This window comes from Anabas testudineus, chromosome 5 (genome assembly GCF_900324465.2).
Source record: "Anabas testudineus chromosome 5, fAnaTes1.2, whole genome shotgun sequence".
Taxonomy (NCBI): Eukaryota; Metazoa; Chordata; class Actinopteri; order Anabantiformes; family Anabantidae; genus Anabas; species Anabas testudineus.
The window spans coordinates 2,823,928-2,940,930 of NC_046614.1; the positions used below are offsets into that span (position 1 = coordinate 2,823,928).

Genomic DNA, 117,003 nt, shown 5'->3' on the forward strand with positions numbered 1-117,003 from the left:
CATGTAGCCTTCTATTTGTGCTTGATTGTGCATTTTGTGTAATGTATTGGTTGTTTATCATTCTAGAGCAAGTCAAACTCAATGTCTACACTAGACAAAATAAAGTTCATGAAATGAAACATGATTTTCCCTTCATCTTTTTGACTAACTATTCTGTTAAATTAGAATGATTCATGGTGTAACACACATTCTGCTTAAAATTGAACTGACATAAAGTTATAAGCAGGCTTGGATAGGAACATATTAACACAAATTAATTGATTTTAATTCAAGCATTTGTTTGTAAATCTGTGTACTTCAATATATGTAATTATTCTCTATGTAAATTTGCAGTACACAAGAGAAAGTAACACGATATTGGACCTATCCTGTTAACTGCTTCTTCATATGCATTGTTTATACATTGTCTATGCATAGGCAAAGTAAAGTGCAGTCTCTAATGTTTGCATTTAAAATGTTTCAAAATAGAAAAAACTTTATTGACTACATGTGTTTTGGTGTTAATGAAATAAACAACAGGTGAACTAGAAGGGCAACAATGAAATGCAAAAATGTAATTACCCCTAAAAAGGAATGGTTTTACAAGTAAAGGCCACTAACATTTTTTTTCTCCTCATCTCCCACCCCAGGACTTCGTTGTCTCTTTAGGAGCCCTGACATTGCGAGGCATGCATACACAAGCATGTGGGGGCCATACAAACTACTACAGTTTTGAGTTTCTGCAATGAAATTTTAGCAAAATGGTCTAACCTGCATTTTTTTACTTTGATTTTGATGGTGTCTTTGAATTTAGCCCTCTGTAGGTTGATCATTTTTATTAACACATTACCCAGTCCCTATCGGTATAGATATCCTGCATGATTTTTTCCCCATTAAGATCTGATGTTTCTAAAGGAGGTGTTTTCAAAGTGTTCCTTGAATTTGTTTGAGAAGGGTACATTTTTACTTTATTTCAGAATTCCTTCTGGATAGCTTAAATTATTTCACATCCATTATTTGCACCTTTTTAAAACAGCTGCATTGCATGTCTATTCCAAATTTAACATATTTGCAATCAATGTTGAAAAATTTCAATTAGCCAACATTTTGCTAGTGCATGATGAAGTACTAAAGTCTTAACTTAAACCTTAAGCTACTCTAATTAGAAGTTTAATTACCACAATTTAGAATATACTCTGTTTAGTCCATTCAAGTTGTCCTTACAAGGCATACTGTAGCTAATGTCATCTCCCAAGTGGTCTTACTGACACATTTACAATGCATGAAAAAATTCATTTCAGAATGATGAAAAGGATTGCGAACTTTGTACAAAAAATTCATTCACAGTATGACCAGACAGAAACAGAAATATATCATTTGAACCCATGCTAAAGGTTAGGTTTACCATTTTTCAAGTCTGTCTCAAAACAATAGCCAGGTTTAAATAAACAGTGAAACAGGTTTCACTTGCTTCCATGCTTCTTTCCACAGTATGCAAAATTACAAAACTATATTAAAAAGTTAAATTATTTTTTGATATCCACTTGATTTGATTAACTTCATTAGATACACATTTCAATCCATTTTACTCCAATAACTTACTTTGAAAAGAAAGGGTCAAACCAAGGCACTTTACAGTGTAAGATTTAAGACCTTACAAAGTATAATTGTATAAAGAATTATATAGAAAACCTAACAACCCCACTTGAGCTAGCACTAGGTGACAGTGGAGAGGAAAAACTCCCTTTAGAGGAAGAAACCTCCAGCAGAACCAGGCTCATGGTGGACGGACATTTGCCTCAACTGGTTGGGGTGAGTGGAAAGAAGAGAGAGAAAAGAACAGCAGGCAACAAAAAACAACAACAACAAGCAGCAAAACATTGGTCAGGTCGGTAGGGCCAGTAACTGCACTCTGGACATATATACGTAGTTCCAAGGCCAAGAATACCTGCAGAGGAGTACAGAGAGAGGGAGACAGAGAGAAGGAAGCACAACAAACTCTCTCTTGAGCCTACACTTAAAATTTCATAATAAATTAAATTAAATTCTGTTTAATTTTTATACTGCCAAATCACAACAAAAGTCATATCAAGACACTTTACAACAGGGGTGGCCAACCCTGGTCCTCAAGAGCAGGACTGTGACTCTAAAGGACCAGGGTTGGCCACTCCTGCTTTACAAGGTAAGGTTTAAGACCTTACAACATATACTGCCTGTCCAAAAAAAGTCACCACCTAGATTTAACGATGCAAATAGTTAGGTTAGAGTCTCCCATTGGACAATTACTACATGGATCATTATTTTTCAGCTGGCAACAAGTTATTTACCCTAATTGATGCAATGAGTAGCTTCTCATTTCTTAAACAACCATGTCTGAAGATACACACATAGACAAAAAGATGTTAATCTGTTTCAGAAGGGTCAAATAATTGGCATGCATCAAGCAAAGAAAACATCTAAGGAGACTGCTGAAACTATTAAAATTGGGTTAATCATTCAATGAATTGATGGTGTACCCCACATCTTGTCACCTTGACACCTAGGATAGGGTCCAGCACTCCCCTGGCTCATTAGTGGACAAGCAGTTAAGAAAATAGACGTTCCGGGAGCATGACACATGATTTTCACAAATAGATTGACCACCTCAGAGTCTAGACCTTAACCCCATTGAGAATCTTTGGGATGTGATGGAGAAGACCTTGTTATGGTGATTCAACAGTAGCTCAGGTGGTAGAGCAGTCGTCTACGAACCCCAGGGTGAGTGGTTTGATTTCTGGTTCCTCCTGGCTACTTGCTGAGGTGTCCTTGGACAAGACACTGAAACTCTGTAGTAGTGCTGACATGTACTGTCTGGCAGCTGTCTAACCACAATTTCCCCAAGGGGATCAATAAAGTATTTCATTATTATTATTATTATTAACTCTCCCATGATCAGTACAAGGTTTCTTCTCTCTTTTCTAAAAGATGACGAAAGAAGGGAGAGAGACGAAAAAGAGAGACGAAGAAGCACAAATGACAAAGAGGGGAGTAGGATGACGCAAAGTTAATTGCATGCAATGGTGGCATATTAGAGGAGAGGAGGGGAGCTCAGTGTATCAAGGTAGGTCCCCCAGCAGACTAAGTCTGTAGCAGCATAACTAAGAGATGGTTTACATTGAGCTATAAGATTTAACAAAGAGGAAGGTTTAAAGCCTAGTTTTAAATGTAGAGAGGGTGTCTGCCTCCCAAACCTGACCTGGGAGCTGGCTTCTCAGGAGAGGAATTTGAGAGCTAGAGCCTCCCAGTCTCAACTCTAGGAACCACTCTGTAAGTGAAGAGTTCTGCTGGGAAAATATGGAACTATGATGTCTTTAAGATAATTACTTAAATTATATTAATATAATATTACTTTAATAACTTGATTATTAGGTGCTTTATATGTAACGAGAAGTATTTTAAATTCTATTCTTGTTTTTTACAGGGAGTCAATGGAGATGTGTGCCAGTGTAGGAGAAATATGATCTGTTTTAAGGGGTTTTTTGGACATCCTATTGTTAGCGATTTACAGCAGTACAGTGTAGAAGTACCAAATGCATTCACTAATTTTTCACCAACACAGGAAGCTCCTCGTTTTAGCAATATTATGTATATAAGATTATATATATTATATATATAACGTTGATTCCTTACAGTATAAACTGAGGCCAATATTATGTCTTCTAAGGAAACAACATGATTAGATAACATGTCTCTAAGGTTTTCAGGACCAAATATCATTTAAAAATGATTCCCAAAGTAACTTTGAAATAAGGGTTCTGTCTCTGCTTTTGAAAAGAGAAACAAGCTTCAGAGTCTTTGAACGTTACACGTCGACTGCTGAGTGAACGAGGCTCCGCCCCCTGTGCGCGAAGCTCGGCAGCCTCCCTCAATCAGTCAGGTGCGTCCACGGAGACCTCGACTGTAGCATCTCTGCACCGCTCCTCAGGTAACAACTAACTTTATTACAGATTTAGGACAACAATAGGTCATTTTTTTTATATGTTTAACTGAATGGATAACATAAAGTTGTCTTGGTTTAGAAATATGCACTATGTTTACATACTGAGTTACATAAAGTTACATAAAATATGTTTAAAGCTGAACTTTAAATGTCAAACTCACTTTGAAACTGACTGGTGCTTCAGTTGTAGACACACTTCTACAGCGGTGTATGTTTCTGTGTTATTTAGAATCACTGCAGGACAGAAACATACAACTATGTTAGGATGTTTAAGTATCTATAGCTATAGTCAAACTATGAAATACTAAACGATCGACAGTTTAAAGTTCATGGTTAACATTTAGGAAGAAGGAAAGACTATTCCTCAGTCAGTAACAGCAGCAAAGATAAAAGCTGAGACTCTAATGTGCGTATCATAAAACTAAAATACACATATAGAGTATGGTAGTACAATTATTTTACACAATAGGAATGTAATGTCAAACGTGACAGTGTAACATTTTCATTTCATTTCGTTTCTGGAAAGTCATTGACTCACAACCCAATTTTGTCCTTACAGGGAATCAGCCAATTGTCTGTTCTCAATAAAGGAGTACAGTGAATAAAAAGGAGTGAGCAAGGCAGGAAGGATGGCTGGCCAGATTAACTCACCACTGCTATTTACCTCTCTAATCCTCTTCCTTTTTGAACCTTGTGTAACTGATAGGTACAAATGAGCTTAATGCTGCAAGAACTGACCTCAGCTCTTGTCACCGACATGCAATTGTTTATATAACTAGAACATAAGGGGAAGATGAAGGGACATCTTAAAGGTTCACAGAACATTGAGGGGTAAGGGGTTGGGTAAGGGCTTATGTTTATGTTGGTCAGGAGTTTAGTGTAAGATTTTAGACACACTCTGTGCATCCCAAGAATAAAATTATGGTGGGGAAAATGAAGACTTAACTTGTTTAAAAATACTCAAAGTAAAAACTAATGCAATCATGTCATAACTTAACAGAACCAGACTAGTTCAGTTAATATTTGAGTGACAGACATGGTGCTAAAGCGAGAGATATTATAGTGCTTTTTAAACAATGAGAAATGTAAATAGTCTATGTCATCTGTGCTTTAGGAGTCTACGGCAACGTCAGAGCCAAGATGGGGCGGAAGGAAATCATCTGCAGCTGGAAGAAAAGCATCAGTAACATCAAGGATGTGTTTGACTTCAAGGGGAAAATGGGATCGTAAGTAAAGCTTTTGCAAATAATTACAGTGGAGAGATAGAGTACAGTGCACTTAGAGAAGAGAAGAAGAGTTCTGTGTTGAAATGGATGCAGGACTGTATCAAGATGTAATGAGAGGGAATGAGTGGCTGTTAGAAAGAATGCTGCTTATGTGGTACAATAAACACCCAAAGCAATAGTAATAATATTATAGTGTAGCTTTAGGTTTTAAATCAGCTCTGAGAAGAGTTCTGTGTTGAAATGGATGCAGGACTGTGTCAAGATGTAATGAGAGGGAATGAGTGGCTGTTAGAAAGAATGCTGCTTATGTGGTACAATATCTATGTCACTCATCCCTGTTTTACACTAATAATAAATTATATTCTGTCTAATTTCCCAAATACCAAAATTGACCTATGGGCATCAATTCAATTCAATTTTATTTGTATAGCGCCAAATCACAACTTAAGTCATCTCAAGGCACTTTAAAGTGTAAGGTTTAAGACCTTACAAAGTGTGATTGTATAAAGAATTATATCGAAAACCCAAGAATCCCATTTGAGCAAGCATTAGGCAACAGTGAAGAGGAAAAACTCCCTATAGAGAAAGAAACCTCCAGCAGAACCAGGCTCAGGGTGTCCGGCCATCTGCCTCGACCGGTGGGGGTAAGTGAAAAGAGGAGAAAAGAACAGCAGGCAACAAAAAACAACAAATCACCTTCCGTCATCTTCCTGACAGCTTTTTTTTTTTTTTTTATCAATGATGCCTGTTATATGCACTGTGTAATCTACTCACAGCTGAAGCTGCCAGTGTACAACCTTACACTGTTAATCAAAGGTGGGGCTGTATAATTAATAAAATAATGCTCATTATCACAGCTGTACAATATTATGGGCAATATTAATATGGAAGATTTGTGTAGATTGCTTTATTTGGCCATAGCTCCTAACCACTGTTATGATACCAATGCTTTATCACAGTTGACGTTTAATATCAATACAAAATAGACTTTTCTAATACACTAGCTTGATGAGGATAAGAAACTGTTCCATTTAAACATTTAACATTTTAAAGGCACTATTGTACATGCTAAAGTAAAATTTGATATGATAGATTTAGTGGCCACTTTACTAGGCTCACCTGTACAATCTAATACAAACTAAGCAGCTCTGCCATGACTACTTTTAGGTTCTATAAGGTTATAATGCTGTTTTTGTTAAAACTGTCAGAAAGGTGATGATTCTACTATATGTTAATTATTGAGATTATAATGGGTGGTGTTGTCTGGTGTGCATTATATTCCTATGCAGTATATTTCTAGTGTTTTGCACCCCTCATTTATGTAAATTGGAGGCCAAATCATGCAGCGTACTCCAGTATGACTCTACCATCCATTATGACCTCAATAATAAACATTAAACAAAAGAAATTAAAACCTTGGCTTCACATGTCAGAACAATGACCTGTAGGGGTGGCTGTGGCTCAATAGGTAAAACAGTTGACTGCCAATCACAGGATTAGTGGTTTGATTCCTGGCTGCCACGTCACATGCCAAAGTGTCCTTGGGCAAGATACTGAACCCCAAGTTGCCCCTGGTGAGTCAGGTCAGCTGCATAGCAGCTCTGCCATCGGTGTGTGTTTGTGTGTGTGTGTGTGTGTGTGTGTGTGTGAATGGGTGAATAAGACGCAGTGTAAAGCGCTTCGAGTACCAGCAAGGTAGAAAAGCACTATATAAGTGCAGACCATTTAACAGGTAGTTGTTAAGTTAGTGGAGAGTGTTGCTTCCTCTGAGCTGCCATGTGCTCTTAAAGCTACTTAAAGCTCTCCTTTCTTGAGTGGCTATGAATGACTCAGGCTTCTGTGTGTGTGTGGGTCTGATGATCCTGAGCACTGACGTCAGGACAGTAGTGCGGGAACATCCTAGCACCACTTCATTATAGGATTAAGAGTCTGGCTGACTATGCTGATATATGAATGGACTGAATATACACTGCCTGTCCAAAAAAATAAATCACCACCTTGATTTAACTAAACTAAATAGGTAAGAGCCTCCCATTGGCTAATTGCTGCATGGATGATTCTTTTTTTAAGCTGGCAACAAGGTATCTAACCATACAGATCCAGTGAGTTGCTTCTAATTTCTGAAACAACCCTGACGGAAGACACATCCTGTGGTCGTGGAAAAGATGTTAATGTGTTTTCAGAAGGGTTTGCTGAAACTACTAAAACTGGGTTAAGAACTGTCCAGTGGAAGAAGGTCATGTGGTCTGATGAATCCAAATTGACCCTGTTCCAGAGTAATAGGTGCATCAGGGTAAGAAAAGAGGAAGATGAAGTGATACACCTATCATGCCTAGTGCCAACCTTGAAAGCCTGTGGGGGCAGTGCTGTGGTCTGGGGTTGCTGCAGTTGGTCAGGTGTAGGTTCAGCAACTGTTCAAATAAACACTGTTTAGCAGTACTGCAAACACAGCAATGCACCTCTGATGAGAGTAAGGTTGAAGATAGAGGTCATAGTCCTGCTGCATAAAAAGTGGTTGATGGTAAATGCAGCGTAACTGTATGTCAGAATAATTGGTATGTAATTAACCTTTGCGTGTATATCTAGTAAGTATATAACTCTAACATTAACTTTGGGGACCCAGTCTGTTGTGTGTGTGTGTTGTGGCCCTCACATATAGGCGCATCAGGTTTGTGAGTTACCTGGAAGAGAGTAGGATATCAGGCAGAAGGTGTGTCACCCCTTTTGAGCTTGAGGAAGTCAGGTGCTTTCCTACCTGCCATAGAACTACACAAGTTAATGGACCTGCTTAATTTAAGCCCTATTTTAAAGATCTGCTGTAAGTGAAATAAAAATCCAAGAAAGCATTTAATGTCCAGTTGGGGCTAGTCTTCAGTTTTCTAATTTTAATTTTCACTAACATTTGATGTTAGTTTGATGCTTCCCACAGTCAGCTACTGTGCTTTTAAAGACTAGCATGTATGCTTTTTTTCTGTTAATCAATTACAACGTCTTAACAGTATTAGGAAATATGTTTTCGACACCAAATCAAGTAAGAAGTTATGTTTTCAGTGAAATTCCTGAGATTCACGTGGTTTTATCCGTCTTACATATAGTGGTGACCAAAAGTTTGTAAACGTTCATAAGGCTTGGGAGTAAGATATGGTAGGGTTGCACTTTATTGGGAAGTTCAGGGCCCAAAGCAGTAGAATAAAAGTTTTCTAAATCTATTCAAAAACACAACAATTCTCGAGTACAGTACAAAAAGACAGAATAGAGCAATAATAATTGCAATAAAAGTAAACATAAGGAAACATAATTATGGGGGTGAGAGACATTAGATAAAGGGTGTTACCCCATGATGGACAACAGCAACACCAAACTGACAGGTGCCTTAAAGTATGCAATTACTTACTAACCCCATTTTATTGGGACAATATTGTGTCAGCTTTTTCCAGTGCCTTACTCCACTTCTGCATCTCTGCTTTTGAAGGATATATGATGATTTATAATTGCAGGCCAACTATTGTTGTGTGTAAACAATGCTTCTTTTAATGGTGACTTGTACCTCCAAACACAGTCACAAAAAATCCTGACACAGGAGTTCACAGGGACAGTAGCAGTGTCATGTTACATGACCAACCAAGTTGTCCTTACCATGCATGCAGCGCTGCAGTTCTTTGAACTCACCAATAGCAGAGTGGTCTTACTGGCAGTTTTACAAACTGATTCACAACATTATTCAAGGAACAACTTGGTCTAAATATATGAATGTCTACAATGTTAAAAGCTTCTACATTGATTGCAATTTACGGTATGTATAAATATGTAAGACTGGATAATTAGTAAATGAATGAACAAGTGTTTTTGTCTATTTAACTGGGTGTCCTATATTTAGTTTTAATGGTATATAGTATATAATATTGGGATATAATAAAGATGATTCTTCCACCAGTGTTGCAGAATTCTTTTTATCTCTAATTGAGAAATACTTGCAGATATTTGTGCATCATCCTGGAACATTGTAGAAGTGACAGAAATGTCAAAAATAAAGAAATATAAAAACAAAATAGAAACTACTACTTTAAACCTTAATGATAATGAAGAACAACAAATAAATTGTTGTGACCGTTATAATTTGATACCTATAAGACTCATTTATGTCTCCCTATCCTTACTGTTTTGGTACAGGGGCTCTTTTTCCGAGGTTTTTATGGTGAAAGAAAAGACCACTGGGAAGCTGTATGCCTTGAAGTGCCTAAAGAAAAAGCACCTCGCCCATAGCAACCTGGAAAATGAAATCAATGTACTAAAAAGGTAAAAGCCACACTTACAATATACACATTCATGAACTGTAGGTGATTTCAGGAACAGTGTGCTGCTCCGTGTTAAGTGGTCAATGCTGAATTACTTTTTAAATGTATTTGGTTAGACATTTATTGCATACTTATTAGTAGAAGTGAAAAGGATAATTCAATTTCATTGCTCTTTTAGGATAAAACATGAAAATGTGGTGGGACTGGAGGATTTCTATGAGAGTCAAACACACTATTACCTGGTCATGCAACTGTAAGTAAAGTAGACTTAATATCCAAAATTTTTTTTGTTCTTTTTCTAATTATTTTTTCATTTATTGGCCTTCACTTCACTGTGAAGCTTGAAAAATTAATACAAAAAAAAACACACTTACATAGAGCTGTATGTGTATCGCTGATCTGTGGTTGACCCATAAATAATATACAGTTTCTCTATTTTGTTAAATGTTTTTATGGCTAAACCATAAGAGCTATTCTAAATGTCTAAATCTTATGTGCACTTATCCAAAATTTAACCTGACTAAATGTATCTGTTTAGAAAGTGTGGAAACTAAAATGTAATTGTCTAACAGAGTTTAGGTGGCAGGTATAAAGGGGTTTATACCCTAGACTAGACGCCTTGAAAGATGGAAACACTGATGATTTCCTTTGCATGTGTATCTGTAGGGTGTCAGGTGGGGAGCTGTTTGATCGCATTTTAGACAAAGGGGTTTACACCGAGAAGGATGCCAGCACAGTCATTAAACAGGTGCTGCAGGCTGTCTGCTACCTGCATGAAAATGGAATTGTACACAGGGACCTCAAGGTAAGACACACGCAGATTGTAAGTGATTTCAGGGTTACAGACATGCATGCATCTTTATATGGAATATAATTTTACCCAGAGAGTCTTCCTTAACTTAAACAATTTGTGAAAAGTACTCATTTGCAGCAATTACTTACAGTGAACACTAATTTCAGTCCCAGATATCATGCTCAGTGGAGCTGTTTTTTTTCTCTGTAGGACATCACTGTATTTTTTTTGCAATCATTTGTCATTTACCTCTGACTGGTCTCCCTGTTCTTACTGCTGATAAGCTCCCATCATAGTGGGATAGGGTTCACCACCATGCTTTATTATAGGGATGATATTAGCCAGATGATAAGCAAGTGCCTGGTGCCTAACCAGACTTGCTTTGAGCTTGGAGTCCAGCTCAAACATTTTATTTTATCTCCTTCAAATGACATTTGGCAAACTCTGAGTGGGCTGACATACACACATCTACAGAAGCATTTGGTATAATGTTGCTACTGCCACATTTTCATGAAATATAAAATCATAATTGGATATTAATGTGTGTAAATAAGAGCTAGGTGACAACTTTCCACACCTTTATCTCTCACACCTTTTGTACCCTTCCTTTTCACTGTATATCTTTTTCTCTCTATTTCACTGTCTCTCAAAAGCCTGAGAACCTGCTGTACTATAGCATGGATGAGAATGCAAAGATTATGGTCAGTGACTTTGGTCTGTCTAAAACACTGGAACATGGAGTGATGTCCACAGCTTGTGGCACACCTGGATATGTTGGTGAGTTATTTGGAAGGGTATGCACACCATGACAAATGTGCAAATACATCCCATTCTGTTCTAAAAGATCCTCAAATAATTGTCCTTTGTATGCATAAATGTACCAGTACTCCTTTTGACAGTAGGTTTCTGTTCTCACTGGTATGTATCATTCTACAGCCCCTGAAGTCTTGTCCCAGAAACCCTACAGCAAAGCAGTGGATTGCTGGTCCATAGGAGTTATCACTTACATTTTGTAAGTAACAATAACACAGCACATTATATCAAGATTGTACAATCATAACTGGATGTACAACAGGTAGTTACTGCATAAAGGACTGAACTAAGTTCGCTCTGTGTGTTGCAGGCTCTGCGGTTACCCTCCGTTCTTTGAAGAGAATGAGACTTGTCTGTTTTCAAAAATCATGAAAGCAGAGTATGCGTTTCATTCACCCTTCTGGGATGACATATCCGAGTCTGGTAAGGACATCTTAGTTTTCAATTAAATCCCTGCACCTTCTCTGTTGCAGTTTCAATCAGAATTAATCAGGCTGCGGGCATGCAGTGATACCATTCATCTAGAATTAGAGGGACACTTGAAATAAAGGTTCACCAAAAAAATTAATTGTGTGAATGCTATTTCCTGCCAGTGCCTATATAAATCTATCCAATGGTATTATTTTTTAAAGAATTGTAATCTATTAAATTAATAAACAAATTATTAAATTATGAATACACATAAAATATTTCCTTACCTGATATATTATTATAAACATTGCATGTTCTTTTGTCCTTTATTGCATTACCTCTGACTGATTGAATTGTGTCTGTAAGAAGAAATATTTCTTTTACTGGACAAATACAGCTCTTAACAGTAGTGTCTGCCAGTCTTCCTCTGAGGCTGCAGGTGTAACCCATACAAATTAGAAGGTAAAGCAGTAACCTGCACTTTTTGTAGCCTGCAAAACAAAACTTGAGGCAAAAGGTCTGCAAATCACTCCCTGTTGGTAGTACAGCATAATTACTGAATGCATTACACATTTTCAACAACTCCTCTTTTTTTCTCTCCTTTTGATTTTGGTAGCTGAATAGTAGAACATTTCTTTTTAGAGAAATTCTACTGATTAATTGAAAGTCCAACTTTTAAGTTTATTGACTGATGGTTGATTTGGGACTCTGTAGTCATCTGCGACAGATCTAGGTTAATGAAGTTTAAGTAACTAATTTGCTCTGTTAAGTAGTGGCACATTTTTATAAGCATCCTATGAAAATAAATCCCCTATTTAAAAAGGAATAGTGAAAGCACATCAATGTGCAGGATGTTACATAAGGCCAGCATGTAAGACAGAATGTGACAGAATTAGTACCATCACCTCAGTGTTAGCTAAGTATAGGTCAGGATTTGTTCTGATATTCATCTCTTAGCTCCTAGCTATAGTGGTTTAACCTGTTTGGATTAGGTCAGGTATAGCAGTATAAGAACTGACTCTTGCCTGTCAGAGGGATTCAATTAGCTGCCATTAAAAGACATGTCAACTGTCCTCCTAACCTATAGCAGGATGAGTTCACATCGATTAAATTGAAAATTAGTAGGCTTTCATCCACCTATTTTTACCATATGCCCAGCTCAAATTTGCACAGGAATGGGAATGTGAAAAGAAAATGTAGATACTGAAAAACATATTGCTGAGTTAGAAAAACAACATAATAATAGAGAGAAGGTCTTAACAGTACTCTTTGATTGTTTTACTATCAGTGGCATAGGTGCAGCAACCCATAAAAGTAACCATAGCCAAACTTTTACCATCTACTGTTCTGCACGAGCACTTTGTAGAACTTTAGTAGACTGTTTCTTCCGTTTCATAACAAATATATGAGCATACAGCTTGTATCTATTGTTTACATCCGTCTGGTCATTCTAGTATTTAAAAAAAAAGTGCTGTATTGCAAAATATCCAGGTGCAATGTCCAGCAGTGTATGCTGCAGAAGCTTTAAAAATTGTACTTGTTTTGCATTGCGGCTTTTGTTTAAAATCATACTTTTAGTTTAAAGTTTTAAGGCAAAATCTGATTTGAAAAATATTTAAATTTAAAATTTTATTTTTGGTAAAATGTTCCTCATCATCACAATGAAATACTATATATGATAGATAGTGGTATTGCTGTACTAAACTAAATTAGGCTGTCCTTGAACTTATTGCAATTGCAATAGGATAATAAAACAGTGCTCCTTTTCATCATTTGTTATTTAAGGCTCTAATGGTTTATTTTTTGTTTCCCAGCTTTAAAGGTCTAAACATTCACATAATAGTTGACAATGTAAACACACTCAACTCAGCTTTTTAATCTGGCAATTTTTGTGTACTATTTGTGCAACCTTAGCATGGGAGCATACTGTACGTATCATGTATATGTGTTATTGTAGGCTTGCAGCAGGTAGTGGTAGTATAGAAGTATTTCTAAGCAGAAACTAACGTCTCTCCATACTGTGTTTCAACAGCAAAAGACTTAATCAGCAATCTGATGGAAAAAAACCCCATGAAACGTTTCACCACTGAACAGGCACTCAAACACCCCTGGTTAGTCCTCTCATTGTCGCATGCACACACACAGCTGTGTCTTTTTATACTTTCTATTGTGAGGGCTCATTGACAAAATATTCTTCCTAGCCACTTATCCTTAACCATCACCACCAACAGCCTAATCCTAACATGAGCCTAATTCTAACCTTAACACTAAAGCCAAGTTGTAATTCTCACACAAGCTGTTTTGAGGAGTTGCTGAGTTTTAAAGACTAGTCAAAATGCCTTTATGAAGATATCTAAATAATATTTGACCACACAATGTATTAAAGGCATATACTGTACAGACACACGTACACACATATATTTACACATGCATTATATTGATGTACAAGCTAATGTGTTGACTTGCTTGCAGGATTGTTGGAGAAACACCTAAAAATCAGGACATATATCGATCTGTCTATCAACAGATGGAAAAAAATTTTGCCAAATCCAAATGGAAGGTAGGTTCTGGTGGCTCATATACTTTTCTACAGTGTCTGTTTACATGCACAGAAGAATCATGATTACTGTGAACATTTAGTTTACTAAAACTACACTGCTAAATAGGCAAGCAACACACTAACCAACAGTAGTGACCACAGCTCCCAACCTAAAACAGACACTTTTTAATATGGTCCCTCTCCTCTTTAGACTGGAAGACATGATTTCCATGATTTACAAAAAGAATATAAATTCAAATTCTTTTTGAAATCATCAGACCATAGGACAGTTTTCTTCTTCACTACAGTCATCTTGAACGAGCTTGGGCCCAGAGAAGGAAGCAGTCTGTCTGGATCTTTTTTATATACTGTATGTGTTTTTCTTTGTCTGGGTCTAAATATCACTAGCCTTTCAACGTTTTTCTGTTCTGTCCCTTTGTGTGCAGAGATTTGTCCAGATAAAGACTTTCATTAAATATGTTAATCACAAAAAAGCACCACTGCAGCGGCATCTAAATCTTTTTTCTTAGCCCGACTAAAACAAACATCGAAATAATGAGTGCAGCCAGTTAGCAGTAAACAACCCATGAGATGATTTGCTGCATGAGCTTCGATGTTGATGTTTACATCAACACGGAATGGTGTAAGAACTCTGTGCTAGTCTCCAGTTACTGTTTCTTGCTGGTAGAGTTTATGACAGACCATATTATTTATGATGGGAACTTACCACAGTTTTCATAGTAGCTGTTTACATTCCACCCAGCTCTAACACTAAGGACATGCTCAGTGAACTGTACGGAGCTATAAGAGAACTGCAGAACACACACCCTGATAGACTGTCGTTGCCAGAGATTTTAACCATGCAAATCTCAAGTCAGTTCTATCTAAATTTCATAATAAAAGACACCAACAGCCTGTGACAGTGATGCATCTGAACAACTTCTAAGCCTAGTTTGAGGTGCTAAAGGTCATAGCGGTGAGGAAGATGACAACCTCCACCTAACAACCATGTACTGTGTCTCACTGAGGCTGATGTGAGGAAAATGCAGAGTCAACACAAGGAAAGCGGCTGGACCAGACAATATCCCTGGCAGAATGTTCAGAGAATGTGCAGATCAGCTAACAGATGTTCTCACAGACCTCTTTAACATCTCTCTGAGCAACGCTATTATCCCGAAGTGCTTGGAGACCACCACCATCATCCCTATCCTGAAGAAATCAACAGTGTCCTGCCTCAATGACTACTTTCCAGGCAAAGGTCTGGAGTCTGTGGTGGTCATTCCATGTGTAAAAATGATGTGTCAAGCTCCCTGAACCACTCTTTCACAATTTGATCCCGATGAATCCTGGCATTGTCATTTTGGAATATGCCCATCAGGGAAGAAAAAAATCCATAGATGGAATAACCTGGTCATTCAGTATATTCAGGTAGTTAGCTGACTCATTCTTTGTGCACATAACATTGCTAACCCTAGACCTGACCAACTGCAGCAACCCCAGATCATAGCAGTGCCCCCACCTGTACGATTGGCACTAGGCATGATCTCTATCTACCTGATGCGCCCATCACTCTGGAACAGGGTGTATCTGGACTCAGATTTTGTAGTTTCAGCAATCTCCTTAGATGTTTTCTCTTCTTGATGCATGACAATATTTTGACCCTTCTAAAACCGATTAACATATTTTCCACGAACACAGGATGTGTCTTCCGACTGGTTGTTTAAGAATTGAGAAGCTACTTGGTGCATCGCTTAGGGTTTGCTTAACAGATGTCAGAATGTTTTCTTGTGTATCTCCAACAGCAAGCCTTCAATGCAGCCTCAGTCATCCATCACATGCAGAAACTGCAGATGTCTCAAAGTGAGCCCTCCACTTTGTCACTCTCCATGCCCAACATCATGGTACAGCCCTCCTCCCAGAATGACCTTGGGGCAACAGGACCTTGCCATGGTGAAGCTGACGTTCTTGACCCCAATGGGAATCCCATTGCAGGCAGAGCTCTTTATCAGCCACTGAGAGCTAGTCACTGTCCTGGACACGCCCTCACTGGTGATGAGTCAAGAGAAGTCCATAACTTTCATTCAGAGAGCGATGCCCTTTTCAGACCATCCAAGAGGTGAGAGCTGCCACAGTGTTCAAGCTGCTAGAAATTTCAGATTGACCACAAAGGAGTTCAAATATTGCTGTTACTTAGATATGAGCAGATAAAGCTGCTGTTATTTGGGAATTTACTAATAGACGAGGTCCAAAGTAAAAACTGTTTAATGAGAGACTGTGTTTATTACATGTGAACATATCGTAAATCAAGCTCAAATTGTTCATTCTACCCTATGTGGTATTCTCAGTTTTTCAACATGAAGAGGCTGATAAGAAATACTCCCTTCATACAAAAAGTTAGCTGTTGTATCATTTACCATCTTTTTGTCTGTAGTCATGCCTATGTTATTCTAATGATCCCTGATTGTGTGATGTGTTTCAGCATGGATGCCATGGCTCAGACAAAGGACGAGCCGCTTCAGTCCGGAGTGTGTTCTGTCATGTGATACGCTGGTTAACCTGAGATAATTTCATTCACTCAACAGTGGCACCCTTCTTGAAGGTGCTCATATATAGAACTTTAATGTGGAGTTAGAATTCATACAAAATTAAAATAAAATGATGAAATAAAGAAATTTTCTCATTATTAACTATTGCATATACTGTCAACATAATACAACCATTAAACTGTACATATATTTTCAACAGCTTTAGTCTCTAATTTTTGTTGTATTTGATTGACATGGCTGTACTTTGGATTCTGATGGTTATTAAAGAGCAACTTCACCAATTTCTAACTTGCCTTCTCCAGAGGACTTCATCTGAAGATGCTCATTAGCTTGTTGATTGTGCAATCTGGGGGAGCAGATCGGCCAGAGCTACAATTTTCTTAGTCTTAGTGACCAGATGACATCACATGCACCAATATGACGACCCCGAGATATTTAATATAAGGAATGCACAGGGATACTGGTGTACACCTCAAACTAAAACTATAGAAAGCAAGCTGAAAATTGGTGAAGTCACACTTTCACAGACTCGGAAACATCAGTTATTTTATGCTTTGTCTGTTTTTTTTGGACATGCACTATTATATTGCCATATGCTTTATATACTTACTATACTTTATTTTGAAGTGGAGTCATGGATGTACAGCAGCCTGGTGTTTGCTGTAGCATGTACATAAGCTGCTCTTTTGTTGAACAACTGAACTCATCAAGTGCCACAAACTGGTGCAAGCACAAGTGATGTCATGGATGATTCAATGTAGTGACATACATAGTGTTTTTTTGTATTATTTTGTCAATAAATATATGGCTACTAGTCTTCTTGAACCTTCTTATTTTGAGTGAAATGCTGCAGTAGTATGCATACACAAATCAAAGTGTTAAACTTTTATTTAAAAAACGTGGATCCTGAACAAATGAGAGATGCAAAGCAGAAAATAAATAACATTTAGCAACATTCACCCTTTGTCCTGTTGTAAAAAATTTTATAATCATGGTGAAATGTTCACAGTGCAGTGTCGCTGGTAACAGAAGCTGTAGATTTTTTTTTTTATAAAATGCTAAATCAAGGGAATGATACTGAAACCACCGGTGTACAAATCCAGAGTTTTTATAGATGAGTTAGTAGAGTAGTTTTCATTCAGTACAGCAAAGATGGTTTTGGCAGTAGAAGGTGTGGAACAGCGCAGACTGCTAGTAAGAAGTGCTGTAGTGACAGCAGCTATGCAGGGTAGCCTGGTAAGTTTCAGCCCTGGCAACTGCTGAGGTCGGTGGCTTTCTTTCGGAGTTGTGTTAGAAGGTCTTTAAGCCTGGCATCGAGTCCTTCAAGCCTTGCTGACTTCTGAAGGATCTCGTCCTGAAGATCCATCAAGGAATCTGCTTTACCTAGAAACAGATGACATGAGAATCCAGTTGTCTAATAAAAGCACTGCAGTGAAACTGATCAGTCTGACAGGATCAGAGCTCAAACTGGAGGCATCTCCTCTAGGTTTTATAATGACTTGTGTCTGTACAAGGACTCATTTACTCAAAAACAAAGAAGTAACACAGACTTGTGTTTACCTTCCATTGCCTGTATCATGTTTTCAGTGGTGTTAGCCAGAGCTCCAGTATCCTGCTGCAGCTTCGCCAGCCGATCTGCTGCCGGCCCAGCCTCTCCACCAGACCCGCTGGCTGCAGCCTGATCTTTGAGACGATCCAGCTGCTTCTCCAAAGACAATAGGTCCTATACACACACACATATGTATCAGTGCTGCTGCATATATGCAATATGCAATTTATTTTAACATGCAACTTTAAAAGAGTTTCCACATGTTTTAACAAATTATTTTACAGGATATCTGCATATGAAATGTCTGTCTAAATCTAAACATTCACTAGCATACCATCCATGACTGTTTCAGCTTTTGGGAACAACCCCCTAGTAAGTCTTAGGAAAAGAAAAGTTCTCTCACCTCATTGGCAGCTGCTGCTTCATTATCTGCTTTGCCTGCATCATCCTGTGCATCCTGGGCCTGCTGGCTTCCATTCTGCAGCAGCTCTTTGAGCTTGTCCAGTTGGGGTTTCATCGGCTTTATCAGTGCTGAAACATCATCTAGAGCCTTCTCTGCCGGGATCAGCTGCTCCTTGACCTGCAACCAAGGGAACCACTCAGCAATTCTTGACAAGCACCTTTTATTGCAACACTGTAATCACAGTGTTATCCACAGCTGGATGCATTCATGTTTCCTACCTTCGTCAGGCTGTCATTCAGGTTTTCTATGAGATCTGTTGTGGTCTGCACTTTGTTCTCCAGGTCAGAGGTAGTTTCCTCCACAGAGCTGTAGACTTCGAGCAGCCCATCAACATCAGCCTTTACTCCCAGTGCAGTGTCCCTGTGATTGTGCAACCAGAGAAAACATCATGTGTCACTTCAAGCACTGTGCTGTGGATCTACAGAAAGATGACTGTAAAGAACTCGATGATGGTAGATTAGTTGTTGTACAAAGAACTAGAATAATGTTGTATTAAAATTATATAATTATGTATAACACATTTACAGCTGGTGTACTTTCGGCTTCAAACAGGAAAGTTCTGGGTCCGAATCATAAGTATTTATGATAACTGCCTGAACAACAGCACCAAGTATTGTGACTGTGGAGTGTGGAGACCCACCTGGCATCCTGGGCATCCTGCAGCAGTTTCCTGGCTGTGTCCAGCTGTGGTTCAGCCTTCTTCAGCACATCTGTGCTGTCTGGGAGATTGTCTGTCAAGTTCTTCAGCTCCTCCAACTTTCTCTTCAGGGCAGCCATGTCGAGAGGCAGCTTGGCTTTCAGGATCCAGTTACTCACTTCCTCAATTTGGGTCAGGTTGGAGGATGTGTCTGGAGACACAGAAACAGGAAAAGTCATTATTAATAAAATCCTCCTTCCATGTTATCTACACACCCTGTGGGTTAAAACAGTCTTTACCTGACAGGAAGTCTTTCAGCTCTTTGACAACATTACGCGTCTCTTTTAGGTCATCTTCTAGCTCATCTCTGGTCTGCCTTATCTTATTAGACAGCTCTTCTGCAGTCTTTCTCACCTGACTGGTTGTCTCCTGTGTTTCCTGGAGCTGTGTGGAAATGAAAAGGTGAATATAAAATACTCAACAATGATAGCGATGTGCATATGAGGCTAACAGACGGCAAATGTACCTTCTCTGCAGCCTCTGTGATCTTCCCACTGAGCTTGTCCAGTCGGTCCTTCACATCCTGAGTATCGGCTACTGCCCTCTTGCTCAGAGGCAGGGCACCCACACACTTTTCCCCCTTTTTACAAGCAGGTGTTCCTTCTGGTGGACACAAGTCTCCACCCTCACACTGGAGAGGGGTGCAGGGCTCTGAGCGAATACTGCCACACACCTGAAAAGTCAAAAATAGTTGATCATTGAAATAAAAACGAAAGAGATATGATATCATTTAAATGTAACAACAACATGTTGGATGATAGAAGTGAAGCGATTTACTCACCTGTTTGGCAACAGGAGTGAGGTCTGGTCGAGAAGCCATGCTCTGGTTCAGGTTGTCCAGGTCTCTGGTGTTGGCTGGCTGTACTTGGTTTTGAAGATCCTCAGCCTCCTCTCTGATGCCAGCTGACTCCTTTACTGTGTCTCGGCTGGCATCTACTTTCTTAGCCGCATCTGTCGACTCATCATAGGAGCTCTTGATGGCATTAAAGGCTCCTGAATAAGACATAAGAGTACTTTTTTATGAAAGTTGAGGATGTTCTGTTCAACATTCTACTGACATGCTTGTGTGCTTGGTCCATATTTTATCCTTAGAACCACCTGAGAGTGCTGCTACTTAAAACATGCAACAGAATAACACAAAGAATTAGTGATCCCACCCCACCAGGTGCGGCCCTGCCCAGCCACCAAGGTTGACTGTGATGCCAGAAAAAAATGGGAGGGTTTCGGCCATCCTGTCTGTCAGGATCAGGGAGGGAAAAGAGGCTTACAAGAGGAAACCGGAACATAGCCTTCAGCATATCAACAACAACAACAAGGAGGTGTGGACGGGCACGAGGACCATCACTGGCTACAAGTTCAGCAGCCAGATGACTGGAACAAATGTAATAATTTTTTCAATAGATTCCAGGCTGAGCCTCAAAATCCCATGCACTTCACTCCTGGCTTCTCAGCACCTACCCCACACGACTCAGCCACCACCCACATGAAACAGGTAGTCTGCCTGCAGATCTGTGTGTCTGACACTGAGGTCACAGGTGCTCCAGTATAGTTACGTCTTCCATCCTTTTCACCTTGTACACCTCAGACTTCAGGTACAACTCAGAATCCTGCCATCTTTAGAAGTTCTCTCAAAAGCATTTATTCAGGGTGGAAATGTCACAGAGTACCAGGGAGTGAGACTGGTGTGAAATAAACCATCTTCAACTCTGCTGAACGGCTGGCTCAGTCCTGGGGACGGAGCTGGACCCTCTACAGGCTGTAGCTGAGAGGAGGATGGATAACCCTAACCCAAACTTCTCTCAATCCTGGCTAATGCCTCTCACCCAGTGTGCTGCTGGACAGAGGAGCTTGTTCAGCCTAATTAATATTAAGTGCACCACATAATGCCACAGGAGATCCTTTCTACCTGTGGCCATCAAGCTTTATAATTCCTCCCCCCTCTGTAAGGGGTGGGGGAAACTGATCATTTCTGTCATACATCTGTTGTTCATTGTCCACCCTAGAATATAATTATTGATCTGTTTTCATCCATCTCACATATTCTGTATTTATACTGAGATTTCTGTATTGATGTTATTCTATGTGTTGGTGTGGATTTTTCCTGGTTGTGGTTCACTTTCTTGTTGAGCGCAACTATAACAAGGCAAAACTACAGTATTTCACACTGGGATTAATAAAGCTTTTTGAATCTTGAATTGAATCTTGAATGAGCAATTAATGTGTCTCACCTGCATTGTCGGGATCAGTGGCATCTTTCTTGGCGTTGTATACCACAATGAGCTTGTCCAGCAAGTTCTGCAGTTTGTTTAGCTCTAAGTCCTGACCAGGAGTTCTATCCAGGGGTGAAAGGTCATCTTTCAACTTGTTCAAGTGGTTCCTGTATGACAACAATATGAGATGTTGATTAGGCATCAACAGGAAGCAGTAAGATGTCTAATTTAACAACTACTCCCAAGAGTCTCACATGTGCTTGTCCAGTAAAGACAGAGCATTATCCAGCTCTCTGGCAGTGCTGGGTGTACGGGGAATAGAGTTCTGGATCAGGGTCAGGCTGGCCTCCAGGGCTAAGAAGCGAGGTCCAAGTCTGTCAAGATCAACAGCTCCTGTAGGACGAAAAGGGAGGTTGTGGAAAAGTCCCTCCAGTGTGAAGCTGAGGTTCTGTCTCTGTGCGTCCAGAGTAAAGAAGCAGGAGGGACACATCTCGCAGGCAGGGAAGGAGTTGCAGTGTCCTCGCCTGCACACATCACAGCGAGCCCCGGTGATGCCAGGCTTACACAAGCAGGCGCCCGTCCGCTTGTCACAAAACTCCGGAAGTGTTCCTTCAGTGTCACACTGGCACGCTGTGGAGGAGGAGACAAAGACATCAGATGACAAGAAATATGAATTCAGTAACCAATTGTAAGGATTCAATCATCCACACAGTACTCATGCATTTAAACTGCCAGTATTTCAGTCATCAAAACTAATGATCAAGTTATAACAACTTTCAACTGTACATGTTGTACAGTTGAAAGTTAGGACATGCATATTGATTGTTTTGAAAGAAATAAACAAATACAATATAATAGGGGGTGTGTATGTACACTAACAGTGAAATGTTTGGACACATATAGAAACACCAATGTTTTCGAAAGAAACGTTTGACTGTTAGCATATGTAGGATACATGTGTGCTCCATTTTGGTATTTAAGTCACTTTAAAGATACTTAAATGTCACTTGATCAAAAGCTCCACATAGGGTGCCCGTGGTACACTCTTGTAATTTCACCAAAAGACGCTCTTAGATGTAACATTCAAATGCTGACTCACGTCGGCAGCCTATGAGGGGGTCCCTGTATGCATTCTGAGGGCACTCTGTACATGTTTGGCCTCCAAAGCCTCGTCTGCACTGACACTGACCTGTCATCTGGACACAAAAAAACAAAAGTGATTTTAGTGTCATTATCAGAAATGACAAATACAAACTAGATGTAAACTTTGAACAAAATATCTGCAATTCTTATTTTTTATTCTTACATTTACTAATAGTGTTACACCAAACTGTGATCCACTCCTTCAAATGCAGTTTTCATAAATAAATGAATGAATATTAATACACCTAAGTCAGGACATTTCTATAGAACTTCTTTTTTGTTTTGTCTCATTAGTATTTGCTACTATTTACAAGCCAGCATACAGACTGTATAAATTCTAGTGGCAGTACCTGGTCACAAGTATCACTATATGACCTGGTGGGGTCACAGTTGCAGGGTACACAGCCACCTGACTGTAACGGTTTCCAGTAGCCTTTAGAACACACTGTACAGGTTAGTCCGTGGAAGTGGGGACGACAGGGGCACTGGCCGGTCACTGGGTCACAGACATCCGACAGTGACCCGTCGGGAGAGCAGGAGCATTCTGGACGGAGTTAAATCAGAGTCAGGAATTGGGCATTTTGATCAGATGCTGCACAGGAATGTGTTTAAAGAACCAGTCTACAGTACGTAGTGTGGAGTACTTATATATTTTAAATTTAGGAGCATGCAGAAAGCTCTAATAATTTAGTGTTAACTGAAAACAAATGGAACAGGGGATTGTCGTGTAGGTGTTTCTGTGACTTACTGGAGCAGCCTAGAGAGTTGGAGGCACTTAGGCCATAGTAGCCTCTCCTACAGCGGTCACAGCGGGGACCTTCAACATTTACTTTACACTGACACAAGCCTGTGCTGTCCTCACACTGGCCCCCATTCACTGTCCCCTCAGTGCTGCAGATACAGCCTGGCAGCAACACAAACATAAGCCAAACATCACAGATCAACATCCAATCTACATGCAGCTGTACATTTTTGACCATGTAAAGTTGAAATTCAAAGTCCATGCTGAAGTCACTGTCTGATTTGTTGTGTATTGTGCTTCCTGCACTGTGGTGTATGAAGTGCAGTGTTACTTACGTATGCAGGCATCAGGACGGCTCATTGTGCTGCGGGGATTCGGCTGGTAGCCCGGGGAACACCGGTCACACTTTGGCCCTGTGGTGTGGTGCATACAGTCCTCACACACACCTCCGCTTCTCCGCCCACTAGCCTCATACACTGCTGGGTCAAAATGACAGCGCTGGGCGTGGTTGTTGCACTCACATCCTGTGGAGAAATTTGGTTAATACGGTATACATATACTCTCTGTCTGTGGTGAGCATTTGTCATGCTGATGAAAGAGAATTGTCACAAGTCTTACGTTTGCAGGTGTGAGTGTTTCCCTCCTCTGCAGGTCTCCAGGGTAGATCATTGTAGAGATCAGTACAACGCTCACAGTTCACCCCTTCAGTATTGTGCTGGCAGTCACACTGAGGATTCACCTGGAATAAAGTACAGGAACAAAGTTTCATGAAGAGATGTTTAATTAGAGGTCAGCTGCTTCACACACATCTATTAATTTACAAAACTGTCTCAGCACATGAAATATATCTGGAATATGGCCTGCACCAACAATAAAACCTCAGAAAGTCTCAGAAAGTGGTAAGTTAAAATGAAATTCAGAGATTTTACTTCAAAACAAATCATAAACACATTTTATTACTGCTTTTCTTGATTTCACTTTATTGCAACATAATAGCTCTGGATTTCTTGACTATGGCATAAAGCTGTTGCCACCTTATCTAGCAAGTACAAGTTGATAAATGACAGACATCCATCATCACAATTACTTTACAGAGGAGTAAAGACAGTTCATGTTAATCAGAACTCAGTTTTGTCTTTTTTTGGTTAACCCTGGTGAAGGCTCTCTGCAGAAAGGAATTTCTAAATTTGAGTATCTATGAAAATCAATGTCAGGTGCAGGACCCAAAACAGCTAGAGAATGCATTATACTGTAGTATTCAAAATTCTTTTGCATACCGTTACACCAAAAACCTGATAATAAAACCCATTCCTATCTCATATTTTGACTTCCAGTTCAGAGGGACACACAGCTGAAGCTGAGTAAAAACACTAGAAGTAGGAAGAAACAGCTGTATAAACTAAACTATTGCCTAAAACACCTGCACACGTACTTGGATAGCATTGGATAGTGGATTATTGTAGGTTTCTGGCAGACATCGGTTGGCGTGTCCATGGCACATGCAGCTGCCCATCAACCTCATCTCCTTCAGTGCATAAAACCTGCTCAGGGCTCTTCCTGGGAGCCGCGGCACATCACCCAGCTCCGTGAACCTCAGCCTGAGCCCCGTTAACCCAGACACATCTGTGAAAGTGACACATGTCATAATGCAGCCAACTTTAGAGCTCCATTCATTATGCGCCAGGAAGTAACTGACTTCAGGAGACAGAAATTCATACCTTCAATTTTTTGACTGTTGGGAAGTGGGACATAAGTGTACTGACGCAGAGGACTGAACTCAATCTGGAGAAGACAAATAGTCGTATTTATATACACAGGATGTTTTGCTATTATTTCACAAACCCTTACATTTAAATCTCTTTTGATTGATTTATAAAGATTTGACAAAATCTTTATAAATCTAAAATAGTGTTAATGATAAAGATTGAATTTTTATAACCTAACAAAACTAAACTTTTTCAAGAGAGTGAAGACGAATGAAAACTTACTTTGTGATCATGGTATGGATTTCCTCCAGCAGGGGGCAATGTGGAGCAGTATGTCTCGTCAATAGAAAGAGGTGTTGTTGTGCGGATGCCTGGAAAAGCTTTTTCACAGTCTATAGCCAAGTAAAGAGAAGGCTGCCATGTTTGGCCATTGTCCAGTGTCTTCTCTATGACAAAAGCACTGGGACGAGGACCCTGCAAAGAAAAAAAAGATGAATACTGCTTAAAGTTCATATAAAACTTATTTTTCTACGTGTGTGATAAACTTTAAACCTGATTTCCTTTCTTTCTTGTGTGTGCACATATGCACAGACTGCCGTACCTTGAAGCTGAGCACCAGGTTGTCGAGCTGGAAAAGGTTGCCAAGGTCCAGCTGGAGAGTAACTGGACTTACCTCTGCAGGACAACAGACAGGGAATTATTACATCAGATGCAGTGCACAAAACTAAGAGTCACTGTTTTTCTTTTGACTGTGTGTGTGTGTGTGTGTGTGTGTGTGTGTGTGTGTGTGTGTATATATATATAAATACAGAAATATTCAGATAATTTTCAAAGACTGTCAGATGTTTTGGATGCACAAGCAGGGGACGCAGTTAAGCACAATTTCCAGTTCACAGAATCCTGCTGAGGACAGCTTAAATTGTGATATTTCTGATAGAAAATGAAGCAAAGGATTGAAAGAGCTTGGATAAAGATAGTGAGATAGATACTGAGATAAATATACCTTTTCACCTCTTTTCACTCTAAACAATGCTCTTTTCTTTCCATTTCTTTGCCCACCTTTCTTGGATTGCCACCATCTATCTGGTCCAGAAGTGGACAGGACGTCCTGCACAGTGTGGGACAGCTGATTCTTTGGGTTCCGGGAGTCACATGGACAACACTTCATCCTTGTCTATGAAACAAAAAACCCCACAAACATGTGTAAATCAGTAACAGTGGCTCTCACAAACATGCAGACTTACTGTGAAGTTGGTTCACCAACACAGCTGCAGTCAACAGCTGGAAATCTAAAACAGTGCTGCAGAAATAATTCATCTGGAAATAGCAGTTTAGGTGATTGTCTACTGACCTCTAAATCACACTGTACACGTGAAGTCTGCATGTACGTGTGCAAACAAACACACAAACTTTAGTTCTGACTTTAATCTTATTTACATTTGCAATGTTCCTTTAACATTTACAGTAATGACGCTGTCACTATCCACTGCTGATGAGCAACGTGCTGTTAATGAGGATGGCCAGCAAGTATGTGCAACTGTGCTGTGCTCAGACAATTCCCCACACAAATGCTGATGTCATAGACAAGTGGGCCACTGCTTTCACCAGCTCAGTCAAGGTTTAGCAGTCCGGCCCCCTCCCCGTGCTGGGTACTCTGGACATAGCTGCCACTCTGGCACACAATCCATGGCAGCGTTCCCTCTAGGTAAAAGTTCCCTCAGGGTTTGCTGATGGTTACAACATAAAGACCAAAGTTTTCCAGTTAAGCTACGTGTCTCAACTCACAGGCAAATTGCCTGGATTTATTTTTATCTGGATAAAAGGCCATTACACTGCAAAAAGTAAAGCACATCAGTAAAGGTCAAACTGTTTTTCAGCTTCTTTTCTATTGTTTCTACATGTTCCCCGAAATAGACATAACAGTCACTCACAATGCTTGTGTTTGTACCTAAATGTAGGATCCTAGAGTTGCCATTATTCAGCTCCACTGCAGGCTTAATTTAAGCCCCTGTATAGAACAGGCTTTTTGTTAGAAATGTGTAGTCACTATGACAGTGGCAGCAGTCTCTGAATTGACAGCTCCCCCAGAGAGAACCCCATAAGAAAATATAACTAAATCAAAAATATACATCACACCCACCTAATATTCATGTTTCCACATTCAAATGCAATGACTGACTGAGCCTTTTTTGGTAATTTTATTTCTACTGTGCACATAGGAAACACTCAGGTGTAATGTAATGAATATTATTGTGGTGTTAGGAAAATCATAAAAGCAAAAGTGTAAATTGAATATTTCCCAATTCTCCTTACAGATTGAATGACTGTTGAAAGTAGATAGAAGGATATCTTGCATGTTTTCATTTACACTCCCCTCAAAAAGTTTTGAAAAAGAGAGGCCAGTTCCTTTATTTTACATTTGTGTTTGATGTCAAAAATGAGACAAAAGATCAGGTGCTAAATTACAACAAAAGTAATCTCAAAGCACTTTACAGTGTAAGGTTTAAGATCTTACAAAATATAACTGTATACAGAATTATATAGAAAACCCAACAGCCCCATTTAAGCAAGCACTAGGTGATATTAGAGAGGAAAAACTCCCTTTGATGAAAGGAACCTCAAGCAGAACCAGGCTCAGGGTGGGCGGCCATCTGCCTTGACAGGTTGGGGTAAGTGGAAAGAGGAGAGTGAACATAACAGCACAGATCAAAAAACAACAACAACAAAGACAGCAACAAGCAAGAAGGCTCAGGGTGGCCGGCCACCTGCCTTGACACGTTTGGATGAGTGGAAATTGAGAGAGAACCGAACAGCATAGAACAACAAACAACAACAAGCAGGAAGAATAGGAAAGCCAGGCTGAAATTTTCCAAAAAATATGAGCCTCAAAAACTCTGGGACAAAGTTTAATGGACTAATGAGGTAAAGATGAACCTTGACTAAAGTGATGGAAAGGCTAAAGTTTGGAGAAAGAAAGGATCTGCTCATACAAGCTCATGTATGAAACATGTAACATGAAAGGTAATGACATGGCTTGGGCTGCACGACTTCTTCATTGATGATGTAACACATGATGGTAGCAGTAAAATTAACTCAGTCAAGTCCATTGAAACATTTTGGCTGCCAATTTAGATGAAAAAAAGAAGATGCAACCAAACTAATGACCCAAAACACACGGCCAAAACAACAAAGAACTTCATCAGGGGTAGGAAGTAGAACGTTTTAGACTGGCTAAGTCAGTGCTACAGAGCAGTATTTTACCTGCTAACGAGGAGACTAAGGGTATTAACCCCCAAAAACAAAAACTGAAAAAAAGTGAAAGCTAAAGCCTGGAAAGCACTGCAAAAGAAGAATAAAAATATTTGTTGATGTTAATGGGAACAGTCTATCTGTTGAAAGATGAAATATTGAAAGATGAAATATTGAGCTTCTGTATCATATTCATCTTTTGATGTCAAATCCAAATGTTTTCAGCCTACAGCACAAAAAAAAGGAACTGGTCTCACTGTTCCAATACTTTCAGAGGGGAGTGTCTTTTCTTTCCTAATTGCCTCTTCAAACAGTTAAAAGTCTTTGTCACTGGACTCATTATTTTTAATACCACAATAGTGCAGCTTTGCAGCATCTCTGTAATAAAGCAATAATCCAGATACGTCTTTTATTATCTGATACACATAGCATGATTCATGCACTGCTCTCATCAGGGCTAGACCACTGGAATTCCCATTTCCCTGGCTTTCATCTTCATCATTGTTAGTCTTTTTCATTGGTCATGCATAAGTATGTGTCTGTTCCTGTGTGTCATTGCTGAGATACAGCTCAGTGTTGCTGCACCTCCCTGTCTGGACAAGGTGTGCCTCAGGTAAAAAAAAAAGGGTAAACTCAGGGAGAGAGAGAGTCCACACCTAACACAACTATCCATGCCCTGCAGCAGTTGTCAGCACAGCACACATACAGTACATAGTGAGGTTATCTAAGATCAACACAAACATTTTCCTGTGAAAGCAGTGAAAGTCCTATTTCAAAATCTGCATTTTATCCAGTAATGAGAGGTTTGTGCTGATCCAGCAGATGGGCTGGAGATTGCTTTATCAGACATTGGTTAAAGAGTACAGTTGCAACATGATGCTCTGGCACTGAAATCAGACTATTTCATAAATGACCAGCAGGCAGTCTGGTTAAAACTGCCTTGCACATCTCAGGCCCATCTGTCTGTTCAGCATGACCTCTGCACCACACACCCTCTGACAGTGTCAACTGTCAGAGGTTCATGCTGTCTGGGTGAACACCACAGTCTGAGGCAGTGACTGATATGGGGTTTTGTGAGGTCAATATTAAAACTGCACTTACTATTTGGTAGTCATTGTCTTCTAACTCTCGATCAAGAAAATGGAATTCAATAGTATGACACAAACTTGTGTCTCACATTATCTTTAATCGACAGGGATGAAATATCCTTTAAATACAGGACTCTTACCTGCAGGTATGGAGTGCAGTAGACCTCAGAGCCACTGAGGCCACAGGTGGAAGAAGCATGGAGCTGGTGAGCCCTCCCCAGGAGCAGGTCACTGACAGGTGGATAACAAGCCCCCTGAGAGCAGTCAGTCTGGGCCAGTGATACTGCAGCTATGGCTGTCAACAAGAAATGCAGTGTTAACATGCTGTAACTGAATGACCAGCATCAGTCATCTATAACTTTGGTCCTGAATTTTTTAATGATGTATGAAAACAGCTCAAAAAATACCAGCAAGCTAAGGCTAATTCTCTGGTCTGTGCAACATTGGTCTTTCTAGTCATGATTTTCTTGTTTGTTTATCAAATGGAACCCCTTAAATATGGTACATTTGATTAGATAATGAAAATGATTTAATTTGCCTCCTCCTATTTCCTATGTTGCAGACACGGTACAGTAGGGTTACTGTTATTCTGAGAAGTTATGGGTAGAAACACTTGTGCTCAGATCATTACCTACAGTACTTTAAGTTATACAAAATCTTCATCTAAAGTCAAACATTAATTCAATCAAATTTGTACTTGAGTTGAACAATGCCATGATTAGAACATGCTATGAATATGTCAGTTTTGTGTATTTTCAACACATTTTGACAGCAAAAGAAACCGGAAGAAAATACCTGGATAGCAATCACAGGACATATGTATCAATGGTAGTAAAAAACCTGTGATTTACTCAATATCATAGTGTCTAAAAAATCTGGACTGATTCTTACAACCTTAATACATTATTCCTTTTATTTAGATTTGAATGTGCTAATCCCTTAAGCAATGTCCCCCCACCTCCTCTTCAGAAGAGAGGTGTGTGAAAGAGCATTACCACAGGATGATTTCCACTGATCACTTTGTTACCTCCCTCCCAACACTGTCCGAACTTCACTCCTGCACACCTGCACTTCTTACTAGCTATCATAGTTACTTTGCTGATATTCTGCATTATTATAATTATTCGGCAATTTACTATAGAGTTTATCTTTTCCCCACACAGGGATCAATAATGTGTTATCTTATTTCAGGTAAATTATAAAATCCAGAGCTCAGAATTTTATATAATTTCTATAAACATGTGCCATCACTGCTAGACAGTATGCAGGCTCTCATCCAAACCAGTCACTGCAGCCGCTTACATTTAGTCTGGTCCCTCCTCTCTGCTCGAAAATAGAACAGTTCGTGTAATTAGCTGCTGCCATGTTTGTTTGGATGAAAAACCTGCATACCTTCCATTCTGTCAAGTCAAGTTGAAAGTGAAAGGTTTTAAGATAAACTTTGTGAAATAGAAAGATAACTAAAAAATTGAAAAAGTGAAAGACAATCTTACCAGTCAGAAGTAAAAGTATTATCATCTTGTGTTCCTCCTTGAATGTCGGAGCTGATGAGAACAATAAAAACTAATTCAACAAACTGAAATGGAATCAAGGCCAGCTGATCATAGTTTCCAATGAAAGACTCACCTGGCAGTCAATGCTCTCAGTTCTGTTTAAGTGTGTGTGTTGTTGCCTCTCTGCCACTTTATAACCCGATCTCACCTAGATAGTATGATACAGTGTGTGTCAGAGTCACACCCTTCATCACCACTCCCTTCACTCTATGAATCAACACACATGCACATACAGGCATGTAGGCAGATGTTGACATATAGTCAACTCAAAGGCAAAGCCATACAAGGTGTGATTAAATCTTATAAAACTCTTTCAGCAGGTTGATGTTTTTAGCTCAGAGCACAGTTATATGTATTATGTGATACAGTACTTAAAATATACCAGCTAAACATTAGCATTGTAGCATTGTTATTCTAAACATTTTAGCATTTAACTCAAAAAAGTGATTAGCTTAAGTATAACATCACAGAGCTGCTAGACTCAATATTAAAAAAAAAATGTAATGTCAGTTCTGTCATGTCATGTGTCCATGACAGAATTCTCAGAATTTGTTAATACCTTTAATAAAGAGAGAATAATTTAAGTATTAACAGTCATCCATGAACTCCGGGATCAGTGTTTTCTTCTGGCCATGTGCTGAAATGTCCCTGGAAAAGACACCAAAAACCCCATAGTAGTGCTGTCATCTATGTTCAACTGTCCAACAACAATTTATACAAGGGCATTAACAAGGTATACCACCATCATTGGTGTTAAATGTACAGGTAAATGCCAACAGCAATATCAAAAAATTGGTCCTTTTTGCATGTCCAAAATATAGTTACATAACTATAGAAAAAAAAACAAAATTTAAGAAGATTTTAAGGCGTTTAAAGTGTATATCAGGAGTTATTATTCAGAAGTAAGCACTGATCTGCCTAATGATTTCCTTATTTATTATTTGTATATTGTATTGCATAACAATGGACCTTTTTCCTAATGGAAACATTTTTCAGGAGAGGAAACACAGACTCATTTGTCCCTCCCGAGACACAACACATGCCCTGCAGGCATGTGTTTAAGCTTTGACTGGCTGTGTGGTAAGTGATGAGAGTCCTGTTGATCATCACCTGTGTGTAAAGAAATAGCAGCCTGAGGGCCAGCTTGAACATTCTACGCAGACACACTAAGTAAGTCCAAGTACAGGGTGTGTCTTCCAACTCACCTAGCACACGCACAGAATACTGCACTACACTTTCAGACATACAAGTACAGACATGACTTTAATCACTCTGTATAGTACTGTAGCTGTGATTTATTTCTTAGAAACAGCCTGGTGATTCCTGCCTTTCAAAACAGTAACACAGAACTATGGCTGCTTTATGTGAGTTGTTGTTTATCATAAGCTGGTAAATACTTAGGGCAGTAGAAAATAGTCTTAACTGCAATCACTTAATAGCATATTGTAAGTGATAATTTGTGCTTGAAACCTTGTAAATATGCAAGATGTGGATCGGAATCTTTGAGTTGATAACAATCACTTCACATTCAGCAAATGCAAGTACAAAGTAAAGTAAATGAGATCTGCTAGTTGTAAACCTAAATCTGAACAGACAGAGACTGTTGTATAATTTAATTACACAAAGAGAACATTATGCACTAGGCATTTCGCCAAGAGTAGCCCTGGATAGGCCCAAGCAAGATTTACTGCACACCTACCCAATCAACCTGGGGAATCTTTTTTCAGTGATTGTAAATGTGATTGTTGACATTTTATTACTGTATCATGGGCTGGAATATCAACGGGTTGACCTTTGACAAATGCTCTGACATTGTGTGCACTGTGTGATCATTGTTGCCACTGGTAATATTTAAGTTGAGTTTCAGAAATATTCTGATTTTGTGGCTATATAAAATGAAGTGGCAGCTACCAACTTTGTTACAATTCCCTCCTCCAGCCAGTTGAGGCAGTGTCCCCGGAGGTCTCTGTCTCTGTTTCCCTGACTTCCGGGGCCAGGCCTTGGCTGATTGGAGTGGCAACAGGTGTGGGTTTTAGCAGGTGTTTGTTGTTAATCATTAGTTTGTCTTGTATTTAAGTCCATGTCTGTGTGTTTATTATTTGCTAGTGTGTCAACCGTCTACCTCGTTTGTTCCCTGCCTCTTCCATTTACCTTTTCCCCGACCTCTAGCTTTGTTCTCCACGGTTTGTAAGTTTTGTTAGTCTAGTCAGTTTGTTTGCTCTGTAGTTTGTTCCAGCATTTTGCTGCGTTTTTTGTTTCTTCTAGGTCCAGCTTTGTATGTGTAGTATTAGGTTTTGTCCCAGCATTTGCTGTGGTTTTGTTTTCGTTTGTTAGTTCCAGCTTCTGCTGTGATTTTGATTTCTGTAGGATCGTGTTTAGCTGTGAGGGTTTTGTTTATTATATAACCTAGTGAGTTCCTGGTTTGCCTGCCTTTTGCAGTGTTTTTAGTTTGATTCTCCTTTTGAGATTTTGGTTTGTTCTATTAATTTTGTTTACATTACATCCCCTCTGTTCTGCATTTTTGTTATTATTTTTTAATAAATCTTGTGTGGGAAGTCACACTCTGTTGTCCTGCTGTCCTTCTGCGCCTGGGTCCACTAGTTAGCTCGTTCGTAACAAACTTACAGTAGGCTATTAACATGTCAAAACTAAAACAGCAACGCATGGTATTGTATGGGCATTAATAATGAATACGGAAAGAAAGAAAGCCCAGCAATATATACAAAATAGGTAAAAATTCCACATGCCGAAGAGGAGAGTGAACGGAGAACCCCCCAAAACAAACACCAGCTGCATATCAGCAGAAGAAACCAACAGTATGGTGATGTCATTGAATTACAGATTTGATGCAGCTGCAGTTTAAATAAATTAGTTTGCAACTGAATATTAAGCTTTATTGACTTCACTTTACTTTCACAGTATGTTTTGTAGTACTCCTGGACGGGTCTGTAGCTGCTGGATGAACAGGGGTTGCCCAGTTCATAGAATCCCAGTGTAGTGAGTGAAGTGTGTCTAATTAAAGACATTTGGTGCATTGACCATACATAAACAGAGATATTGAGTAGGATATGCCACAGAACAAGGAAAAACTTATGAGCTAAGGCTAGAATTAACTGTAAAAACCTACCTAACAATTTTGAATTTATGTAGTTTTCTTTAATAGGGGAGAGTTATTTTCACCCCATTACTATTACTACTATAATACCTAATACTACTTATTTGTCCAAGTCCCTTTACCCCTTACAGTACAGTGCAGTATATCATGTTAGATGGACTGTATATCCACTGGGGAAAAAAAGAAAACCAAAACTACTACTGAGTGGTTTCGATTTGCATGTACCTAAATATTAGTGACTTCAGCACTAATGGTAACACCAGTGAACGTGGACATGGGATCCTTCACTTTACAAGACTTGTGTTACAACTCAGTCCAGTCCACAGGAGCTGGGGTCAAACTAATTAATCGTAGCCAATGTGAATTATTATAACTATTATATCAGCTCCGTATGCATGTGTGTGTGCGAGGGCTGGAGGTAGTAATGTAAGGGTTGTTCTTATCTCTATGCATTCTACCTTGAGCAGAAAGTGACTGTCGGACTAACTAAAACTGTCCAACCCCCTCTACCCCCACCCCCCACCACAAAGCCTCTTATTGTATACAAACAGGACTCTCACATGCTAAATGTTAGCCAGATACTTAAGGTTGTAATTACTCTGGTCTTGGTGGGTCACTCTGGGTCACTCTAAAGTTCCTTTCATACACTAAGATTTACAAATGTTTTGCCAAGCTATGGTGGTGTTTGGCCTAGTTGGAATGAAGATAAAATAAAAAACAGTTGTGGTATGGTATCAAACTAGTTCAGGTGACTAATGCAGGAAATGGTATAAATGAACATACCTGTACAGTAGGCCTGGCTAATAAGCCAGCTTTAAAATACAGATTCAACTAATGTTGCTAATATAATAGGTACATTGGATAAATGTCTAAAAAATACACGTGTTACTATAGTTTATTTTATGTTATGTTAGAAAGCTAGCTAAGGTTGAAAGTGGGTATAATTAAAAGTTTGTTCCTCCTGGCTACATGTTGATGTGTCATGGGACAAGACACCTAAACCCAGAAGGAGCAACAACATATGCTGTCCAGCAATAATTTCCCCAAGAAGCCAGCACTGGCCCACACAGAGAACTAGGGTGCAGTGTTCCTCTGATGACAGCAGATGCTGTGATACAGAACAGATGTCTGTGCATCCTCTCTCCTGCGGCACGTTACTCACCAGCACGGGTGTGTGGAGTACGTGTGGTCGACTCTGACCATAGTTCATAGCAGCATCATCAGTCTGGCAGTGGCAGAAACACTGTAGGGTAACAGGGTTTACACAACCTTTCCCCTCATTTGGTGAGTGTTGATGTGGAAGATTAACATGGACTCCATTAGCTGATGGGAAAGCCCCCGGTCACCTGCGTGGCTTTTAGCCTACCAACTCCCACACAGCACCATCATGACAACAAAGAACTGGGAACATATTGTTGTTTACTTTTACTTCATTGGTTTGGTCTTGACCTTTGACCCCAATGGTCTCTTCCTTCCCATACCATAATTTCTACTACAGACATAAGGCTATAAAACATTATTGACCACTCTCATTGTTATTTTAGTTTCCACATCCTGACCCTATAGCACGGTCCCCTCAGTGTCCATTTAGTTTTTTTTTAAATGCAATGCCTTTGTTGTCCAAATGTTTTCTTTATTTGTTTGTTTTCTGTCAGTTTGGTTGTGTTTTCTTGTAATTTTTTGTGTACTTAACCTTAACATAACTAACAGCTAATAGCTACAGTTTATTCTGTAAGGTAAATTGTGAGAATATTACTATGACATTATTACAAATACTTTGTAATAAGTTAGTAGGAACATGAATGAATATTAACTGTGCAATAAGCCCACACACACACACACACACACACACACACACACACACACACACACACACACACACACACACACACACACACACACACACTGGGTCAAAGTTCTCTTTAAAGCATTTCTGCAGAGACTAGCCAGCTCGGCTTCTAAATATTCAGCAGCTGTGACTGTGTGGGTGGGGAGAGTGGGGCTATAAAAGAGCACAGCGTACAGTGAAGGTGTGTGTTCTTGCCAGAATCTAAAACTTCAGCTGAGCAAACCTGTGGCCAGAGCAAACAGCAAAACAACTACATCACAGTAAGTTCTGTTCTCTTTCAAAGCGTCAGAGGTAAAAGGTGTGCATGCTGTGTACATTGAAGGGACATTATACTGTGGTTACTTTAGTGTATTTTCTAATAGCTCATGCATTTAGTCAACAACAATATATTTGTGTCAGGTTTGTTAAGTTAAATAATTTGTACGTGTTTTTTCTTGGTTAGACTTGACTAGTATGTTACAATTTAACATATTTCTTATTAAATGTGTTTTGTATCACATGAACGGTCAGCTTCTGTTGCAGTGTTGCTGCAAATCTCACTTAAGTTGATCTGGTCTAATGTCTGCAATTAGTTAAGTTTTTTTTTGCTTATTTTTAATCTTAACAGGTTTATATACAGCTTCAACTTAGAAATGGAAAACATGCAGGACTTGATCCCATTCGCCAAAGAGATGCTGAGCCAGAAACCCAGCCGGGGGCTGTTGAAGGTCTACCTGGTTGGCTCTGTGTTTGCAGTGCTGGGCACATTCGTTGGGCTAGTTGAAACTGTGTGCCACCCCTTCTCCTCTGGTGAACCAATGGATGCCGAGATGCTTCTCATGTTGGCCCAGGAGCAGAGAACTGTTGAGACAAAGACACAGTGCAGTGTGGTGGGCCAGGAGAAGGAGGAGGCTGAGGACGAGGAGGAGAGGGAACTGGTTCATGGGGAAAATGGGGCTGTGACCCAGAACATGACCCTCTCCAAGACTCAAAGACTTAACCAGCGAAGCATAGCCAATAGGCTGCATGCTTCCTAAAGCTCATGGGGTCGAACCAAGTGACCTGAGAGATTTATAAGAGGACTGCTGCTGCTACACCACTAAACACACACAGACTGCAGCTTTAAAGACAGCTGAACAAAAAGTGCCTGAGCTACCTGTCACTTTGTACTGCTTAAAAATTATGCCTTTAAGTTCTGTCAAAAATATTTTTTTGTATGCCTTCATGCACTGAGCACATACAACAGAGTCGAAGAGGCAGCCTGGAAGACTTGTGACAGGCCCACCCACTATGGAGAGAGCTTAGAAATCATGTCAATAGTTGGTAGTTGAAGTGTACATTAGAGTTAAAGCAGTGATTCCCTATTGGAAAATTGATAAATGCAAAGCACTGATAGTGTGCATACTTGTAAGCTACTTTAAGAATTAAGTACACTTACTTTACCAATCTGTAGTATGTAGATTCAAAGGAATCTAGTCAAATTTAGAATAAATCAATAAAAAACCTATGATGTGTGCTCAAGCAAACATAAGTTGCTGCTACAACACAAAGACAAAGAGGAAAATAGACAAAACTACTTGATGCAGAGACCCAACTGTTTAGAATTTGTCAAAAATGCTTGAAGTTAGGAGTTTATAACTAGTACCTGAAGGCAGCATACTGAGGATCTGCCTGGCTGCAGTAAGTTGCTGTGTAGCGCCACCTGTTGTCTAGTGGATGTATCTAAATTCCACTCTACCCTGTGCACACTTTGTTGTAAATACTGTATTATGCAATATGCAAATACTGTAAATATACATTGTTTTTTCATACAAATAAAGTTAATTTTATTTATTCTGTTAAGTCTGGTTTTCCTCTAATTGAAATGTTTATTTAAGTTTCAGTTTATAATAATAATAATAAATACTTTATTAATCCCCTTGGAGAAATTGTGGTTGGACAGCTGCCAAACATGCATATGTCAGCGCTACTATGGGGTTTCAAATTAGTACAAAACAGGTCCCAAACTGCGATGAATGTACAAAGAAGAAAAAAACATCTGAACAAAAACTCAAAATCAAAGCAAGAAAGAAATGAGTGATTGCAATAGGTGGACCTTCAGATGTACTTTTAAGTCACAACACATAGGCAATATCTGCATATAGTCCATATAATATCTCAGTTCATTAATAGTGAAATTAATATTATTACTGCTGTGTTTGATCAGTCAACAAAACAGAAAACAGATATGCACTGTGTGATTAAATAGATTACAAATGCAGCCCTTCAGACCAACTACTGTTTAACTTTGGGTATGTGTTTTAAAGTGGAACACTAAGTGGAGATGGTGAGTAAGTATGACTTACTGGCCCTCAGTGGATGCTACTCAACAGGATCCACTCTAGTGTCTGTTTCCTCTGAGCTCCTGGTATTTACATGGCTGATTGCAGGGTTTTTAGGGTCCCTCTATGGTTCAACTGAGTCCCTAACAAACCCAGTGGCATGGCTCGCTGTGATAGCACAGTGACAATGGGACAATGCAGACACGTGAACACATGAGTGAGAGGCCAATATAACCCAGAGTCAACATGCTACTCTTTGGTCTAATAATAGTTTGAGTGATGGTCTACAAGAAGGCTGAAATGGGTAACCTTTAAATCTGTCAACACAGCTGACCTAAGATGGCTGTGAGCGCCCCGTACATGGGTGTGTTTTACTGTGTGTGAATCAGCAGTCATTTAAAGTGGAGATGCAATGTGATGTAAAGTCTCATCTTCAGGTTTTCATAAAATACCACACCATACTTTTCAGACTTGTGTTCCTTGTAGACATACAGACACAATTTAATAAATGGTATTCTCTGTTCACTTACATAAACTTTAAATTAAATGGTTAACCCTTTAACAATCAAGGTAAAGGCAGACTGGCAAGCACAAACAATTACATTTATGGCTTTGCTATGTTTCAGTTGTTTGCCAACCATTAAATTTAATGACTTACACCTAAATTTAATTCTATTTAAAGTTGTCTTCACTGCTTTTTTGCAATGACATGTGGATAAACTGTTTCACTGTGTTTAGTCAAAAGATTTAAGGTTGTTTTACCCTCTGCTAAAAAGGATACAAAATCTTTTTTCTGACATTAACACCCCCACAGAGAGGTTAGCTTCTGTCAACAGATTTACAAAATTATGAACCCTCCTGCAGCACATACAAATGTAAGCAGGAGTCAAAAGATTAATTAAAGAAAGTCAAATCAAAGTGACAAAAGGGTTGGGAAAGATCTTTTCTCTCTCTTTCATAGGAACAGGGATTTGACTTGAAAGGTTGCCAGTAGATACCAGAGTCAACACATGCAGTGAGAACCTTGTGATTCTTTGCCAAGTCTCCACCAGTATCAACCAAGCAGCGTCTGACTCAGATAAAGAACAACAGAGACTGGTCAGTGCTGCAGACCAGGCATAATTACATCCTGGTTTGAATTGTGAGCTTGGCTTTAAAACCATTGTGTGGCATGGAGAGTCCCTTCAGCTGTTTTTCAACCAGCTAAAAGCAGTTTCACTAAACTGCAAGAGAGACAACAATTACAGACTAATGTGTAGACAGGGCAGAACTAGAGCCTGGCATATTGAGCTTTTGTATTTTAGTCAGTATAAGCAGTGGTGGCAAGTATATTGTACTTAAGTCCAATTTTTGAAGGCAAATATTGTATTTTTACAAAATGTATTTGATATATTTAGTTACTAGTTACTTTTCAGCTTCACAATAATAATACACAATAAAGATTAATAATAAAACATAGTTAACATAGTTAGTTAAAAACCTAATATAACGGCTTGAAATTGCCAAACCATACATCAGCATGTAAAACAATCTAAATTGTAATTATTAAAAACATATAAATGTAAAAACAGTTAGAGTCATTTAAGCCATCACAAACTGTAAGCTTTATAAAAAAGGAAAGTCTTAAATGTAGAGAGGGTGTCTGACTCCTGAACCTTGATAGCTAAAGGCTCTGCCTTCCTTTCTCCTACAACGTAGGAAAAATATGACCTCTCTTGCTAATTCCAGTCAGAACTCTGGCTGCAGCATTTTGGATTAATCCGAGGCTTCCTAGGCAGTTATTGGGACAAACTATTAATAACGAATTCCAATAGTCCAGTCTGGAAGTAAAAAATGCATGGAAGCATCCAAGCATCCAAGCATCCAAGCACAGAACCCTGTGGAACTGTAGCTAACTTTTGTGTGCATGGAAGACTTATCATTAACATGCACAAACTGGAATCTATCTAATAGATACGATTTAACAGCCTAGTGCTCTTCCTTTAACCCCAATGTTCCAGTTTTTGTAATAAAATGTTTTGATTTATAGTGTCGAATGCAGCACTAAGACACAAAATGAGTATATAGATTGATCCATTGTCTGATGATAGAAGACTGTTAGTGACCTTTACCAGTGCTGTCTCTGTACTGTGATGTACTCTAAATCCTGACTGGAAATACTTGACTTGACTGAATACTAAAACTCCTGAGGCCAGAGTAGGCTTTTTGAGTAGAGGTTTGACTACAGCAACTTTAAAACTATTAAACTATCTTTCCAGGCTAGGCAAGATTAATCTAAGTTAGTGGAACGCCACCTCCTTTCCAGCTTACGTGATGTCTGCTCTAAGGTATGAATTTGTGAATTGTACCATGGAGCTAGCCTCCTGTGATTTACTAGCTTCTTTTTCAGAGGAGCAACAGTATTGAGTATTGTTTGGAGTAAGGCTGCTGGAGTAACGTTAGAATGACTGCCCTCCTCTGTGTTGGTACATGGCTCTGAAATAAAAGATGGAATCCTTAAATTTGTCAACAGTATTTTCAGATAAAAATCTACGGTAGTGAAATGTATTCTTAGGTGAAGTTAAGTTTGGTACTGTAAATTCAAATGTTATTTAAAAATGATCAGTTTCAACACCAGATGTCAGAACAAGATCAAGGATGTGATTAAAACAGTTTCCATTTTGGGTAAAACCAATGGAGTCTAATAGTGACTTAAATGCAGTGTTGAGGCTGTTATCATCAACATCTACATGGATATTAAAGTCACCCACTATAATAACTTTATCTGCACTATGAACTAAATCAGATAGAACGTCTCAGAATTTAGTTAAAAACTCAGAGTAAGGGACAGGAGGACGGCATACAATAACAAACAGGACTGGACTTTTGACTTTTCCAGTTAGGATCAGAGAGGCTACGAGTGAGGCTTCGAAATGAATGTTTAGGTCTGGGGTTGATTAATAAGCCTGAGTGAAGATTGCTGCTAATTCTCCACCCCGAGGTGTTTCTAGGAACATAAAAAATTAATTTGACTTGGGGGGTTGACTCATTCAGAGAGACATATTCATCCTGCTGCAGCCAGGTTTCAGTAAGACAGAATAAGTCTATTAGATAGTCACTTATCAAATCATTCACTAACAGGGATTTAGACGACAGAGATCTGATATTTAACAGTCCAAATTTAATTGTATTCTTTTTATTTAGTTCTGTGGGAGGTGCCGTCTTTTTTCTTTTAAGTTCTTACGTTTTTTTCTCTTTTTAAGTTCTTATGGATGCCGTCTCTTCTAATCAGCGCAGGTTTTCTCCAAAAGGTTTTCCAATTGTCTATGTAGCCCACATTGTTTAAGGGACTCCACTTAGACAGCCAGTGGTTAAATGACGACATGCGACTAAACATGTCGTCACTGGTCAGATTGGGAAGGGGTCCAGGGAAAAAAAAAATGTTATGTTTATGTTTTGGTCATTTGTGAAAAAGCTGGAAAAAGCTTAAAAAACAACACAAACATTTCCTATTTTTATTGTTCTGTGTCCAGTTGACACAAATGCTTTACTGTTCATCAGCTAGTCTTGGCTATTTGCTACTGAGCAGCTAACAGACTCTAGACATCTCCAGACAAGGCTGCAGGTACTTCACGGATGACTATAAGGGAACATAGAACCTTCAGCACAAAAAAAAACAGAATTAAATAATTTGAGGCTAAATGAAATGATAATATTATAATATAATTATTAATAATAGCTGGTAGCTGGTAGCTGCTACAATTAGCCTGTTCCTGCTCAGAATGAAGATCACCTCTGCTGAACTAAACTACTACTTGTTTATCACTGTTTGAAATTACAAGCAGATTGTTGTGATTGTTTCAATATCAGAAGTTGCATATTTAGCATCTTAGTAAAGAGTAAAGAGTTTTATTATTATTGATTTATTGCAGTTTATTATCCCCTGAAAGCAGTGATTTGAATTAGTGTGCAACACTTTTACTAATTTTCCAAATTGCTGTGCTTCTTTGATTGCGTGCCCTGGTTGTAAGGTGGATACCCAGACCTAAGCTGATAGGATCCGTCTGTACCCAAGGGTCTGAGTAAGGTTTGGAGAGAAATTAATAAATCATGGCCGGGTTGTGGAGACTGATGCTTCCAATTGTACGTCACACTGAAGCAAAAGGCATGCACTGTGTTGGGCTTAGATTGGGTTTGGACATTAAGTACAATATACTTGTTCGGCCTGGGTGGGCTCCACCACAGTCTTAGGCTTGGGTCGAGTTCAAGTCTGGTGGTCGAACAGATGCATGTGGATTCCTGTACACTCTCAGCAGAAATACAGACAGATAAATAAGTTTGCATACTTCATAGTGCTGCAGCCTGGCAACTAGGAGGTCAGAAACACAGTGTTTGTTTAAGCATATGGACCTATGCTTTATCACAAGGACACAAGTCAAAATCCTTAAAAAGACAGTGTACAACCACTGTGAAATGTGGTTGTACAACACACAGGAAAGCAGAGTGAGGAAAGGTTATGGAGCTACTCCATCTAGAGGATGCCACAAAGAAAGTTTGCCTGGTGGACACATGAACACAGACTGCCCCTTACACAGATAATCAATCTGAGTGAAAGGAGAGAGGGACTGTACTGTGCTGTACTGTATGTGACCATGGCAGAGAAAGACATCAACCAATACCTATTCCAATACTGCTGACTTGAACTATCTAGCTCATTTGTATTTCTGTTTTTATTGTCTTGTGTTTGGCCCCTTAGCTCAAGTGAAACTGAATAATAACTACATAGTTTTGTGTTTGTTTCCAATTTGATGCAACTGTCTTCTATACACACAGACAGCTCTACAAAGACCGTTTCCCCAGATTGAACTTGAGCTTGACTGTCCTACACAGAGACCTGACCTCATCCCTATCCGAAACCTCTCAGATCAACTGGAACATCATGACTCATTTCCCCACTTTACTGTTCGCCCTCACTAAGGCTGTGTGAACAAACTTATATCCAGGTCCAAAGATCCCTCTGAAAAAACCTCTAAAGAAGAGTAAAGTCTGCTACAGCAGCAGATCAATGGCCATGCATTCAGAATGACTGTTCAGCAGGTCAGAAGTATGTGGGGTGGAAAAACGGCCTTGAGAGCATATTTGTACACTTTATCTCTATATCAGTGTATTTAGGTACAGTCAGAGGTGATATACGGTATATAAATATAACTCACTAACTAAAGTTATTTTATTCTTTACTCGACTACATTTCATAACTTTACTCAAGTAATTTATTCCACAACTTTTACTATCTGACAGATTTAGTTACTTTGATTTTTATAAAACAATCTAATCAATCTAAATCTGATCAACTAATAAATTATGATGTTATTAGGGATGAAGCAGCTGTAAGTGCTGGGACTAAAAAATGTTTGTTTTGATATTTATTCCCTAAAACTATATTTATGTTATCAACAACATCAAATTCAACAGCATTTAAAATACTGTTCTGTACTTTTTCTTAGAGAAGTCATTGAGCATTTGTAAATTTGTGTAGTTGGCAAACACTTTTATTGAAATACTTAATTTGAAATGAGTTGGCTGACTAAGGACTTAATTTTTTTAATACACATACATAAACACAAGCTTCACACTTTTGGAAAACCAGCAAGTAGAAACACTGATAACTACTGACAGAACTTAAGATGGCCTCACTTACTTACATATACTTACTAACAAGGAGTGTTTTTTGCCAAATGAATGCTTTTGGTTAAACTTCATCACTGTCAAATTCAAATGTAATATAGTTCTACAGTAAGTACTTTATACATCTAGTTTTCAAATGATCTGTTTACTTTGACTTTTTCTATGTATTTCTACCTGCTCTCATATAAGGTGAGACAAAACTGTAACTAATAATTTTTGTCTTGCCTTTGTTTAACTCTATACTCCATCTGATTAGCATGAATTGATGTTGTAGGTTCATTTTGTGCACACAATAGTGAGTTACAAGTTCAATACTACAATAGTTTCTCCCTACAGGATGCTGACCTCTGGACACTGGACAACTTCGAGCACCACTGTCCAAATATCCCATTGGCTGATACAGTATGTGGCGCAACAACCAATTGGGGGACTTACTGAGAGGAGAGTAAACGTTTGAAGATTTCTTTCCTGGGGAGAACAGCTGTTGTCACCAGGTGGGTGACTTTATACTTTGTAGTGGTTCTGTTCCTTCAGCATGTGTCCATGGCAGATTTTTTGTCAGAGCTGTGAAGTGGAAAAGGAGTTTCACTATATGACTAAGCTGTTCCTTCTAAGATAGGAGAGTGTTGATAACAAACTGTTATGTGACTAAAAACAGCACACACTAACACTCTGTCTCTTAAACAGAATATACTGCTTCAAAACAAGTCAAATGTACCTAAGTTATTCTAAGAACTCTTAATCATATCCTTTCACATACATTCATAGAATTCCTAGTCTAGTCATACTATACCCTGCTTTACCTTCTTAAAAACACAACAGTCTCTTCACCTATTTTTAAAGCACAGTTACAAACACAAACAACAGTATAGCCAAAACTATTTGGCATAGCACACTGCAGCAAAACAGTTCAACCTGTTGTTGTTACTGCCTAATGTCCATCACTGATCACAGCTCAGTCTTAGTGCGTCCATGTCTCTGTACTGTATGCCACAACCAATCGGGCAGTCCCCTAAACATCTGCAGTGGTGACATTTTCCTCAGCAGTGTTGTTGGTGGCTTCTGTGCCAGCTGGGCTCCCATTGGCAGATGTGTGTGGTGTGACTTTAGCCAGTCGGTGCTCCTTGCTGTGGCTGCAGCTGCGGGCACAGAGCTGGCAGGAGGCACAGGCCGAGTTGCAGCAGGGTAGGAAGCGGCAGATGCTAACACGCCACAGGAACCAGCCAGGTGACCAGCAGCACCAGCAGACCACAACACCACCACCCACCAAGCCCAGGATGATGTAGAGAACCAACAAGGAAAGGGAGGCAGGAGAATCTGGTGATCAGAGAGGTTAAATACAGTTTACTTTATAATTACTTTATAATACAGTTTTACTTTATTCACATGGCAGCCACCTTTAGTTAGGTTATAATGATTGCAGAAAACATCTACAACCTCATCAAGGGAAAAATATTGTGTGCAGCCCAGTGGTCCAGTTGTGGTAATGGAAAAAAGTACAGTATAATGTGGACATTACTATGATGGTGTCCATTGTGTCATGAAGCAAAATCGAATACTGTACATAGATACATATGTATGTTCACAATCCTAGGTTTTCTGCTTTCCCTGATAAATGCAGACTACTGACCTCTGCTTCCTGTGCATTCCTGCACAGAATGTACAGTATGTGCCAGTTATTACTGTAAGAGGGGTGCACATCAATTACTTAAAATATAGGTTCACACAGTTTAGCCAATCACACATATTTAGATTTTCATTCGGTGTCATTTTGTCATATCTATGCATCAAAAATAAAAGCACCAGATGGTGTTTTTTCAGAATTCTTCTATAACATTAATGTGAGCTAGTGAAAACTAGCCATATACACTGATATGAGCCCACTACTTGTTTGCATTGACCCATGTTTATCCTCTCACAAGATCAAACTAATTTAACCACAGCCAACAGACAGTTCAGTCACGGTGCTCCCTCAGGCCTCAGACCAGGAAGCATTAAAATGTTCAGCTAATAAACAGCTTACAGTTTGCACAGGACTCAAATGAGAATCCCATTCTCCAATTCTTATACATGAAGAATGGCTGTTTTTTTAAACCGGGAGTTGACCGGGTCTTAAAGGGAATCAGAATCTGACAGCCTGCCCTGGATTGTATATGTTTGCACCTCTGATGATGGAACATAAATGGATCACACAAAAGGATGCTTTTTGCAGAAAGAAATCTATCACCATTTATTAGTTTACGAGTCTTAATATGAAATTAACAACTCAATGGATACCTCCATTAGTGTTATGCCCAGTCATCAGGCCACTTTGCATTCAAATGGGCAACCAACTGACTGCATGACATAATGCATTACACAGTGACTTCTTCTTTTCTAGAGTTGGATGTTTTCCTGTCAGTGCAATTATAACACAATGGTCACTCACCTGTTACTGATTCATGGCTAGGAGCAGTGTTTAGCACGCCACAGTTCATATTTGGATTGATCAACACTGTGGGCAGGTTCCCAAAAGATGGGGGTGGAGTTGCTATTGGTGGTGGAGGTTCAGGGGGTAAAAGCTGACCTGCTGAAGAAAAAAAATTTGGGTCATCTATTACATTGTAGGAAATGCCATTTTATCCTTTTGGACATGTCATAGTGCTCCATAGTCTCCCAGTGCCCTACAACATTCAGCTGAGACTTTATAATGTAGCCTAATGAAGCCATAACAGTGAGACTGTAAGAGTGCTGTTAGATTAGGAAGTAATACATTCAGGGACTGTGTCCTCCACATCACCACCCCACTGACCTTTGCAGCCAGTCGTCAGGTTTTCCTCCAGGTCACTTCCATCCCCGCAGTTGTCAATACCTTTATCGTCACACACCAGACTGACAGGGATACATTTCCCATTTCTGCAAGTGAAGTAGGGCTCACTGTTGCACTCTGATTGGTTGAAGCCTGGAAGCCAGGAAGTTGACAATCAAGGAAATTGAGTCAAGTGGTGTAGAACAGGGGGAATCTTTAAATGTCTAGTTAAAATTTCTGTCATTATCATTGTAGCTCAATCAGACAACTCCCATGGAACAGGTTAGCATGCCTTTTTCTCCTAGTTTTCCTCAACACTAAAACAACCTTGAAAAGGAACCAGAGTGTGCAAATTTGAAAAAAACATAAAGTCATCTTTATGTATATGATCAATGTAAAGTCACTTGTGTGTCTTTCTTACCCAATCTGAAGGAGGTGAAGTCCCCCACAAAGTCGACTCTGGGTTGAGTTCCTCTGGTCACCAGCCTCAGAGTTAAGTAGTTTCCTGTGGAAAGCACAGGTCGGGGAGGGCTCTTCCCACAAAGGGGAGGCCCAAGGGGAGGCGAGCTCCTGTCCCACCCATCGTAGAACTGTACGTATGAGCCCGCATGACACGGGTCACCTAAGCTTGCACCAGACGTGGGCTCCAGTCTGGGGTTAAGGGGTACAGAGCCATGAGGGGACTCTGGAAAGAGAGGGGCTGGACTCAGAGGGGCCACTCTCAGCAAACTGTAGACCAGGAAGAAACGGAAGTGGAACTGGACTTTGTCTTTAGGAGAGCTGGCCTGCATGGTGAGGTGGCAGTCTGTCCCCATGGTCACAAAGTAGTACTTCTTGGATTCCTGGTGTGAATTGACAATCATGCCATCACCCCGGATTGTCTGGCCACAGAAGTCCACCACATTCACTGACGAGGACATCAGAGACAGAATCCTTAGAGGCAGACTGATACAGGAAGAATTTAAATGAAACAAGTCTAATCCCACATGGTTGTTGGTTTTTGAAAAAACATATCTCATTATCTTATTATTGGAGAAGTACAGAAATCTGTTTTCAAGTAATACCTTTCAGTTGTGATCAATATCAAATGTTTGATGTGTCAAGGTATTATCATATATTATTATGTCACTAAAGCTGGCATACCTAGAACAAAATCAGAACCAACCTGCAGTCATACTGTGGGGATTCTGCTAAGTATAGTCAATATTTGCTCTACAGGCAGTACTGAGTTGTATCATTTGTGTGTTTCCATTCTGTTTCCATTCTGTTTGCTACCTGATTCTTGTTAGTACAAAACTAAGCAAGTAGACCTTGTTCTCATATAAATATATCTGCTGCTCTAACCTGTGCAGCCAACTATTCAAATCAGAGAAAATTAAGTGAGTAATATCTCCTGTGTATGGAATGGTTTGGCAAGTTTTGACATGTGCGCTGGTAGACACTTTTGGGCAGCTATGTCTCTATCCATGCTGTTGACCCTATGCATCTTTCAACATTCTTTACTCCTTTTAAAGGATGGTTGCACATCTTTTCACATAAACACCAAATGCTGAGTTGTTTTTCATGTATCATTCTTCCTGCTCAGGTGACTCTGAACCATCTCTTAGTTATGCTGCTAGAGTTAATCTGCTAGGCGTCCTCCCTTGATACACTGAGTTCCTCTCCTCTCCTCTTCTTACTTATACACCACCATTGTATTTTGTTTTGTCTTCTCTCTCCTACCTATGTACCTCTCTCTGTACTTTTCTGCAGGTATCCCCAGCCTGGGAGCTGTATGCTTCCAGACTGCAGTTACTGAGTAAAGTGTGTTTTGTTTTACTGCATTCAAATCAAAATTGAATTCAGAAGAAGCTCCAATGTGACTGAATGTGACCAAGGACTTTGGTCATCATCACACACATTGGAGATATCTTTTGGAGGCCTGTACAGTATGAACAGGAAGAGAACCCTCTCAAACATGGTGTTCATGGTTGACATGAATAAATTATGGTGATTAAGACATACATTTGATTTAGCTAGAAAATTTTGTTAGTAGAAATAAAAATGAAAGCCTCTAAAGCCAGAGCAGCTGCCCTTGACTTACATGCCCTGACCTGATAACTGAGCATCAGCACACGTCTGGATGTGAGGTTAAAGAGGCCAGCCCCATAATGACTTTGTCCTAGCACACTGATGGATGTACAAAGTCACATACATTACACACAGTAAACCTAAGTCAGCCATATAATCTGCACGCCGCAGATTCACAGGCAGGACCAGGAGAGATGGGTAGGCAGATTTGGCTCCAAAAGCCCCCACCCAGTCATCCACTGCCCCCTGCCTCTGGGCCACAGGCCAAATAATGAGAAAATTTATGACCACCCCTGGAGTTTATTAGCTCGGTTTCCCTAGGAGACAACTAGATCCTCCTGCATTGACCTCCAGGAATGTCCTGAAGCCCAGGAGCCCCTGTTGGTGGGAAACAGCTCATAGGCTGCACAAGCAAATACAAAACCTCAGGGGGACACCGTTCAAAACGTGGCCGACCAGGGGACGCAGAGCTCCCAGTAAAGACTTTAACAGGCTGAAAATTCAACTTGTTTTAAAAACCATCATTGTAAATGTAGTCTATTTTAAAGAGCAAATCCAGAGGTTGTAAAAGGGTCAGGTCCTGGGTGACACTGTTGTGAGAAATGAGAGAGATGGCATTGTGTGGAAAAAGGGCAGCAGCCTCACTGTCCACCATCCATCCATGTTTTATTTACACACTGGGGACTCAATGTAGACTTTACCTTTAAACTGTTACAGTACTTCCTTACACCAAATGCAGTACTGCATAAACATAAACAATGCAGCAAATGAATATGATTAAACTGATCTTGAGCTGATCTTGATGCTCTACACACATCACATTTTATGTCTCAGTATTGATTTTTACCATCAAAGTGTACTATGGAAAACAGAGGAAACTGTCTTTGGCTTATTGATCCAACAATCACATTAACAAAGTTTGTTCTTAATGCTATTTGAAAATAAGAGCTACTTCAATAGATATCACATAGAAAAGCTGCAATTTTCTATAGTCTCACTCATGTATGTATGTTGTAGCACGTCTTTTTACATAACCTTGATCAAATTACTCGTTCAACTACAATATACATCATTCAATCCTACAGCCATGTCAGTACAATATTAATAATGAATTTGAATATGTTTTCATTAAATAAATATAAAAGCTAGCTAGCCAACATGTTATTGTGTTTTACAAATTCAATTGTTTATGTTCCAGGTGTCATTTTTGTTCCAATTAATTTAGGAAAGAAATAAAAAAGACTCTTGAAATTTGAGTTGTGTGATAAAGTCACACCTCCAAATGATGCATTAATTAAGGTCATAATAAATATTTTAAGCTATTAATTTGACAACTTTTCACAACTCAGAAAACAGATCTCAAAGTACAAAAATGCAAAATGTACTGTGTGTGATTCTAGTTAAAACACTTCTGTGATCCAATAAGTTTAGATAAGTCTGACACCACATCATACACTCAAAAAAGTCTGAGTTAAAGAAGAGCTGAGTTCAGTGTTGGCTCACTATAGCATCTACACAATCCTAGGATAAATTTAACCAGGACAAGTGTTGTTGTATATACATCACTAGTCCTACTGTGTATTGTTTAAATTTATACTTTAGACTTTATAAGTCTTTTAGTAGTGAGTTAGTTTAACCCAAGATTTTCAAAGAGTAATTTGGTCCCATCTACCTTTTTTTGTATTATTCTTCACGAAACCTAATACTTCACAACTACTTATAGCGGTGGATGATAGAAATTTGAAGGAATTTTCAGTATCTAAATGTTACAATATTCCGTATCACATGGCACCAAGTTCAACTCATATTCATCCTATTAAATCCAATGTATCTATCTGTGACATATTTAGAGTACAGAAAAACAGATAGGGATACACAGATAGCACGCAAACTCGCTACTCTGTGTACATCTGAAACTATACGCGCGTCCTCCACACTCATCCAAGCGTTTTACGCACAGAAGAAATGAATCGCGCGCACTCGCCACACGTGCACCACTGTTAGCTCGATCCAAAGCTCACCTATCAGTGAGTGACGAGTGGGTCCAACCGGTGGTTCCGGTATTACCTGTGTCGATGGCCGAGCTGCGGAGAATCATGAAGCAGAGCAGAAGGAGCAGGCGCTGCCAGCAGCTTTTCGCCTGCACCTCCATCATCCAGGCTGAGAGACGCGTACGATGTAGTCAGTTTACAGAGGGGAAAGTCATCTGACTTCTCATCACATGCTCAGAGGATGTCAAAGAAGGACGATAGACGCTTTAGCTGCAGTGGATCCAGTGCATTGTATGCTGTGTTGAACTGAGGCCGCTCCACTCTCCATCATAAACAACCACCTCTCTGGCTTTTATTCCAGTTGAACTCCCTCTCAGTCCGCTGCGTTCATCTCCATGACAACACCTAACCAATCAGCTGCCAAGGCTGCCAGCGTTTTCAAAACGTTTCAAATAAGTCACTCCATGTAAACTATCATGACTTTTATAATATTTCATTTATTTATTTGAAACTGTCACATCAGCTTCATTCTCATTAAAATACAATGTTCACAACAGCTGATAAGATGTAAAATTGCCTGAAAATTAAAATGAGAGAGTCTAAGTAGAATGAAATTAGTACAACAAAAGGTTTGGGTGGTATAACCCTCCCAAAGCAATTAGAAAGGTGGTTCCCTGTTGAATCTAGATGGAAGATATTTTTAAGCAAATATCAATTTGTTGATAAAAGAAAATGATGTATGATGTATTTTGAATGACATACACCATTGTGATTTTGATGTCTTTTCGCTAAGAACAGTTGATTCTGGCAACAAACAATGAGATTGAATAGGTATAAATGTTTAGGTGAAGTAACCATCACAGAGTCCCTGGCAATCCGGTCTGGATGGAAGATATTTGAAGGCAAATATAGTTTTGTTGATAAACAGTTCATGTATTTTGAATAACATACACAACTTACACTACTTGATTCTGGCTACAAACAGTACAATTAACTACCTATAAAAGGTTTAGGCGGTGTAATCCTGTTACACTGTTAATTCTAGTCTCGATTAAAAATAGTTCACGGGAAATATAGTATTGATAGTAAAACAATGCTTGCATTTTGAATAAGGCTCACTATTATGATTTTGGTATCCTTTCGCTGAGAACAGTTGATTCTGGCGACAACAGTATTGTAGCGACCCAGAGGTGGGGCACATTGTTCTGTTGGTGTTTGACTGTTCCAGTTCCTGTTATGTGTTATGTGGTTCTTTTAATTGGTTCTTTTATTTTGTAGTGAATATAGTTGTGTGATGTCAGGTGTGCTTCCGGGGGTGGGGAAGAGGGAACCCGGGAGAAACAGGCGGGAGATTTAGTGTTTCCGGGGGTGACTAAAGACTGCACTGAGACCTGTTGTCACTCTGTTCTGATTTATAAAAATAAAAAGAGTTGTTCACTCTGAGGCTCGTCACATTGGTGTCAGAAGTGGGATATTTAACCTGTCTTGTTAGACCGGAAAGAGCGAGCCATGGAAGGAGAACTGCGGGAGCTGGAGCGAGCTGTGCTGGAAAGCAGCCTGCTTCTGGATAGACTGATGCGGGCGAGACCAACGCGGGGCTGCCGCGATCCAGACCCACCCAACGGCTCCAGCGTCCCCAGGCCTCAATTACACAAAATGAGCAAAGCACACAGTGGTGAACAACCATCACAAACAGAGACAGTCCCTGACAGCGCTGCACCGAGTCAGACACCCAAAACACCGGTCAAACTCCCGAGGTTCAACGGGCTGACTCCCCTGGAGCCTTACCTCGCTCAAGTCCAGCTCGCCGCGCTGCACGGTGGGTGGAGCGGCAAAGACACGGCGACACAGCTGGCCCTGGCTCTGGAGGGTCCCGCTCTGCAGGTGCTAATTGATGTCGCACCGGAGCAACGGCAGGAGCTACAGGTGATCACCGCGGCTCTGGAGAGACGTTTCGGACAGCGGACCTCGACAGAGCAGGCTCGCGAGCAGCTAGCCAGTCGTCGGCGCAGTGAGGGGGAGAGTCTGGGGACGTTCGCCGCCGATCTGCAACTCTACTCGCGGCGCGGCTACCCCTCATTTCCTGCCGCCGCCCGGGAGGAGCTGAGTTTGCACGCTTTCCTGCGGGGGCTCACGCCGGAGCGGCTCCGCCAACACGTCCGCCTCTCCATGCCTGGCTCTCTGGAAGAGGCGCTCCGTGAAGCAGAGCGGGCCGAGGAGGTACTGAACCCGAGACCATCACAGCGGAGGCTCCCGGACCAGCCATCGCTGGCGCGGGCAGCCGAGTGCAGCGGTGAGACGGAGACGTCAGAGGAGAACGTCAGCCGAGCTCAACCGGCTGCCGCTCCGGCGCGTCGGCCTCGCCGGGAAGACAGCGGCTGTTTCCGCTGTGGTGAACTGGGACATTTTGCCCGTGATTGCCCCGCCCCCTCGCCGAAAGCTAAGGCCGGGTCACCGCAGGGAAACGGCAGCGGAGTGAGGCGGTGAGGGGACACTCACTCCAATCAGACACACCCCTCTCCGGGAACTTTCACACAGTGGGTCGCTGTGGATTTATTAAAGGACTATATGTGGACTGTGTTATAGAGAATCAGCAATGTCGGGCCCTGGTGGATACGGGGTCTACCATCTGCTTACTGCGACGGGGGTTTCTCCCGGGGACAACCGGTCCACTCCCGGAGGGGTGGACCCCCACTGCAACAGAATTAATGACTGTTACTGGGGAAAAGACTGTGATGCCAGGGAAACGGGCGCTGCAGGTCGCTGTGGGGGAGCAAGAGGTGAGCCATGAGTTTTGGCTTGCTGACATCCGCGATGACTGCATCATCGGCCTGGACCTGCTAACACGCTGGGGTGCGCGTGTTGATGTGTCGGGGCTCGCCCTTTGCTTCGGCACAGAGACCGTGCCACTTCAGTCGGGCCGGGGAGGGAGCATCAAACCCCGGGGACGAACGGGCTCGTCGGCGCGCTGAGACCAACGCACTCAAGCCGTCACCTCCATCAGCCAGCATCCCGACAACAGAGACCGCCGACGCTGTGAGGGAGCTGGGTCAGCGGAGTTTGTGGACATTTTTGCTGCACGTGATGAAGATTGCACCAGAACAGGGCTGGTGCAACACCACATCAACACCGGTGAGGCCCAGCCCATCCGCCTGCGACCCCACCGGCTGCCTCTCTCCAAACGCCAAGCGGCAGCGGAGCTGATCACCGCCATGGCCGCGAACGGCATCATCGAGCCGTCGGACAGCCCCTGGGAGGCCCCAGTGGTGATGGTGAGGAAGAAAGGGGGTGGCTGGCGGCTCTGTGTGGACTACAGACGCCTTAACGCTGTCACTCTAAAGGACTCTTATCCACTACCCCGCATCGATGACGCTCTGGATTATGTGGCGGGGTCGTGTTGGTTCAGCTCCCTGGACCTGAGGAGCGGTTACTGGCAAGTGGAGCTGGCCCCGGAGGCTCGAGCCAAGACGGCTTTCACCATCGGCCAGGGACTGTGGCAGTTCCGGGTCATGCCATTTGGACTGTGTAACGCCCCCGCCACCTTTGAGCGCCTCATGGAGCGGGTGCTGAAAGACATTCCCCGGAGCCGCTGTGTGGTGTATCTGGACGATCTGTTGGTGCACGCCAGAGACTTTGAGGGTGCGCTTGCAAACCTGCGGGAGGTCTTCACCGTCATCCGTCAGGCTGGGCTCCGGCTGAACCCGGCAAAGTGCAATCTGCTGGCCAGAGAAACGGCGTTCCTGGGGCACGTGGTCAGCGAACACGGGGTGTCCACAGTCCGGGACTGGCCGACGCCCACCACCGCCAGTGAGCTGAGGAGCTTCCTGGGGCTAGCCTCCTATTACCGGAGGTTCGTCCGGGGCTTCGCCACTATCGCCAGCCCGCTGCATCGGCTGACAGAAAAGGGCAAGCGATTCGAGTGGTCCAGCGCCTGCACCACTGCCTTCCAGCAGCTGAAGGCGGCCTTGGCCGACGCTCCGGTCCTGGCTCTCCCCGATCCCCAGCAGCCTTTCATCCTCGACACCGATGCCAGCAACGTGGGGGTTGGAGCCGTCCTCTCCCAGGGGGGGGAGGCAGGTGAGAGAGCGGTGGCTTTCTACAGCTGCAGTCTGAACCCAGCAGAGCGCAACTACTGTGTGACCAGGCGGGAGTTGCTGGCAGTGGTCCTGGCTGTGCGGCACTACAGACCCTACCTGCTTGGCAACCGGTTCACTCTGCGCACTGACCATGCGTCTCTCACTTGGCTGCTCAACTTCCGGCAGCCTGAGGGTCAGGTGGAGAGGTGGCTGGAGGTGTTGCAGGAGTACGACTTTGAGATCCAACATCGGCCGGGGCGACAGCACAGCAACGCCGATGCCCTCTCCAGGCGACCCTGCGCTGCAGAGGAGTGTCGTCACTGCCAGCGTCAGGAGGAGAGGGAGCGGGGACCCGAGGCAGCCACCGCCCGCCTAGGAGTCGACAGCGCAGAGGCAGAGCAGCTGTTCACTGGGGAACAGTTACGCCATCATCAGGGGGACGATCCTGTGCTATTAATGGTGAGAGGCTGGCTGGAAGCTCAGCAGCGTCCAGACTGGCCAGCAGTGTCTGCAGAGGAGCCTGAGGTGAAGGTCCTCCATTGTCAGTGGGGCAATTTGGAGCTTCACGACGGCGTGCTGTACCGACGGTGGCGAGCGCCAGACCAGGGGTCGGACAAGCTGCAGCTTCTGGTTCCTTGCGCCCTGCGGCCCGAGGTCCTCCAACTGGTCCATGGAACGGCAGGAGCTGGTCACTACGGCAACACCAAAACGATTCGCCGTCTTAGGCAGAGGTTCTACTGGCCTGGCTGTCGTCAGGATGTGGAGCTCCACGTCCAATGCTGTGACACCTGCACCCCCCAGAAAGGACCCTGTCAGCGCTCCAGGGGTCCGCTGCAGCAGTACCTGGTGGGAGCCCCGATGGAGAGGGTCGGGGTGGACATTCTAGGGCCGTTTCCCCTCACAGAGTCCGGTAACCGCTACGTCCTCGTTGCAATGGATTATTTCACTAAGTGGCCAGAGGCGTATGCGGTGCCGGACCAGAGCGCTATCACATCAGCGCAGAAACTGGTGGACGAGATGTTCACCAGATTTGGGGTTCCTGCAGAGCTCCATAGTGACCAGGGGCGTAACTTCGAGAGCCGGCTGTTTAGTGAGGTGTGCCAGAGGATGGGAGTGAGGAAAACACGGACCACTCCACTTCACCCACAGAGCGACGGGTTGGTGGAGCGTTTCAACCGCACCCTGGCCACCCAGCTTGCCATCCTGACCAGCCATCACCAGCGAGATTGGGATCAGCACCTGCCTCTGGTCCTCTGGTCATACCGGACTGCTGTACAGGAGTCCAGCCAGTGCACCCCTGCTGCACTGATGTTTGGCAGAGAGCTCCGCACCCCAGTCGACTTGATCTTTGGATCGCCGCCAGAACCGGAGATCGCTGGTGGCCCGGAGATGGACTATTACAGGCGCCTTAGAGAGAGACTCAGACTGGTGCATGATTTGACCCGACGCGCACAGAAGGACGCTGGGGTCAAGCAGAAAAGAGCGTATGACGCTCGCTGCCAGGGGCGCACATTTGCACCCGGGGACAAAGTGTGGGTGTATTGCCCGGTGAGAAAGAGGGGGATCTCACCGAAGCTCTGCAGCCACTGGCAGGGGCCGGGGGAGGTGTTGGAACGGCTGTCGGAGGTGGTCTTTCGGGTTCAGATGCCTGGTCGGCGGCGGAGGGTGGTGCTGCACCGGGACCGGCTGGCACCCTACCAACCGCTTGCCCTGACTGGGAATGATGAAGATGGTGAAAACGACCCTCCACCTGTCATCCCCGGTGACAGTGACAGAGATACTTCAGGACTTGGGACATTTTCAGACACTGGGGGTGGGGATCAGGAGAGACCGGCGCGTCAACGGCGCCAGCCTGATCATTTAAGGGACTTTGTTGCATGGACTGAGGTTAGTGGGGACACTTAAACCTCTTAGGGGGGGGGGGCTGTGTAGCGACCCAGAGGTGGGGCACATTGTTCTGTTGGTGTTTGACTGTTCCAGTTCCTGTTATGTGTTATGTGGTTCTTTTAATTGGTTCTTTTATTTTGTAGTGTATATAGTTGTGTGATGTTAGGTGTGCTTCCGGGGGTGGGGAAGAGGGAACCCGGGAGAAACAGGCGGGAGATTTAGTGTTTCCGGGGGTGACTAAAGACTGCACTGAGACCTGTTATCACTCTGTTCTGATTTATAAAAATAAAAAGAGTTGTTCACTCTGAGGCTCGTCACAGTATGTTTGAATAGGTATAAAAGACTTGGGTGGTGTAACCCTCCCAAAGCATGTAAAAAGGTGTTTCCATGTTATTCAGTGTGGATGGAAGATATTTCATTGCAAATATAGTTCTGTTGATAAACAATTCCTGTTTTTGGAATAACTGACACTGCTATGATTATGACCTCTTTGCTGAGAACAGTTGTTTCTGGCTACAACAGTGCATTTGAATAGGTATAGCGCTATTGTGACCAGAATCAACTGTTTTGATCTAAAGATGCTCAAACTCAGTGTAAGCTGATTCAATATATAATCAAAAATAACTACGAAACTTGGTGAGACATGGGTAAGGGAGATACAGGTTGTAAAAATAAACCAATAACAGAACTCAGTGGAGTTAAGGATGTAGAATACAAATTCTGTTTCAACTGTTTTGAAATGTTTCAAAAGTTTTAGGAGCAGTTTAGAGAGGAGAGAATTTTTTTTTTGGAAATCTTAAGATAGATTGAAAGAAAGCAGATTAGCCTAATTATACTAAAGTTTATCTACTATCACTGCTGTGAGAAAAGATTTTACAAGAAATGTAATCAGCTTGACATTAACTTTGTTGCTCATCAGCCACTATGGCTAACAGTTTTTCGACAATAGTTTAAGTTTTGTTCTTGGGAAATTATGCTAAATATGATAAAGTTGTCATTTTTTACTTACTTTACTTACCAAGATAACATTAAAGTACAGTACAGCTTTCATTAGATTTTCTTTTACATTTTCATTTAATCTTTAAGTACATATTTTATTTGAGTCCTGTACAGTTTTCATTGGAAACAATTCAAGTAGATTACAATAATAAAAAATCTTATTAGTAATAAAACTGTCCATTTTTTTTACTGTGCATAGTGGTAACTGAACTACCATGGTGGTGATATTTGGAGAGCAATATATTTTTTGCGTTGATACTTGGTGTATTTGGTGTAAGTTTGAGAAGCACTGCTCTAAATGACAGAGAAACACCCTTCAAACTGCTTTTAGAGATTTAAAACTCATACATTTATTATGGCTGTTCAAAAACACTATCTGAATCAATTGTTCTCAACATAAGAAAGTCAAAATCAATATAAACTTAGTTTTCAAAATACTAGCAATGAAACTGTGTTTGCCTTAAAATATATCCAGTTTCTGATGTAAAAGACAGGGGAACATTTTTAAAAGTGTATTAGGAGAGTTAAAACAAACCAACTTATTAGGGCCATTTAAAGGCACTATCTCAACCAGAACCAACTGTTCTCAACAGAAGAAGGTCAAAATCGATATAGGCGCAGTCATTCAAAATACCCATCAATGAAACTGTGTTTGCCTTAAAAGTTTTTCAATTTCTTTTTCAAATGACAGGGAAACATGTTAAAAACTGTATTCAAAAGCATTATTATTAAGGTTTAATATACTATTGAACCAAACCAAGCCAAAGTTTTTTGCAGCGAGCTTAGACTTATCTAAAAGAGGATCCATACAGGGCAAAATGTGTTTGGCTAGCACAACTTTTCGTTTTGTTAAAATTTAGCTGCAAGACATTTTGAGCCATCCAGCTTTTTATCTCATTTATACTTACTCATGTAAGGACCTCAGCCTTCCATAGTCAGAGACAGTACAGCTGAGTGTCATCAGCGTAGCAATAGAATCAACCATGTTTACAAATAATATGTTCAAGAGGGAGCATGTACAGAGAGAATAGGATTGGCCCTACCACTGAACCTTGTGGGAATCATACTTTACAGAAGAAAAGGATGACTTGCAATTATTAACAGAAACACAAAATGACTTATTGGACAGGTATGAAGAGAACCGGTCTAGTGCAGTGCCTGTTATCCCAGCCCAGTGCTCCGGTCGCTCCAACAACAACATGTGGTTGCACACATCCAACTTTAAAAATAATCTGGGACATAACCACCGAATAGAGAAGTATTGAAAATATTCCTAAGAGAGGAATTAAGCAAATTCTTAATAGAGATAAAAAAAACAGTTGGAATGACATCACTTGAGCTAGAAGATAGTTTCATACCCGAAACTGTTTTTAGTAGCTCAGATAAAGACATGGGATGAAGCCTGCTTAAAGTGCATTCTCTAGAGGGGTAAGGGACTATGACTGGTAAGGAGTGAGGGATAACAGAATCTCTGATTGATTCTATTTTTTCATTAAAATATGATAAGAAATTCTCACACTCTACATCACTTTCAGCCATAATCCTGGGAAGGGTTGGGTTTACTAACTTATCAACAGTCTGAAATAAAAACTTAGGATTGTGGAGATGAGTAGTCATTAGGCCTGACAGGTATTTAGCTCTGGCATTCTTTACTATCATATTGTAGCGGAGTAGTGAGTCTGTTATAGCTTCATAATGCACTTGAAGTCCAGTTTTCTTCCTCCATTCACTCACTTAACAGCTACGAATGAAGACTGAGGATTCTGCTGAAGTGCCCTATCCCTCTGCCTAAGGTGGGAATAGGGCCAGAAAGAAAGACAGACTTGTTACAGAAAGTTACAAACCATGCATCCGATCTAGAAATTTCTGCCCTTAGTCTCACCCTGTGATGCTCTTCCCCCTCGACTTTTTAAAGAGGTTTTTCTTACATTAGGGCCATGAGTTCTGGTGGTGGTGTGGTCCTTTCCAGCATCCAGGATGCTGAAGCAGAGATTCTATATCAGTAACCATAATAAATGGGTATATGTACCTGTAAATTTAAAGATGTTGTTGCATGATCAGTAATAGGTTTGTAGTCAAACATATTGAGCTACTCTGAGCTATAATTGTAACTGGAAAGCACGATCCCACAACAAGAAGCATGGCAAATTGTATTCACACAAGCTCTCACGGACATTACACAGACTTTGTGTCCCCCACTAGGGGGCTCACAGGATAAAGTCTGGGTAATCTCAAAGCTGAATAACTCAGATGTTTGTCTTCTTATATACAGCTAACCAGGGTAAAGTCTGGAGAAGTTTAGGATTCCAGTGCATGTTTGAAAGCATCTAAGATGGGATTGAGCGACAGCACGGCTGGAATCACCCAACCACCTTACAGGTGGCACTTGAGCAGAATGTCAGAATAGAGACACAGTTAAGTATTGCCGTTGGTAATAATAATAAAAAATACTTGATCCCCTTGGGGAAATTGCAGTTGGACAGCTGCCAGACAGTATATGTCGGCACTACTACAGGGTTTCGGTGTCTTGTCCAAGGACACCTCAGCAAGTAGCCAGGAGGAACATGGAATCAAACCACTCACCCTGGGGTTTGTAGAGAACTGCTCTACCACCTGAGCTACTTCCACAAGAGGAGATATGAATAGGCTTACACTTCTCTAAAGCCATCTTGTGGTGTGGTGGTATGGCTAACTGGTCCATGGAAACAAAATGGTGGCCTCTAGGCCAAGTGTCAGCCAGCTGGTCACTGGAGAGAGCAGAATAAAGAACACACACACTGGATAGCCAGACAGCCTCACTCAGACAGTGACAAATCCTCTATCCCAGTGCTTCCCAAACTTTTTACACCACCAGAAATTTTTTGTCTCTCCAAGCACCGCCACTGTAGTAGGCCCAACTATTCAGCTACAGCTATAAACAGTATAAAACAAGGTGCTTAAATGCAGGCAAATGAAAAATGTATTGAATAATCAATAGTGAAAAGTTCAATAAAAACTGTACAGTGCTTAAATATTAAGTCCCAAATGGCTATATGTGTAGCTGCAAGTAAGAAGTTTTGTTGAACTTTTCATCCACCTCTTACCATCAAAGGCGGTAGCAGGGATTCTTCTGCATACCACTGGAAAGAGCGGGTACCAAACATGGGAATGACTGCTGTATCCTTAATCCAAATCCTAGTTGAAAACCAAGTCCAAATTCACTCCAGAAACACAGAGAGGCAGGGAGAGCAGAAGGCAACACACCACACTGCACAATCCAAAAAACCCTATCCACCATTTTGAAAGAGTATGATGCACAATTGATTCCCCAGTTACCCAGAATTTTGGCTAGAAACACCAGGAAGAACTAGAGTAAATGCTCTAATGAGTTACTAACTTAAATAACCTCAGTCTGGGCAAGACCTGTTCACCAGCACAGCACTGTAAGCTGCAACATTCTCTGTCACTGTTACACTGGTTCAATCTTAAACAAAAAGAAAAACAAGAAACACACTTACTTTAGAGGATACGTTTCACCACGGAGGCCATAAATGTCATTGTCAGTTTAACACCTGTAACAATTCTGCATGATCTCAGACATTCAGTCAGTTCTGACAAAAGACTTTAATTTTATTAGTCCTTGTGGCCATACCAACCTAAAGTGGAGATATATCAGTTATGTTATGCTAGGTCTTACCACTTGCCTGAGCTCAAAGTCTTGCACTCAGGCAGGCAGGATACTGATGAAGAGAGCCAGTATCTAATCACATCAGGTTTTCCAGTTTTCCCACTTTTTGATACTGGCCAGCAGGTGAGGCTGCAACTGCAAAAATGAAGCACAGCACAAATGAACTGCGGCATAAATAGTAAGAGGTAGCTGTATGGCATTGTTACTGAATATTGATTGATTTAAGTAATCCAGACAACAAGCTTACGCACAAAGGTTATAAGCTCTGAGTGAGCACATAATTCATTTAGCAACTGTATAGGAGTTTACGATCATATACAGTATATAATATATCATAAGACAGAATACATAATAATCATCAATTTATCTTCCCCTCAGTTTTCTGAGCATGTGCTGAATGCTGAAAGGAGAACATCCAGTGGACCTGCTTGCCTTTCAAATTCTATTAATACTTTATATATGATATGAAAATATAGATTTTGCCGTGTGCGGAGTGTCTCTGCTCTCAAAAACAATGCAATCTCACTTAATGATGTGTGCTTTCCTACTAGAAATACTACTGTTAAGTCTTCTTTTTGTTTCGTGTTTTAATCTTTTCTTTAAATTCTGAGCACTTGATGTATCTACAAAGTTTCTATTTAAATAAACTTACCTACAGGCTCAGTTTTCATGGAAAGAAAGAAAATGTGCATACAAACACAAACACTATATGTGGAAACAGCCAGAGTACCATTACTGACAAAAGCATTCAGGCAGAGGTATCAGTCCAATACACTCTGAAGAGTCATTTCTAGTAGAAAGCAATCTGGCAAACAGAGCAGAACACATGCTGGCCAATGCTTGCTCTATCATTTAATCACTTCTTCACATACTTGCAGCCAGATATATTTTGGTTTGTTTAAATATGTTGTTATTTCTGTAGCCTCAATCGTGATTTATGACAGCTGGCAGTGGGTGAGGAACAAGTGTGTAATCTCACAGGGGATCAAACGTTCCTTGGCTATTTAATTAAATTATTTAATTCAATTAATTTCTTTAGACCCACATCTTGCAGCCTCTGCCAAATTTCCTCATTACACAATTGTCTAGTTCCCCTATATAAGGATAAAAAGGTTTTGCCCCTTTCCTATTATTTTTGTTTTTACTTATTCCTTTCTCTCTTTTTTGCATTTTTGTCACATTTAAATTATTGAGATCATCAAACATGGAATTTGATATTCATATTCCATACAAAATGTAGTTTTTAAATGATGATTTTATTTATTAAGGGAAAACATCTGTTCAAACCTGTCTGGCTCTATGTGAAAAAGTAATTGCCCCATTTACCCTGGGCAGCAACTGCAATCAAGTGTTTACAATGACCTGTTTTTAAAGCCATAATATTGGCACAATAAAAAATGTGGTCTTGATTTACTAAAGGTCTGTGTGATAGCACGGATAGCATTAGCAAAAAATGGCAAGAGCCATTGTCTCTCATTGTCTTTGAAATGAGCAAAATTTAAAGTGCTCCTTTTAAATGTAAACAAAAAGCTAGCAAGTCCAGTACCAGTAAGTCCAGTAAATTTGTATTTAGGAAAAATACAAATTAGGAAGAACAATAAATGGTGGCTAAAAAGACAACATAAATTACCAGTGATTCAATCATTTGCCTGTTAGTCCCCAGGCCAGGAAAGCTGGTGCTTTGAAAGAAAGCACAAACCAGCAGAGCTGCATTCCACGGCAGTCTTTTCCTCAAAGTCACTGTGGAAACTGGGTGTGAGAGATGTTGTGAAATTTGGGACAAAACACTGAGGTTCACCAATCATTACCAGCTTAAATACATTCCAGTGCTGGATGGAAATCAAATGGGAGCTGACATCACCATCTGCCAACTTTAACTGTTTCACCTTCTTTCTGATGACAGCAGCATTGTAAGAGTACACAGAGGTCATGTCAATTTAACACTACTGCTATTTTATGCTAACACTAAAGCTGCTATCTTATTTGTAATAAATATATTGTAATGTCACTGTTCCTTCTGTCAGTTATTGATTAACAAAACAGGAACATGGTCACTATAAATTGACATCCTGTCTATACTTTCCACAAATGATGTCAGGTAGGTGTCAGACTAGTACTCAGTTACTAACTTGATTTTGTTACTTGTTTTTATCTTTTCTTTATATTCTGAGCACTTGATGTATCTACAAAGTTGCTCTTTAAATAAACTTACCTACAGGCTCAGTTTTAGTTTTAATGGTAAGAAAGAAAATGTGCATACAAACACAGTCTTCTACTGGTTGTGTACTCTTACTAGCACAGTCTCAGAATTCCCTACAAAAAAAAACTTCCTTGATTATGCCAAGTCAACTATTAAAAACAACACCTCTAAAGTCAATAAGCGAGTTGGCTTAAGCTGTGTTGCTGGTATTGTTCAGTTACCTGAATGAGTGGAAGGCAGCGTGACTGTTATTTAACAAGCACATTAAACCAACCCGTTTGGCCAACCAAACTTGGCGAAGAGAGTGATAAAGAAAATTAGAAACCGTGTGAAGTCACAGTGCCAGGGTCAACACAATAGCACTATAGACAAAAGCTGACCTCATTCAGCAAACAAAGGGTCACTTTTTGTTGGCCTGTGGATATGAATGTGCATGTGCATGTTGTGATCAACACAAACAGTACATTTAGCTTTGTGTTGTGTTGTTGTGGTATATAATGTGTCTGTGTCTGTGTGTTATTTGGGTACAAGTTTAAATTTTTAACCTGGATATACTGTACATACAATGCAAAGTTGAACTATATCAATTCAGTGTTATATATAGAGTTTAATATATACAGAGTAATAACACAGAACATACCAAATATTACAGTTCAAGGGAATGCGTTGGACTTACAATAGTTTTATTATTTTCTGTCAGGCTTGCCTACTGACTGAAAAAAATCGGATACACACTCTGTATGTGGCTATTTTTAGGAACTGTGACCATCCATCCACAAACCTGTGTCATTCATAGTGACACCATCCCTCTGAAAGTTGATTGTGTCCTAGAAATATGACAGTCGCACTGTGCAGTATTTTTGTGTGTCAGGAATAAAGCTGTGTCTGAAGAATGGGAATTAAAACTGATGTAACAGGTAGAAAAAAGATATGAACAAGAATTGCAGGGCAGGTTTGTTTTGCTCATCAAGTTCTTAGGAAAGAGGAGGAGAGATGGAGGTGTGGCCAGTTTCAGGTGGAATTCCCCTGAACTCACCTGAGTCCTTGCCCGACTCCTTTACGGAAGTATAAAGCTCCACAGGTAGTTCAATACAGCTGCAGTTGTATTTTTGCTTCAGAGACAGAGGTTACACAAAGAATTCGCGAAGAGTGGAAATTAAAGCACACACTGGATTTTCTTGGAGCATAATTCCATCGCATCATTTGTAGCTTGTGCTCAGGTAAAAGTCACTATTTGTTATAAAATTGTTATGTAGAGAAGGGAAACAGATTTTGCTTATGTTAAAAAATAGAACTAGAAACAAATGTTTTTTTTTTAACTTTATGCAGTCTGACTTTAAAATAAAAGCATTTTTTTGCGTATATATATATATATATATATATATATATATATATATATATATATATATATATATATATATATATATATATATATATATATATAAAGATTACCACAATCATTTAGCTACTGGTGCATGCCTGCTGTTTTTTGTTTTTTGGTAACTGGTGGGTAAACAAGTATCCTATTCTATGTTTCCCAGTGTCTCCATGTCATCGCCGTGCCTCAGCAGTGTCCTGACTAATGCCAATCTCACCATGTATCAGACTGGTGTCCCTGATGTTGTGCCACAGCATCCCAGTGCATTATCCAGCCTCAGTGCACTGCACATCAGTAATCTAACCTACGCCCCCAACATCAACTGTAAGAACAAACATTTCTATCATTTCTGTAAGATTCAGTCAAATGTGTAATGTGTGAAATACAAAAATTATATTGTGTCATTCCTGTGCTGTGAACCTTTTATTATGGGGAGTTTTATACTAATCTCATAGTAAACATGAATTGTTATTTTCCAACTTCAGCCAGCAGAAATGAGCTGCATGAACTTTGCTTTGACTTTTTACGCTTGTGGCTCAATCATTTACCAGTAAGCCAATGTTTAACTCAGCATAACCATAAAAGAAAATAATGCTGCCACATAGTTGGAACAGCTTAAGCTTTGTTTGTCTGGCCTTGGAGACAGAAATCCATACTAGATGATAATGCAGATTAATTTCAGTACATATCAGAGAAAGCAGAGTATGTAGACATGCCATGCCAACACTGCCATTTATAGCTCTTAATGTTCAGAGATTACTGTCCAAGTAGCACACAGAGAGAGCTCCAATCCAATTCAAAAGCTCGTCCACTCTGATCTACCTGTACAATTGACCTACTCTCTTTCTGCAGGTCAGTCATACAGGCAGATGAGCCCTCACTGCTGGACTAAAGACAATGTTCTGGAATGGATCAGCGACCATGTAGAAAGCACCAAATTCGATGCAAACACATTAAGTTTGGCCTACTGCACCATGGATGGCCCCACCCTTTGCCAGATGAACCAGGACCAGATGATTGGGGTATTTGGTCCACAGCTTGGAATACACCTGCATCACAGTCTGCAGGAATACAAGACCAAATCAGGTAGTGATTCAAGTGTCTCTGTCATGTGGCCTCATTGACAGATTCATCATTAAAGATATCTTGTGGCAATGTAAAGACTTTAGTAACTAATTCAATGCAGTATCTATCAAAATTCACAAAAAGCTCCAAAACAAAACTACCTTTTATTGTGATCAGTTTATGAAAGTAAAAATTTAGATTGTGTTATATTTTGCATTAAAAAGTTACATGTTATCTGAATGATTATCGCTAACATATTGGTTTCTCATTCCTTGTCCTTTCTCAAAGAGATACAAAGCCTATCTGGACCAGAGCTGAATGAGACCTGCCAGCTCCTAGACAGTTTCTTGGACAACCTAAACTTTCCTTTGCTCAGCACCATTAGAATTGGTCAAGGTACGTATTGTACAGACATGTGACATACTAGCATAAAATGGAAACTGTATCAAATGGCTAATTAGGCTACTTACTACCAACAGCTGAAGAAGCTGTCAACAAGAGGGAGTTTGACTACAGCCACGATTATGTCCTGACCAGTATGACAATGGAACCCATGACACCTCCGAGAGACACTGAGTACCTGTCAGATAATCAGTCTGACAGTGAGTACAGCTGTTCCTCAAACAGTCAGTATTTCATCTCAATGTTTTTCCTTGGTTCTATATTTTGCATAAGTTTTCTGTCTGTTTCTCAAGAATTTGAATATCTTTAACTGAAAATCTCTCATGTGTTCAGGTGGCATGTTTGGCTTCTCAAGCCTTGGCTCGCCAGAGTCTGGCAGTGGTGAATCAGACCCGGAGTTCTCATATCCTCTCATTTCAAGTGAGTAAGCAGAAAAACTGTAAGGTTTACTAAATTTCACAATTCTACACGAGTTTACTCAAACATATGTTATGACAGAGGCGCACATAAAAACTGAGAAGGGAGAGTCTCGACTGAAACGACCACGGGGGCGACCTCCTAAGCTCAACAGAGAGCACAGCAGCAACATTTATGACAATCCAAAGAAAAGCAAACATGGTGAGAGCATTTTTGAAGAATAAGTATACTGTTTACATATTAATGTAAAACACTGTTCAGAAGACATCTGTATCTGAACAATGCTGAGCTGTTTTCTAGTTTGCATCTATTTTGCATCTTTATCAGGCTTCAGATGCATATTTGTTTGACCTGCATGTTTAGGCTTTTACATCCATGCACAAACAGTTAGCTCATTGTACTCAACTGTTTGTTGGTAGCACCTCGTGGCACTCACCTATGGGAGTTCATCAGGGACATTTTGATCCACCCAGAAATGAACCAAGGCTTAATGAAGTGGGAGGACCGGCACGAAGGTGTTTTTAAGTTCCTCAAATCTGAGGCTGTGGCTCAGATGTGGGGCCAGAAGAAGAAAAACAGCAGCATGACATACGAGAAACTCAGCCGTGCAATGAGGTGAGCAGTTAACCTGTTCGATCTGTAGAGTTTCAAATGATTCTGCATTTTTAGACTTTCAGAAGTGTTAAAATAAGTGGAGTTCAGCAGACAATAGAGGTTATTGCATACTTTGCATACTCTGGACTGATTGACCCTCCTCTACTCTTAGGTATTACTATAAGAGGGAGATCCTGGAACGAGTTGATGGCAGGAGGCTCGTATACAAATTCGGAAAGAACTCTAGTGGCTGGAAGATTGAGGAGATGGGCATGTGAACATCAGTCACAGATCTGGTAGTGGCCAAAAACTAATCACTAGTAGTAATACTTCAGGAACTAGACAAACCTGTGTGGCCAGTCTTGCTGCCTCAGATGTTCAAGATACTAACTTCCTCTTCTTAGAAGGAAGGTGTTGCAGAAAATGTAAGCCATTGTTTTTGGCTCCAGTAGGTTTTATGAACCATTAATAATGCTGTACCTGTTTTTTGTATTTCAAACGTAAAATTACGTGTACAGTAACTAAAATAGGTATCGTTTTGGATGCCTGTTTCTGTAAGCCCCTAGAAGCTGAAAAAGAAACTTTTTACACTAGTACAGAATTTGTGTGTTTGTATTTCATTTTCTTTATCATGTAGGAGTAACTCATCCTCACCTATCACTATGGAGTTTGTGTTGGTATATGGGTGTTAATGACTGTACTATAGCTTGTCTATCTACTTTTAAATTACTGTCAGTCTAAAAGAGTGAAACCCATCACCAGTGGGTTTACACATAACTAAAATCTGTTAGATCTTTTTTCTTCTAAAACTCCATGTGAAGGAAAAACTGAGAGAAAAATGTAGGTCTTGTTACATCTATACAGTAATGATGTACACTACATGTTTATCAGTATCACTTATTATAAAGTGTGTTTACACAATGTTTGAATAAAAAGTAGTTTAAGATTAAATGAATAACATCATATATGTTCATTTACAGTTTGTATGAATCAGGCACAATCAATTGCACAATGTTTGTGTGATTGAATGTGATTACAGTATGCTGTCATCCACTTTTGATTAAACAATGTATGTGTGTTAGTAAATCTGAAATCATTTATATATCATAATTAATGACATATTGTTTTCATGGAAATACGTTTAAAAAAAAAGACTATATTAACTTGCTTCTCTGGGATTGACTATTAAAGCTTTACTCTTGGTAGTTTTATCTGTCTTGTATATCTTTGTACATAGGTTGACTCGAATCTAGTACTCCTCCACATTTCTCTTCATTCTTCCTTTCATAACCACGTAAATCATGTATTAGCTAGTGTGACACAATACTGTGGAAAAGCAAATAAAAATTGAATGCCTACATATTTTTATGTTTATTGAATGTTCTTATGTTGTTATGTTAGGTTATTATATAACTTGATTTATTGTCAAATTGAATATAACCTACAAAAATAAAAGCTTTTATGCATTAATTTATCTATGGCAACTAGTATCTCTAATTATTATTACTAATTATCATCCGTAACTAACTTTTTAAAGAGGTTTCACAAAAATATGGCATTTACCATTTAAGAATTAATGACATTTTCAGCAAAGTACCTACATTTTAATGGCTCATAAATCTAAATATAATCATAATTTAAATACTATAATATTAAATCATTTTCAGTCAATGTTTGCCCATGGAACCTATGGACATCATCAGAGTTTGAGTTTTCTCACTGGAGATGCTTTCCCAAGCTTTCACTGCAGCTACTTTCATTTGCTCCTTTTTCAGCTTTCAACCTAGCCTTGTCTTCAGTAACTGAAGCAGACTCTTTGCTTGCATACTTAACTGCTTAACTGCTGCATGCTCAACTGATCCAGCTTGCTAAACAAAGGTGAAACATAACCCAGCATCCTGGATCAGGTCAGTTGAACCATTGAATGTTGGATCCAGCATGCTGGATTGATTGCTGCTTGTCGACTCAAGGGTCACAGGAGTGTTGGAGCCTATCCGAGCTTTCATCGGGCAAGAGGCAGTGTACACCCTGGACAGGTCACCAGTCCATTGCAGGGCAGAGACACAATGAGCAACTTAGAATCACCAATTAACCTAACATGCATGAATTTGGAGGTGGGAGGAAGTCGTTGTACGTGGAGAAAACCCACATAGACACGGGGAGAACATGCAAATTCCACACAGAAAGGCACCCTGCCAACACGTAGATTTGAATCAGGGTCCTTTCGCAGTATGTTGAGTGTCATTCATCAGCACTGTGCAGCATCGTCGTATAATTTGGCGGAATATAAGCATATTCCCTATATATGTATAACCCTATACACTTTGGAATTTGTCTTGCTACTTCTGTCAGCAGTGATGTCATCATAGAAGTAAAAAAAGGAATAGACTAGTTTTTTAGCATTACTTTGACACAGGATGCTCCTAATTTTTGCAATATTTGTCAGGTAGAAGAAGGCAGCTCTAGAGATTTATTTTATGTATGAGGTAAATTAGATATCCTGGTCAAAGATACTGTAAACATCATGTGTCTGAGGTTTTTAGGACCAAATGCAATAACCTCTGTCTGGATTGAGGAGCAGCAAATTAGAGGACACCCAGGCCTTTGTTTTTTTTATGCATGCTTGAAGTTGACTGGTTAATTAGTTTTTCTGGTTTCATAGAATCCATTTGCATAGCAATGGAAATTTGTGTTTCCTAATAATAATATTGTCTAAGGGAGACATACATGAAGTGAAAATAATCTGTCCAAGCACAGAACCCTGTGGAACTCCATAACTAAGTTTTGTGAATGGAATACTTATCATTAACATCCACAAAATTGAATCTATCTGGTAGATAAGATTTAAACCAGCTTAGTGCTGTTTCTTTAATCCTAATGACATGATCCAGTATGTGTAATAAGATGATCTATAGTGTCCAATGCAGCACTGATATCTAACAAGACAAGTATAGAATAACTCAGTTAAGAGAAGTCAGTTTTCTAACACTAAGGAAAGTTTTTTAGTGACTGTAACCAATAATGTTTCTGTACTAAGATATACAGTAAATCCTGACTGGAAGTCTTCATACAGGTTATTTCCCTGAGTCTTGACCCCTGAAAGTAGGCTTTATGAGTAGGGGTTTGTGAGATGTAAAACATTCATGAGCAGTCTAGTTGGGATGTGGTCTGAGAGACATGTTGATGGTTTACATGAATTAATTAAATTAACTCAGCATGATGTATGGGGAAGAGGCAGTAGAAATACAAGTGAGATCTTACAATCTAGTCCATCTATGCAGGGAGGATCTGATTTTTATCTCTAATAGTTATGATTTCATTTGTAAAGAAAATTATAAAGTCATTACTACTGAGAGTTAAGGGGATACTAAGCTCAACCAAAGTACTGTATGAGTCTTTGTCAGCCTGGCTATACTAGTACTGAAAAGAAGCCTCAGGTTCTTCTTATTTCTCTCTATTTTTCCTTATTTCTCTCTATTTTCTCTATTAATGATGAAAAATATGTAGTTCTAGCATTACAGAGGGCTTTTTGATTCATTACTAAACTGTCTTTCCATGCTAGGCAAGATTCATCTAAATTAATCTATTCCAGCTTACGTGATGTCTGCTTTTAGCTATGTATTTGTAAATTATACCATTGAACTATCCTCCTCTGGTTCTCTACCTTCTTTATCAGAGGGGCAACTGTATTGTGTATTGATCACAATGAGACTGCAGTATTATTAAAAATATAATCAACTTGTATTGGAGTAAAGTTCATATGACTGCCCTCCTCTGATTCTGTACATGGGTCTGAAATAAAAGACCATGGAATCAGTTCTATCAACCGTAGTATATGTATACAAAGTGAAGAATTCTGAATGGTCTGTCTAAGGAGAGGATTTTACAAAACAGTCAAATGTAAAAAAGGGAAAGCCACCTCTAACATGCTTGGTGTGTGTCTACATGCATTATACAGTCACATAAACATACCAAAATGAACAAAAAGTGGATGTTGCATGATAGGACTCCTAATAATATATTCTGGTATAATTTATTTTAACTTTAACTTTGAATTACTTATAACTTATTATATATATGATATTAAATATTACAGGAAGGCAGCACAGTGGTGTGGTGGCTAGCACTGTCGTGCAAATCCACCGGTAAGCCAAAGACATGCATTAAGGTTAACTGGTGACTCTAAATTGCCCATACATGTTTCTATCACCTGTTGTCTGTCTCTGTATGGCCACCCTGTGATCAGCACTTTTACAGAAGACCAGAACAAATGCAACATTATGTACACTACCGCTTAAAAGTTTGGGATCACTTTTTTTTTGTTTTTTGTTTTCCAAAGAAAGACAAATTTAATGTTCTTATTCACAAACAGTTTTATCTATTTTACAAACAATTAAAATTAATTGGATGAAGAATGATACATTTTTCCATAGAGGCCTATTATTAGCAATTGTTGCACCAATATCCTGGTATGGCTGCTAAGTTAATGATTTTATAAGGCCAAATGATTATGATAAAACCCTTTTGCAATTGTGTTGCTCAGCTTACAACAATTTTTATGATAGAGCTTGCAAGGAAGCATAACATTGTTCAGGTTAGTTTAGCACCTGAATATCAACAGTCACTTGTTTACAGGTTTCAATAGGTACCAATAGCCAGACAGGAAGAACTTTCATTAGAGACCTGTCAGTCTATTATTGTCCTTAGAAAAGAAGGCTATTTTTCATACACGGGGGGTAGCAGTCGAACATGAACTGTAGGGCTGTTGGTTGGAGACCCGAGTTCTCCTGGCCATATGGTCCCTGGACAAATCATTGAACCCCTAAGCTCTCCAAAACACCCTGTGAGTTACACAAGCCAGCACACTCTCGGTGCAAGTCCCAAGCCTGGTGAAAAATAGAGGAGGGTTGCATCAGGAAGGATTTCTGGAATTAAAACCTGTTTTCTGACAGTGATCTATTGTGCCAGCCCCCATAAAATAACCCAATAGTAAAAAAATTAACTGACTGACCAATGAAAAGCTTTTTTGCATTGACAGAAAGACACGTTCATTTTTGCACCGTTAAACATGTTGTATAAATGTAATATCTTGTATATGTATGAAATTCATGTTTTCTGATGGTCTGTGCATTCCAAACCTGTTCAGTCTCATCCAGCTCATGCTTTAAAATGAATATACAACCAAATTTAGACATCAAAAAATGATTCTGAACCTAATAAGAGTCTAAAATGTTTTTGAAATAAACATTTCAAAAGTGTGAAACATGCTTCCAAAATAAGGTCAAGGACACATCACCTTACTAATCTGATGCATAAACACACAGAAATCTAATACCTAGGTTTCTTCAGTGCATTCAAACTCATTCCTTGATTACCTGAGAAACCTGGTTTCTCTGACCAACCTGGTCCTCACAACAACATGTTAAGGTTTGGTCAAACCTAACCCTTTACCTATTAGTTAAACAAGTGAAACAGAGCGTGATGTCCTATAAAAGCTGCCCACACCTGAAAAAAATGGCTCTGGATGACTGGTACCAAAGCTTCACTAACCCTGACCACACAGCTGCAAGTCTTCAAGATTTAAAGAAGCTCTACTGGATGGCTACCAAAATAAATCTTCTAAGTATTATTACATTGACTAAACCCAGCTACATCATGGCACAAGTGATTATATGTAATAAGAATTATAACTTCTATAATACTCCCAAAATTCATAATTTAAACATTTTCCCTAGACATTTTAGATGTTGAAGTGATGAATTTACCAGGTTGTCTGAAGTTGTTGGCTGAGATATCCAAACTAGTATCAGTTGTCAGCTGTCAACGCTTATATAGCACTTTACTACCTAGCTGGTACTCAAAGCGCTTTACACTGCGTCTCATTCACCCATTCACACACACTCACCGATGGCAGAGCTGCTATGCAGCTGACCTGACTCACCGGGGGCAACTTGGGGTTCAGTATCTTGCCCAAGGACACTTTGGCAAGTGACATGGCAGCCAGGAATCAAACCACCAATCCTGTGATTGGCAGACAACTGCTCTACCTATTAATCCACAGCCACCACTGAAAGAAGCCTTGAAGCCCTGCTTTGTACTTAAAACCTCAATGAAAACAGGGACTATATACTAATCAATAGTATTATAGTATAGGAGACTCACCAGTGTGGTGCCATAAAATGGCAGAGTTACTCAGTTGTTTTTTTTTTTTCAGTTACTTTTTTAACTAGCAGAAGTGGTCCCTGCATACCTCGGGAGCTGACAGCATTGTGCAACAGCACTTGCATAACGCAGCAGCAACAACTGCAACAGCTTTGAAATTAAGAAATTTTACAAAGTAACAGACTGTGATTTGTGCCAATATATTTTCCAGTGGAACTATGACATGACATGTTTTTTTAATTTCTAAAGTGTCTATAACAGTGGCTTTATACCTCTGACTGGTCCTACAGCTTCACTAACAAAACACCATTGTTGGATTTACAGCATTCAGGAACTTGAGCATTGTGGTTATTACATCTCTCACTTTCTTCCAACTGACACTGGCAGATGGTGGTTTCTGGTTTCAGGTTTCAGCTTGGTGTAAAACAGGTCTGGCCTGTTGGAGATCATAGGGCATGAAAGCGTAAAGTGTAGAAGGCTAATCTGTGGTGAGTCACTGTCAGTGAATTACTTTTATATTTAATATTTCACAGGAAATGGTGGGATGGTCCAGAAGAATGTGGAGAATTGGGGTAGCATGTAGAGTTTAATTCCTCAGTCACATGTCAGCAAGTGGAATATGGTAGTATAAGTAAGTATAACATACTTAAAGTACGTTTAGTAGTAACAATAGAAGTAGCACTACAAGTAGTAACAAAGTATTTTGTATTTGTTTTTCATTCTTTGTGGTCTATTGTGATATCTTGTTTGCAAAATGAGAACTACGTTTAGATTAGTGAGTAGGAACAATGTGTAACAACGAATGGTTGGGCTAACATAATTCATCTGTTTTCGATAGCTTATTTTCACATACAGATTTACATGAAATACCATCCATCATCATAACAGTTTGTTATCCTCTTAAGGGTCATGCAAGTACTGGAGCCCATCTCAGTTGTCATTGGTCAATAGGCAGGATACACCCTGGACAGGTCACCAGTCTATCACAGGGCCAACACACAGAGACCAGCAACCATATACACCTATGGGCAATTCAGATTTAACCTAATATGCATGTCTTTGGACAGTGGGAGGAAGCCAGACTACCCAGAGTGAACCCATGCTGGCATGAAAACTCCACACAGAAAGGAACCCGCCAGACCTGTGGATTTACAATGCCTATAAAAAGTATTCACACCCTTGGATGTTTAATCCTTTTATTGACACTATAAATCAATCATGCTCAATAAAAGTTTGTGACAAAATATATTAAAAAAATACAAAACAGGCTTCTACAAAGTAATGTTAATTCAATAAAAATATGTAAGGTAAAATCAGTATATTTTATAGGCACTGTAACTAGAAACTAGGAAGTCAGAGGAGGCCAGGCAAATACAGTTTGTCCACTAAACTTTAAAATCAGTCCACCAAATCTTAAAATCAACATGTGGGTATAAGAGGGCAGTTTTCAATTGATGCCGTTTCTGAGAAAGGGCAGACCAACTAAATTGACAATAAAGACTGCAACAATGATACTGTGACATGGCAGAACATCTTTTCTGCAGTACATAAACTTTGAATAATCCTAGTACTTTGAATAATCAAGACACTTTAAGCCTTTTCTTTTAGATTTAAGGTATGAGGACCTTTATTGTAGAAACAAGAAACAAACAAACAAACAAAAAAAAAAAAAAGAAGACATGGCAAAATGGCATGTAGCACATCTCACACTCAGTCTGTGTCAATATCTCATTATTTAATTAAGCAACCAGGTCCATTTCTATTTTTTTTTCAGCTAATTTCAGCAGTGTTTTAGATGTTTCAGCAACTTTCAGCAATTCTTGGGGAATTAATTCAGCAATACAGCATTCACAGTGCATTTTCAACAGGAAATATTTTTTCTAGGTATTATATCTTTAGTTTAAATGTTTGTTTTTTTTTGCTTTATGAATGCCAATAATTTGACCCTTCTGATACAGATTAACATATTTTCCACGAACACAGGATGTGGTCATTATCCAATGGAAGACTTACCTGCTTGCTTAGTTAAATCCAGATGTTGACTTATTTTTTGTGACTATGATGTACTCTAAATCCTGACTGGAAATCTTCATACAGGTTGTTCCTGTGGTGGTCACGTAATTTGTTTGTAACTACTTTTTCAAGAATTTTAACAATAATGGGCAGGTTCAATCACAGTCTATAATAAGGGTCAAGGTTTTTTTTAATGTTTGACAACAGCAACCTTAAAACCTGTGTTATGTAGTCTGATATATCTAATCTAATATTGACATTCTGATTAAAAGTCATCAAAAACACATTTTCTCTTCTCTTCTTTTTCAGAAAAACTTGTATTGCCCCTTTGTATCAGCTACTGTCTGCACATACATACATACATACATACATACATACATACAACATACATATGAGTTGGCATATTTTATTTACTGTAATAATATACATGAAGCCTTAACATAGTTGACACATAAAGTTAGTAAGACTCATTGATTTCATAAGTATATAAAAATTCCAAATACTTACACATATTTGTGTATATGAGAGATAATATTGATATAAATATTAACAACAACAACAATAATAATAATATTAACCATAGATTATTATGTAACAGTACTTTGGATGACTGCTGCAGAATCAATCTCCTTTCACATCCTCCTCATATCCTACCACTGCAAAGGGGTAATTTTGCAATACAGGACTAGGGCCTAGAGTCAGCAAGTGGGGTAGGGGTGGAACAACCTTCTCGATGTTAATCAGTCTGGCTTCAAGAGTGGTCACAGCACTTCTGACTGTTGTGGAATCCCTACAGGTGGCTAAAGCTGCAGGTAACTCTTCTGTCCTTATTCTATTAGACCTATCTGCAGCCTTTGACACTGTGAACCATCAGATTCTCATGACTGCACTCTCAGACTTGGGCATCTCTAGATCAGCTCTAGCCTGGCTTCGGTCATACTTGTCCGAACGAACCTTCAAGGTATCCTGGCAGGGGTGTGTTTCCGACTCTCATAACCTCTCCACCGGTGTACCGCAGGGCTCAGTCCTCGGTCCTCTTCTTTTTTCAATGTAAACTTCTTCTCTAGCCTCTATCATCCATTCTCATGGCTTTTCTTATCACTGCTATGCGGATGACACACAGCTCTTCCTGTCCTTTCCGCCGGATGACTCAACTGTCTTGTCTCGCATCTCTGCCTGTCTCTCTGACATCTCTGCCTGGATGAGAAAAAGACCCCTTCAACTTAATATTCCCTAAACTGAAGTTCTAGTCTTCCTTGCCAGACCTTCAATTCAACACAACATCAGCATTAACATTGGATCTGCGGTGATTGTCCCCGCTAAGACGGCCAGAAACCTGGGGGTCATCATTGATGACCAGCTGACCTTCACAGATCACATCGCCATCAGAAAGATTAGGGCCTACCTGACGGAGTACACGACCCAACTCATTGTACAGGCGTTGATCTTATCTCGTCTTGACTACTGCAATACATTGCTGATGGGGTTACTGGCATCCACAACGAAACCCCTACAGATGATCCAAAATGCAGCAGCTCGCCTCATTTTCAATCAACCAAAAAGGTCTCATGTCACACTGCTCTTCAGATCTTTGCATTGGCTTCCTGTGGCTGCAAGGATCAAGTTCAAAGCTCTGTCTCTTGCCTACAGAGTGGTCAACTCCACAGCTCCATCTTATCTTTAAAAAACTGCTGAAAACAGAACTCTTCCCCATCTTCCTTTGCAAAAAACAAACAAAACTTTTCTACTCTCTTGTACTTACATCTCTTGAAACAGAAACACTTTTTTGATATCACTTTACTTTGATGTTTTTTCTCCTTGACTTAGATTTGGTTTGCTTGCCTTGTTCCTCACTTTTAAGTTGCTTTGGATAAAAGCGTCTGCTAAATGACTAAATGTAAATGTAAATGGTGGATGGCAGTACCACTAGTTATTTGAGACCTGGAGTCAATGAGAGTCCAAACACGTTCAAAAGTTGAGCTGGCTAAGATGTGTTTCCCTCTGAAGGGGGCACAGGTTAGATAAGCTGTTGTAACCAAAGAGGGCTGGATTCAGGAAGAATTGCTCAACAGACTGATGCCATACATGATCAGCCCTAAAATTATGACCACTGATAGGTGAAGTGAATAACACTGATATATTCTTCGTTATGGCACCTGTTAGTGGGTGGGATATATTAGTCAGTAAATGAACATTTTGCCTAAAAGCTAATGTGTTAGACGTAGAAAAATGGGTAAGTGTAAGGATTGGCGAGTTTCACCAGGTCGAAATTGTGATGACTAGTCAGTGTCAGAGCATCTTCAAAACTGCCAGGTATTTTGACAGACACACAGACAGATAGATATATACTTTATATATCCCAAAAAGGGAAAGTCTGGTGTTGTAGTAGCCATTACACAGAGAAAAATACATACATGCAGAAGATGATTAAAAAAAAAATAGGATCAAAAGATGCATGTTAATACAATAAAATGAAGTTTGTCACTAGTGATAGCTAAACGTTTGGGGCAGAGCTGTCCGGTGTCTGAATATAGTCATTGTACAGGGTGATGGCTGCTGGCAGGAATGACTTCCTGTTTCCTTATCACAGCAGAGCTGGAGAAGTCTGTGACTAAAGATTCTCCAGTGTTTGATCAGCTGGCTGTGGAGAGGATGTGAGCTGCTCTCCATGATGTTCAGCAGTTTGTTCAGCATCCTCTTCTCCACAACCTGCTCCAAGGGTTCCATTGAAGTCCTCCACACAGATCCAGCCTTTTAGCATTAAAACATTTGTTATGTAGATTGTTAGTGGGTTCAGCTAGACAACCAACTGCCCTAGAAATGCAACACAAAGGCCTTAAAGGCTATCTTTGGGGCTGTACTGTACTGACATGCTGTTGTTTTTGACTCCTTGCTGTTGCAACTTTTCTATTTATAGGGCTCTGCTCTGGGTCAAATGTTGACATTTGCAACATTGTAGTTTCACTGGCCGTATCATCCAGAAAACACTCACCTGTAAATGTGGCATGCCCCAAAATTAATAATTTCTATGCTAGAGAAATTGTGGGGAGGTGGCATTGGCGAGATTCTTGTCTTGCCTAATAAGGTGTATTTCTTAGAACCTTTAAGACATACATATTTGTTCGATGTTTACTTTGCTCTCAAACATACTGTCAATATAGTAAAAATGCATTTGTTGTTTGCATGTTAGTAGATCATGTTAATATTTATAGAAAGAGTAGCTTTTTAATTATTAAATGTAATACTTGTGTTGGGGTTGGTATCTAAATTTCCCTCAAAACTAATCTGTTTCTTATTTTAGATTTAGTTCAGTTTAGTCTATTTCATGTTATTGTTGCTTTGTTGTAGTAAGTTGATGTTTCAAAAAGGCATTAATCTTCTACTCACTGCATATTTAATTTAACTGAGATCTCTGTCAACAGCAACAAACCTCATACAATTCTCACTTACTACCTTGTTTCTCTGTCTTTGATTGTTTTTTGAAGTAAGACTGAACTCTGTTCTCCTCCTACTAGGTCAACATACCTGTCTAGCAGGTAGTTTTGGCCACAGGCCAGAATGCATGTGTCGCACGTAGCTTACTGGAAACCTCATGATCTGTGCCAGAAAAAACACAGGAGAGGGAGGGGTTGACTTTACTGCTGTGATCTCACTGCAGTATTACTGGATAAACACAGAGAGAGAGGCTTTATGACCTTCATCACAGTTACTTATTAATCTCACCTCTTCCATTTTATTTTTTATTGCATTGCACTTTACTAAATAAAACACACAAATAGATATACTACTTGCCTGGAATTTATTATTCCTTGTGAAATATGACCCAAAATTTTGTTGTAGTAGTAGATCATTTTAGTAGATCATTTGTTTCTCTCTTTCTGTTATTTCATCTCTTCTAATCTTATATATTTGGCCTCACCTGGCATAACAGGTATCTCAAAATCACTAGGTTAATACTAATACTTTCTGATACTTACATTGATAATTTTTCTAAGAATCACAGATGTGTTTCTGTCATTCTGGGGATTAAAATCTATTTATTTATTTGTTTACTTATATTATCTTCTGTCCCTCTCTCTTATTCGCTTCTACTACCTTTAAGATTTCCTACAGTATTTTAGCACTTTTGGTTGATAATAACTTCAGAGATAAATGATAACATACACACAATAACACAAACTGACCTCAATTACCATTTTTTATTTTCATAAAAAGAGCCTCATACTTGAGAGGAATGCTTAAAGTGAGTCTGGATTTCAAAATAAAAGCACAAGTTAGATGAATGACAGAATGCTGTGAAATATGCCAGATTTCAGAACACATTTACAAGATACAAAGTTAAGTCAATGGCTTTCGGCTTGCCACTTTTGTCCCTTGTTCACTGTAATATGTCCATAATACCTCTCATTATTTAATTATTAAGTAATTAGATTGAACATAGGGTATATCCCAATTACGAAAGGAAAAATACACATCTAAACACACTTAACAGAACAAAACAGGAAAAATGTAAGGTTTAAGACCTTACAAAATATAACTGTATAAAGAATTATATAAAAAAACCCAACAACCGAAAAATAAAGGTGAAAGAGGAGAAGACAGGGGTGTTTGGGGGTCTTACTGTAAATTTGTTTGTTAAAGTTTGAAGTTCCTCAACTCATTGGATCTTTTGAGATGCGCCTCAACCTGGTTCCCCCTCTCTTTGAAGCCGGTGATCTTTTTCATTTAAGACCACACATGCTATTATGCTGGAGTTGGTTCCCCAGCTTTCTCATGTAGGCATCTTTACTCTCCATCTGTCTCACTCTCAACCCCCATCTGAACTGTCTACACCTGGTCCTTGGTGTACAGTGCATCCAGAGAGTATATAGTGCTTACTTTTTTCTACATTTTGTTATATTACAGCCTTATTCCAAAATTGATTAAATGGTTTAAATTCATTATTTTCATCTCATATCAATCAGCATCTAATTTCCACTGATCATCCTAGAGATGTTTCTACAACTTGATTGGAGTCTAATTGTGGGAAATTCAGTTGATTGGCCATGATTTGGAAATGTATGTGCCTGCCTATATAAGGTCCGACAATTAACAGTGCATTTCAAAGCACAAATCTAGCCATAAAGACCCAGGAATTGTCTGTAGACCTTCGAAAAAGCATTGTACTGAGTTCTGGGGAAGAGTACAGAAAAACTTCTGCACTGAAGGTCCCAATAAGCACAGTGGCCATCATCTGTAAATTGAAGAAGTTGGGAACCACCAGGACTCTTTCTAGAATGGGCTGCCTGGGTCAACTGAGCGATCAAGAGAGAAGGGCCTTAGTCAGAGTGGTGACCGAAACCCGATGGTCACTGAAGGAGCTCTAGCATTTATTTGTAGAAAGAGGAGAACGTTCCAGAAGAAAAAACATCTCTGCAGCACTCGTCCAATCAGATCTGTATGGTAGAGTGGCCAGACATAAACCACTCCGAAGTAAAAAGGCACATGACAGTCTGCCTAGAGTTTGCCAAAAGGCATCTGAAGAACTCGCAGAGAAACACAATTCTCTGGACTGATGAAACAAATATTTAATGTTATGGCCTGAATACCAAGTGTCATGTCTGATGAAAGCAGGTACCGCTCAGCACCTGGCTAATGCCATTGTATATTTTTTATGAAAAGAATGACTTTAATCCATTTTGAAAAAAGGCTGTAACATGAATACTTGTATATACTCTCTGGTTGCACTGTATGCATCCTTCACATTTCTGTACAATAAATCCAAAATCCAAAAGTTACATTGTCTCTGGTGGGGAAGTTCACATATTGGTAAAAAGTTTCATGAAATGTGGAAAGAGTTGCGTGATTAAAGTCTCCTGTAATGATTATGAAAGCATTTGGATGTTGATTTCAGAGTCTAGCAGTGACACAGTGAATGATGTCACATTCTACCTCAGCAACTACAGGTGGCAGTGATAACAAAAAAACATGTAAACTCCTTCAGCAGATAATATGGACGTAGACTGACAGCCAACAGTTCAAAGTCCACGCTACAGAGACATTCTTTCACAATACGATTACCCCACCTTTTACTCACATGAACTGCAATCCCCCATCCTCTCTTCTTACCACTCTACCTGCAGTCTCTGTGAGCCTGCACTGTCTGGAAACCACTGTTGGTGCAGTTGGACTCTGGGATATGTTCCTGCAGCCATCTCTCAGTAAAACACATAATATTGCACTTACAATACTACCACTAAGTCATAGTCAGCCCTCCAAGCGCATCCATCTTAACTGCTAGGACCTCACATTTCCCACAACGACACTAGGAAGAAAAGGTTAAACCTCCTCTTCAGAAAGCATGGAGGAGGAGGTTTAACCTCCTACTGGAGGGATTTGGGGCCTAGCACCATCAGTGTAGGTGATCCGCTGATTGCACTGGTAAATAATGCAACTGCTCCTGAATTTTCCGCTCCTGGACACATCTGTTGCCATGGCTTCTGGAAAAAACTTTCAAATGGTTAGCAAGAATAGAGTAAACAAGACAGAAAAGTCTAGAAATAGCTACAAAAAACCACAAAGCGACGACAACTTGCAACTTTAAACGGCTAATGTCGCTAACATTAGAACTTAAAGTGGTCCTATTATTGAATTCAATTAAATTTTATTTGTATAGTGTCAAATCACAAGAGAAGCCATCACAAGGCACTTTACAGTGTAAGGTTTAAGAATTTACAAAATATAACTTATTATATAGAATTATATAAGAATTATATAGAAAACCAACAACAACCCCACTTCCCCACATGACAGCGGAGAGGAAAAACCGGGCTCACGGTGGGCAACCATCTGAACTGACCAGTTGGGGTGAGTGAAAAGAGATGAAAGAAAAGTACAGTAGGCATGTTAAGGAACAAGGTACAAGGCAAAGGCAGGGTAAGTTTAAGGTGGTCTTGCCTAAGAACCCCTACTGGAGGTATATATCTATAAATTAATAAATATTACACTGTCAGGAAAAAATAACACTTTATTTCATATTTAACAAGTAAACTAGCAGCGACTGTGGTGAAATATGTCAGTCCAACAGTTATGAAATGCTGTTTACACCACAGGCTGTGGTTTTAGTATTCACATTTTGTTGCCCAGACTTTGACTAAGGGGCATTTTTGGTAATTAACTGTGAAGAAGAAGGGAGTTTGGTGTTTGTAACGTAGTTCAGTGCAGTCCGACACCACCTGTGTATCTGCGTAGTTTTTTAAAAACCCCTGGCAGGTGAGCCTGTTTCTTCAGACAGCCATATGCCCATAGCTCCAAGTACAAAGTTAGCCCATGTCTTTATAATGCGGCTCACTGTTATTATAGAAATTAGAACAATACAGTACATTTTAGATATTACTACTTTACAGGCAGACTATAAATGATCATGCATATATTAATTTTAAGGATAAAATAAAATATCATTATAATACTTAAATATTAAAGACATGAAACATTACTTTTAAACCTAATAGTTTAAAACACTTTAAGACAGAGGTCAAAAACCAGCATACACTAGAATTAAAATTAAAAAACCAAAACAACACAAATTTTAGAATTACATTTTCCACTTTATAAGCATATCAAAGAAACAAAACATACCGTTGCCAGTGTGACGTACCTCACTGGCCTTAATCACAGCCCGTGCCTGTGTCACACGCACCATCTTGTGTGTGGCTGGCTCTATCTGCCTCCAAAATGGCCATCAAATGAGCATGAGTGGCAAATCCGTTTTGTAAAAGTAAATGTGTTAGGTGAAGGTAGGCTACATTAAATACTGCAAATCTGTAAGGTTATTAAGAGCACTGGCAGTCCATGGGGTATTCCAGAAAGCACGTTTAACAAACTAAGGGTTTCTTCAGTTTAGTTAAAGTTGTTTGTGATTAATTAAAAAAGCCCTCATCAATTGAGCTCGGATTTACCAGATTTTTTAGTGTAAATCTATAATTGAAAATTAAAAATAGATTGTTTACATATTTCCAATTAACAATAATGAAGAAATTATACTTTTGATTACCTTGTGTAAAACCTTACGTTGTGGTCAGAAGCAGCAAATTGCTCTAAACGGAACTTGTTGCTGATGGCTATTTGCTCTATTTGTTTCTGCAACCTTGCTATCTCTGCACAGAGATCTTTAGTTTGGCTCAGGGCAAGATCGAGTGCAGCAGGCTTAGTGGTGGTGCAGTAGTCATGACCTTGGTGATCTACATCCATCTGGATGGACATTATCCCTATTTTCAGCTGTATCTGTATTCGGCCGTTCTTTTGCCAAACCCTAGGTTGTGGGGCTGGCAGGGTGAAGTTGTTCCAGTGGAACAGCAGTGGGACGGCCCAATTTTTTTAGACGTCTACTGTATGTCTGGCTGGAGTTGGTGGCTCTATCAGGCCATACTCTGAAAGTGTTGTCCAACTCTTGTGTGGTTTGTTATATTAAAATCATCTCATCACATATTAACTACCCACCTCTGTAGTTCCCTGTCTCTGGGAAATGTGTGGAAACTGAGACCCGAGTTGAATTTAGCAGAAGCTGTACACATTAGGACACAACAGTGATGATCAACACTGCTATCTGCTTATCATTTAAAGATTTCATGACGTAACATTACAAAAAGATTGAAACTAAAACAGCCAATACAACAAAAATAAATATAATTTTTTGTAGTTTATACTGTCTTTATGATTAGCGTTACTAAAATGGCATACCACCATTCTCTAAGCTGAAGTTGACAAGCCGCCTAAGCTTTTACCGGAAACACGTCATACATTGCAAACCACATTTACTCTTAGATGTAAATGTCCATATTCAGCGGTTAAGGTCAGGTGGGTTTACTGCCTCTTGTGACCTAGTGATAGGAAAATGTCTTGAAATAAGCCTCTCAGGACCACCGATGAGATTCAGAAAGGCGTAGTAGTTTATTTTCCCTTGCGCAAGGAAGCATGCACTCTTCTTTGTATAGGCTGATGGGAAGTATATATTTTTCTGTTTATAGGAAAAGGAGTAACAACTGTCAGCCATGGCATTATAATGGCATTTAGCTTATTTTAGGTGAATTCCATGCTGGAACATTCTGTTTGACTCCTTAAGATAAGAATTCAGATGCACTATCTCACAAGGACAAAGGCTATGCAGTCTTATGAGAAGCAGGTATGCAAAAGGATAACTCACTGTAATATTTTTCTAACATTTCCCTCCTGTTTATACTACATACAATGGAAAATATTAGAAACTGTGAATTAAAAACTGTAAGTGTATGATCCTTTTTTCCAATAATGGACAATAAAACAAGAAATCAGTGATAAAGTTATCATAAGATACTGTGTAGTTCTACATTGTTATTAGCATATTACACTCTGTTAGGTTTTACATAATAAAGAAATCAGATATTCACTTAATTATTATGAGGCTTGGTGCTTATTCAATACAGGTTTAAGTGAGGCTATCATCCTTAATGCCTTCACCCTCGGCAGTAATGTGCTGGTACACAGTTTTAGTTGAGTTGGTATTTATCCATCTCTGCATCCGTCCCCAAAGACATGTAATACAACAGCATCCACACACAACCAACAGGGTAGCCTCAACTGCATTAAAGACTAGGAGAGATGAGATTAGACTGCTCCATCTCCCAAACCATTTCTCAGAGATGGAGCTGGAAGGATCATCTACCTCTAAATTTTCAGCTCGTTCTTCAGACAATACAGACAGGTCTTGTAAGGCTTGAGTAATGCTGCCATCTGGGGCTGTTTTGTGAGATGTGAATATAGAGTTTGAAACACTCTACAAACAGTTCTGCCACGACATTAATGATGCTGGAGCTCTGCTGTTCCTTTGAACTCAGCCCCTGTTAAACTCATGAATCACCACTGATTGTATAAGTATAAAGTATATGTAAAGTAATTATTAAAATCTATCACCAATTTGCTATTTTAAAACAGGTGTAGCTAGCAGAGTAATATCCAGCTCCTGGGGAAGAGTACCAGGAGATGTGTCCGAGTCCCTAAAATCCTAAATGTATTCTTGGTTTTTTCCCTAGTTTGAGTCGAGTGCCCCCTATTGGACGGCACTTTCCTTTGTAGCCAGACTTTTACATTGGGATTGTTGGACTGACACTCCCTGGTTACTCTCTAGACAGTAAGGTAAGGTACACTGTAAGTGATACTAGTTAGGTTGAGTTATTGGAACTTTCTTACATTCACAGTCACATGTAATTTTAAGTTCAGTATCAGTTTAGTTGTTCCACTAAATCTTTCCACTACTCCTACAAACCGTGGATGATAGGCACAGTGATTATTTTATTCTATTTTTATTATCTTGAGCACAAGGATGTTAGCATAGAAATATTTCTACACATTTTGAGAATGTGTCTAGAATTACCAGACACAGTTTCTTCCCTTCACATTTATTTAATTTATTTAGAAAAGGTGCTTTGGTCTTGGGAATTATCCTATTTTTGGTTTCAGGTCAACCTGAGGGTTATGTTTTTGCACAAACAATACATCCTAAACAAAATGTTTTTTAGTAATTTAGTAAAACACCATTTAGCCATTTAGCAAAATACCTTATATATCATTTGTACTATCCCTCCTGTTGAGACATGGTTTAACCCATGGCTCAAAATTGCAACATAGCAAAAAGATTTTGGGGAAGGATGGGTTTGTTTTCGGATCACATATAGCCATATGCCATCAGGGTTTTTCTTCACATCTTCTTGAAGCCAGTATTCTTGTTCAGAAAGTTGCATTAATTTAACCTAAATATTAAAGTTTTATGTTAACTTAGCTAGTAAAACTTAACCAAGTTAAGGTTTTTGTAAACTTTGAAATTATTTTATTAAAATCAATTGTGGGTTTACAGATTAGCTGTTAAGTGTCTTCTCTCTGAGGCTTTTTTTAAGGAACAGTTTGAACAATCAGATCTTGATGGGTAAAAAAAATCAATGCTAACTGATTAGGACTGAGTGATGTGTTAGGAATGAAAGGATGCCACATCATATGATAATAATCAATTCCTTCATTCTCCAGGAACAGCCTGCATACTCTCACCATATGAGGCCGGGAATTGTCAGCCACCAGGAGGAACCCAGGACCCACTGCACCAGCATAGGGTCTGACGCCCCCCCTCAAGAAGAAGTAAACATTTGCGCCCCCGCAACTCTCCCTGTCTTAGCTTTCAGGAGACTTACGTTTGTGTTGTGTGCTCTTGTTCGGTGCAAAAACCCCTACTTTCTGTGGCAAAAAAAAGAATGTCCCCGGGGTCACATGTGCCCCCCCCAGCATCACTCCAAGCCCCCTCAGGGGCGTGCCCCACTATTTGAGAAGGACTGCGTTAGAGTAAGAAACCTCCAGCAGAACCAGACTTAGGGTGAGTGGCCATCTGCTTCGACCGGTTGGGGTGAGTGGAAAGAGGAGAGAGAAAAGAACAGCAGGCAACAAAAAACAACATCAAGAAGCAAAAACATTGGGCAGGTCAGGGCCATAACATTTAATGGCAGCATTTGAATGAACTGAGAAGAGGAAAGAGGAGAGGAGCTCAGTGTATCAGTAGACGTCCCCCAGCCGACTAACCTATAGCAGCAGAACTAAGAGATGGTTCAGAGTTATCTGATCCATCTCTAACTATAAGTTTTATGCAGCATTTTGGATTAACTGGAGGCTTTTTAAGAGTTATAGGGACATCCTATTAATAATGAATTACAATAGTCCAGTCTGGAAGTAACAAATGCATGGACTAGTTTTTCAATTAAATTTAATTCAATTCAGTTTTATTTATATAGCGCCAATTCACAACAGAAGTTATCTCAAGGCACTTTACAGTGTAAGGTTTAAGACAGAAAATATTTATACAAAATAATTATAGAGAAAATCCAACAATCCCATTTGAGCAAGCTTTAGGCAACAGCATCACTTTGAGACAGGATGCTCCTACTTTTAGCAATATTTCTCAGGTAGATTAAGGCAGTTCTAGATAATTCTTTTATGTATGAAGTAAAGAGATATGCTGGTCAAATATAACTCTGATTCCTCACAGTGTTACTTGAGGCCAATGCTAAGATTTAGGATAAGAAATGTGATTAGACATAGTGTCTCTGAGATTTGTAGGACCAAACAAAATCATCTCTATCTTGTCTGACTGGAAATCTCCATACAAGTTAATCTTGTGCAGGTGGTTACATAACTGCATTGAATTACCTTTTTTTAAGAAGAATTTTAGAGATAAAGGGCAGATTGGATATTGGTTTATAATTTCCCAAAAAACAAACCCCTAAGTGACTACAGCAAGGAAGAGACTGTGGTACATGGCCTGTTTGTAAAGCAATATTGATCAGATCCAATATGGACTTGCTGATCAAAGGTAAGACATCTTTGAGCAGTCTAGTCAGGACAGGGTGTAAGAGACATGCTGATGGTTTAGATGAATCAATTACTGAAATTAATTTAGAATGATCTAGAAGTCTGAGTATGTATGCATGTATGTATCTATCTATCTATCTGGGTATGAGTGTGCTCTGACAAATGATTCTAGAGCTGTTGTACATACAGTCTATCCATGCCGTTTGCAGGGAGGATCTGATGCATTTTTTCTCTAGTAGTTATGATTTTATTTATAAAGAAATTCATGAAGTCATTGCGGCTGAGAGTTAAGGGGATACTAGAGTAACCCAAACCCGACTAGAGTAAAGTTAGGATGACTGCCCTCCTCTGTGTTGATACATGGCTCTGAAAGAAAAGTTGGAATCAGTTCCTAAAATTTGTCAACAGCATTTTTATCTTCTGTAGTAAAAGTAAGTAAGTAAGTAAAGTTTGGTACTGTAAATCCAAATGTTATTAAAAATGGTCAGATAAAAGAGAGTTTTGGGGAAAAACTATTAAATAGTCAATTTCAACACTGTATGTCAGAACAAGATCAAGGGAGTGATTATAGTGAGTGGGTTTATTTACATTTTGGGTAAAACCAATGGAGTCTAATAGTGAATTAAATGAAGTTATCATCGAAATCTACATGGATATTAAAGTCACCCTGTATAATCACTTTATGTGCACTAAGAACTAAATCAGATAGAAAGTCTGAGAATTTAGTTAATGCCTAGTTTGGATTTTCCAATTTGGATAAGAGAGGCTAAGATTGAGGTCCTCAAATGAGTTTAAACTATGTTTAGGTCTGGGGTTGATTAACAAGATTGAGTGAAATATTGCTGTTTCTCTATATGCTATTATTTTAAGTACTTTTTTGATTCATACTTTATCAAAACTACTTTAAATCTGGAACATTCCCTATTTGGACCACCCCTGATTCAACAGTACTACCCATTGTGCAACAGTTCTTACCGTTGTCCTGTAACATCCTGTTGATCAAACCAAACTTTACATATTATTGTAGAATACTACTCTATAAATGGCTGTAGAGTTTCAGCAGATTGGCCACTGGAGGAGCAGAGGCTTGTGTTTTAATCTTTATAACTCATTAACTGTAATATTTACAGTGTGAAATCTTCTACACTTTTACTATCTGGTGACATGCTTAATATACTAAAATACTATAGTTGCCACTGTGTGGCCAGCTATGGAACTGCAAATGTTAAACTTATGGTTGAACTTTGGCAATATAACAGTAAGTAAGTGCAAACCACATTATAGCCTGATACCATACTGCCACCTGCTGGAGAGTTTGGAAAAACTTCAAAACTATTCATGGTTAAATTTTCCAGTAGTATAAGATGTAAGGAGCTGTGACAGCTTATTTTAAGTCATCACACACATTCTATAGTTGTTAATATTATTCCACCCCTTCACTTAGTCGTTAAGTAGTCCACTGCACTTTGAAGTAGAAATGTCCTTCAACTTTCTAAATGTGTTGTGTGCTATTACTTTTTAACTTTTTTTAAAAACTTTTTACTTTATTCAACTTTTCATTTTTTTCAATAGCCATCTATGAGAGTTCATTGCTCAAAGTCCTTTTCACTATTTTCATCAGCTTCCTGTATTGTCAATCTTTCATTAAACTTTAAACGGTTGCAGTAGCACTTACTCACTATGGAGTAAGAGTAAAGTTTTGGCAGCTCTCTTCTTTTTATTTTTTGTTTTTTTATTTTATTTTATTTCTTGTCTTTCTATATTTTTCAAAAATTTTCTTTCCCTGCTGCTTTTTCTTAGTTCATCTACGTTAATCTTACTTTATCCTTATCCTTTTACATTTGTTTCTCATGAAACTGCATAACTTAAAGTACGTCTTGTGAAGCATGCTTTTGCCCCTGTGAGACCAGACTATTATCTTAGGGAGTCAGATAGGATGTTCCAGCATTGAACAATGGAGGCGTTGTGAGTGGGGAGAGATAAAGGAATTTTAAAACAGCTCTCTCTCTCTCTGCATTATTAAAATAATGCAGAGAGAGAGAGAGCTGTTTTATTAAAATAATGCAGTTCTAAACAAAACATTACAATGTATTATTTATGCTGTATTTATGCAAGTGGTGTACTGTATGCATTAATGCTCTGCATGATATGGGTTATTACTGCATTAAAAGACTGCATTGAGCCAGAAATGCATTTTTTTTTTCATTTGTAGGGTTTTCATAGCCTCAAAGCTTTATATTAAAACAAAAGAATCTGCAAGGTTAAAACCTGTTGTGTAGTTTAGACGACATCCTCGACATTCCAGTGATCTGATTAGTTGGAGTCTATCCAATGAAACAGAAGATCTGTCCTTCTAAAATGGCTGCCATACTGCCCACTTTGTTTTATGGACATAAGAAAAGTAAGCAATCATATTTAACCAGATGTTATATATTTAAAAGTAAATAGTTGATGTTTTTCAAATAATATGTTTTTATGCTATATTTTGAGGTGTTTTGGTGTCATACGAGTGTTTTTAACTTACTGAATACAATTTTTTTTTCAATGTCCTCTGTGGTGGACATGGGGACCTTCATATGAAATGCAAGGTAACAACAATAAATGTCAATTTGACAATTTGTAAATCCTGCAGAGACCAAGAAAGATATGGTTTAATTTGCTTAGTAATCTCAGCAAATTCCATTTCACTGTGATTTAATGCAGTTCTAACACAGGTTCTCTTAAACAGATATTTCTACCTGGTTCACTGCTTTCTTTTAAAGAAACTATCCCAAGATGTGAGCTGAAACTTACTGATAGCAGGGTAATGAAAAATGAAAAAATGACCATTGACTCTGCAGTTGTAGGATGTATTCAGGGTGGAGACATCACAGAGTACAAGGAGGTGGTGGACAGTTTCTTGGCCTGGTGTGCACTAAACCATCTTCAACTCAACATCAGTAAAACAAAGGAGCTAGTGATTGACTTCTGGTAGTCATCCAACAAACTGGACTGAACAAAGAACTCGGCAGCATTTTACAAAAAGGCTCAGAACCGAATGTTCTTTCTGAGGAGGCACAGGTCTTTCAAAGCCTGCAGCACCATTCTGTGGATGTTTTATGAGTCATTGGTGGCCAGTGTCATCTTCTATGCCGTAGTCTGCTTGGGCAGCAACATGAAGGTGGCACACACTAACAGGCTGAACAAACTGATCAGGAGGTCTGGCACTGTTCTGGGGTGAAGGTGGACCCTCTACATGCCGTTTTAGAGAAGAGGTCCAAAGAAACAAATATGCGGTCAGATTTATGCAGCCATTGCGAGGGAGACCAGCATACTGGGAGAAAACAAGAGATCTTTTTGCAATGATCAGACAGATGGGAATCCCTACATTTTTCTGTACATCTTCTGTTGCTAAAATTGGTCTAACGTGATTGAAGCAATATAACTGCAGAGTGGAGTAAACTTTAAAGAGCTTGACTGGAAAGCAAAGACTGACATTTTGCAAAGCAATCCAGTGACACCAATGTGCATGTTTGATAAATGTGTAGAGGTATTATTCAGACATCTCCTCTTATCTCCAGCTCAACCTCTAGGCAGAATTGTTGATTGGTTGAATTTCAACATTGTGGAAGCCTACATATACGCTGCCTCATACAATATGGGTAGAAGGTGCACCTGTGTTTGAACAAGATGATGATCCAACAGTATGTGAATATGTATCCAAATACATCACAACAGAGCTACCTGATCCATGTACACAGCCTGAAACGCAAGTGCAAATGCATAGCAAAAACCACTCCAAATGTTGTTTCAGAAGTCTCAGCTCAGGTTGCAGACACCACATTCCCAGACCACCTGCCACAAAGACAATGACAACAAGACCCGCTGATGGCATTAAAGACCCAAAAGACTACTGGGTAAATGACTATAATCCTTATCTACTTGAAAGATGGGACACTAACATTGATGTGAGATTTATTTTAAATGCCTCTTCTTGTGTGGTGTATTTGACTTCAGATATCCCTTAAAACAGGGGTGTCAAACTCAATTGCACAGGGGGCCAAAATCCAAAACACACTTTAGGTCGCGGGCCGAACAGGATAAACATTTATTGAGCACACTAAAACTTTTAAAACTTAACTTTTTTTAACATAAACTTTAAATAACTTATAATATTTTGCTCTCTACAGAAATATATCCTCTCTAAATTATATTATATATAATATATATTAAAGTTAGAAATAAAGTAAACATTAAAAGAACAAACATTCAAATTTCTTTAATCTTATGTCATTTTATATAAAAAATTAACTTAAATTTTAAATATCCCAAAAGATTTTGCTCTCCATAAAAATATATCCTGTCAAAATTATACAAATTCAAATTGTGAACATGCTGCATAACAAAACCTGGGAATATGAATAAAATTTGTGCTTTTCAGCAATAACAAATGAAATCATTCAGTTGTCTTTGCTCTCATGTCATTTTATCAGAGCTGCATCTTTTTTTGTCAACAAGTTCTTTTATATTTGGTGTGAGGTTCTGTGTTGTGGAGATTCTCAGGATGGACTGCAGGTTCTCACCAGTGAGTTGACTCCTGTGTGCTGTTTTGTTAGTCTTCATCACTGAGAAGAGCTTCTCACTAAGATTTGTTCTACCAAACATAAACAAGGTTCGAGCCACATGTGGACGGAGCTGGGACATTTCTGCGGGAATGGAGTGAATAAACTGTGCGGGTCCTGCAGTGTCCTACTTTACCTTCAGTCATTACACTGCAGCTCAATCAGCTCCATCTGAATCTGCACAGGTGCAGTTTCCACATCGACAGCAAATTGGTTGCGAAGCAACTCCAAATTATTTTCTTGTTTGTCAAAGTCACCAAAGCTCCGTGAGAACTCAGTTTATCAGCAAAGTGCGTATTTGCGAACACCATTGTAACCATATGGTTCAACATTACTTGGCATCCTGAGGACTAGCTTCATAATAACTTGCAGCATCATAAGCTAAACTTGATTAACGCGGAATGTGTTAGGCAAGGCAGCTGAAGCGCTGCATTATGGGATTTGTAGTATTAGCGATGAATGAATGCGCTGTATAATACCAGCGGGCTAGCTCTAGTAGTCATTTGGTATAGCCTCGCGGGCCAAATATAATTACACTGCGGGCCAAATTTTGCCCGCGGGCCAGAGTTTGACATCTATGCCTTAAAAGGAGTCTGGCCTATTACAGTCTCTAAAAACTGTCATTCAAAAGTCAACATTGCACTGAAGTGAAGGAAAACATGCAGGCATTCTCAAAAAAAAAAAAATTAGTCGTCCTATGTTGCAGCTAGAGGACACAACACCAGAATGTTCCAATCTTTGGATGAAATCTTTGACTGACAAATACAAATGCAGAACAGAAAGAGTTTCAGGTGATTTTGCAGCTACATGTAGGTTTGTGTATGGCAAAAGGTTAAGATGTTTTGTCCCTGCTGAATGAGATAGTATTTATTCAAAGACGGTAAATTGACAAACATGCTATCATCAGGTTTTACTGTGCATCAGAAGGAAAGAATCCAGAGCAATTTCATGAAGTATTACTAAAACTATGCATCCCTTTTCGAGCAGAGCATGAGCTGAAAAGACATTACTTACCCACATATGAGTCCTTCTATAACAGAGGTATGCTTGATGAATGGTGTAATACTGCACAGCATTACTTTTTTAATGCCTTTCAGGCTTTTTACAAGTAAATACTACACAATGATCAGTCATCATAGTAATTATAATTGAATGTTGGTATTGTCTTTACTCTTAATATGTATAGCTATGTTTAAAATTGAAATTAGGAATGCCTTCCTTTAATTTCAGTTAAAGGTTAAAAAACATCTCTGTAATCTTTCATTAAAAGATTTCCCATTTTCAGCACTGTAGTGTCCTTCTTTTGTAAAACTAGAAATTTTTTTTTAAATAAGTTGGCCAAAACAAAAAAATGACTTTTTTGAAATAATTTGAATTTGAAATAAGAGATAGTTGAAGATAAAAGATGAGCAGAAAAGCAACAGGTGACACAAAAGGCACACCAGCATATACACAGTAACAAATACACACACCATAGTCACAACTTAGACATAGACACGATTCAGCACTTTCATTTGTTATGGTTCCTCATCAATCTTTCTTTTCTGTTTGATAGATAAAATAAGCCCTCAAGAAAAAACTCCTTATGGGAGAGCTGTCTGCCAATCATAGGATCTGTGGTTCGATTCCTGACTCCTTCTATCACATGGCAAAGTGTCCTTGGGCAAAATACTGAACGGTCAGATCAGCTGCATAGCAGCTCTGCCATCGGTGTGAGAGTGTGCGTGCAAGCGAATGGGTGAATGAGATGCAGTGTAAAAGCGCTTTGAGTACCAATTAGGTAGAAAAGTGGTATATAAGTATAGACCATTTACATTAACAGTACTTATAAGTATTTTTTATAATAAAAAATAATAGTTGTTAAAAGGTGGTACAGAAGGTAGCAAAATGTGTCTGATTATAAATAAAAGCACATATAATGTTACGATTCCTGTTAAAACTCTTTACCTTTTTTGTCCTTTTATTGTGTACTTCATATCTTTAACTTCAACATATTTCAGCTTTCTCTTTTTTTATTTTAACTTATTCTTACATGTCTTTCTTGCTTACTTCTTCAATATTTTTTGTTTTGTTTTTCTTTTTTTCCTTACTCATTTTATCCTCATCTGTTACTGTTTTACTTACCTTTTTTGTTAGTCAACTTATTCATTCCTTTCTCTTTGTAACTGTTTTGCGCTTGTAAACTTTTTCTTGATTTGGTGCACGTTCAGAACTGTAACTGTAATTTTCTTCAGAAATTGCTTTCTCTAGTTATTAGTATTCTTTTCATTAACTAGTCATTTGTCTTAGAAACGTCTTCAACTTTCTACACTTCTACACGTGTAGAAATGTCTTGACGTAACGTATGCTTTTCACATTGTAGTGACAGTTGAAAACAGAGTCTCTTGTCCAGTCTTCTTTCCATGGAGCCTCAGTCTGAAGCCTAAGACTCTACGTCCTTCTCATCCTCTTCTTCTTCTGGTCTCGTGAGGGGAGTACACGCCTTAAAGGTACTCAACTCTGGCAATAACTGCACTTTAGCACATCTTCCATACCAGCCTATCGGATGGACTAGATACAGATGTTGACTTCTGCACCACCACAAATGATCAGCTAATGCTATGGTTTGATCAAAATAAGGAGAACCTGGAACCTTCACATGCAATCAACTACCTCTAACCTGCACAGCTGGTTTTCAGCATGAACTGGGATGACCTAAGTAGGTAACAACAAGTGTTGCTTTGCTTTTTAGTTGTTATCTTGTGTGCACTGGACTTGAAGACATACTACAAAGACTCCATGACTCTGCAGACAATGCTAGCTAGCTAAACAGGTCATAAAGGTCCAGGTGAAAAGGGACTACAGTACTGTAAAGGTCAAATGAGTTTCTGAGTGGGCTGCACTGTAAAAAAAACAAAAACAAAAACAAACCTCTGTATTTAATTAATTTTATTTTGTCAACAGGTTCAACTTTAGTTGAAAGCAAACATAAGCTTGACTTCTCTTACACTGAACCCTGATGATCACAAGATATTTAGATTATCCACCTCTTAAATTATGTTATGTTGACTTGAATAGTGCATTTACAACCTACATTGTTAACATGTATTTTCAACTATTTAGGTTAACCAAATTTTAGTTGTCAACACACAAATGACTGCAGCAGACCCAACAAGTTTATTTCATTTTCTTTATTTACCAACCTTAAACAGATTCAACTAAACATTTTAGTGTCACGTAATCCAGAAATGCAACACATACACACTTTTGTAGCGAAGAATTAAGAATTATTAGCATACCACAAACCTGACTTTCAGATGGAAACATAATCAAATAATACTAACTTTTAACAGCTGTGTAATTATATTTGGCCCGCGAGGCTATACCAAATGACTACTAGAGCTAGCCCGCCGGTATTATACAGCGCATTCATTCATCGCTAATACTACAAATCCCATAATGCAGCGCTTCAGCTGCCAAACACATTCCGCATTAATCAAGTTAAGCTTATGATGCTGCAAGTTATTGGGAAGCTAGTCCTCAGGATGCCAAGTAATGTTGAACCATATGGTTACAACGGCGTTCGCAAATATGCACTTTGCTGATAAACTGAGTTCTCATGGAGCTTTGGTGACTTTGACGAACAAGAAAATAATTTGGAGTTGCTTCGCAACCCATTTGCCGTCGATGTGGAAACTGCACCTGTGCAGATTCAGATGGAGCTGATTGAGCTGCAGTGTTATGACTGAAGGTAAAGTAGGACACTGCAGGACCCGCACAGTTTATTCACTCCATTCCCGCAGAAATGTCCCAGCTCCGTCCACATGCGGCTCGAACCTTGTTTATGTTTGGTATAACAAATCTTAGTGAGAAGCTCTTCTCAGTGATGAAGACTAACAAAACAGCACACAGGAGTCGTCTCACTGGTGAGAACCTGCAGTCCATCCTGAGAATCTCCACAACAGAGAACCTCACACCACATATAAAAGAACTTGTTGACAAAAAAAGATGCAGCTCTGATAAAATGACATAAGAGCAAAGACAACTGAATGATTTGATTTGTTATTGCTGAAAAGCACAAATTTTATTTATATTCCCAGGTTTTGTTATGCAGCATGTTCACAATTTGAATTTGTATAATTTTGACAGGATATATTTTTATGGAGAGCAAAATCTTTTGGGATATTTAAAATTTAAGTTAATTTTTTATATAAAATGACATAAGAAATTTGACTGTTTGTTCTTTTAATGTTTACTTTATTTCTAACTTAATATATAATATATAATTTAGAGAGGATATATTTCTGTAGAGAGCAAAATATTATAGTTATTTAAGGTTTATGTTAAAAAAGTTAAGTTTTAAAAGTTTTAGTGTGCTCAATAAATGTTTATCCTGTGCGGCCCGCGACCTAAAGTGTGTTTTGGATTTTGGCCCCCTGGGCAATTGAGTTTGACACCCCTGTCTTAGCAGGTAAACATAATGGCTGTTATCTGACAAGTGCAACACACTTTAAGGACAAGGAATGTACCAACATTCATGGGTGAGGTGAAATTCAAATCCAGGACCTCAACATGATGTTTAGGGGGGTATCTAAACGTGAAAAGAAACATTTGTTGATTGTGGGCTAATGCTTCTAAGGATGCATGTACCCTCAGGGATTTTAGGAAGTTGTAGACCAATATCCAATCTGCCCTTTATCTCAAAAATTCTTGAAAAGGTAGTTTCAAAGCAATTGTGTAAACCAATGTAACTAATAACTTGCATGAAGATTTTCAGTCAGGATTTAGAGTACATCATAGTACAGAAACAGCACTGGTAAAGGTCACTAATGATCTTCTATTAGCATCAGACTGGACTACTCTCTATACTCGTCTTGTTAGAGCTTGTTAGTGCTGCATTCAACACTATAGATCACAACATTTTATTACACAGACTGCAACATGTCATTGGGGTTAAAGGAATAGCACTAGAGTAGTTTAAATTGTATCTATCACATTGGTTCCAGTTTCTAGATGTTAATGATGAGTCTTGCACACAAAAGTTGGTTACGGAGTTCCGCAGGGTTCTGTGATCAGATCAGATTCCTTTTCACTGTATATATATATGTCCCCTTTGGGCAATATTATTAGAAAATCCATCCATCCATCCATTTTCTACTGCTTATCCGGGGCCGGGTCGCAGGGGGACCAGCTTAAGCAGAGATTCCCAGACTTCCCTCTCCCTAGACACCTCCTCCAGCTCTTCCGGGGGAACACCGAGGCGTTCCCAGGCCAGCCGAGAGACATAGTCCCTCGAACATGTCTTGGGTCTTCCCCGGGGCCTCCGACCGGTGGGACATGTCCGGAAAACCTCCCCTGCGAGGCGTCCCGGAGGCATCCGAAACAGATGCCCAAGCCACCTCAACCGGCCCCTCTCGATGCAGAGGAGCAGTCAGGAGTCCCACAGGCAAACCAGGCCTGATAAGACTCCTTCTTCAGCTTGACGGCTTCCCTTACTTCCGGTGACCACCATCGAGTTTGGGGATTGCCGCCACGACAGGCACCAGAGACCCTACGGCCACAGCTCCGAACAGCTGCATTGACAACGGAGGTGGAAAACATGGTCCACTCGGACTCAATGTCTCCAGGCTCCCTCAGGACCTGGCTGAAACTGTAGAGTTGAAGACCTCTCTGACAGAGGGTTCCACCAGACGTTCCCAACTGACCCTCACAATACGTTTGGGTCTGCCAAGTCTATCCAGCTTCCTCCTCCGCCACCGGATCCAACTCACCACCAGATGGTGATCAGTTGACAGCTCAGCCCCTCTCTTCACCCGAGTGTCCAAGACATGTGGTCGGAGGTCAGATGACACAACCACAAAGTCGATCATAGACCTCCAACCTAGGGTGTCCTGGTGCCACGTGCACTGATGGACACTCTTATGCCTGAACATGGTGTTCGTTATGGACAAACTGTGACTAGCACAGAAGTCCAATAACAAAACACCACTCGGGTTCAGATCCAGGAGGCCGTTCCTCCCATTCACGCCCCTCCAAGTATCACTGTCATTGCCCACGTGGGCGTTGAAATCCCCCAGTAGGACGACAGAGTCCCCAGGCGGAGCACCTTCCAGTACCCCTTCCAGAGACCCAATGAAAGCCGTGTACTCTACACTGCTGTTTGGCCCGTAGGCACAAACAACAGTGAGAGACCTATCCCCTACCCGAAGGCGCAGGGAAACAACTTTCTCGTCCACCGGGGAAAACTCCAACACATGGCAGCTGAGCTGGGGGGCTATAAGCAAGCCCACCCCTGCCCGCCGCCTCTGACCATGGGCAACTCCAGAGTAGAAGAGAGTCCAACCTCTCTCTAGGAGTTGTGTTCCAGAGCCCAGACTGTGTGTGGAAGTGAGCCCAACTATCTCTAGCCGGTACCGCTCAACCTCCAACACAAGTTCAGGCTCCTTTCCACCCAGTGAGGTGACATTCCATGTCCCAATTGCCAGATTCCTTGTCCAGGGATTGGGTTGTCGAGGCACATCCACATGGCTGCCACCCAATCCACACTGCACCGGCCCCCTATGGTCCTTCCTGTGGGTGGTGGGCCTACGGGAAGGCGGTCCCACGTAGGCGCTCGCTGTTTGCCTTGGGAGACCCTACCAGGGGCTTAAGCCCCCGGCAACATAGCTCCTAGGGTCATTCGGACACACAAACCCCTCCACAACAGTAAGGTGGCAGTTCGGGGAGGGGATTATTAGAAAACACACTATAAATTTCCATTGCTATGTAGATGATACCCAGCTATAGTTATCTATATGAAACCAGAAGAAACTAATCAATTAATCAAAAGTCAAGCATGCTTAAAAGACATAAAGGCCTGGATGTCCTCCAATTTCCTTCTCCTAAATTCAGACAAGACAGAGGTTATTATGTTTGGTCCTAAAAATCTCAGAGACACTATGTCTAATCATGTTCTTCCTGGGTGACTTAGTATTGGCCTTAAGTAATACTTTGGGAAATCTCTGAGTTATCTTTGACCAGGATATCTCCTTTATTTCATACATAAAAGTAATATCTAGAACTGCCTTTTTCCACCTGAGAAACATTATTAAAATTAGGAGAATCCTGTCTCAAGTGTTGCTGAAAAACAAGTCCATGCATTTGTTACTTCCAGTGTGTGCGTGCCTCGTGTAGTTGCATATTGAAACTATGAGTGACACCCAAAAGCGAAGCAGCATCTGGCTGCAGTTTAAAGATACTTGAAACAGCAAAGCAGAGTGCCTTCACTGCAAAATGAAAATAACTTTAAGAGCAGGTTCCACCACAAACCACCACCGCGCTTGAAAAGAGTGACCTTAAACTCTTCTGGCTGGAAAAAGTGTGAAAAACACAATACTGAAATGAAATAGCTACGTCATAGATTATGTACTTACATATAAATGTAGCCAATCAGGTCTTCAATAGACAAGGTCAAAATCAGCAGATTCTAGTTGTCTCCACCTGCGAAAGGGAGACGACACCTGCAAAAGGGAGACAGTGTGATTAACTGATGAAAACTCACACCTATTTATTGAATTTTTGTAGTGCAGGGTGTGCAGGGTGCGGAAAGCCACATTACTTTAAAAGAGACTGTTTGACTGTAATTATCCACACATACTTCAATCCCAAAAAAGCATAAACAAAAATGCAAAATCTCTATATGTAAATTATATATTGAGAATTTTATTGTTAAAAGGTAATAAGACAATTAGATTGTTTAGTAATTATCCCGACATACTTCCCCCAAATCAAAAATAAAATAAAAGCATCATTTAAATTTACTTGCTTAAATAGCTAAATTAAATGTTGAGAATTCTGCTTCTGACTGATTAATTATGATGATTAGTTAATGAGATTATTTGGCAGTTTAGTAAATAATTCTTGCTTTTGCCAAATTCTTTGAAAATAAAAGCATGAAATATTCACTTAGTTGTTGCTGAAGTAGCTAAACTGAATTGTATGAATATCTTCAAAGGAGGCCGAGTGTTTACCACATTTAGTGTATACCATTTTGTCATGTCTTGATAGGAAATACAGATTTTCAAATTAAGTCCACATTTACTAACACAAGGTTACTGCCGGTCTGTGAATGATGATGTATTTATGTTAATATGCTCATATTAATGACCTTGCAACTTAAAAAAAAGTATTTTTAATAACAATAAGAGTACTGTTTTCACAATCAGAATCAGAATCAGAATCAGCTTTATTGGCCAAGTTTGCACAGGACAAGCAAGGAATTGGATGTGGTCTGACTCCGTCTTTTGTACCCTCTGATTGCATGAAACATTAATTATTTACATACTTAATTGCAATAAAAGCACTTATACCTAAAATCTAAAAGTGGCTTAAATATTCAAAATATTAGCACCAGTTAGCAACATGATAGTATATAATAGTGTGAAGTATCCTAGATTTTAAAACAAACATAGAAAATGTTAAAATTCCTTTTACTTAGTTATTCTGTTTCCCTTCTTGTCTTTCACTGGCTTATGTCTCTTTCATTTCACACTCCTTTTAATATTTTACATTTTACGTTTATCTTTAAACACTTTTCTTACTGCTTTTTCTGTCCTTCATTTTCTTTTCACCTTCCTTGCACTTTTTTCTCCATCTTTTTGTCTGGTATGTATTTTTGGCCTCACCTCTATACATTAGTTCTATTTTTTGTCAACCTTTTCTTATGGTCAACGTTTTACCTTTGAGAACCTTTTTTCAGTTTGACAGTTTTGACTTTTTTCTTTTGTCAGCTTTTATTTCTTATCAACTTTTCTTTGTGATGTAATTTTAGAGTTGCAAACTTGCAATAACATTTATTTTAATGATGGAATGTTGGTGCAGCTAGAGTGGGTGATGTCACATGTAAAGGTGGAGAGGCAGATTTTTTTTTAATAAAAATTTTCTCAATAAACAGTCAGCACAGCCACAATTAGTGAGTGGGGTTAGTGGGGATGCTGGGAGTCTCAGCATCCTCAGCTCTTCCATTGCCCCCAAGGTTAAATTTCATCTGAGATTTTGGCTGACATGCAGAGGGGACCAATTTTTTAATGCTCTCCTGTGACCACAATTCTTCTGTCACAGAAAATAATGTTTTTTAGGTAGGATTATGGTTTTTTCCAACTTCTGTGATTTTGTGATCATTTCCATTAATAATTGGAAATGATCGTATACTCCAGCGTATACTTGCTGCCACAATAGGCTATAAATATTGACCCATTTTCATTCATCTATTTTACATATTTTACATATTCTGTATATATATTGAGTTTTTCTGTATTAATGTTATTGGTTATGTGTATTTATGTTGGTGTTGGATCTTTCCTGGTTGTGGTTCCCTTTCTTTCTGTCTGTGTTGAGAACAACTGTAATGTGGCAAAACAATTTCCCTCTGGGATTAATAATAATAATTTTTACATTTTGATGCTTAAACAACACACAGCTCAATCTAATGATCAGGTTAAAGTTGTTTTAACCTTTCTTTAATTTGAGGTTCAACTGCTTCAGCTTCTTCTGCATACGTTCAGCTCTGTTATTAGATTCCTATTTCTCCTCAGCTAATTGCAGCAGTGTTTTAGATGTTTTAGAAACTTTCAGCAAATCTTAGGGAAAGAATTCAGCATTACAGCATTCACAGTGGATTTTCAGCAGGAAATGCTTTTTCTATTTAAATATCAAAGTAAAAGACCTTCGTCTTTCAATTCAATTCAATTCAATTTTATTTGTATAGCGCCAATTTACAACAGAAGTTATCTCAAGGCACCTTACAGTGTAAGGTTTAAAACCTTACAGAAAATATTTATATAAAAAATTATAGAGAAAACCCAACAATCCCATTTGAGCAAGCTTTAGGCAACAGTGGAGAGGAAAAACTCCCTTTAGAGGAAAAAACCTCCAGCAGAACCAGGCTCATAGTGGGCGGCCATCTGCCTCGACCGGTTGGGGTGAGTGGAAAGAGAAGAGAGAAAAGAACAGCAGGCAATAAAGACAACAACAAGCATCAAGAACATTGGGCAGATGAACTGGATTTTGGAGATGTACAGCTCCAGGCCGAGGATACCTGCAGAAAAGTACAGAGAGAGGGAGACAGAGAGGAGGAAACACAACTACAGGAGAGAGAAGACACAAAGTTAATGACATGCAATGGTGGTATTTGCATTGATACAGGAGAAAGGAGAGAGGAGAGGAGCTCAGTTTATCAGTAGAGGTCCCCCAGCAGACTAAGCCATATCAGCATAACTAAGAGATGGTTCAGAGTCACCTGATCCATCTCTAACTATAAGCTTTATAAAAAAGGAACGTTTTAAGTATAGTCTTAAATGTAGAGAGGGTGTCTGCCTCCCGAACCTGAACTGGGAGCTGGTTCCACAGGAGAGAGGCTTGGTAGCTAAAGGCTCTGCCTCCCAATCTACATTTGGAAACTCTAGGAACCACAAGTAAACCTGCAGTCTGAGAACAGAGAGTTCTGCTTGGAAGATATGGACCTATGAGGACTTTAAGATAAGGGATTTATAAGTGAGGAGAATAATTTTAAATTCAATTCTGGATTTAACAGGGAGCCAATGGAGAGAAGCTCACGTTGGAGAAATATGATCTCTCTTGCTAATTCCAGTCAGAACTCTGGCTGCAGCATTTTGGATTGACTGGAGGCTCTTTAATGAGTTATTGGGACATCCCATTAATAAGGAATTACAATAGTCCAGTCTTTTCCTTTCTCTTTTTCCTTTCTCTCTTTCCTGTCTGGTAAATGTTTTTCCATTATTCTTTCCATCTGTAAAAACACTGAAACATGGAGCTGTGATTATTATTTTAAATTGCCATTTTAAGACTGGTGAAACATCTGATGCTGTGTGTGGATAGACAAAAACAGCCACAGACTATGACAATCTTTATTACTTAAAGAATACAGCAGAAAGTAGCAAGGGGGAAAATACAAATACAGTTATCAGCTCTGAACAAATCATGTCATCCCAAAAAATAATCTTTTAGTCTCAGACCCAGTAATGTGTCTACACAGAATGTAGGGCACAAGTAGTGGAACAGCAACATCCGCTCCAGTTTACAGGAGATGTTCTGGCATATCACTGTCAACTTCAAGTCAGGGGTATTCTAATATACACCACAATTGATGTGGGTCCAGGCTTACAATGCAATGCAAAATAGTTGGATGACATAAAGCTAAAATAAATGAAATAAAGCTTAAACATTTGTTTTGTAGAAAGTAGTTGTCAGAGCACAGTTGCCCAGAAAGCCCAAGCTTTAGTCCGTATCAGTAGACATTTGGCACTAAGTACAGGAACAATCCAAATTTATTTGGTGATATGCATTGCTAACTTTGATTTGAATGCACACACAACTATTCAGTCCGTGAACAAGGAATATGTTTTACTAATGATCGATAATCTCAATATGACCCATCTTAAAGAAATGATGACTGGGGGCACACAGGATCCCTGTGTCAACAGAAAGAAGAAAGAGAAGAGAAAGAGAAAATTAGAAGAGCTTGCCTTACTATGGAGCATACTATGGTTTTGTAAGACAATGAAGAAATTCAGTCTAGATCATTCATGTCTACTTTTATCATTCTAATCAGCACTGATTCTACATTCTAGCACAAAGAATTATTTAGCATTCAGATGAAGATTCCAAATAATGTTGTCTTGGATGAGGAATAAAACATCTAAACCTAGCAATACAGTAGTCAATTTGCCAAGACTCCAGTTCCAGACAATTATTTATTTCCTCTGTAAATGGCTATCTTGCATTAGCCCAGCACAAGGTTAAAGAGTTGTCTGTTTTCATTGAGGAATATTTTTAAGAGAAAAGCTAACATGCAGCAAACACAGTTTCTCTCTGAGGACAGAACAGACACATTTGGGTTCAAACAAACAAAAGCATTTACAGGCAGCGCACAATATTGTTTTATCCTAGGGGGTTGTGGCTGACATTGGCGGTGTACACCCTGGACAAATCACAAATCTATCATAGGACCACAGCCAGACAAGACAAACCAGACAGCCACATGTTCACATTCACACCTATGAGCATGAGCCATTTAATCATGGCAAATAACCATCTTGGAGAACATGCAAACAAACTCTGTCTCTCTCAAACCACTGTTAACCAAAAAGGGAAGCATGGTGGAGCATTGTTTAGCTCTCTCACCTTTATCTTTCCTTACCACAGTGAAGCTGAAGAAGTTTATGACAAAAGCCGCTTCACTCTTTAACCAGCAGGCTGTGGAGAGAATGTGTGCTTCTCTACATGATGTTCAGCACTTAGCATCCTCCTCTCCACAACCTGCTCCAAGGGTTCAAGTGAAGACCCTAGCACAGAGCTATTATTACTGATCAGTTTGTTTATTTTGGTATGGTATGAATAAAATCAGTGGGCTGTTGCAGATTAGGACCTGGTCATACATAGTCATGTAACACATATGGTCACACATATGTGTAAGAAGACCTACCTGAGCAACAGAACACACCTGTCAGTCACATTTTTCAATACTTTTGCTCACACAGGTGCTATAAGGTGCTATCTTTGTGCTATCTTGGTTTATCAGATCCAGACGTAAACATCTTAAATTAAAGCTGAATTGTTGATCTTTTGTCTCATATTAATCTTTTAATGTCAAACCCAAATGTTTTTAATCTACAGCAAAAATAAAGAAACTGGCCTTGCTTTTCCAGTACTTTAGGAGGGCAGTGTATATTATATACTTAATTCCAAAAAAAGCTGGGAGGCTGTGTAAAGTCTACATTAAAGCAGAATGCAATTAGCAAATTAGCAAATCTCATAAATTCATATTTTATTCACAACAAAAATATAAAACAGCAAATCTTATTATATTATATTATTTTATTATATTGTTAATAATACTTTAAACGGTGCATCCAGATAGTATTTACAGTGCTTAACCTTTTCCTCATTTTGCTATATTGAAGCCTTATTCCTGGATTAAATTCATTATTTTCCTGAAAATTCTACAAAAATTCCCCATAATGTCAAAGAAGTTTTAAATCTTTGCAAATTTGTTACAAATAAAAAAAAAATCACATTTACATAAGTATTGTAATGCACAGCCATTGTCAGGTTTCTTCAGATGTTCAATCAGGTTCAAGTCTGGGCTCTGGCTGGACCACTCAAGTACATTCACAGAGTTCACGTAGCCACTCCTGTGTTATCTTGGCTTTGTGCTTAGGGTTATTGTCCTGTTTGAAGATGAACCATCACACTAGCCTAGAACAGGTTTTCATCAAGGTTGTATGTCTCTGTATTACGACATTCATTCTTCCCTCAGTCCTGAGTAGTCTCCCAGTTTCTGCTGCTGAAAAACATCCCCATAGCATGATGCTGCCACCACCATGCTTCATGCTAGGGATGATATTGGCTAGGTGCTAAGAGGAGCCTGGTTTCATCCAGACACAACGCTTGGCATTCAGGCCAAAGAGTCCAATCTTTGTTTCATCAGACCAGTTAATCTTAGTCTGAGAGTTCTTCAGGTGTATTTTGGAAAACTTTTGTCCCCTTCCCTAGATCTGTGTCTCAGTACAATCCTGCCTTAAATTTAGTGGCTTGGTTTGTGTGTCTTTTGTCTTTTATATAGATAGGTATATGCCTTTTCAAATCATGTCCAATGAACTGAATTTCCCACAAGTGGACTTCAATGAAGTTTTCGGAACATTTGAAGGAAAATCAGTGGAAACAAGATGCACCAGAGCTCAACTTTGAGTGTCATAGCCAAGACTGTGAATCATTTTTTATTTTTAATAATTTGCAAACATTTCACTTTGACGTTATGGGGTATTTTTTTTAATGTGAAAATTATGAATTTAATCCAATTTGGATTAAGGCTGCAAATGTGGAAGAAGTTAAGCACTGTGAATACATGGGTGCACTGTATTATTGTGTACAGCACATAACATCACCGGAAGCTTCTGTGATTCTGGAGAAATCAAGGCTGTAATACAATAATATAGGCCTGTAATCTTGAGGCCCTGAGATGGCACTGCATGAGAAACAGGCGGGTTTCTGTGAAATCACTGCATGGGCTCAGGAATACTTAAAATTTCACTATCTGTGAACACAGTTTGTGTGCATTCCAAAAATGCAAGTTAAAGCTATATCATGCAAAGTAAAGGCCATATATCATTATGATCCAGAAATGTCACCATCTTCTCTGGGCCAAAGCATATCAAAAATGGTCTGTGGCCGAGTAGAAAAAAATGCTCTGTGGTTATACTTAAATTTGACATTCTTTCTTAGAAATGGTGAGAACTTCCAGCTTGTTATCAACACTCAGTTCAAAAGCCTCTCTGATGGATGTAGGGGTGCATTATTGACTATGAAATGGGCACCTTGCACATATACACACTGCTCAAAAACATTAAAGGAACACATTAGATATCAATAAAGAAAAATAAAACCAGCTGGAAGGCATAAAAGGATGCCATATTTTTCAAGAGATTTTTCACATACACAGTTATAGGGGAAATATAACTAACAGTGAAATGTGAATCAGGTTTGCTCCATAGACACTAAATATGCAAAAATTATTATTAATAAAAAATAAACAAGGATTTAAAGAAAAAGCAAAATGGTTAAGATAGTAAGGAAAAAAAGATGAGAAGTCTAAGAAGTACACAAATATAACTGTAAACACAATAAATATAAATATACATATGAACAGGAGTGTGTAAGAACAAGAGCGTGGTGTGCAAAGAAGCAGGTACAATATTGTTGGTTGTTACCTAGCAGCAATAAAAACATGAAAGTGCTGTGTACAATGTCATTTATCTAAATAAAATGTATCTGCATATTGAGTTAAGAGACTCAATAGGCAGATAGGAGTTTAGGACCCTGATGCAGCATTTGAGGTAGATGTCCTGCAAGTAGACTATACCCTAAGATGTGCTCAGGTAGGCGTACAGCCCCCTGCAGTGCTTTGCAGTCATGACGGAGTTAATATACTTTCTAAAACTTATAATTGAAACTTTTCAGGATTGCTGGTGAAACCCTGAATTTCCTCAGCTGATACAGATGGTACAGCCTTTGATTGGGTTTATTCACCTGGGCTTGGATGTGAATGTGGTCAGACGAAGACAGGTCCTCGGACATGTTCATTCTCAGATACTTAAAAATCTGCCTACCCTCTCCACGGCGGTCTCGTTGATAATAAGAGGGGTTTACATCTGCTGCTGTCTCTTCCTGAAGTCCACAGTGAGTTTGATTTTGCTCACGTTCAGAGAGAGATAGTTATTCTAGTACCATGATGACATGAAGTCTGTCTTACTCATCCAAGTTTGTGGTTTCATTGTTGTTGGTTAAGAGGACCAAAACCACAGTATCATCAGCAAATTTGACATTAGAAGTGGAGCTGTGAGAGGACACACAGTCATATGTTTTAGAGACAGTAGAGAATAGGCCTCAGGACACAGCCTTGTGGAGTTTCTACACTCAGTGTAATTGTGTTGGAGAGGAACTAGCTCACGACCACACTGTATCTTAAAGACTTTCATAACTATTAACAAGGGTTTACTGTTTTTTGGCACTCAGATGATGAACACTTGGGAATCATGGAAGTAGCAAGGGACTTGTTAAAAATCCTGGTTGTGGCCTACCTCCAGTAGGGGTCCTTAGGCAAGACCTCCTTAAACTTACCTTGCCTTTGCCTTCTACTTTGTAAGTTGCTTTGGAAAAATGTGTCTGCTAAATGACTAAATGTAAATGTAAACAAAAATGATCAACCTACAGTACAGAGGGCTGAATTCAAAGACAATCTGAAAATCTAAGTAAAAAAATTTGCAACAGGTTGGTCCATTTTGCTGAAATTTCATTGTAGCAACTCATAATGGTTTTTAGTAGTTAGATTGGCCCCTGCGTGCTTGTCTACATGCCTGACAATGTCAATGCATGCTAATAATAAAACAATGGATGGTATCCTGTGGTATCACCCCTGGTCTGGACCAGGGCATCACTAAGTTCCTGGACAGTCTAATGTGCAAAATGGTGGCGTTAGATGGCCCAAATTCATAATGTCCCAGTGGCGTTTTATTGGATTTATGTCAGGTGTGCATGGGGGCCAGTCAATGATATAAATTCTGTCATCTCAACAGAACTCTTCCGCATCTTCCAAGAAAAAATTCTACCCTTTCTTTCTAACATCTCTTGAAACAGAAACACTTTTTCGATAGCACTTTGTTTTGATGTTGTTTCTCCTTGACTTAGATTTTGTTTGCTTGCTCACTTGTAAGTCGCTTTGGATAAAAGCGTCTGCTAAATGACTAAATGTAAATGTAAATGTAAATCTTCCAGGAACTGTCTGCATTACAGCTTCAGCAGCTCAGAATTGCTTCTTTCAGACAGTTTACAACTAGATCTCAGCCAGTTTTGTGTCAGTTCCACGCTACCTTTCAGCTGCCTTCCTTCTGCCTTTCTCTGTTAGGGGGTGTAATCCTGGAGGACAATCTTATTCAGTCGTCAAGACAACTACGGCTTTGGAGAAGATTTTTTTTTCAGATAGTTTTTTTCCAGCAAGACAATGACTTGAAGCATAAAGCAAAAGCTACACAGAAATGGTTTAGGGACAACAAGGTGAATGTTCTGGAGAGGCCAAGGCAAAGCCCAGACCTCAATCCAAAAGAGAATTTGTGGATAGACTTGAAAAAGGGCTGTTCACACCCTGTCCCCACGCAACCTGACAGAGTTTGAGCAGTTTTGCAAAGAAGAATGGCGTACAATTCCAGTGTCCAGATGTGCAAGCCTAATTGAGACCTATCCACAAAGACTCCATGCTGTGATTGCATCCAAAGGTGCATCTACTAAACCTGAAGGGGGTGAATATTAATGTAAACACTAATATTACCTTACATATTTTAATTTAATTGACATTACTTTGTAGAAACCTGTTTTCACTTTGACATTAATGAGTTGTTGAAATGAAATGTTTTTGTCAAGTTTTGACAACTTTTATTGACCATGATTGATTTATAATGTCAATAAAAGGATGAAACATCCAAATGGGTGAATACTTATTATAGACACTGTACATCAGAACTGGGGATGGGGTCGGTACCAGACCGCACTTTCCTCAAATTGGAATCTGTACCCAACCCATTACAGCAAGAGCTTCAATCCGATTTTTTTCCTGTAGCCTTGTTAGTCGATCATTTGGGGGTTTTAATGCTAGGTCAGCATGGGTACTCTGAACATACTGCAGATCCACAGTCACACGTGCGGCAAGCTGCTTTGTTACTTTCTCATGCTAATACCTGTCCAACACATCATTAAAACCACCAGATTGTGATACTATGATGGATTGTGGTCATTCACTTTGAAAACGTAACCAGGTTGAAAACAGTTTGTATTTTGGGTTGGTAGGACAAGATGACTTGTTCCATTCAGACATGCAAAGCAATTTGCATAGTTCCAGTTGCTTAGATAATTTAAAAGAACAAAGAGGTAACATCTTCTTTTGCTGTCAGTTGCATTTTCAACTATAATATGATAATTACACTTGATAAATTAACCAGATTAAAACTTTGCCCTATTTTCATGTGATTTCTTCTTTGTTGGCCATCATCTTTCTTTCACTAATTATACCTGCCCACATCTAGAGCTTCCTATGCACCAATGCAGGAGCAGTCTGGCATCTATTTCTCAATTAACACTTCAAGTTTATTTTTTGTTATATGTCACGGAGAGTAACCTTCCTTTCTCAAGACAAGTAAAGACTGAGCTAGTATTGCTTGACCACTTTTCTATATTCTTCATTCTTTAAGATGTTGTAACACTTGGGATGACATACATGAGTGGTTGTAAAAAAAACCAAATGTGGTTAACTAATAATCAATAAAAAAAACCGTGAACTCAGGTGATCACAAAATACTTGCATATTGGCATACACTTCATTGAGTAAGGCTAAACATTGTCTGATCTAGGTGAATATGTCTATAAAAGAACTGACATTAGGGGGAATATTGTTAGATGATATTACTCTTAACTCTCCAAGCACATGCCATTATTCATGGCTGGTTTCCTTGCTCATTGGTTTGGTTTGTCACCATGCCCCACATTAATTTATCTTGAGTCTCCTATTTTCCTCTCTCACATACACATTTTACCACATGCTGTCTGCTGTTCTTCCACATTCCTATTTCCTGGCCTACCTGTTGCTTCAAGCCACTCCCAGTGGCATACTGTGGGGTCTGTTTCCTGTCTGCTGACATTTTCAGCCTACTGTCTGGTTTTTGCTTCCATCTGCCCCTCTCCTGTAAGTTCTGTGTCAACTGGCTTTGATTGACAGTGGCAGCTGGTATGAGATAAAGCTTTAGGCTAAACCATATATTTTCTAAAACACTTACTGTTGTCATTGTAGAATGTTTGCCAGTTTCTCATGGTAATACTCATAGTTTTCTTTGCAGTCCTCCCACAAGTTCAGAGGTTGTTCCTCATTCTCCACAAATGTGTCCCAGGTGTAGGTGAAGTCCAGAGGTTTCATCACCCTCAGCTTACAGCCAGAAGCATGCAGGGCCCTCAACCCAGCCTGGACCTCTGCTTCCTCCCACTCAAACAACCGAGCAGCAAAGATGCTTAACTTGAGGTTTTTCCTGGCCTTCAGCATTTCAGCTATCTTTGCTGCACAGGCAGAACAGGGACTGGAAGACACATACCTATGAAAAAGTGGCACAAAGAAGAGAAAATGATTTTTTACAAATCTCTGCATTGTATGCAAGACTTTTAATTTTATTTATTTCTCTACAAACATGCTGCTAAAGTAGCACGCCAAAGGAAAGGTCAGTATACTAATCATGGGGAGTACCACAAATATATTCTCTAGGTTGGTTTTATTTTACACCAGCCCTGAATAGTCTTGTTAGGTCAAATAATAGATGGGAAGTTTGAGTAGATCTAGTAGTCACACCTGTAACAACCACTCCTAACCCCTTAAAAAAATCTACAGTATATCGTCATGTGGCATGTACAACAAAATTAGGTGCTTTTCTTGGTGCAAGAAAATAATTACATAAAAAAATAATAAAAGTATAATAACAAAAAAATAATATAAATAATAATATAATAAATTGGGGCTGATTTTTTTTTTGAATGAATGAAAAGGCAGTGATAAATTGAGACAATTATTGCCAAAGGCCTCCACCTCTGTTGAATGAGTATTTATTCACTCATGCACCCCTCTCTCAAACCAATTGTCTTAGACAAAGGGCACCCATTTCAGGACAATGATGTACACGTATTGCACTGAGAAGACAAGTGGTCTCCAACCAGCTTTCCTTAGACAATCCAGTACTACTGTGTACAGTACTTAAAAACCCAAACTGATCCGTCTTTAAAGACACATATGGCTTGTAGCCATATGTGTAGCCAAAATCAAATAAGAATTCAATTAAATTCAATTTCAATTCAGTGTTTTTTATATAGAAATAATTTCAAGTCAATTTACACAGTAATGTTGAGACCTTACTGTAAATATTAACATTAGACTTCTAAGGAAAACATATTCCACTACATACAATTATACAGAAAACCCAATAAACCCCCCTTTAGTTAGCTAGTGCTGATGGAGAGGAAAAACTTGCTTTAACAGAAGGAACCTCGAGCATAACTAAGCTTAGGGTGGGTGGACATCTGCCTTGACCAGAGCATTGTCACCTCATACAAATAAACACTACAACAGCGTGCCTCCCTAAATTAAAATTCCTGTTTACCCAAAAGCATGACAATTTCTTACCCTTGTCATTGTGGGGCGCCGTTTCCCTGTCCATCTGTTTGTTGCATTGTATATCCATTTAGGTTTCCCCAAAAGTTCTCAAAAGCATTAATGTTTGTAAGTACCTAGGCAGGTTTTGGTGTCATGCTGTTGCCTTTTAGCCAACTCAAGTTTTTAAACTTAGTGTTGCTGAATCACCAAGGTAATCAGTTACAAATAAGAGGCATTTCCAGCAATATACTTTGCAATGCTTCTCAGAGGCTTTGAGTCAGCACCTTGCTGACCATGTGACAGATTTTCTATTACACAGCTACTGGAGCTCCACATTGTTCCTAATATTTTTGTTTAGCTTTCCTGATGATTAAACCCACCGGCTGTTTTACCCACTGACTGTTCTGACATACGGTGTTGAAATTGATCATTTAATATTTTTTTCCCCAAACCCCTCCTTTTTTTTTTTAATAACATTTGAATTTACAGTACCAAACTTTACTTCACTTAAGAATCTTGACTTGAAGAATGTTGACTATCTTGTTTATTATTTGGTGATTTGACACTCTGTGTCTCTGTCAGCTCATCCAGGTCACATGAGTCCAACTAAAGCTCCCTTTGCCTAATTCTTAAGTACAGTTTGTTAGTGGGTACAACCGTTGTTAAACATCAAGGCTAAATTCAGCACATATCCATGAGCAAACACTGGAAATTAGCAGAAAGGCAAAGTTGGGGACCAAAACTAAAAACAAACAGAATTCTGGGAAGCTGCAAGGTATAAAACTGAACAGACTATCTAGAAAGTGACTGATGGAGATATAGCATTAAGACAAACAAGCAACAGATGAGGTGGCTGTGAAGGACAGCTTGTGTGTGTGTTCTTTTTGGATCTGTGACACCCCCCCGACACTTTAAGAGAACTATATACCAGGTTACTGTGTATTTGATTGCAGGGTCGTAGTGCGGCAGACACTGAGTGTAGAAGGCCTCCTCAGCATGAGGTCCAGTATGCTCATCCTCCAGATAGCCCCTGAGCAGCCCATCAACCGTGTTCCCTTTATCCACCAGGTAGCACAGGAAGGTCTTGTTGCGGCCCGAGGAGTATTCCACATTCTTAAATTGGAACTTAAAGACCAAAGGATCAATCCGGTCCCTGTTAAAAACAGCAAAAATGAAAAAGTTTTTCCTCATTCTCTGCTCTCTTCTTTAACTCAGTGAAGACCTGCCCATGTCCTCTTTCTGATATTCAGGCTAGCAAAATTCAATCTCTAGCTGTTTGTCAGCTTCATGTACATAAATCTATTAGAACAGTTGTGTCAGAATGTTTTTTCTTTCAGGTCATTGACACTATTCTGGGAAGAAAGCTACCCAGTGAAGCTATATTGAAGCTAAACCTAATAGGAGCCTTGTGTTCTGCTAAATTTTGTTTGCATTATAGCCATCAAGCCAAAGTGATATTAGGCAAAAGTGACATTTCCATCAATGCTGCCCTCGTTGTGTTATGCTGCCCTCTTATGGTTGTTATTATGCATCTGTTCATTATCCTAACTGCTTTTCCTGGGGGTGCTGTAGCTACTCCCAGCTGTCATAGGGCGAGAAGCAGGGTACAAATTCGGCAAGTCACCAGTCAATCACAGGGCTGAAATATGGATATAAACATTCACATGCATTTACACTTATGGGCAATTTAGAGTCACCAATTAACTTAACCTAACTGCAGTTTTTTTTAACTGTGGGAGAAAGCCAGAGTACCCAGAGAAAACCGATGCAGGCATGTGGACAACATATAAACTCACAGATTATACACCATACTGTCCCTCATCCTGAGTGCCATTAGTCATCGTTAGTCACCCTATGTTGGTGCAGTGTGTCCTGGGTTCCTCCTGGTGCACAACAGTGCGTGGCATTACTTGACAAGACACGTGACAAGAGTATGCAGGCTGGTCCTAGGGAATGAGTTTATAACATTGACTGGCCTTCATGGTTGCCTGACCTAAATTGAATATAACACAACTGGAACATTATGTTTCAGTCCATCTATCACCTGATCACTTTGATTTTCAGGTATAAACTAATGCCCAAGGGCTGCCTACTGCACGTCAGCTAAGGGGCTACGTCACACTGCTGTTATTGATTGAATCTTCAGGTGTTCCTATAGAGTTTAATTAGTAGTGTTAACTACATTCTGCATGAATGTCCTTCAAATTTGGTGAGTATTTAGGATTTGCTAAATGTATCAGTGTAATTGTTTTGTAACTTTAGGTAAAGCAATATGTTAAGATAAAAAAATATGTTGTTTTATTAATAATAGAGGTTTTGATTGAAAACGAAGAATTTCTGACTTTCATTTATGTCTTTTTTAGGGTTACAGGTTTTGTTTCCTCATTTGGTCACTTTTTGTAAGCATGCTATTATTGTGAAAGCATTAGACTAAAGGGCCTTTTTTCAGTGAATGAAAGTATTCTTGAAATATCCAAAATAAATTAATCAGAGTATAGTAAAAGACAAAAAAAAAAAAAAGCATCCTGAAATATACCTTTTCTATATATTTATTATTTAATAATATTTAGTATACATTAGTATATTGATATTCATCGAGAAGTTCATATTTTAAATGAATTTATAATAATCTCAAAATGTATTCATATACTTTATGTGCATTGGTAATAACACAGATATGCTTCAAGTCTATTTTAACAGTAGTGTACTGTTTTGGTAAGTGATTGGTAGTGTATATTAAGTGTATTAGGGTCCAGTAACTGTACTATGCTTAGATTATTATTGCCTTGCAAATTCAAATTCATTATGATTGAAACATCAAAATGCACTGAGGTCAAAATGCACTGAGGTAAAAACACACGTTTAATTTCCAAGACAAAATACAAACTCTGTATATAAAAGATGTAAAAGCACTATAGTAAAATGGAATCGAAGTATCATTTACTACAGTTACTGGCCCTGCCAACCTGCCCAGTGTTTTTGCTGCTTCTTGTTTGTTCTTTGTTTGCCTGCTGTTTTCTGTCTCCACGCAATCCCAATCCATCGAGGCAGATAACCATCCACCCTAAGTCTGGTTGAGCTGGAGGTTTCTTTTGTTAAAAGGCTTACTCAAGGTCTCACAAATATCATCAAACACAATATTTCTAAGCACCAATAATAATGTTTTTTTATGTATTTATTGAACACAGCCATTAAACAAAGAGTAATGGTTGAAAAACAGATTCAACCTTTGGGAGCAGATAAAAATTATTTTCACTTAACCTCAAACAAGAACTTCCTTTAGCTGTTTATTATACTGTACCTGCAATATGCTGGATTGGGGAGCTCATGGTGGCTCAATGGGTAGATCATTGGCCTTAGATACAGAAGCAAGACACTCCACACTAGCTGCCCGAGTGCTGTATGTAGCTGCCCCCTGCTCCCCCCAGGGGGATGGGTTAAATGCAGAGGACCAATTTCATTGTAACATGTAAATGTGACATATAATGATTAAAGGCTTTCTTCTTCTATATAAACTTTGTCCATGTGAAGGGCAATAAAGCCCTACATGGCAGGATCTTCTGGACCTGTGTGTTTACTGGGTGGGTCAAACAAATGTAAAGTAGGATAGGATGGGTGTCGGGTCAAAATTTAGTCTGTCAGGGTGTGGGAAGCATGGTAGCAGGCTGAGCTAATTTTACACCATATGCTTGGCAGACTGGAATTCCACATTACATTATAATTAGAGACTGATTTTGGTGTGGCCCAGTTAACCCAGAATAGGATTCAACTCTCTTTCTCCTTCTGTTGAGTCAGAAAATAACTTTTAAACATCATCATTATTATCTCAAGGCAATTTACAGTGTATGGTTTAAGGCCTGACAATATATTACTGTATATAGAAAACCTAACAATTCCACTTGAGAAAGGAGTGAGAAAAGAACAGCAGGCAACAAAAGAACAACAAAATCAAATTAAGTAATACTTCAACTAATCCAATAATACTAGAGGTTCAACTCAAAAACTTACCTTGTTGGCTCACTTGTCATGATTTTTGTTGACTCTGGAGGGCAAACCATTCCTTAACTAGATCTACAACCCCTTTAAATGTATAATGTGCTTACCCAAATCTATTGTAACAATCACTATAAAATATTTAGCTCTGATAAGGTTGTGTGTAATTACCCATTACACTAGTATAGTTTCTCGATTTACCAGTCAAATGCTTCATATTTAGGGGACAGTAAAAAGTCCAGTTATTGGGGTAAAAAACTCTTTGAACTCTTTGCGTATGAACACTTCCTGACTTGTAAGTTGTTCCTCACTTGTAAGACGCTTTGGATAAAAGTGTCTAAATGTAAATGTAAATGTAAACACTTGTGCATTCAAACATGACTGAACCACCATGTTTTTCTTTCTCAGCACTCAGGCACCTCAAGAATTTGTTTATCTTAAACAATATAATTATAACAATAATATAGAATAAGAATAATAATACATTTTATTTATGGCCACCTTTTTATCTGTACAGTGACAATCAAAATTCATTAACAACAAAAGTCATCTCAAGGAGTGGAGATCAGTGTATCAAGGGAATTCCCCTAGCAGACTTATCTATAGCAGCATTGCTAACAGATGGCTCAGAGTCACCTGATCCATCTCTAACTATAAGCCTTATAAAAAAGTAAAGTTTTAAGTCTAGTCTTAAATGCGCTTAAATCTGCCTTCTAA

General features: G+C 39.5%; 6 protein-coding genes across 10 annotated transcripts in view; 3 read left to right on the top strand and 3 right to left on the bottom strand.

Annotated features, from left to right (window-relative positions):
* Positions 1–5,098: 5,098 nt before the first annotated feature.
* Positions 5,099–16,578, top strand: camk1ga (calcium/calmodulin-dependent protein kinase IGa). The gene is made up of 11 exons (XM_026344657.1): positions 5,099–5,184; positions 9,355–9,480; positions 9,658–9,732; positions 10,146–10,284; positions 10,926–11,049; positions 11,209–11,284; positions 11,396–11,508; positions 13,529–13,607; positions 13,969–14,056; positions 15,838–16,151; positions 16,515–16,578. Exons 1-11 carry the CDS (start codon positions 5,099–5,101, stop codon positions 16,576–16,578), a joined length of 1,284 nt encoding a protein of 427 aa, XP_026200442.1.
* Positions 16,579–16,659: 81 nt separating this feature from the next.
* Positions 16,660–31,142, bottom strand: si:ch1073-15f12.3 (laminin subunit beta-3). The gene is made up of 23 exons (XM_026344721.2): positions 31,055–31,142; positions 30,922–30,972; positions 29,569–29,723; positions 26,151–26,265; positions 25,693–25,766; positions 25,374–25,565; positions 25,104–25,167; positions 24,818–25,008; positions 24,004–24,124; positions 23,721–23,909; positions 23,392–23,547; positions 22,994–23,187; positions 22,600–22,696; positions 21,755–22,130; positions 21,519–21,667; positions 20,072–20,283; positions 19,757–19,963; positions 19,530–19,674; positions 19,234–19,441; positions 18,812–18,953; positions 18,534–18,710; positions 18,142–18,304; positions 16,660–17,964 (listed from the first exon to the last, which is right to left on the bottom strand). Exons 2-23 carry the CDS (start codon positions 30,944–30,946, stop codon positions 17,825–17,827), a joined length of 3,492 nt encoding a protein of 1,163 aa, XP_026200506.1. The 5' UTR covers positions 30,947–30,972; positions 31,055–31,142; the 3' UTR covers positions 16,660–17,824.
* Positions 31,143–36,136: 4,994 nt separating this feature from the next.
* On the top strand, positions 36,137–37,698 carry LOC113151681 (G0/G1 switch protein 2-like). The gene is made up of 2 exons (XM_026344552.1): positions 36,137–36,205; positions 36,553–37,698. Exon 2 carries the CDS (start codon positions 36,578–36,580, stop codon positions 36,959–36,961), a length of 384 nt encoding a protein of 127 aa, XP_026200337.1. The 5' UTR covers positions 36,137–36,205; positions 36,553–36,577; the 3' UTR covers positions 36,962–37,698.
* Positions 37,699–43,767: 6,069 nt separating this feature from the next.
* Positions 43,768–63,141, bottom strand: ldlrad2 (low density lipoprotein receptor class A domain containing 2). 4 transcript variants are annotated; one of them, XM_026344665.1, is made up of 6 exons: positions 63,018–63,141; positions 61,397–61,522; positions 47,119–47,604; positions 46,701–46,850; positions 46,338–46,478; positions 43,768–45,226 (listed from the first exon to the last, which is right to left on the bottom strand). In XM_026344665.1, exons 3-6 carry the CDS (start codon positions 47,558–47,560, stop codon positions 44,922–44,924), a joined length of 1,038 nt encoding a protein of 345 aa, XP_026200450.1. In that variant the 5' UTR covers positions 47,561–47,604; positions 61,397–61,522; positions 63,018–63,141; the 3' UTR covers positions 43,768–44,921. The 4 variants fall into 4 exon arrangements, with proteins under 4 accessions (XP_026200450.1, XP_026200449.1, XP_026200448.1 ...); XM_026344664.1 differs by lacking the exons at positions 61,397–61,522; positions 63,018–63,141 and adding an exon at positions 50,835–51,932; XM_026344663.1 differs by lacking the exons at positions 61,397–61,522; positions 63,018–63,141 and having other exon boundaries at positions 46,338–46,475; positions 47,119–48,912.
* Positions 63,142–64,661: 1,520 nt separating this feature from the next.
* On the top strand, positions 64,662–68,805 carry elf3 (E74-like factor 3 (ets domain transcription factor, epithelial-specific)). 2 transcript variants are annotated; one of them, XM_026344715.2, is made up of 9 exons: positions 64,662–64,807; positions 65,129–65,289; positions 65,818–66,051; positions 66,319–66,426; positions 66,510–66,632; positions 66,766–66,852; positions 66,931–67,050; positions 67,269–67,464; positions 67,616–68,805. In XM_026344715.2, the coding sequence occupies exons 2-9, from the start codon at positions 65,136–65,138 to the stop codon at positions 67,719–67,721; spliced, it is 1,128 nt and encodes a 375-aa protein (XP_026200500.1). In that variant the 5' UTR covers positions 64,662–64,807; positions 65,129–65,135; the 3' UTR covers positions 67,722–68,805. The 2 variants fall into 2 exon arrangements, with proteins under 2 accessions (XP_026200500.1, XP_026200499.1); XM_026344714.1 differs by having other exon boundaries at positions 64,663–64,807; positions 66,510–66,656.
* A 34,702-nt stretch (positions 68,806–103,507) lies between these two features.
* Positions 103,508–117,003, bottom strand: part of apobec2a (apolipoprotein B mRNA editing enzyme, catalytic polypeptide-like 2a) — a 17,617-nt gene continuing 4,121 nt past the window's right edge. The window contains exons 2-4 of the mRNA XM_026344656.1: positions 113,222–113,446; positions 110,939–111,247; positions 103,508–104,029 (exon numbers count right to left, since the gene is read on the bottom strand). Of these exons, the coding sequence (XP_026200441.1) occupies positions 110,944–111,247; positions 113,222–113,446 (529 nt within the window). The 3' untranslated portion in view covers positions 103,508–104,029; positions 110,939–110,943. The remainder of the gene's footprint in view (positions 104,030–110,938; positions 111,248–113,221; positions 113,447–117,003) is intronic.

Bases quoted from the DNA above. Each gene is read 5' to 3' on its own strand.
- si:ch1073-15f12.3 (XM_026344721.2), bottom strand. From the start codon at position 30,946: ATGATAATACTTTTACTTCTGACTG. The intron at 24,125-24,817 runs GTACGTGTGCAG...ACTTTATTCCAG, and splicing joins CACTATCCAATGCTATCCAA to GTGAATCCTCAGTGTGACTG. The intron at 22,131-22,599 runs GTGAGTCAGCAT...CCTCCTCCACAG, and splicing joins CCCCCTCATAGGCTGCCGAC to CGTGCCAGTGTGACACTGAA.
- LOC113151681 (XM_026344552.1), top strand. From the start codon at position 36,578: ATGGAAAACATGCAGGACTTGATCCCATTCGCCAAAGAGATGCTGAGC.
- camk1ga (XM_026344657.1), top strand. From the start codon at position 5,099: ATGGGGCGGAAGGAAATCATCTGCAGCTGGAAGAAAAGCATCAGTAAC. The intron at 9,733-10,145 runs GTAAGTAAAGTA...GTGTATCTGTAG, and splicing joins TATTACCTGGTCATGCAACT to GGTGTCAGGTGGGGAGCTGT. The intron at 10,285-10,925 runs GTAAGACACACG...GTCTCTCAAAAG, and splicing joins TTGTACACAGGGACCTCAAG to CCTGAGAACCTGCTGTACTA.
- ldlrad2 (XM_026344662.1), bottom strand. From the start codon at position 47,716: ATGAGATATGTTTTTTCAAAAACCAACAACCATGTGGGATTAGACTTG. The intron at 46,479-46,700 runs GTCAGTGGGGTG...TTTTTTCTTCAG, and splicing joins CCTGACGACTGGCTGCAAAG to CAGGTCAGCTTTTACCCCCT. The intron at 45,227-46,337 runs GTGAGTGACCAT...TCTGATCACCAG, and splicing joins TAGCCATGAATCAGTAACAG to ATTCTCCTGCCTCCCTTTCC.
- elf3 (XM_026344714.1), top strand. From the start codon at position 65,136: ATGTCATCGCCGTGCCTCAGCAGTGTCCTGACTAATGCCAATCTCACC. The intron at 66,657-66,765 runs GTCAGTATTTCA...TCATGTGTTCAG, and splicing joins GTACAGCTGTTCCTCAAACA to GTGGCATGTTTGGCTTCTCA. The intron at 66,853-66,930 runs GTGAGTAAGCAG...ATGTTATGACAG, and splicing joins CTCATATCCTCTCATTTCAA to AGGCGCACATAAAAACTGAG.